The 144179-nt window shown below is 42.7% G+C and overlaps 4 protein-coding genes across 11 annotated transcripts in view; 1 reads left to right on the top strand and 3 right to left on the bottom strand.

Annotated features, from left to right (window-relative positions):
* Positions 1–2493, top strand: part of LOC308098967 (tripartite motif-containing protein 16-like) — a gene marked incomplete at its 5' end in the record, with an annotated part of 4552 nt that extends 2059 nt beyond the window's left edge. The window contains 2 exons of one of the 2 annotated variants that reach the window (XR_013934340.1): positions 1–2249; positions 2295–2493. The exon at positions 1–2249 is cut by the window's left edge and continues 431 nt beyond it. Coding sequence is in view for 1 of the 2 variants with exons in the window: in XM_080447449.1 (XP_080303575.1) it covers positions 1–1131 (1131 nt within the window). The other variant, XM_080447449.1, reaches the window with a different exon arrangement.
* A 22456-nt stretch (positions 2494–24949) lies between these two features.
* On the bottom strand, positions 24950–87773 carry LOC308098958 (NLR family CARD domain-containing protein 3-like). Of its 3 annotated transcripts, none has more exons than XM_080447429.1 (12): positions 87654–87773; positions 84135–84235; positions 76965–77018; positions 66691–66760; positions 56348–56641; positions 53156–53201; positions 52668–52913; positions 49843–51628; positions 49569–49742; positions 47762–47914; positions 47353–47399; positions 24950–25545 (listed from the first exon to the last, which is right to left on the bottom strand). In XM_080447429.1, exons 5-12 carry the CDS (start codon positions 56591–56593, stop codon positions 24986–24988), a joined length of 3258 nt encoding a protein of 1085 aa, XP_080303555.1. In that variant the 5' UTR covers positions 56594–56641; positions 66691–66760; positions 76965–77018; positions 84135–84235; positions 87654–87773; the 3' UTR covers positions 24950–24985. The 3 variants fall into 3 exon arrangements, with proteins under 3 accessions (XP_080303555.1, XP_080303554.1, XP_080303556.1); XM_080447428.1 differs by lacking the exon at positions 87654–87773 and adding an exon at positions 86994–87046; XM_080447430.1 differs by lacking the exons at positions 52668–52913; positions 87654–87773 and adding an exon at positions 86994–87046.
* A 24499-nt stretch (positions 87774–112272) lies between these two features.
* LOC308098975 (globoside alpha-1,3-N-acetylgalactosaminyltransferase 1-like) lies at positions 112273–120069 on the bottom strand. Its single transcript, XM_080447465.1, has 7 exons — positions 120031–120069; positions 118239–118271; positions 117748–117882; positions 115925–116057; positions 114084–114294; positions 113227–113446; positions 112273–112666 (listed from the first exon to the last, which is right to left on the bottom strand). Exons 1-7 carry the CDS (start codon positions 120045–120047, stop codon positions 112525–112527), a joined length of 891 nt encoding a protein of 296 aa, XP_080303591.1. The 5' UTR covers positions 120048–120069; the 3' UTR covers positions 112273–112524.
* A 5882-nt stretch (positions 120070–125951) lies between these two features.
* LOC308098973 (globoside alpha-1,3-N-acetylgalactosaminyltransferase 1-like) overlaps positions 125952–144179 on the bottom strand; it is a 42356-nt gene continuing 24128 nt past the window's right edge. For 3 of the 5 annotated variants that reach the window (XM_080447459.1, XM_080447462.1, XM_080447460.1), the window contains 8 exons: positions 139356–139394; positions 139179–139220; positions 137252–137284; positions 135499–135633; positions 134325–134457; positions 131153–131363; positions 129598–129817; positions 125952–126904 (listed from right to left, as the gene is read on the bottom strand). In XM_080447459.1, the coding sequence (XP_080303585.1) occupies positions 126763–126904; positions 129598–129817; positions 131153–131363; positions 134325–134457; positions 135499–135633; positions 137252–137284; positions 139179–139220; positions 139356–139394 (955 nt within the window). In that variant the 3' untranslated portion in view covers positions 125952–126762. The remainder of the gene's footprint in view (positions 126905–129597; positions 129818–131152; positions 131364–134324; positions 134458–135498; positions 135634–137251; positions 137285–139178; positions 139221–139355; positions 139395–144179) is intronic. The other 2 variants (XM_080447461.1, XM_080447463.1) reach the window with 1 other exon arrangement.

The raw sequence follows: 144179 nt of genomic DNA, 5'->3' as shown, positions 1-144179 counted from the left end.
ATCAACCACTGTGCTGACAGAGCAGTGGAGGACAGTGACACCATCTTTACTGAGCTCTTCTCTTCCATGGAGAGAAGACGATCTGAGGTGAAGGAGCTGATCAGAGAGCAGCAGGAATGTGAAGTGAGTCGTGCTGAAGAACTGAGGAGGCGTGTGGAGCAGGAGGTCACTGATCTGAGGAGGAGACATGCTGAGCTGGAGCAGCTCTCACTCACAGAGGATCACATCCATTTTCTACAGCGTTACACCTCCTCCCTCTCAAGGATCAGTGAATCTACACACCCAGTCAGCAGCAATGTCCGTCCTCTGAGATACTTTGAAGATGTGACTGTGGCCATGTCCAAGATGAGAGACAGACTAGAGGACATTCTTACAGAGGAAGGGACAAACGTCTCAGAGACAGTGAACAGAGTGAAGAAATCAAAAAAGAAGAAGAACAAATCTATTCACAGGGGCCAGACAGTACTGTCAACACCACCAGTCATTGTTACAGAGGAAGGGACAAACGTCTCAGAGACAGTGAACAGAGTGGATGTTTCACTGTCAACTCCACCAGAACCCAAGACCAGAGCTGGCTTCTTACAATATTCACGTCCAATCACACTTGATCCATACACAGCTCATCAACTCCTGTCTCTGTCTAAAGGGAACAGAAAAGTAACAATGATGAACAAATCACAATCACATCCTCATCACCCAGAGAGATTCACTGGAACATGGGCTCAGGTTCTGAGTAAAGGGGGTCTGACTGGACGCTGTTACTGGGAGGTAGAGTGGAGTGGAGACATTGTTTATATAGCAGTCTCATATAAAGATATCAGCAGAACAGGGACTGGTGGTGAATGTAGATTTGGAACCAATGATAAATCATGGTCTTTACGGTGTAACAAACAAGGTTCTAGTTTCACACACAGAGGCATTAGTACTGACATCCCAGGCTGTGTGTCCTCCAGAGTAGGAGTGTACCTGGACCACAGTGTAGGTACTCTGTCCTTCTACAGTGTGTCTGACACCATGACTCTCCTCCACACAGTCCACACCACGTTCACACACAAGCTCCATGTTGGACTTTATCTTTATCCTATGGATAGAGGAACTGGAGAAACTGCTGAGTTGTGTGTCCTCAAGTAGATCACACTTCTGTTTTGTCTCTCATGTCACAAGTCCAGAATAGTTCCTTCATTATTTCATTGTTTTTCTCTCAGCCTGCTTTGTGAGCTTGTAGATCAGCTACTTTTGCTATGCGTCGTATGTTGAAGTATAATAGGGTCTTAAAGTGGTTAATAATCTATATTAATATGTTGTTCTCCTTTTGTATTCATACACCTTTTGGTACCATTTGTCTTCTTATTACGTAATCATTACTTTATGGATTTTATATTCCTGGTGAAATATCTTTGTTATTTTTTAGACACTGGTTCTCAAAATAATCATATTTGAACTGAAGACCCCCCAAAATAATTATAATTGAACTGGTGACCCCCCAAAACAATCAGAATAGGGATGCTGGGGTTCAAGTGGTTAAACGTCAAGTATAAAGATATTTTCAATCTGTCCTTTAATGGAAACTGATAGTTTTCCTCGTGACATTAAACTGTATCTTAGGGGCAAAGATTAACATATTTATGTAGTGTAATATGGGTTAGGGTTAAATAGGGTATAAATAATAATAATAAACTTTATTTATATAGCACCATTCATGACATGAATGCAGCTCAAAGTGCTTTAAAGAGCAAAACATTAATACAAAAAATTAAATAAAGCAGAGGTGCTTTACAGAAAAAGCAATAATAATAATTTAACAATAAAGCAAAAAGAAGAGCAAAAACAACGTTAAAAATATTTAGAATAATGGCATTAAAATAATGGCAATAAAATAAAAGCCAAAAAAAAAAGGTAGTGAATCAAGCAAAACAGTGAAGACATGAATAACAACACAGAGATTTAAAAATCAACTAAAAGTAAGAGTGAAGAAGTAGGTCTTGAGCTGTGCTTTAAAGCTATCCACAGAGGCTGTCTGTCTTAGGTGTAATGGTGCTTTAAAGCTATCCACAGAGGCTGTCTGTCTTAGGTGTAATGGTGCTTTAAAGCTATCCACAGAGGCTGTCTGTCTTAGGTGTAATGGTGCTTTAAAGCTATCCACAGAGGCTGCCTGTCTTAGGTGTAATGGTGCTTTAAAGCTATCCACAGAGGCCTGTCTTAGGTGTAATGGTGCTTTAAAGCTATCCACAGAGGTCTGCCTGTCTTAGGTGTAATGGTGCTTTAAAGCTATCCACAGAGACTATCTGTCTTAGGTGTAATGGTGCTTTAAAGCTATCCACAGAGGTCTGTCTGTCTTAGGTGTAATGGTGCTTTAAAGCTATCAACAGAGGCTGTCTTAGGTGTAATGGTGCTTTAAAGCTATCCACAGAGGCTGCCTGTCTTAGGTGTAATGGTGCTTTAAAGCTATCCACAGAGGCTGTCTGTCTTAGGTGTAATGGTGCTTTAAAGCTATACACAGAGGCTGTCTGTCTTAGGTGTAATGGTGCTTTAAAGCTATACACAGAGGCTGCCTGTCTTATGTGTAATGGTGCTTTAAAGCTATACACAGAGGCTGCCTGTCTTAGGTGTAATGGTGCTTTAAAGCTATCCACAGAGGCTGTCTGTCTTAGGTGTAATGGTGCTTTAAAGCTATACACAGAGGCTGCCTGTCTTATGTGTAATGGTGCTTTAAAGCTATCCACAGAGACTGCCTGTCTTAGGTGTAATGGTGCTTTAAAGCTATACACAGAGGCTGTCTTAGGTGTAATGGTGCTTTAAAGCTATCCACAGAGACTGCCTGTCTTAGGTGTAATGGTGCTTTAAAGCTATACACAGAGGCTGTCTTAGGTGTAATGGTGCTTTAAAGCTATCCACAGAGACTGCCTGTCTTAGGTGTAATGGTGCTTTAAAGCTATCCACAGAGACTGCCTGTCTTAGGTGTAATGGTGCTTTAAAGCTATACACAGAGGCTGTCTTAGGTGTAATGGTGCTTTAAAGCTATCCACAGAGACTGCCTGTCTTAGGTGTAATGGTGCTTTAAAGCTATCCACAGAGACTGCCTGTCTTAGGTGTAATGGTGCTTTAAAGCTATACACAGAGGCTGTCTTAGGTGTAATGGTGCTTTAAAGCTATCCACAGAGGCTGTCTGTCTTAGGTGTAATGGTGCTTTAAAGCTATCCACAGAGGCTGTCTGTCTTAGGTGTAATGGGAGTTCAAGGGCACCAATACCGTGGGTGCCTCGGGGCTAAAGCACCCAGGAGAATTGACGAGCACCCATCACAAACTCATCACAAAAAAAAAAAAAAAAAAAAACCTCCGACATCTGCACTTCATGGAGTAATTATTTTGAACCAAATTAACCGAATTAACCGCTTTAAAGTAACAAAAAAACAAAAAAAAAGTTACAAACCCGGACTAAAATGAGATGGCTGGCCGCGTTGCGCACCCAATAGCGCGGACATAAATTGGCGCCCCTGTGGGAGTTTATTCCACGCTGTCGACCCGTAGAAGCAGAATGCTGCTTCACCGTGTTTTTTGTGTGTCATTGTAGGCACCTGGAGCAGGTCAGCACTAGAAGACCTGAGGGGCCGGTTTGGAACATATCTAGGCAGGCGGTCATAGAGGTAGGAAGGTGCCAGAGCCAAGGTTCTATAAAGTAACAACGTCATTCAGGGGTACCGTGGATGATAAAGGTATTTATAGGATGACCAGGGGCCTGTTCCTCAAAAGGTGAATTAGAGCTAAAGCCTGGCTTTTCCACCTATCCTGGCTTAATTTAGCCAGGATTAGAGCTGAGTCGGTTCCTCAAAAGGTGAATTATCTTGAAGATTAGTTTAGCCAGTTCACCCTGGCTAAGTTTAGCCTTATCCGATTCCTCAAAAGAGAATTGAAGCAAGCCTAGCTTAGTTACCATGGCAATTTAGCTGTGAAGTTAGCCTGGTCAGGAGCAGGCTAACAGCCAAGCTTACTTAATCTAGTGCCTTGTTCTTCAAGTTTTTCCACAGTTAATTCAAAACATGTGTTTGTATATGGACTCATTTTTATGACCCTGCATTCAAATAAAATGAAATAAATACAATAAGATATAATCAAATGAATTACTGAAATAGTGTGTGACCATGAATCATAATCATAATTGTTTCACAATGACTCATGTGATATGTAATTGTCACTCTGTTATAGTTAACACTATAGTTCATCTTGTTGTTAGATGTTTGATAATATATTACATTTTTTTTTGAATATTATAAAAAATGTCTGACACATACATACACACACATATACCCGTAACTAATCATTTATATATATATATATATATATATATATATATATATATATATATATATATATATATATATATATATATATATATATATAAATTATTAGTTATGGGTTTAAAGGAGCCTCTTTGTAAGTCAATGAGGAGCATATTTTAAATTATCAATTTCTAGTCAATGGAGATTTTTTTTTTTTTTCTTGTCTACCTTTGGAGTTACATCATGATGGCAAGGTAACTACACAACCCAAACCTCTACCAAAGTGGTCTTGCAAATGTGGGGTTATTTATTGCGTGTCTCGTCCCGTCCCGTCCCCCCCGCTCATCCCGTCACGGCCCCCTGTCGCGGTCAACCCCCCCCCCCCCTCCCGTCCCCCGTCCCGTCGTGGCCCCCGTCGCAGTACACCCCGTCCCGTCCCGTCCCGTTCCCGTTCGTCCCGTTCGTCCCGTTGCCCGTCCGTCTCAAACACACACACACACACACACACACACACACACACACACACACACACACACACACACACACACACACACACACACACACACACACACACACACACACACACACACACCCCCACACACACACACACACACACAATTCAATTCAATTCAAAGGGCTTTATTGGCATGAGAAAACATACGTTTACATTGCCAAAGCAGAAAGCATAATACAACAATACAGCAATACAATCAAAACAAAAATATGTACATTTGAAAGTCAGAATCTTCGATAGGTCAATTTCTATGTACCAAGATCACTGGGTGCAGGTATAGTGCCGGAATATACACAATGATTAGTCTTTAGGGTGGTTGTGTTCCGTTTGATATCCTTCTCCTATCACAGCAACTCACGAATCTTGCTGCTGTGTTTGCACATTGTTGTACTTCGCCCAGCAGGTATGGGAGTTTTTTGTCATTGGTCATGTTTTCAAAATCTCCGTGTGTGGTTGTAATCTGTGGGAAGTATGTGTCTCTGATGTCTTGGTACAATGGACAGACGGTTAGGAAGTGTAGCTCGGTTTCCACTTCATTTTGTGTGCAGTGGGTGCATAGTCTGTCTTCTCTCGGGATACAGGTCTGCCTGTGACGACCTTTCTCGATCGCAAGACTGTGCTCACTGAGTCTGTACCTAGTTAAGATTTTTCTTTGTTTTGGGTCAGTCACGGTGCTCAGGTATTCTGCCACTGCGTATTCTCTGTTTAGGGCCAGATAGCATTCTAGTTTACTCTGCTTTTGTGTTGCTTCTTTCCAGTGTGTCAGGTAGTTTTCCTTTTGCTGTTTTATAATTTGGTTTAGTCCAATGGGTTTTCTATCTCGTGGCTCTGTTTGTGTTTGTGCCCGGAGTTCCAGGGCCAGCTGGCTGAGGGGGCATCTCTCTAGGGTTTCGCTGTGTGTGAGTGCCTTGTTATGGAGTGCATCTAGGTCACTTTCTTTTAGGTGGTTGTAGAACTTAAGTGCTCTCTTTTTTATTTTGATAATTAGTGGGTATCGTCCTAATTCTGCCCTGCATGCATTATTTGGTGTTTTTCGCTGGGTACGGAGAATGGATTTGCAGAATTCTGTGTGTAGGGTCTCGGTTTGGTGTTTATCCCATTTTTCAAGGTCATGGTTTGCTAGTGGTCCCCAGATCTCACAACCATAGAGGGAAATTGGTTCTATCACAGTGTGTGTGCTTGCAATACTTTGCCATGCTTTCTCCCTGGATCTATTTATTGCTGTCGCGTTTCCTTTCTTGCTTAAATACATTTTACTTCCTTGTATGATTTCATGAGCTGCTGCAGTGCTGCTATTCAGCCACAGAGAAGAACGCTGCTCTGGTTTTGGACTCCGTGATTGGTCAAGTTCAAGGATTCTGCGCTCGAGTTCATGGTCTTTTATAGAAATACGTCGCTGGCGAATCGCCGCCCATTCAGCCTGGCTTCATTATCCTGGCTGGACACAGCCTGGCTTGACATAGCCTAGCTCGACAAAGTTGCTCCTTTTCAGCCTGGCTTGGCGTCTGAGGAACGGAATAAACGAGGCTTTTCGGACCCGACTTTGTCAAGCCTGGATTTGGCTTAAGGCCAGGCTTTTTTAATTCACCTTTTGAGGAACAGGCCCCTGAGAGACAAAGAAGTTCTGGTTTACATGAAGCAGGACTGGAGGACACTGCTTCATGTCCAAGCCTATCACCAGACCCCCCCCCCCCCCCCCCCACACTCACAGAAACACTCTTGAGGATGTTGCTGAGAGAGAGAGAGAGAGAGAGAGAGAGAGGGAGGGGGAGATAGAGAGAGAGGTAGGGAAAGACACAGAGAGGGAGAGAGGGAGAGAATAAAAGCGAGGTAGAGAGAGAGAACTTTGACCTTTAAAAGCACCTTTATTAAAACACGTAAATACATGTTGCATCACAGTTTCAAATACCACCTCTTATGTAGGCTACTACTCAATTTGTACAAAACAAAACCTAAAGAGAAACTTTTTCAAAAAGAAAGGCACAATTCTCCCTCCTGCACTGAACACAGTGGCCCTCATTTATCAACAGAGTGTATAAACCCGCTTATATTTTTCCATATATTCGGCCGTACACCAACGTCAAAGTCACATTTATCAACGAATCCTACACAGCCAATCCTAGCGTACATCAGGTCGGAGCTTTGATAAATCTCACGTCTGAAAACGAGCGTCATTTAAATAACACGCCCTTAAATATTCACAAAAGCCCCGACTTCACGACCCAAACAAAGCATGAAAAGCCAATAAGAAAGAGTTTCCCCCGTTCGCCTCGCCACACACGCACTCGCCCCCCTCTCTCTCTCTCTCACACACACACACGCCCGCCCAACTTTGTCTTTCATGTAATCCGTACCGTAGCGGTACAATCTTTGTCACGTAGGCTTGTAGCCTACATGAATGACATATTATGACACCAATCACATCGCCATGAATGGAATACTTTTGTATATTAATTTATTTAACCCATACCGAGCAGTGCGCGTTCGAGTTACACTAAAATAAAGCCGTCACGTAGGCTATTCCCATTTCCCAGTGAGACTCGGACCGTCGGACGGGTCCCGTCCCGCTCCGCATTAATGAGAGATAGCCTGGAGAGAACATTAATGAATGAATCCTGGTGTGTGTTGGACCGTGGGTTAAATGTCTGATCTCCCGGTGGCCATGAAAATATAACAACAGCGCCGTTGCACCAGTCTAAACTCCCGAAAGTGCTCTCGCAGAAGCCTTGTATATTTTGAAAATAGCAGATCTACAAGCTCAGAACGCATGCTGGCTTGTGAGCTTGTAGATCTGCTATTTTCAATGCAGCCAGATCTGCAATCTTATCTGAATGACTGTTAAAGCAGTTTGTTTAAATTACTTTATAAAATGTTTCACAGGGATTATTTATTAGTGTAGATATACATTTAGGAGTGGATTATGTGTCTAGATGCCTGTCAGACAGTCAGAAAATGATGCTCTGCAGGTCTAGAATGGAATAAACGGGCGCAGCCAAAGTCAACAACTGGTCCCGATCAGACGTGAGATTTCAGCTTAAGGTAGGATGAAGCCCACGTCAGGATATATTGATACATGCCGAAAGGTGCAGTGATCTCGCCATACGGCCATTATTTGGGCTGCACCGCGTTGATACATGAGGGCCAGTACGTCTTCCTGAGCCCAAAACAGGCTAAAAGCCTCTAAATTGTCCATTATGTTTAACAGACACTGACTCTGCTAGCATAAGATCCATGGGCAGGGCGTTCCAGAGCAACGGTTTCCCAGACAGAAGAAAACTGCTGACTCATATTTCAACAAGCACACACACACACCTTTATGTGTGTGTGTGCTTGTGTGTGCACACACACACACACACACACACACACACACACACACACACACACACACACACACACACACACCTTTATGTGTGTGTGTGTGTGCTTGTGTGTGCACACACACACACACACACACACACACACACACACACACACACACACACACACACACACACACACAGAGGAAGAACCTCCCATGTCATGTGATTTCTGAGGAAATGCAACCAAACTAAACTCGTCTCACTCAGACAGGTGATAGTCAGATAGTCAGTCCCTTAGACAGACAGGCAGGCAGGCAGTCAGTCAGTCAGTCAGTCAGTCAGTCAGTCAGTCAGTCAGTCTTTGGCCTACAAATATATAAACTGGAGGAGTCTGATTTCACCTGATTTCACCAGAGTAAAACATCTTTGGTACTAAACCCAATATACTTCTAATATCTCATAATACTATCTAATAATCTGATCCTGATAGCATTATTGAAACAAGTCCCCAGGACTGTTTTATGTGTCATCCTTGTAGCCTAAATGTCTTACTATACCTCTGTGCTTGCCGTTTTTTAAAATAAATAAAGTATTCCATCAAAGACCAAGTATTCCACCTCAACCAACATCTAGACAGACTAGATGAGGGAGAGAGGACACTAGAATACATTATGTTGGCAGAATACATTCATACCATTACAGAAACATACTATGACCCACAATACACCATACTGTACTAGTACTACATTAATGTGTGCTCTGAGAGGAAGTGGTGGGAGATCTATGATTACCTGGGCACATGGGTGGCACATGGGTGACACATGGGTGACACATGGGTGGCACATGGGTGGCACATGGGTGGCACATGGGTGGCACATGGGTGACACATGGGTGGCACATGGGTGGCACATGGGTGGCACAGGGTTCAAATACCTGCCCACCACTGCCGAGGCTGAAGGCCAGTCCAGAACAATGCAATGACATGCTAGCAGAACGTTGTAGAGAACAGTTTCAGGGGTCTGCCCGGGACTCAAACTATAGTGAAAATAGCAGATCTACAAGCTCACAACGCGTCGCACTGTGGTGTGAGCTTGTAGATCTGCTATTTTCACTGCTTCTTAAAGCATTTGTTTTCGAATTTAGGGAATTTCTATGATAATATTTTTATTTGATCAATGAAATTACTTTTGAAAAATGTTTGAATTTGTTTTTGTCTCTTGACTATTTTTTTGATTTGTGTGGAAATCTTTAGAACATCTTTTAAAATGATAATAATTAATGACAACATTTAGGAGACAAAAAAAATCAAGGGATATTCACTCGTGACCCACGAAAAAATGATCTGTGACCCACAAATATGTCCCGACCCACTGTTTGGGAAACAGTGCTCCAGAGTAGGAGTGAACCTGGACCACAGTGCAGAGGTCATGACCTCCAGAGTAGGAGTGAACCTGGACCACAGTGCAGAGGTCATGACCTCCAGAGTAGGAGTGTACCTGGACCACAGTGCAGAGGTCATGACCTCCAGAGTAGGAGTGTACCTGGACCACAGTGCAGAGGTCATGGAGGAGCTGCTTGAAGTCCAGGATGAAGTTTACAGTCACTGATGATTTGGGGCGTCATGTCATCTGCTGCTGTTGGTCCACTGTGTTTAACAAGTCTGATCTCACACAACACGGTGAAATAGCACGGACTGACAATTCCGTAAATAGACGACTAGAAAACACCAAAAGCTGTGCATAGGAGACGCGAATCGCACGGTGAAATAACACGGGTTGCAACCCGGAAGCAGAGCTGAAGCACAACATGATTTACCATTCTGTTCCTATCAGTATATAACTGAGACAGCGCTGAGTAGGCTCAAGCGAACTTCGCAACGTTCGCCACGGCAACTCCCTCGTTTTAGCTCGCTCGGTGGTGCCTCTCGTGGCTCCAGTTCGCTTGAGACTGCGTCATGGTCCCAAACTTAACGCCTCTGTCATGGTCCCAAACTTAACAAAGTCAATGGAGGGGATTCGCGGCTCCATATGCACGGCTTTTTGGCGTTTTCTAGTCTATTAAAAACTATTTACGGAATTGCAGACCGTGTTATTTCACCGTGTTGGGGTGAGATGGGGTTGGTTTTAAGTCCGGAGTCAACACAGTAGAGATGCGCGGATCGCGGTTTTAGCTGCGGTTGCCGCCGTTAACCGCAGTTTGGGTGGATTCGGGTCAATCAAATATAATTATTAATTAATATCGGATAAACCGCGGGTGAAATATTGCGGTAAATAAATTAATGACATCTAATATATCTATCCATAAAATAGCTAAATCTCTGCATGCTTGTGTCTGTGTGAGTGTGTAGAGCAGCCTCTGTGCGATGCGATCACAAAATTGATTTAGCCTATGGAATGTCGGTGCGTCTTTTTAAAAAAAAAAACGGTGCTGCGCATGCTGCGCTGGCAGCAGAGCAGTGCGCTCTGTATGTTGGATGCCGCATGTATGTTGGATGCCTGTATGTTGGATGCCGCACAGAGTCTGTATGTATGTTCAGCACAGCAGAGCAGTGCGCTCTGTATGTTCAGCGCAGCACCGGTTTAAAAAAAAGACGCACCGACATTCCATAGGCTAAATCAATGCATTTTGTGATCGCATCGCACAGAGGCATCGCACAACTAATACTAAAACTAACGGGAATACCAGAAAATAATAATATTTTGACATATGGGAAAAACGGTTGGTGCGGATATTTAAATTGGATAATATAATTATTGCGGTTGGATAACGGATGGATAATTAATTTGTTCATGCGGATTCGGATGACGTGAGAGGCCATCCGCGCATCTACCAGTCATCTACCAGGAGACTTTAGAGCACTTTGTGTTTCCATACATTGACAAGCATGGTGGAGATGCTGATTTCCCTTTCCAGCAGGGCGTGGCACCTGAACCACAGAGACAAAACTACTAGTAACTGGTGTACTGACCATGCTATTACTGTGTCTGGTTGACCAGCCAACTGACCTGAACCCCACAGAGAATAGATTATTATTATTATTATTATCAACTGTCATTTTCATTAACATGATCAATTGTGTTTTCAGAGAGGTACGGTTAGATAGAACAGAGAAACAGCCTGTCTGGATAAGCAATGGATTTGACTGAATCTATTCATTAGCCTAATATGCAACAACACAACAGACATGAACAGACCAGTTACAGACCAGAGCAGTTTCACTCCAAACACAGCAAATACACATTGAAGAGAAGAAGCCAGCAGTATAAACCTACTGATGCCTTAAAAGTGAAGATGTCACACAGACTAACACAACAAGGAAGCAAAACAAATAAGAAAGACAAGTGCTGTCTTACCTTAAGATGAAGTGAATGAAAACAGACATGATGATTAGTCCAACAGTGGATGATATTATTTGACAAAAAGTAAACAACTGTCTGTCACTGACTAGAGAAAACACACTACTGCTGCTAATAAACAATAATGCATTGCACCTGTGCTGACCTACTGAACCAGGGAATGTACCATGTGTCAAGCCAGGGGGAATACAAGTGCTGTGGAGAATATAATATAACCTTTTGAAAGCGATGACTTTGTTCTAACACACACACACACACACACACACACACACACACACACACACACACACACACACACACACACACACACACACACACACACACACACACACACACACACACACACACACACACACACACACACACACACATTTGAAATATTTATTTATGTCCACATAATGAGAAGTACAGGATGTACAAAGGACATAAACACTGCCAGTGCAGTCAGATGAAGGGAAAACCAGTTAGTTACAAAGCGCATGTAAAGCAGAGCAACGTTACATACAAAACAAAAGATGGCATACTTGTCAAACACAGCGGACAACAATCATGGGTAAAGGAAGCAACGCCTCCTCCAAATTGAGTGGCTTCCTATAATAGCTGATATTGAGCAGTACCTTGCTAATTGTTTAGCCCTCCTTTTGGAGAGGCCGGCCATTTGCAGGCCCCTCACAACCAACTTGTGCACGTGCCCTAGACTACCAAGGATAAAAACCAAAAGTTTACATCTGTAGCCTAGCTGAGAGATGGTCTGCTCTAGCTGATGATATTTTAGCACTTTGGTTAGGAAGGCTTCCTCTAAGCTGTAATCAAAAGTACAGCCGACCTCGAGAATGAACACCTCCCTATGGTTTTCATTAACAACAATGACATCAGGGGTGTTAGCTGAAATGTTAGAGAACACAGAATCATCGTTACACAGGTTAAACATGCTCGGCTTCACAGTAGAATGCTTATACAGCATGATGGAGGACCTGAAAATAGAAGTGATATCTTTAGATATCAAATCCACTATTCTGTCATGCCTACTTATGTAGAGTCCCCTGTATACATGGCACCCATTTAAGATGTGGGACATGGTTTCAGCTATTTGTTCATGACCATGATGTATACAGTGAGGAGCATGGTTGCCTGGAAACCAGATGGAGAGGTTAAGTTTAGATGGTAAAACCTGCAACCTCGCTTTCAGAGTAAAGATAATAATGCATTCGTCTAAAGCAACATTTTTTAGCACAGAGTGAGAGACAGAATGGTCCGCAGTGAGGAGACATGCAGTCTTCCCTTGCAACCTCAGTTCAGTCCAATGCTGCCGCTGCCTTTGCTGTTGTGCCCATAAGAGGCGACCTCGGGCATTAGTCAGTGGGAGTTGGTGTTCTGTTCCACACACAGTCATAAGATGCTCTGACAGAGATACTGGGGTCAGATATAAAGTCCTCCGAGACAGCCATCGCCAGTTAGACCCTACCCACTTCAAGGTAACATCAGCCCAACAGCACAGATCGTTTAAGTCCGGCCAGTCTGACCACACACCGAAGCCGGGAGAGCGACTGTCTAGCTTTCCACTAGGTTTCCTCCTGAAGCCTAGGAAGCAAGGATCCCACATGCCAGGGGGACCTTATGTCGTTTCAGGTCCAGAAATAGAGATGAACGTGCAAGCTCTCTCACATACTGGTCATCGTTGTTCAGCATATTTAACAAGTGGGAGAGCCTCGTAGCAATATTTGTCCATTCACCCATACCACCCTCACGTTTACTGTGAAATATAATGTCACGTGTTGTGTGTGTGTTAAGACCAGTCCATTGTCTCACTAAGTGCACAGTTTTGTCAGTCAAATCACGTAGTGATTTTCGTGGAACATGTACATTGGAGAAAAGATGGTGTACCTTGGCCAATGCTAATATTCTTCATTCTTCAGCAAAAGCTAAGGTCATATAGGACAGGAGTAATATCAAAGGCCACCAAACACTCATAGGTTAATATTATGCCAAACAAAGGCTACATGTAACATGGGGCAAAGCCTTGTCCCCTACCGTATATATATAATATAACCTTTTGAACCAAGTGATCACTTTGTTCTAACACACACACACACACACACACACACACACACACACACACACACACACACACACACACACACACACACACACACACACACACACACACACACACACACACACACACACACACAGTCCTAATAGTTTAGTTGCATTCAGTAGCCTATATTAAAGATAACATCATGTTAACTCATTGACTGCCAGAGTTAAAACCTCGTTCATAGCAGCCCTTGCCAGCGATTTTCGTGTTTTTTTGTTTCGTTATTTTGTTATTTAATTCACATCTAGAAAGTCTACCTTGACACTTGAATCGTTTTGATCGTTCCACCACCAGAGAGCAGCACATACCAAGCTTGATCGCCTCTCGATCACACTCGCCCCCTCCCAGACCCACTCACACAGTGAAACACATGAACCGGAAGTGAAATGTCTCACATTCTGTTATCGGCGAAAATTACTTTGTGATACACAACGGGGATGACTGTTCGTCACCCAGACCATAGATTATAGGAGGGGAGGTCTCCGATCGCTTTTCATAGCGTGTGAAAAACCGTTTGTTTCCCTATTATGGTCGAAAATGACTGGGGGGAAAAATGTAAAACCGAAAACGGAACCCAAGTCATGGAACCGGATGCAGTGGTGGTTGAAGTAAGTGGAACCCGAAACTTAGCCTGATTCATAACAGAATAGCGTGATCAGAGCATAAAGATCAATAAAGACGTTAGATCGCATTAATGCGATCCTGGCGGCCAAGCGCGCTATTTATTAGATCGCGTTAATGCGATAATGGCGGCCAATGAGTTAATGTAAGACATACATATTTAGAGAACATGAACACTAACAACCAATAATACATGAACTAAATAAATACACCATTAGCTCTCAACAACAAACAGCCCAAGAGATCCATTTAAACACCTCTGATAGAACTCAAATAAAGACTAAAACACTGTTGACTGTAAAGATATGGAGTGACATGTTGAGCAAACAGGACTTTATGGAACTAAACTAATAAACTAATAAGGTTGAGGATTATTTTGCATAAAGCAGAGACAGGAAAACAATGTGGAAACTACAACTATTATTTTGTCATCCATATTCTGGATGCTGGACGCTACAAGCTAGTAGATTCAACAGTGATGTCACTGTTGAATAATGTCTGTTCTTTGGAAAATCCTGGACTTAAGATTATAGATTCCCGGCCGCCTTCTCACAGACCGGTGGTTCATGCTGTGGGCTAACTATCATATATATATGTTTTATGTCTTTATTTAGAGAGGGAGGGAAAGTAGGCTGACAGGAAATGGTGAGAGAGACGGGGGGGTGAGACGCAGCAAAGATCGACGGGAACGGGAGTCGAACCCGCGACACGCTGTCAGGCTGGCATTGCAGCCTAGGGTGCCTGGACCGTCACGCTACGGCCCAGGCCCTAACTATCATATTTATAGGTTGTGTAGTTGTGTATGGGCTGTTGTTGTGTAGTTGTGTATGGGCTGTTGTTGTGTAGTTGTTGTGTAGTTGTGTATGGGCCGTTGTTGTGTAGTTGTTGTGTAGTTGTGTATGGGCTGTTGTTGTGTAGTTGTTGTGTAGTTGTGTATGGGCCGTTGTTGTGTAGTTGTTGTGTAGTTGTTGTGTAGTTGTGTATGGGCTGTTGTTGTGTAGTTGTTGTTGTGTAGTTGTGTATGGGCTGTTGTTGTGTAGTTGTTGTGTAGTTGTGTATGGGCTGTTGTTGTGTAGTTGTTGTGTAGTTGTGTATGGGCTGTTGTTGTGTAGTTGTTGTGTAGTTGTGTATGGGCCGTTGTTGTGTAGTTGTTGTGTAGTTGTTGTGTAGTTGTGTATGGGCTGTTGTTGTGTAGTTGTTGTGTAGTTGTGTATGGGCCGTTGTTGTGTAGTTGTTGTGTAGTTGTTGTGTAGTTGTGTATGGGCTGTTGTTGTGTAGTTGTTGTGTAGTTGTGTATGGGCTGTTGTTGTGTAGTTGTTGTGTAGTTGTGTATGGGCTGTTGTTGTGTAGTTGTTGTGTAGTTGTGTATGGGCTGTGTAGTTATCATGTATTTTACTGAAGGCTCCAGAACATGGAGGGATGCTTTTTAGTCAAAGTGGTATTAAGGGCATGTGCCTCCACGGAGCGGGGCGGTTGTGGTGGGCCGGTCTTGGCCAAAATGTCAGGGTCGAATTTATGTCCCAGTCCAGCCCTGCATATGAGTGAATGATCTAATGATGTGAAGCCCCCAGTTAATAATATTGTTGTCCTCATTGTGCAATGTCTGAGGGGAAAATAACAAGTAGGTTTCATCAGCAGGCTGGTTGAGCAGACATTTACCAAACGCTTTGATGAAATGTATTGGTAGCCATGTGAAACAGTACCGGGGGGGTTATTAAATGTATTGGTAGCATGTGAAACAGTACCGGGGGGGTTATTAAATGTATTGGTAGCCATGTGAAACAGTACCGGGGGGGTTATTAAATGTATTGGTAGCCATGTGAAACAGTACCGGGGGGGTTATTAAATGTATTGGTAGCCATGTGAAACAGTACCGGGGGGGTTATTAAATGTATTGGTAGCCATGTGAAACAGTACCGGGGGGGTTATTAAATGTATTGGTAGCCATGTGAAACAGTACCGGGGGGGTTATTAAATGTATTGGTAGCCATGTGAAACAGTACCGGGGGGGTTATTAAATGTATTGGTAGCCATGTGAAACAGTACCGGGGGGGAATTAAACTTAAAGGAGGTGGAGCATCATTATTGCTAATGGTTCTAGGTGGAAAAGACGGCATTCATTTCCAGTAAAGATCACTGTAAGGGGACGGAGAAATGTTAAGTTAGATACCCATAGACCACCGAAGTCCTGACGTAATTCGTTCATCCCCAGGTTTGCGGAAGTAATTTCTCTATGGAGAATAACATTGGGTCATCTTAGAATCGTCTCATATAAGAATTGTGGTCCAAAAATAATCAAACTGTCCCGGCGATATTGTCAGGGAGGAGGTTCTGTATCGTTTATGATAGTCAGTCACTTATATTTGATACAGTCTGTTTCTGGCGAAAATGTAACTAATTCGGCAGAAGTAACATTAGCGTTTTCTCACCGTCAGTTGATGCTTCATATCCATAAGAGTCAAACCGCCGGGGATTCAGAACGGGGGTGGAAAACTGCAAACCAGGTAGACAAACAAAGGATGTGTAAATGACGTCAGACTTCGGTGGTCTATTCATCTGTTAAGAGTAGGCTTAGTCATGTCACCCAGAATGAGTTGTGCTGACATGGCAGGAAGGTACTTAAATAACTGACAGGGTTGTTAAAATTAGCCAACAATTTTAGTGCACAATTGAAATAGAGCTCCCAACATTTTATTATAGTCTATTAGTAGGTTGTAATTGAGGTCATAAAACTCCCAAAAAACATAAAAAATCTCTTTGTTATTGCTGGAGAGGAAAAACATAAAGCTTTTTGTTAAATGGTTAAAAAGTGAATCCTAGATCCAGACTAAATAAATGACAACAATGAATTGATTAAGAAAAAGCTTGTAAGAAGACATTTAAAAGAGGATACTGAGTTTTCCTGAGATCCCCAGGCTGTGAGTTAAACAGCAGCATGACTAAAGCCCTGTATCACTGCTGGATGATCTAAGGCAAAGCCCAGGCTCATAGAGAGTTAAAATATCACACATATAAGCAGGAGCGTCACAGCTTTAAAAACAAGCAGTAAACACATTAAATTAATACTAAAACTCACATATAATCAATGAAGGGCAGCAAGGACTGGTGTAATGTGTTCACTTCTCTTGTGTGTCAAGCAGCAGTGTTTTGTATCAATTGCAACATTTAGCTTTCTGATACCCGAATAAAGTGCAGAATGGAGATTAAAGTATGGATGACCTTTTCTAGGTTTCTGACTTTAAGATAAGAAGGGCCCAAAGGAGTGGTCAGCAAGTATACATGTGACCAAAATAAATGAATAATCAACCATAAAGGCTAAAAATATGTACCATTTCAATTTACAATCTTTACGATCGTATTTATTTTGAAACACATGTTTAAATTAATTGTATTTTGCTCTGGTAATTCACACAACAATCCAGCCTCCATGTGGAATCAAGGTAATCCTGATTGTTTGGGATCAAACTGATCCCAATCCTATGTTTTTATTTTGAACTCATTTTGAAGATTTGACCCAGATTAAAGCTGGTTGACCACCGCCTGTCATCAGGTTGGACTTTGCTTTCCTCATGGACCTAACTGTGGATTATACCAGTAAACAGTATATACTGTACCAGCTGCTATGCTCATGCACCTTATTACTAATATCTCATGTACATAATGTTTGGATGGATATGCTGTGTGTAAATATAAAGGGGACCTCGGTGCCTCGCACAAAGCGGTCCAGGTGAGAATCATATTTGCATGTTACATCAAACACAACATTTTCTACAGGAAGGTCAACAACAAGAAGCAAACAAGAAAAACAACTAAATAGTCAATTTTTAGAACACATTTTTAGATATTTTTTTTGTTGAAAACCCATGTCTATGTGAGTTAGAAACCCCTATATAAAGGCAGACTCAGATTTCTTTTCGAAAATACCACAACATTATAAAAGACTCCAAACACATTTTAAATACTGCAGTACATACAGTATCACAAGAAAGAGGCGTAACCCTTATCATATTTTTTTTTTAAAGACTTACTTACCTCATGTCCCACCGCATTAAAATGTCTAACCACAGGCCATTTTTCATCTTTGTTTGTAATATTACTTTTATGTTCTGAATGTTCACTTTAAGTTCTCTTTTGGTTTTAGCCACGTAACAAAGGCCACAAGGGCCTTTTAACAGATATACCACAAACTTAGTTTTACAGGTGATAATGGTCTTCACATCCATTTTTCTACCTGAATGTGGGTGTAAAATATGATTACCTCTGATCATTGCGTTACAATGAACACAATTAAAACACGGGAAGTTGTCCGTAGGCAAATCGGACATAAAATGTTGTGGTGGAACATAACAGTCTGCTCTCACTAAGGAGTCATTTACATTTTTGGCTCGTTTGTGCGCAAAAGTGGGAGCTCCTTAAATACACGACCCACATTAGGATCACTAGATAACAAATACCAGTGTTTCTTCACAGCACTCTTAATATCAGAACATAAAGGTGAATAAGTAGATAAAACCATCATAGACTCCCCTGCACGAGCAGGTTTAGGAGTTAACAGGCTAGTCCTCTCTTTCTCACAAGCTCTCTCTAAGTACTAAGCACTTTGTCACTGTAACCTTTAGTTATGAATCTAAGTATGGCAAACAATAATAATCCTATACTATCCTAATGGATTGATTAGATGCTTATATTAACCACTTAAGCCCTATTTTATACTTCAGTCATACGACTATGTCACACAAAAATAATTATCTACAAGCTCTCAAGTCAGTGTCATTGTGATGTGTTGTGTCCTTTTTAAGGGTTTTTGCAATTAATTAACATTTCTTCCAACAATTACATGACAAGTGTCTCTCTAGCTATACTCTACACCAGACAGAGCTGACTATGTCCTCTCTAGCTCTACTCTACACCAGACAGAGCTGACTATGTTGTATCATTGGATGGTGGTTGCAGAGAGGCAGGTGTTGTTTGCAAGGCATAGGGATGTGTTTAGGTTGAAGGTTTTCACATCTGTCATTTCTCAGTGCTAAACATGATCTACAGCCTTCTTTGTGCCCACTTCCTCTCCTCTCCTGATGTTCTCTACACCACAGCAGACAGAGCTGTTAGCTGCAGGTTCATATGTACCAACACACACAACCGTTAACTTCACCTTGTCAAAACAAGATGGTGGTGCCACATGCACAGCGGCCAACTTCATCCTGTCAAAACAAGATGGCACAGAGACACGTGGACTTACATGGTCTCCACACAACGTTTTATTTCCTATACTAACAATGAGGAGTCAGTCTGGGGTCAGTCTGGTGTGTCCCAGCTGAGGAAAGACCCCAACCGAAATATTCTTCTGGCAGCTTCTAAAGTGTAATAAATACATTTTAAACTCCATCAATTTCTGATAGTTTGGACAATAATCCTACGGGAGGTGTTTTTTGGACATAGCATACCACACTATGAGCCTAAATAAAATAATTATATGTTTGTACTGGAAACACGTCTCTGCTCCTCTGTCCTTATTAAACCTGTTGTTGGGTATTTTAAACTGAATGCATGAGGGAAAAAATACCTTAGCCTTAATGGCAAGAAAGAGAGTATAAAATAATGTTCTCTGATACAGTGTACACATAAATGTGATGTTTACGTTTTAGTCAATAATATGAAGATACTGTAGAGTGTTAAAACAATTCAGTTTATCACGTGTGATGCTGTTATTGTTGTATTCAGTGTTTTTGTTATAGGCATTTGTGGAAGAGTCAATTTGTTGATGAAAACAACAAATGTGTAAAATAGTGATCAGTCTTTTCAGGTGGGAGGGGCTTTGAGCTGAGTTAGAGGACGTTACTGACAGCAGTTGAACTCAGACACTCTGGATTGTTGAAGGTGGATCAGCTCAGCAGCGTCTCCTCTGTAGATGAAGGTAAAAAGTCTCTTTGACTTCATCCGGATTCAATGTAATGTTGATTGATAGAGCTGTTTTTCCTTATCACCCACAAAGTACCAGACACTTTCATAAAGGCGCCAAAGAAAAGCAGACTCGAAGAGAGGAAGCCATTGGTTATAACGATTATATTATATCTTTAGTCAGACATGAGAGACATGGGAAGGTTACAGTATCACAGGTGTTAACGCATCATCGGTCGGGTCTCTCTCACACATAGAACGACAAGACTGGACTTTTACATGGCCCGTTATCAGTTAGGTAACATAAACAATGACATCATAGGATGTGACATAGATGAGTTTCTGGGCGAAGGTGGACTTCTTGGATTGGATGAGAGTGATGATTACGTCGTCGTCAGATGAGGAGGATGATGAAGATGATGATGATGTGACAGTTTATCTCGGACAAACAGCGTCCAAGTGTCTGGGTCAACACTTTGACCTTGTCACTGGTCAGTGGTCACTGAAAGAATGGTTATCGTAGAGAAGAACACAGAGATGTAGTGTTCTCAAAACATTTCTTCCTTAAATAGAAATAGGAGCCGACAGAAAGCCTGTAGCCAGCTGCTTGACCTTGCATAGAAAGACAGGAGAATAGAAGCATTCAAACATGACTGGATTAGGCCAATATGACACCTATTATATTAATTTGACATTTAAAGCAGGTTTATGACACTAGACAAATTATGATCAACGAGATTAAGTCTATCATTGATGATGATGAGTCATTTATGTGGTAGAATTGTGACATGACTAAAATGAAATGAAATGTTTGTTGTACATGTATTAGTGGGCCTACAGGACAATGTGATGAGGGATAAATCATTAATCATAAGCAGGGGTCAGGGTTCACCACCACCATGCCAGCTTGTGGTGGGCATTTTCTCACAATGAGATGTTTGCCACGGACATACAACATAAGTGGTCATTAATATGAGCAGAAACCATAGGCAGAGAATGAGGAAGGCTAATAGTTGATTAGGATAGAGGATAGGTGGGCACTAGGGACATCTGGGCACCTCCTTGTAAAATTGTCTATTTTGTCCAAAATGTTATAAAACATTTATATTTGAAAAATGTCCTTACAGGTATGTAAAATATACATGATGTGAACATGCACGGTACATCATTATAATAATGATAATAATGATAATAATAATAATAATAATAATAATAATAATAATAATGATGGTAATGATTAAATAATAAATGAATAAATGAATAATAAGTAATGTAAAGTATTCATGATGTGAACATACAGAGTACATTATTATACTATTTTTCAGTCCCCTCCAGAAAAATGCTGCCAAAAATCCTTGATTATGCGATGGAACATGCAAAATATTTGTGAACTAAAAAAATATGCATTTAGATTTTTTTTTAAAGGTGATTTTCCTACACCCTATGGTATGGGTTCTCAAAGTGGGGTTCGGGGAATTTTTTTTAAGAATGTAGAATCCTTGAAACATTATAAAAATGGTAAATGGTGCATTTATATAGCGCTTTTATCCAAAGCACTTTACATAGATTGTGCATTACATTCACCCATTCACACACACGTTCACACACACATTCACACACACATTCATACACACATTCACACACCGATGGAGGAGGAAACCATGCAAGACACCAACCTGCTCATCAGGAGTAATTAGGGGTTCAGTGTCTTGCTCAAGGACACTTCTACACTAACTCTGGGGGAGCCCCCCAGCCCGGGATCGAACTGGGAACCTTGTGGTTTCCAGTTCACTCTACCCCTGAGCCACTGCGGCCCCTACACAGATCCCTGATGCACTACACTGACACTCTTAACCCTAACAATTACACAACATTACATTACCCACTTCAGCCCTATATATATATATTCTGGCTATTTAAAAATGGCAGATCTACAAGCTCACAATGAGTCACGGCGCGACGCATTGTGAGCCGCTTTAGTGTTTTGTAATAAGGTGTTTGGTGTGATCACGTGACCGGATCACTGTTTTTTTTTTACTTCTACGTAATCTACATGAAAGATATTAACCCACAAGCTGCTGGAGGAGCTAATTTAACGTAAACCATAAAAAACACCCCAGCCTGTAGATCTACGGGCTTGGCAGTAGATGTGTTAACCCCTTGAACCCCACTAGGGGGGAACAACCACTACAAATAGCAGATCTACAAGCTTGTAGATCTGATGTGTTTGGTTGAAAAAAAGAAGGCACCAAGAGTCTAGAGGCTCTGAGAGGATAAACTGAAGTGATATTAATAACTATTATTATCACAGTATTCTGAGGCACACCTGGACTTATCTTATACTTTGACTGTTCGTGGCCAAATATATATAATTGTGGGGGTCCTTGACATTCTAAATCTTCTAAATCCTAACAGTTTTTGAAAAAAACGTATGTTGCTATAATATCAGTGGTTCTCAAACTTTATCATGTGAAGGACCCCCAAAATGATAATGTATTTGGCCGCGGACCCCCACCTGAAAATATGTTGTTCCAGGGACAAAGAAGAGCAAAGATTTGAGTTCAAAATGTTTAAAGGTTTGCACATATTCGCAAGATTTTTCCAAAAAATAGCAGATCTACAAGCTCATAGCGCGGCACCGAGTGCCGCGCTATGAGCTTGTAGATCTGCTATTTTTCAATAGCCAAAGTATAAAATATGGATAAAGGGTTCAAATGATTGTGAAGCTTTATTAACACATTGTGTTAAAACGTGGGGTCAGGGGACCCCCAGGGGTCCTTGGGGGGGGGGGGTTCCAGGGGGTCCCCAGCAAAATGTGTTAATAAAACATCACAATCATTTTAACCACTTTAAGCTTTTATAATTTACTTAGGCTATTCAAAAATAGCAGATCTACAAGCTCATAGCGCGGCACCGAGTGCCGCGCTATGAGCTTGTAGATCTGCTATTTTTGAAAAATCGTGAACCTTTTTGCAAATCTTTTAATATTTATATTTTTTAAAGTGAACATTTGTAATTGAAATCTTTGCTTCTGGGGGTCCCTGGAACAACATATGTTGAGATGGGGGTCCCTGGAACAACATATGTTGAGATGGGGGTCCCTGGAACAACATATGTTGAGATGGGGGTCCCTGGAACAACATATGTTGAGATGGGGGTCCCTGGAACAACATACGCTGAGATGGGGGTCCCTGGAACAACATATGTTGAGATGGGGGTCCCTGGAACAACATATGTTGAGATGGGGGTCCCTGGAACAACATACGCTGAGATGGGGGTCCCTGGAACAACATATGTTGAGATGGGGGTCCCTGGAACAACATATGTTGAGATCGGGGTCCATGGTCAAATACATATAATGACTTGTTTTATGTTTTTTATATAAATATATAGGTTTGTAATAATAAAAACAGATTGAGGTTGTCAAGTCAAGTCAAGTTTATTTGTAAACTGCAGCACATTTAAAAAGCCAAAGTGCTTTAAGAGACAATATCAACATATAGACTGTGAGATCTATTCACAAAGCTATAATAAAAGCCTATTACGTAACCAGAAAACTAAAAGTAATACAAACAAAACAACAACAAACAACAACAGAGCCTTTAGTTTGGATTTGAACTTCTCAATGGTGGAGCTAACTTAATGTGGAATGGATCTACAAGCTCACAACACATCCCCCCCGTCTGAAAATAGCAAATCTACAAGCTCACAATGCATCCCCATGTCTGAAAATAGCAGATCTACAAGCTCACAATGCATCCCCCCTGTCTGAAAATAGCAGATCTACAAGCTCACAAGGCATCCCGCCCTGTCTGTAAATAGCAGATCTACAAGCTTACAACGCACCCCCCCTGTCTGAAAATAGCAGATCTACAAGCTCACAACACATCGCCCCTGTCTGTAAATAGCAGATCTACAAGCTTACAACGCACCCCCCCCTGTCTGAAAATAGCAGATCTACAAGCTCACAATGCATCCCCCCTGTCTGAAAATAGCAGATCTACAAGCTCACAACACATCCCTCGGATTCTGTCTGTATATAAATAAATCTACAAGCTCACAACACATCCCCCCCGTCTGAAAATAGCAGATCTACAAGCACACAACCCTTCCCCCTTGTCTAAAAATAGCAGATCTACAAGCTCACAACACATCCCCCCTGTCTGAAAATAGCAGATAGCAGATCTACAAGCTCACAACACATCCCCCCTGTCTGAAAATAGCAGATCTACAAGCTCACGACACATCCCCCCGTCTGAAAATAACAGATCTACAAGTTCACAACACATCCCCCCCGTCTGAAAATAACAGATCTACAAGTTCACAACACATCCCCCTGTCTGAAAATAGCATATCTACAAGCACACAACGCATCCCCCCGTCTGAAAATAGCAGATCTACAAGCTCACAACACATCCCCCCGTCTGAAAATAACAGATCTACAAGTTCACAACACATCCCCCCGTCTGAAAATAACAGATCTACAAGTTCACAACACATCCCCCCGTCTGAAAATAACAGATCTACAAGTTCACAACGCATCCCCCCTGTCTGAAAATAGCAGATCTACAAGCTCACAACACATCCCCCCCGTCTGAAAATAGCAGATCTACAAGCTCACAACACATCCCCCCCGTCTGAAAATAACAGATCTACAAGTTCACAATGCATCCCCCCTGTCTGAAAATAGCAGATCTACAAGCTCACAACACATCCCTTGGATTCTGTTTGAAAATAAATCTACAAGCTCACAACGCAACAACCCCCCCCCCCCCCCCCCGTCTGGAAATATTAGATCTACAAACATTGCATTGGAGGGGGAGGGGGACCCCAGTCAGCTAAGTACAGTAGTATATACTGTATCTGTAAGCTCTACTATATATTCTATATACATACTGTAGGGTGTAAGTGTTTCAACACGTTTACCAGATCTCACACACCTCTGCTCTACCACCACCATTAACATCTATCCCTGCATAGAGAGGTTGTGTGAAGGTGGTGTTTACTGTATAGAGGAGGGTCTGTTTGTTGTCATTAATACAGTAGAAAGACACAGTACCTGCTCTGTGATCTGTGTACACGCCCATTACCCCCTCATACCCCCTACCCCTCCCTGTGGAGGCATCAGGTCCTGACAGTTCAGTCTGAATGCTGTTGTGATAGAACATGTAGCCTGAACCATCTATAGACCAATATAACATCCAGGACTTGTCATTGTGACCAAAGCATGATAGCTCCTCCTCCTTTCTGGTGATGTCTATATAACTGACTGCTACACCAACACTCACTCCACTCCATTTTACTTCAAAGTAACTACGTTCAGGCAGACTCTCTCTACTCAACACCTGACGCCAAGAGGTAAATCTGTGTGGATGTTCAGGATGATGTTGGTCGTGTCCTGTATGAGTCACCTCCCTGTTCTCCTCTGACAGGATGAGCTTCTTGTTCACTGTGTTTTCATCCAGTGAAAGCTGACAGGAATCTGTGAGAAAAACAAAAGACAAAATATCACAACTAATGAAACATTTACACCTGGAGTCACTGTGTCGGCCATGTTATTAATGCTGAACATTTAGAAACTTAACCCATTAAGACCAGAACACATCTGTGTCATTTTAACTTTTATTTATCTGTTCAATAATCAGTGGTGGAAAAAGTACTCAAATGTTGTACTTAAGTAAAAGTATCTGTACTGCAATGTAGAAATACTCTGTTACAAGTAAAAGTCCGGAATTAAAAAAAATTTTGAGTAAAAGTACAAAAGTATTGGCATCAAAATGTACTTAAAGTACCGAAAGTAGAAAGCACTCATTATGCAGAATGTCCCACTACCCAGTTTTTAAATGTATAAAATACATACAAATCTTTTGAAAATAGCAGATCTACAAGCTCACAATATGTCTCATCGCGACACATTGTGAGCTTGTAGATCTGCTATTTTTAAATGGCCGAAATGTATATAGGGCTGAAGTGGTTTGTAATAATAATCTAAATCTACAAAGTAACTAAAGTTTTCAAATAAAAAAATAGTGGGTTAAAAGTACAATATCTGCCTCTGAGATGTAGTGGAGTAGAAGTAAAAGTACTGACAATTGGAAATACTAAAAATTGTACTTAAGTACAGTACTTGAGTACATGTACTTAGTTACTTTACACCAATAGCAGATCTACAAGCTCGTAGCGCGGCACTCGGTGCCGCGCTACGAGCTTGTACTGGAACAAAATATTTTACAAATGTTCGCTTTATAAAACTATAACATTCAAAGATTTTGCACACATTTTCATGATTTTTCAAAAATAGCAGATCTACAGGCTCATAGCACGGCACTCAGTGCCGAGCTTGTAGATCTGCTATTTTTGATGAGCCAAATAAATCTAAAATGACAGAGATGCGTTCCCGGTCTTAATGGGTTAAATGGGTCCCCAGCTAAATGTGTTAATATAGCATCACAATCATTTTAACAACTTTTATATTTAGGCTATACAAAAATAGCAGATCTACAAGCTCATAGCGCGGCACCGATCTGCTCTTTTAGAAAATTCGTGAAAATTTAAGCAAATCTTTGAATATATATTAAAGCAAACATTTGTAACTCAAATCTTTGCTTCTGGGGGTCCCTGGAACAACATATTTTCAGATGGGGGTCCGTGGCCAAATCCATATAATTGTGGGGGTCCTTGACATGGAAACAGTTTGAGAACCACTGATATTGTAACAATATACGTTTAGAAAAATGATTTAGAAGACATTTGTAGAATCCCCCAGAAGCAAAGATTTGAGTTAAAAATGCTCATAACGCGGCACTCGGAGATCTGCTCTTTTTGAATTGCCAAAGTATAAGATAATGCTTCATTTAGATAGATCTAATTAAATTAGATAGCAGATCTACAAGCTCACAATGTGTCACATTGTGATGTGTTGTGAGCTTGTAGATCTGCTATTTGCACTTTTCATACTGAGACAAGAAATCCTCAGTGTTAACCCATTAAAACCAGGAAAGTGTTTTGATTGTTGGTTTAGATTTTATTGTTTTGGAACAGTGGTTCTCATAAATAGCAGATCTGCAAGCTCACAGTGCATCACTTCGTGCCAAGTTACGAGCTTGTACATCTGCTATTTTTGAACATTTTTGAAAAAACTTGAAATTGTATGAAAGATTTTGAAAAAAATAATAAAGATTTCTGGGGGTCCCTGACATAAAACATGTTCAGTCGTGGGTTTGGTGATGTTCTATATTGTCTGAATCAGCTTTGTTTGTGTTCGTTCATGTGCTTAAAGAGTGACTTTGAGATCTGTTTCAGTGTACAATGTAAGTCAATGAGGAGAATATTTAGAATTATTAATTTCTAATCAATGGAGATATTATTTCATTCAATCAATGGATGTTTTATTATTAATCACCCAGAAGCAAAGATTTTAGTTAAAAATGTTCACCTTAAAAAATATATATATATATATATTCAAAGATTTATGAAAATGTCATGATTTCTTAAAAAAATAGCAGATCTACAAGCTCATAGCGCGGCACCGAGTGCCGCGCTATGAGCTTGTAGAAAGTATAAGATAATGTTTAAATCAGATCTAATTAAATTAGATAGCAGATCTACAAGCTCACAATGTGTCACATTGTGATGTGTTGTGACCTTGCAGATCTGTTATTTGCACTTTTCCTACTGAGACAAAGTATATCGTTGCTGTCAGGCAGAAACCTTGTATCTCCATATTAATCAAAACTATTGAAAATAGCTGATCTATAAGCGCTCTATATGAGATTTACATCTGACACACACACATACATTTTAACATTTTCTTTGGCTGTTAAAAAATAGCAGATCTACAAGCTCATAGCGCTGCACCGATCTGCTACTTTAGAAAATTCGTGAAAATGTAAGCACATCTTTGAATATATATATATTTAAAGCAAACATTTGTAACTCAAATCTTTGCTTCTCGGGGTCCCTGGAACAACATATTTTCAAATGGGGGTCCGCGGCCAAATCCATATAATTGTGGGGGTCCTTGACATGGAAACAGTTTGAGAACCACTGATATTATAACAACATACGTTTAAAAAAATGATCTAGAAGACATTTGTAGAATCCCCCAGAAGCAAAGATTTGAGTTAAAAATGTTCATTTGAGTTCAAAATGCTCATAGCGCGGCTGAGCATTGTAGATCTGATGAGCATTGTAGATCTGATGAGCATTGTAGCATTGTAGATCTGTTATTTGCACTTTTAATACCGAGACAAAAAAATCCTCAGTGTTAACCCATTAAAACCAGGAAAGTGTTTTGTTTGTTTAGATTTTAGTGTTTTGAAACAGTGGTTCTAATACATAGCAGATCTACAAGCTCACAGTGCATCACTTCGTGCCAAGTTACGAGCTTTTACATCTGATATTTATGAACATTTTTGAAAAAAAAATGAAATTGTTTGAAAGATTTTGAAAAAAAAAAAAGATTTCTGGGGGTCCCTGGCATAAAACATGTTCAGATTGGGGTAACTACACAACCCAAACCTCTACCACAGTGGTCTGGCCCTTTAAATGAATCACTGTAACTATGAAGGTTGTTTAGAGCATTGGTTCTCAAAGTGGGGTCTGGGGACCCCCAGGGGTCCTTGGGGGGTTCCAGGGGGTCCCCAGCAAAATGTGTTAATATAGCATCACAATAATTTTAACCACTTTAACCTTTTATACTTAGGCTACTCAAAAACAGCAGATCTACAAGTTCATAGCGCGGCACCGATCTGCTATTTTTGAAAAATCTTGAAAACGTTTGCAAATCTTTGTATAAATATTTATGTTTTAACATTTGTAACTCAAATCTTTGCTTCTGGGGGTCCCTGGAACAACATATTTTGAGATGGCGGCCAAATTCATATAATTGTGGGGGTCCTTGACATGAAAACAGTTTGAAAACCACTGATATTATAACAACATACGTTTAGAAAAATGTTTTAACTGTTAGGATTTAGAGACATTTGTAAATGTTCACTTTAAAAAAAAATATATATATTCAAAGATTTATGAAAATGTCATGATTTCTTCAAAAAATCACACCCTGTGTGAAGTGGGCGGTGTCTTGCTAGCTAATCACAATACTGAATGGAGTCAACCAATCATGTACAAAAGATAAATACATTTATTGAAACACTCTTTATGATGGACGAAACCATAACTTGAAAAAAACAAATATTTGGTTTTTTTCAAGTTATGGTTGCTTATATAGGGCTATGCACATGTGTCATGTGACACTGGCAAATCACAGTCCTGAATAGGCTGTGATTGGCCAATCACAGCGCAGGATAATTCTACTAATTTCCTGGGCCCAGATCACAGCGCAGGAGAATGTACATTTTTCCAAATCTCACTTATAGGGGCGGTTTCACCGCCCAAAAATAGCAGATCTACAAGCTCATAGCGCGGAACTCGGTGCCGCGCTATGAGCTTGTAGAAAGTATAAGATAATGTTTAAATCAGATCTAATTAAATTAGATAGCAGATCTACAAGCTCACAATGTGTCACATTGTGATGTGATGTGATGTAGATCTGCTACTTTTGAATACACAAAGTATAAGATAATGCTTAAATTAGATGGATCTAATTAAATTAGATAGATCTAATTAAACAAGGGAACCAGGAGACCTGGTACTGCCAGACCCCTAGTGGTTGAAATCTGAATGGCCGGACTTCGCATGACGTGTGTGCAGAGGAAAAGAGGGACAGGAGAGGGAAAAGAGGGACAGACAGACCGACCGACCGACCGACCGACCGACAAAGCCTCATGTAGGCCGACCCCTTGGGTCTGGCAATTAGATAGCAGATCTACAGTAGAACTGTGAGCGTGTAGATCTGTTATTTGCACTTTTCATACTGAGACAAAGTATATCGTTGCTGTCACTCAGGCAGAAACCTTGTATCTCCATATTAATCAAAACTATTGAAAATAGCTGATCTATAAGCGCTCTATATGAGGTTGTGCATCTGACACACACACACACACACACACACACACACACACACACACACACACACACACACACACACACACACAGTAAAATCCTCAGTGTTAACCCATTAAAACCAGTAAAGTGTCCTTTTAGATTGTAGTGTTTTGGAACAGTGGTTCTAATAAATAGCAGATCTAATAGCAGATCTAATAAACAGCGCGTCACTTCGTGCCCCGCTGTGAGCTTTTACATCTGATATTTATGAACATTTTTGAAAAAAAAAAAAAGAATCTGGGGGTCTCTGGTACAAAACATGTCCAGATGAGGGGGGGGGGGGGTCTCTGGATTAGGAAGAAAACCCGGACTGGATCCACGGATCCGGATCTTCAAATAGTAAAATCTACAGGAAGTTAGTGTGAAGTTAGTGCGTCTAGTGTGTTGGTGGAGTGCCCAGTGCCTGTCACTTCTCACTGTCAACCCTCACCGCTGGCTAGCAGAATGCGAACGGGAGAGCCGAGTGTGTAAGCCTCTCCCTGCCAGTACATAGCCTCTCTAACAGCAAGCCCTATGGAGTGCCTCCTCGTGGCGACACACGGTAACTGGGTACATCTTGGACCCCGGCTGAACTACAAGGGACTCGGAGGAGGTTTGGCCCCCAGACGTGCGGCACGCAGGCCTACCGGTGTGTGGACATGCCCTGGTGCCCACGAACCAGCCCCCAACTATGGGTTAAATAGTACCACTGCCTAGTGGGGTCCTTGGGAGAGGAATAGGCTAAGGGAGGCAACCCCTGCAGAAAATCAATCCCTTTGGGTTGGCGTCAGGAAGGGCATCCGGCTGTAAAAATGTGCTCCAAATATTCTCATATTAGTCAGGTTCACTATGTATTTTTGTTCAAAATGTTTGGAGATTAGCAAAACTATACATTTTTGGAATCTTCAGAGCATGGGAAATCCAAAAATCTATGTTGCCATTTGCACAGACACCTGCAAAGCCACCATTCCGGACATTCAAAATGGCCGACATAAAATACATAATTTGTGCTATCTTGGCTTCTACACAACCTAGAAACGTAATTAAACATGCTAATCCTATGTTTTCTGTGTCAAGGAATCAAATGAATACCAAATAAATTGTGCTCAAGATCTTACAGTGGCGCCCCCATTTGGTGGCCTGGGAAATAATGATAATAATATGCTCCAAGTATCTGATATATCATACTATTCATTTAAATAATAATGTATATATTTTTCTTGGTAGTTAATGTGTGAAATATAAATATTATAAATATATATATATATATATATATATATATATATATATATATATATATATATATATATATATATATATATGTGTATATTAGGTGTTCTGAACTTTCAGGGCATAACTCATGATGGATGAAAGTCATGACAAGAACCCAGGGGAGCCTGTTGACTGGAAACTATGCATCTTCTGTCAGAAGTCTGACAGTAGCAAAGGGGAATACGTTCTGAATCCCAAGACCGAATCTTACCAGAAAGTACTTGATGTGGTGACTGAACGAGCCAGACTACATGATGGATAATTTGTTTCAATTCAAATGCGTCTCCAAGGTAGTCAACCAAAGAAATGCTGCTTGAGAAGAAAACAACATGGCATCGAAGCTGCTATTCTTCTGCCACACACCCGACAAAGTTGCTGCGAGCCAGAGACCGCTTCAAGCATTCAATGTCCTCAGGACAGTTTGCCATTAAGAAACCTGGCTATAGAAGATCAAGCACAGAAATGGAAGCTGATACACCAGGAACATCAATGCCATTCACAAGATCTGCGTCAAACCCTTTGTCAAAAGACCAGTTTTTCTTCTGTCAATCATGGTCAATCAATGGTCAAGCTCTCTTCACAGTTCGGACCGAGAACTGTGGGAAGGCACTCAGGCAAGCAGTAGACATTTCCCAAGATCCAGTGTTGATGACGAGATTAAGCACGGCAATATCACCAAGTGATGCCCACGCAATAGATGTTATGTATCACAAGCAGTGCTGGACAAAACATGTGTTTCATGTCATCAGGGATCATACCAGTGACAAAGCCAAATCCACAACAGCAGACCTACCCATGCAGGTGTCATGCTTGATCGAGTTGATCAATCTCATTGACATACAAACTCAAAACAAAGCATATCTACCCATGAGTGATGTGGAGAGAACATACATCTCCATGCTTGGGGTAGCGAGGCGGCACAGAAGCACACACCAACGCTGACAAGACAATGGCTGAAGAGTAATATTAATCAAGAGTTACCAAGTGTGAAGTCCGTGAGGCAGAAAGACAGAACAAAACGGTATTGCCCTGAAGCCTGTGAAGAACATATGGTCCACATGTCTATGCTACAAGACCATGCAAGTGAATTGGACAGCATGAAGATGTTATTCAAGACAGCGAAGCTAATACGCACACAAAAGGAAACAGTCAGACATGGTTAACATACTGAGCACTGCAGAAGATGTTCCACCAGAGTTGAACAGCCTTATACGTTGGATTTTGGTAGGACCCGAAGAGGAGTTGCAAACAGAGATGAGGTCCAGGACAATGGATCAATCTGCACTCACCTTAAACCAGAACATCATGTATGCTTTCAAAACCAAAAGGCAGGTGCAACACCAAACCATGCAGGTGACAAGACACATTCCGGATACAACATGCCCGAGAAAATCCACAAGTTCTGGATTTGGCACTTAACATTCATCACGACACCAGGAACAAGAAACTTATAGACCTCCTTCATTCACATCACGACACCAGGAACAAGAAACTTATAGACCTCCTTCATTCACATAACTATTGTCTACCATACGGTAGGTCACTGCTTTTGGAAACAGCTATAGCTAACGCTGTTGTGGAAAACACAAGACAGTTTGATGTCCTCAAAAAAGGAACCATTGTGTTCTTTGCTGTTGACAATACTGACTTTGTCGAGGACACAGCTGATGGGAAAGGAACCACACATGGGACAATCACAGCAGTATATCAGAAGGCCAATGCTCCAGGGGAAGTCATCGCACCCAGTCTGGAACTTAAAGAGGCAAATAATCTATCAGTTGCCCCATATCATGTACCAATCAAGCCATGTAGCAAACCAAAACCGGGATTGGTCAAGAGAGCACAACAATTTGAGGTCAACACCACAGGGGTTGCTGAGTCTTATCAGCTAACCACCCTAGGCTGTATCATAGCGTCTGCCCTGTCAAGTGAAAAACACAGAGAACAGAGCAAAATTCCTGGTTGGGCTGGATTCAAATCACTTGTATCATCTGGCCAATCCTTGACCCAAGTTGGTGCACTACCGCTGTTGCCAGAAGTTGCACATGAGTTGTCTGCAATGCTGACGATGATTTTGCAAGCATCCCAGGAGGAGTTTGGTCGTTGGTGAAGAACACCCAACAGTGAAAACCTTCGACATGGCCTTATACGAGAAGCAGCAAGTTGCCTCCTACAGTTGGTGCCCTTGAGGATCACATTGAACGTGTCCGTGTTCAAAGTAGGGTGTGGTGCCAAGCCACTGTGATGTGGCAGCGACCTTTCGACCCACTCAAACATGGCTATTATCAAAATAGCCATGGTGACATACTACCTACCACCACAAAGGTTCCACCTGCACCACAGGCCATTGTAGAGTTGGTCAGATGTCAGTGCAAAACCCACTGCACATCCCAGAAATGTTCATGCAGGAGACACAACTTGGCTTGCACAGAACTTTGTTTGTGTGGAAGTGACTGCAAAAACGACACAGACTGTAATGCTGAAAATGACTCTCTGTACAGTGATGAAGAGCTGAAAGAATATTCCTGGATGATACAGATGTAGTAGATCCTGTGTATAGTTAAATCTGGTAACTCAATCTGATATACCCTCAACTTCAGTTGAATGTATTTTATGTGATACAGTTACTGAATGTCACCAATATAAAGACTATGGTTTTCATTTACCTTTGTTTGTTGATTTTATTAAATCCTGAGAACAATGTTGAGGTCTTTATTGGATTCATTGACCCAAAACACATAGGATTAGCACGTTTAATTAAGTTTCTAGGTTGTCTAGAAGCCAAGATAGCACAAATTGTGTATTATATGTCGGCCATTTTGAATGTCCGGAATGGCGGCTTTGCAGGTGTCTGTGCAAATGGCAACATAGATTTTTGGATTCCCCATGCTCTGAAGATTCCAAAAATGTATAGTTTTCCAAATCTCCAAAAATTTTGAACGAAATAACATTTTTTAACATAGTGAACCTGACTATATGGCTGGACAAACACAGAAGAGGCGGGGTACAGCCTTAAGTACCCCGTGGGCATTCTCATCAGCCTACGACAAACAGAATGATGAAGAAGGAGGCCAAGCCGCAGGTGGATTACATCCAGGAGATGACGGCCATCGGCTCGATGTACTGCGGGGAGGTCAGAAGCGGAACAGAGAGGAGCAGGAGGTGCGTGTCAGGGTTGCTACATGGAACATCGGTAGCATGTCGCGTCAGTCAGGGGAGGTGGTCGATGCTCTGCACAGGAGAAGGGTGGATGTCTGCTGTGTTCAGGAGTCGAGATGGAAGGGTGGAAGCGCAAGGATGTTGGGCGTGATTGGTAGAAGGTACAAGTTCTTCTGGCAAGGCTGCAATGAAGGGACAGGTGGTGTTGGAGTTCTTATTGCTGAAAAGTGGATAGACCAAGTGCTAAGTGTCAGTAGGGTAAATGAGCGGATCCTCTTTGTGAAGATGATTCTTGGGAAGCGCCTGACAAATGTCATATCACTCTATGCCCCTCAAGTTGGCAGATGTGTGGATGAGAAGGATGTGTTCTGGGACAAGGCCATTATGGTGTTGTCGGGGATCCCTCAGGATGAGGCTATAATCCTTGGAGGTGACCTGAATGGACATGTGGGAAAGGAGTCAGGTGGCTTTGATGGAGTCCATGGTGGTCAGGGATATGGCCTGAGGAACATGGAGGGAGAGAGGATTCTGGAGTTTGGAGATGCACTGGAGTTGGTGGTGTGCAACACACTTTTCAAGAAGGACGAAGCCAAACTAGTAACATACAGTTCGGGCGGATGTAAGAGCACAATAGATTACATCAGGGGTGTCAAACTCATTTTGGTGTCCGGGCAAGATTTGTCAAATGGTGACTTGAGGTGGGCAGACTGGGCACGCAGACACGGAGACACGCATGCACGCTCATGCACATTCAGTTATACATCATTGTTTTTCAGTCTGTTGTCTCAGTCACTGCTATAACTACAGCATATCACTTTAAAAAATGTTATGAAGATTATATACAAATTAATTATGAATTAATTAATTGCACGTCCCACTGGAAGGAGACCCCGGGGCAGACCAAGGACCAGATGGGGGGATTACATCTCCACACTGGCCTGGGAACGCCTCGGGATCTGTTGCCCCCGCGACCCGGCTCCGGATAAGCGTTTGAAGAATCGATGGATGGATTATAAAAAAATTATAAATATTTTCAGTAAATAGCTACAGTACACAACATTATTTTTTTTGAGGCCTACTATCAGCAATGCAACTCAGACAATGAACTCAGTTCAGTCGCTTTTATTGAACCATAACGAAAATTCAGAAAATGTCAATGAATCAAAATAATGACACTCAATGCTTTTTTTTCGGTTTTAGAATAGAAAAGAAATAACCCAACAGTAAAAGCTCAGGTCAAAACAACATCATTGTCTTTTTTTCTTTTTTTTACAAAAAAATGATGTACCTGACATCTCTTTGCTTTAACTGACCTGTCAACATCAGGGACCAGGTTCTGAGCAGTAGTAACTTTCATAATGTAATAATTACTATAAAATCTCCATGTCTCTTCAGCTCTTTATAAACAAAAAATGCATATTTATTTTTGGGCGGTGAAACCGCCCCTATAAGTGAGATTTGGAAAAATGTACAAATATCTTGGGCAGTGAAACCGCCCCTAAAAGTGAGGTTTGGAAATGTGTACAATTATCCTGCGCTGTGATTGGCCAATCACAATCTATTCAGGACTGTGATTGGCCAGTGTCACATGACACATGTGCATAGCCCTATATAAGCAACCATAACTTAAAAAAAACCAAATATTTGTTTTTTTTTAGTTATGGTTTTGTCGATCATAAAGAGTGTTTCAATAAATGTATTTATCTTTTGTACATGATTGATCGACTCCATTCAGTATTGTGATTAGCTAGCAAGACACATGCTGTGATTGGCTAGTGATACATATGACGAAACTAATCTAAAACCACTGTGATGTAACACTAGTATATTACTTAGATACTGTCCATTTCGTGAGAACAGTAAAGTGTCCATTTCGTGAGAAACGTAAAGAAGAACCCAAAAAAGGAAAAGCAAAAGGATAAAATGATAATGGTAAGATCAAAGGGTATTCCAGAAGAGCTCAAAGACAGAATTGTGGCAAAGCACAGATCTGGCCAAACTTACAAAATAATTGCCGCTGCAGTTAAGATTTCCTGGAACACAGCAGCCAAGATAATCGGTAAATGGAAGATGTTTGAGAAAAGCAAGAATGCTATCAAGAATGCAAACAATGTTATTGCCAAAAAGATTTTGTTTCAAAAGATATTTAGACTTCCCACTTCATTAATGCCAGCTACACGAGACAGACTTATTAATATTCCCATAGAAGACAATGATGTAATGAACACTCTGCACACTCTTCCGAGAACTCCATCTCAGGCAGGAATAACTACCATTGATGTCAAGATGTTAAGTGGCTCTTTCAGATCAAAGCATATATATTGGTTGACTCCATTCAGTATTGTGGTTAGCTAGGAAGACACCGCCCACTTCACACAGGGTGTGATTTTTTTCTATTCTTTTGTCTTTGTTTTAGCCAAAATGTATCACTTGCACTACATTTTAACTGACCTTTTTACTTTTGTAAAATAATATTGAAGAAACTGTTAACTGGTTAATGTGTGTACTGTCACTTTAAAAGCGCAATTTATACTTCATCGTACAACAGTGTCACGCACCAAACATGGCCGATCTCCAAGCTCACACCGCGTCTGTTCGCACCACGTTGTGAGCTTGTAGATCAGCCATTTTTGGCAACGATAGACTGAGAAGACAGCGCACATTGAATATGTCACACTAGGCGACACTAGTCATTCATTCGCGTTTTTAAGAGTTTCCTAAACAGATTATTATCATTTGGATTATTAAAATTGTCAACGGAGACAGAGGACGAGTGAAACTTTTGAGCGTTTCACTCGTAACGGCCGTTATTCCACCGCACATGTAAACACAACGACGCAACCACCCGTACAAATGGAACCAAATGGACCCTTACGGTCCCCTTAAAGAAGCGATGTTACGATGTATCCAATAGTGAGCCAATAAAATTCCTCGTCCTTGTTTCCCTGGGCAGCGCTGGTTAGCAGGGATCTATACACTTTTAGACTGACATGTTTGTGCCAGCGTGGGTGATTAGATTTATTTCTTGATCTCCTCTTGTCTTGATTGTTTAGACATGACTTGGCCATTGTTCTCACAAAACAAGTTTGGCCACTATTAGACCTTCACAGTCAGAGGCAAGGGGGGTTGGGGGGGATAACTGCCTGCCGGCTCCGCCGTTTTTTTTGTCTTTTTTTTCTCTCTCGTTTTTTTCCATTAGAGCTAGTATGAAAAGGTGTTTTTTCAAATCACTTCGCGGGCCGCAATGGACCTTTCCGCGGGCCGCAAAATGCCCGCGGGCCGCGAGTTTGACAAGCCTGGATTACATCATGGTCAGAAAGGAGGACCGCGTCCTGGTCAGGAATGTCAACGCAATTGCTGGAGAAGAGTGCGTGTCTCAGCACCGCCCAGTCATCGGAGATCTAACTCTGCGAGTCAAGAAAGTGGCGGCAAAAAAGCATCTGCCCAAGTTGAAGGTGTGGAAGCTACAGAAAGCAGAGAGTCGAACAGAGTTTAGGGAGAAGATTGAGCAAAGAGTTGAGGAAGTGGAGGAAGCGATGAAATCAGGAGACGTGGGTGGAAAGTGGCAGGCAATGAAGAAAGCCCTGCTCAAAGTAACAGAGGATGTATGTGGGTGGACAAGGGGTGAGGCAAGACAAAGAGAGACATGGTGGTGGAATGACAGCGTTGAAAGTGCAGTGAACGAGAAGAGGCGGTGCCATAAAGTATGGAAGAAATCTAGGGATGAGGCAGATAGAGTACGGTATGTAGAGGCAAAGAGGGTGTCACGGACAGCAGTATGGCAGGCCCAAGAGGCCAAGAGGAAAGAATTTGCAAGTGAGCTGGAGAGTGAGAGAGGGCAAAAGAGCTTCTTCAAGATAGCAAAGCAGATGGTGAAGAAGAGGCGTGATGTGACCGGTGCAAGCTGTGTGAGGGATGAAGATGGCAACATCGTGACAGACAACAGAGGAGTGAAGGAAGTATGGCGAAGGTACATGGAAAGGCTGCTGAATGTGGAGAATGACTGGGATGGAGAGGTGGGATGTGACGAGGTGGAGGGTGAATGCTGCCCGATCATGCCAATAGAAGTGGTAAAGGCCCTGAAAGCCATGAAGGAGGGAAAGGCGGCTGGGCCATCTGGAGTGGTGGCGGAGATGCTGAAGGCGGCAGAGGATGTCGGTGTGCGCTGGATGACTGACCTGTGCAAGGCGGCTGGGCCATCTGGAGTGGTGGCGGAGATGCTGAAGGCGGCAGGGGATGTCGGTGTGCGCTGGATGACTGACCTGTGCAACAGTGTCGTGACGGAGGGGCACATTCCAGAAGACTGGACAAAAAGCATCCTGGTGCCACTATTCAAGGGGAAGGGTGTTCCACTCGCATGTGGGTCATACAGGGCAATAAAGCTGCTGGAGCATGGAATTAAAGTGCTAGAGAGGGTGTTGGAAAAGAGGGTGAGGACACAGGTAGATGTGGATGAGATGCAGTTTGGCTTCATGCCCGGTAAAGGTACAACAGATGCAATCTTTGTCACCCGACAGATGCAAGAGAAACATAAGGAGAAGAGGAAGAGGTTGTACTATGCTTTTGTTGACCTGGAAAAAGCATTCGATAGGGTGCCAAGAGAGGTGGTGAGGTGGGCCCTGAGGAAGTCTGGAGTGGAGGAGGAACTGGTCAGGGTGGTCATGGCTCTTTACAGTGGAGCATGTACAGTAGTTAGAACGGGAATGGTAGACAGTGATGGGTTCGACGTAAGGGTGGGTGTGCATCAGGGGTCAGTACTCAGTCCATTACTGTTCGCTATTGTGATGGATGTGGTATCGAGTGAAGTGAGGGGTGGACTACCATGGGAGCTGCTCTATGCGTAAGACCTGGTACTGATGGCTCACTCAAGGGGAGACCTAGCAAAGAGACTAGCAGCCTGGAGGACATGCTTGGAAGTGAAAGGGATGAAGGTGAATGCGGAGAAGTCTAAGGTCATGGTTGGTGGTGCTGGCCTGGGAGTGATACCGCAGTCAGGAGCATGGCCATGTGGAGTCTGTGGGAAGGGAGTACAAGCTAACTCTCTCCAGTGCAAGGGCTGTCAAAAACAGGTCCACAGGAGATGCAGTGGAGTAAAAGGTAGCCTGCAAGTGGCCAGCGAAACATTCCAGTGCAAGCGGTGCAGGGGAGAAATCGCACAGGTAGATGCAGCCGAGCAAGAGGGGCTTGTAGTAGACGGGGAGACGTATGAGGTGGTGGACAGTTTCTGCTACCTGGGAGACATGCTTAACGCTGATGGGGGGGTGGACCTAGCGGTGACCACAAGGGTGAGAAGTGGATGGAAGAAGTTCAGGGAACTCATACCTTTCCTAACATCCAAGGCCCCATCCCTGAAAATGAAAGGGCAAGTGTACCCAGCCTGCGTCAGAAGTGGCATGACATATGGAAGTGAGACATGGGCCATGAGGATGGAGCATGAAGAGAAGCTGAACAGAGCAGAGATGAGGATGATCAGATGGATGTGCGGTGTGTCACTGAGGGAGAGAAAGACCAGTGCAGAGCTGAGACAGAAGATGGGAGTGGAGGCCATAGTGGATGTGGTGAGGAGAGGCAGACTGCGATGGTACGGACACGTTGTAAGGAAGGAGGAGAATGATTGGGTGAAAAAAGTAATGTCGATCAATTTGGAGGGGACAAGACCCAGTGGCCGGCGTAAGAAGACCTGGCAGATGACCGTGTTAGCTGACATGAAAGCACTCGGCATCAATCACGAGATGGCCATGGACCGTTCCCGGTAGAAGAAAGCCATAGCGAGAACCCAGTCCAACCCAGCGGAGCCTGGAAAGCGGACTTTAAACAGATGATTTTTATTAAATAAACAAACAGTAGTGTGTTTGGTGATGTTCTATATTGTCTGAATCAGCTTTGTTTGTGTTTGTTTATGTGATAAAAGAGTGACTTTGAGATCTGTTTCAGCGTACAATGTAAGTCAATGAGGAACATATTTAGAATGATTAATTTCTAATCAATGGAGACATTATTTTACATTTCTTGTCCTTTGGAGTTCCATCATGACATCAAGGTAACTACACAACCCAAACCTCTACCACAGTGGACTGGCCCTTTAAATGAATCACTGTAACTATGAAGGTTGTTTAGAGCATTGGTTCTCAAAGTGGGGTCTGGGGACCCCCAGGGGTCCTTGGGGGGGTTCCAGGGGGTCCCCAGCAAAATGTGTTAATATAGCATCACAATAATATTAACCACTTTAACCTTTTATACTTAGGCTACTCAAAAAAGCAGATCTACAAGCTCATAGCGCGCACCGATCTGCTATTTTTGAAAAGTCGTGAAAATGTGTGCAAATCTTTTAATATATATATATGTGTATATTTTTTTTAAGCAAACATTTGTAACTCAAATCTTTACTTCTGGGGGGTCCCTGGAACAACATATTTTGAGATGGGGGTCCGCGGTCAAATACATATAATTTTGGGGGTCCTTGACATGAAAACAGTTTGAGAACCACTGATATTATAACATACGTTTTTTTTTAAACTGTTTTGAGTTAAAAATGTTCACTTTAAAAAATATTTATTCAAAAGATTTACGTAATTTTTTTATGATTTCTTCAAAAAATAGCAGATCTACAAGCTCATAGCGCGCGGCACTCTGTGCCGGACCCCCATGCGTATAATGAGGCGATATCCGTGAACACGGAGGTCACAGAGAATATTCCATGATTTTTCGAAGGTCAGTAAAATCGCTCTTTTTCGCTGGCAGTGGGGTGACACTATTACTCTGGCAGTTAAAGAGTTAATGTGGGCGTGTGGTTGTCATGGTAATGTTGTCATGGTTACTTAGGTACCTGGAGATCAGGTGCCCGGGATTATTGTACCGTCACTTCCTTCAGTAAAATGTTTGCACCGCAAAACCTCTCGTGTCTGTGACTCCTTGAATGTATCCCTTTACCTAAACTGGCGTGGTGGCAGCGGCGGTGGCAGCGGCGATCGTGCCGAAAAAGGATTTCATATCAAAATTCTTTTGAAGAGACGGTCGCACTGTGGATTTATTCTACCGTCAGAACGCGAGAGGATTACAAGCGCGCAGCATGGCAGCGCCACTAAGAGCGCCAAAACAATGGAGCTTAACCAAGATAGAGAATTTGAACTCGTTTGAAAACTGGCGACAGAATCTCCTGTATACACCGTTACTCGACAATGAGTTCGCCCCGTTCCTTGTTGACGGCGCAGCGTGGGAGAAGAAGACTAGAGCGTCTCCACACAGAGGTTTCCATGACGACGGGGAAGACCTCCCCCGCGCGCAGCGTCGGACAAAGGAACAGAAAGTGAGCATGCTGGAATTAATGCTGGGACAAATAGCCAATTATTGTCCTGTGATTTCACGTCAAATTATAGTCAAAAACTCTACATCCATTGACAATATATGGCAGGCTATCCGTCAGCATTATGGATTTCAGTGCACAGGAGCACATTTCATTGACTTTGCTGCTATTAAATTGGAACCTAATGAAAGACCAGAAGACTTATTTCAGCGCTTAACACATTGCATGCCAGTCGCGTAGATCTACGCGAACCTATTTAAAGCCGCAGCGTGCCAGTCGCGTAGATCTACGCGAACCGCCGATTCCCATGTTAAGTGCCCCAGGTGCACTTTCCGAATTTTTTTGATCCATTTCCGTTTCCGGTTTCCGGTCGGAAACGGAATTATTCGGGTTCCGTTTTTTTCGATCGTATCCGCTTCCTGTCTGGGATCCTGTTTAAAACTCGATTTTCTCTGGTTGTTGTTTTTCTCCTCGCTGATCACTGTTTACCGTTGGTCGGCTGTAGCTTCAAGATGGCGGCACGGATTTGGAAACTGTTTTCGCTGGTTGTTTCTCACGGATCCGCTGTGTGTTTAGAACCAAATGAACGCGCACTTTTAACTTATTTAGCGAGGTCTGTGGCGACATGAAAAAAACTAAAAAACAACAATAAAACGCTGGCACTGGTGAGTACATTATGAGATTAAACTCTGGCATGGAATGTGTGGCGTTTGTGGAGGACAATATGTTGCACAAAGACTCTGGGATCAGTCACATGGGAGAAGTTGTGACAGAAGATGAGGAGCTGTCACCATCACTTGAGAACTTTATTGTGCTTACATGGCTCCGCCTCCTGCATGATGACCTACCCAGACTTGTGAAGCAGCGGTATGGCACAGAGCTACGTTCACGGACGCTCGCATCCATTAAGCCAGAGATTTCGCAGGCCCTTGATTCCCTGTTAAATGAACTACGGGCGTCAGAGGATGCAAGGGCTATGTGCACAGCTGTTTCTGGATTTTCCAGGTCTAGTTCTAGATTCTCTAGCTCTAGATTTTCCAAGCCAAAACAACAAATGAATCATGTTCCGAGGAGGAGTGTGTGCCCTCTGTGTAAGGAAGCCAGAAGGCCTGATGAATTTTTTTTGAGCAAATGCCCATTTCTGCCCCCTGAGGACAAAAGGTTCATAGCAAAAATACGGCAGGTTACGGGGGAGCAGACTGAGTCTGAGGACGAATCAGACAACTTCGCTGGTGGAGAGATGACTGCAGCTAGCGTTGTTCAGCGGGTGGTCATCAAGTCATCACCGTATCTTGACACCTTTCATGGACATCGAGCTGTAAGACTCACTATTGACAGTGGCGCAACAGGAAATATGATGAAGGCATCATGTGCCACAAGACTGGGCGTCACCGTTACAAAGACCACACAATTGGCCCATCAGGCAGATGGCTTGTCCCCATTGAAGGTATTGGGGGAGAAAAGAACATGCTTTCAAAGGGACGGGCACAACCTCTACTTTGAAGGCCTTGTCGTGGCGAACCTTGATTCAAACATCTTGGTTGGCATGGTGAAGAACAACATATCTATCAGGCCAGCCAAACATCAGGTGTGTGTGGGTGAAAACACCTATTATTATGGCACCCAGGACAAGAGCGATAGACATATCAAATCCCCTTATCCAGGGACTCATGGAAATATTGTGGAGTTGTTACACCGTTTAAGGGCGTTCGTGTGTACGTGCGTAGCGCCATGGGCATGCCGGGGTCTGAGACGGCGTTGGAGGAGTTGACGTGCAGGGTGTTCGAGGATCTTCTTGAGCAAGGCCACATAGCCAAAGTGGCAGACGACATGTACTGTGGCCCAAACAATCTTGACGACCTGTTGGCCATCTGGAGGAGGGTGTTGTCAGCTTTACAGCCTTGTGGATTAAAATTTACCGCCACCAAAACCACCATAGCGCCCATACAGACCTCTATTCTAAGCTGGGTGTGGCATCAAGGCAACTATCCGAGCCACCCCTCACTGTGTGTCTGCCCTACACAGTGCTGGCTCGTGTACTAAAAAACTGTGCTACCACACTTGCTCCACTTGATGACGTGGTTGCTGGGAGAGACTCAAAGGATGTGATCCAGTGGTCAGACGAGTTGTTGTGTGCTTTCAGTAACTCTCAGAAGGCCTTGTCCTCGGCCCACGCCATTACATTGCCACGACCTGCTGATCAGCTATGGATTGTTACTGATGGTGCTGTCAGGGACCCGGGTTTGGCAGCTACGCTGTACATCACCTGTAAGGACACTGTGGAAGTTGCAGGGTACTTTAGTGCAAAGTTGCACAAAAATCAGTCCTCCTGGCTGCCCTGTGAGGTTGAGGCCTTGTCCATAGCAGCAGCAGTAAAGCACTTTGCCCCCTATATTATTAAGTCATCTCAGAGGACATGTGTTCTGACAGACAGCAAGCCAAGTGTCCAGGCTTTTGAGAAACTGTGTAAGGGGGAGTTCTCAGCAAGTCCTCGTGTCACTTAGTTCCTGTCAACAGCTAGCCGGTACCAGGTGCTTGTCCGGCATGTGGCGGGGGCATCGATCTTACCGTCTGATTTCGCTAGCCGCAATGCACTAGAGTGTGACAATCCAACTTGCCAGATATGTACATTCGTTCGTGGCGGCTGAGTCTGTTGTGCGCCAGGTTAGCACTGGGGACATTATGAGGGGAGCTTAGAAAATGCTGTTCACTTCTAGGTCAGCGTGGTTGGCTATACAGGCTGAGTGCTCGGACCTCAGACGTACAGGTGCTCATCTCTGTCAGGGGACACGACCGTCGAAGAAACTAACAAATGTGCGTGATGTGAAGCGTTACTTGAATGCTGACACGTTGTCCAGGGATGGTCTCCTGGTTTTCCATCGCCACACTCCTCTTGCGGCATCAACTGAGTGCATTGTAGTAACCAGGGCTGCTCTGGATGGCTTACTTACTTTCCTCCATATTAAACTGGACCATACAACCACCCATCAGTTGATGCTTTGGACATGGACGCGTCTGTGCAACGCGTCGCTAACGGGTGTCATCAATGTGTGTCCCTGAAAAAAGCCCCTTTGAGCCACATTGAGCCGATATTGTATGGTGATTCCTTTTGGTTTATTTATTTAGTTGGTTTATTTTCAGTTGTACATTATACACAAATGCCATCTAATATATGTAACCACACACAACCAATTGGAATAACAGTTTATTGTTTAGTTGTTTTCTATGAGTTTATTTGCATTTGATTTGACTGAGTTTTCTTTGAGTTACCAGTGCTGTGGGAGGTTGCTGACTGACATATATGGACATGATGGGCTGGCCAAAGCAATGGGGATCAGCTGTTCCAGATCTAACAGCTAATCTGGAGAAATTGGACTGCACCACAGTCCCTCTGTACCATGGGGTGGGGCAGGGGTTTTGAGTGTGTGTTTCTATGGTAGTCTTTGTTTTCCCCCTTTTGTGTTAACAGTGGTCTGACCCGTCCCTATAAGTCCACCTCCTGTGTTATTCTGGGTAGTTCAGTTTTCAGTTGAGTTGTTCAGTCCTGTTTTTCCTATTTAGTTATTTAGTTTGATTTGTTTATTTTGAGCACCTTTATTGTTTGTTATCTGTTAAATCATTATTTTGAAATGAAACACAAAAAGAAAGAAAAAAAATACAGAAAAAGGAACATTATTTTAAACCAACAACCCAGTTTCCTTGTGTCTCTCCTTCCGACAAGACACTCAGAGACGCTTTACTTCGCCTGTGCATAGGCATATGTCCACTTAGGCTTTCTTAAATGATTTTTTAACAAGCCGCTGTCTGAATGTAATTGAGCACTTTATTATCTATGTATTTTTATTGTAATGTTTGTATGTTTTGGGACTATGGATGGAAATGAGCTTACACTAAATACAGCATATTTACACTTAATCATGTGTACACAATACACATGATAGGGGCGGCCATAGCTGAGTGGTTAGTGAGCCCGCCTGGGGAACCAGAGGCCCTGGTTGCCCCAGGTTCGATTCCAGGCTATCCCAACATATGTGCAGATGATATGAAATTTGTCCCTGAGCAAGACTCTTAACCCCAATGGACCCTTCGCTAAACCCCACCCCAAAAGCGATTGTCCAATGCCAGCTTAGCAACCGTTGTTAGCCTGGCATAGGTCTGGCAAGCTTTCGTCACCTGCCATAGCTGTCAATGTTATTTCGCCCGCACACACACAATCATTTGCAACATAATAGCAAGAATAGGAATACCACGATAACGCAATGGTGACTATGAACCACGTACCCAAACCCGTTGGAGGCTGCTTTTCCCAAGCTGAAATCTGCACTTAAACTGCAAGGCTGAATATGGCTGTGTTGTTGAACACATACACAGCTTAACGTCAGGAAAGTTACATGACACGACTCACTCGCCCAGGTGGTGTCAATAATAGGCTACTAATCACCGTGATCGTAACAAAATTCAGAATCACTGCGCTGCCTGTTTCGGATTCCGCACGTTAAAGTATATTCATTCATTTGTTCGTCTATTTATTAACTGCTACTGTAGTCTTACCCTGCGGTACATGAAAACTCCTGTTACAGTCATGGATCAACTTCAACCTGGTGTTTGCACTTTCTCCATTTACGGTCCGTACATATATAAAAACGTTCAGATTTCAAATATAAATTGCTTACCCTATGGCCACGGATGTTAAAATGATGCACGGGACTCTCAAAAGTACCCGTATATTCTGTATTGTTCAATAAAAATAATTTTAATCCGATCGGTGGCCATTTTCTCATAGAGTTATAATGTATCAGAGTGCAATACACCTACCAACCGATAGGGTCGCTTTGTTGAAAGCATATGAAGAAAATGGCCACCGATCAGATTAAAATGCTTTTTATTGAACAATACGGATGATACGGGTACTTTTGAGAGCCCGTACATAAATGTAACATCCGTGGCCATGGGATAAGCACTTTATATTTGAAATATGAACGTTTCTGTAGATGTACGGGCTATAAATGAAGAAAGTGCAAACACCAGGTTGAAATTCATCCATGACGGTCGAGACAGACGACCGTCGTGTATCCATGGCTATTACTCCCTCTAACATTTCCCGTGTTTTTAGTTTATTGAAATAATGTCATGCACATTTGTCCAGTGCATAGCCTACTACTGCAGGCCTTGTTGACTAGATTTAGAAGAGATTTTGAAGCTATTGCTGCTGAAATGATCGATTATTTTTAAGGGGAAAAGCCGTCATTTAACATGCAAGTCAATGGGTGAGAAGCAGAGATTGCCAGGCGCTGCCAGGCCTGGGTGTGACTAACTTCGCACCACCAGTCACAGAGTGGAGTGGGTGGGTCTTAGCGAAGGGTCCATTGCTCACAGGTTCTCATTGGAAACAAGACCGCAAGGACTTTCATGAACGACCTGTTAAAAGGAATTATCCTTATCCTATCATGTTTTAGCGTTCATTAATGTTCATTCTCCAAACCAAATAAACAAAGAAAGTATACAGTTAAGTAAATATCTGGATGTGTGCAGCTTTGATTTCATGAATGAAACAGAAGACACACTTACACTTCTTCAAACCTGGTTTCAGCCTGGACTCTCCACCATTTTCGACACTGGGCGTGGAGGAGAGACATAGTTTGATTGAATATTGATTGAAAACTGTATTAACAAGATTGCTAACAGTACATATAGTACAGTCAAAAGTTATGCTCAAAAGGATAAAACAAACATCCTGGCTTGTTTCCATTGTGGTCCATTGTACATTACATAACGGTAAAAGTAGTAGCAAAAACTATATATGTACAGAGAACGTGGGGGAGGGGAGCATTTGGTGGGGGATGGAAAGTCGGGCTGAATATAATATTTGATAATAGAAAGAATGATAGATAATGATTTTACAGCATTAAACAATACTATACAGCATCACAGTATGATTCCCTCTACACCTACTAGAACACACTAGTTCTGTCCATACCTGAGAGTCTGCAGTGGTAGAGCAGACAGATTCTTTATCCCGATGTCTCCTGGATGATTGTACGTCAAATCCAACACTTTCAGATGGGAGTTGGACCTCAGAGCAGAGACCAGATAAGAACAGCCTTCCTCTGAGATCATGCAGCCTGACAACCTACACACACACACACACACACACACACACACACACACACACACACACACACACACACACACACACACACACACACACAGTGTTACTATGACTTTCACTCCACTACATTTCTAGGAACGAACCCCGAGAACCAAACATAATAAGGAGGTCAGGGACGAGAGATTAGAATCTGATTGGTTAGTCTGTGGCCAGAGCCAATCAAATCCAGATTAAAGTTTGTTTTTAACCAATCACATCGCTTAGACAGGGTCATGTGAGGGGGGTGACCAGGGGCGTGGCTATGCCAGTAAAAAACAGGGTAAAGCTCCTCCCCTGGTGATTGCGTCACAAAGTTTCACAAAGTCACAAAGTTTCGACTGTTTTGTGTCAAGTCTGTTTCAGATGTGTTTGTTTACAATATGAACAGATTGAATGTCATCTCTCCATGTAGCACACATGGCTTTTTCTTTGATTGATTGTTTATTTCGAACACTGTTAAAAAGACAAAAAGAAATACATAAAAAAAACATGATACACTTAAAATAAGAAATATAAAAATATGAAAACAAATACATGTTGTACTTTAAAGGGTGTTCGAAAAGGGCATAGGATGAAGTTAAAAATGTATCTAGTCTTATCCCTTATTGTTTATTCAAATAATATCTAAAAATACAATTTCTAAAATCTATGTCAAGAAATTACTATGAAAACAAGAAACAAAAAGAAACAGAAACAGCTTCAGGTGTTCATCTTCAGAGCTTAATGCAATATCCTTTCAATATGTTGTTTTTATACGTTTTTTTTAAACTTGAGTATTGTACTGCAACTTTTCAGTTCTTCACCACTGGTGTTCCATAATTCAACCCCTCTAACTGTGATACAGTGAAGCTTGAATTTGTTCTAACCTTTTTCCTTTAAATACCTTCCTCTTAATTCAGATTTACTGTCTCTCCATTCAAACAACTTCTGGATACTGTTTGGCAATTGACTGTTTTTTATTTTGTACATGAGCTGGATGGTTTTGAAATCAACCAAGTCCTTAAATTTCAGTGTGTTCAGTTTGATAAAAGGTGGGTTTGTTGGTTCTCTGTAATCAGCTTTGTTAACTATCCTAATTGCTTTTTTTTAAAGAATGATAACAGGATCTGTGTTTGTGCTGATTTATGCTGTAGAACCTCTACTGCATAAACTGGCAATGTTTTTAGAGGACTCAAATTATGGTAGGAAAAAAAAAACAGTGCTCACACAATAGATGTTATTATAATCATGTTGCCTCCATTTATATAGTTTCTGTATGTTCAATTCTGATAAGTGAAGTGTTATAGCTACAGTTCAAGATCCGTTTAGGATATTGACAGATTTTGCTGATATGAAATCATTATTAGAAAGAATAACTGTCCCACTTTTATGTCCCATATAACGTGAAATCACCCTACCATTGGGGGGCAAGACATAAAAAACTCGTTACATTTTCTAGTTGAATACATGTTCCAATGTTTTGATAACCTGGAAAAAACTCTAATATAGTGTTAATTTATATTTCCTCTGATATTTGCATACATGCCATAGTCTGTATCCTCCTGATTAAATGTAAATACATTAATCAGACAAACTCCATGTGTATTTAAGCCATGGTATAAATGTTCTCATGTTTAAAAGGTTAAGGAATACTGACCTGAGCGTCTTGACTTTACAGTGTGGACTCCCCAGTCCAACGCAGAGCAGTTTTATTCCGGAATGCTGCAGATCATTATTGCTTAGATCCAGTTCTGTCACATTAGAGGAGCTGGAACTGAGAACTGATGATAACTCCTCACAACATCCCTCTGTGAGGTTGCAGCCACTCAGCCTGAAGAAACAATAGTTATTAGAAGACATTTTTTTATTTCTTTGCCTATAAAATAAGATGACATAATATATAACATGTATCCAGTTATCAGTTCACCTACAGAGCTGTGTTTGAGGCTTTGACCACTGGCAGCAGCCTCAGAAGAGCCTCCTCTGAAGCAGAGTATTTCTTCAGGTCAAACACTTCCAGCTCTTTTCCTGATGACAGCAAGATGAAGACCAGAGCTGACCACTGAGCAGGAGAGAGTTGGTCTGTGGAGAGACTTCCTGAGTTCAGGTACTGTTGGATCTCCTCAACTAGAGAATGATCATTCAGCTCATTCAGACAGTGGAACAGGTTGATGATTCTCTCTTGAGATGGATTCTCCCTGATCTTCTTCTTGATGTACTCAATTGTGTTCTGATTGGTCTGCGACATGTTTCGTGTCTTCATACCAGGAAGCAGTCTGTCTAACAGCGTCTGGTTGGTCTCCAGTGAGAGGCCCAGCAGAAAACGGAGGAACAAGTCCAGATGTCCATTTTGACTCTGTAAGGCGTTGTTTACGGCACTCTGGTAGAAGCGAGTTTCCTTCTTTGTAAAGAGCTTAGACCACCGGAAGGAATGTGGCAGTAGGTTGACACCAGTGTTGATGAATGAGTGAAATACATAAAGAGCAGCCAGAAACTCCTGAACACTCAGATGGACAAAGCAGAACACCTTGTCTGTGTGCAACACATGCTCCTCTTTAAAGAACTGTGTGAACATCCCTGAGTACTCTGCTGCATCTTTGATATCAATGCCACACTCCGTCAGGTCTTTTTCATAGAAGATCAGGTTTCCTTTCTTCAGGTGTTCAAAGGCCAGTTTTCCCAGTGACAGAATGGCCTGATCTTGATTCAAGTCAGAAGATGCCTGAGCTTCGTTATGATACTTAGCCTTCTTCTGTTTGGAATGAACCAGCATGAAGTGGATGAACATCGCAGCCAGGGTCTTAGGCAGCGCTAAATTATCCTTAAGTCTCAACAGGGCCTCCAGAACTGCAGCAATGATCCAACAGAAGACTGGGATGTGACACATGATGTGGAGGCTTCGTGATGTCTTCATGTGTGAGATGATTGTTTTGGCCTCATTCTCATCACTGAATCTGTTGATGAAGAACTCCTCCTTCTGGGGGTCAGTGAATCCTCTCACCTCTGTCACCCTGTCAACATACTTAGAAGGGATCTGATTGGCTGCTGCAGGTCGTGTGGTTATCCAGATGCGAGCAGAGGGAAGCAGCTTGCCCTTGATGAGGTTTGTGACCAGCAGATCCACCGTGGTTGGCGTTGTGATAGTTATGATCTCATTGTTGTCAAACTGTAGAGGAGCCCTACACTCATCTAATCCATCAAAGATGAACACAGTATTGGGATTGTTGAAGTCGCAGATTGGTACGCCCTCCGTTTCAACAAAAGATCCATGAATAAGTTGCTCCAAGCTGTACTTCTCTTTCATAGAATTCAGCTCACGGAACGTGAATGGAAACATGAAGCGAGTACCCTGGTTGGCTTTGTCTTCTGCCCAGTCCAAAGTACACTTCTGAACAAGGACTGATTTCCCAATGCCAGCCACTCCCTTTGTCATCACTGTTCTGATTGTCTTTTTTTCTGAAGGTAAAGGTTTAAAGAAGTCTTCAGATTTGATTGGTGTTTCTTGTGTGGCTGATTTCCTGGACACTGCTTCAATCTGTCTGACCTCATGTTCAATATTGCCCTGTCCACTCCCTCCCGTTGTGATGTAGATCTCTGTGAAGATCTCTTTCAGAGGTGTTGGGCTTTCTTGCTCTTCCTCGTTTAGTTTCCACCCAAAGAAAGGCTGAGACTCTGTCTTCAGTTTCATCTTGAGTAGTTGTTGAGGAGGAAGAGTTTCTAAATGACCAAAGAACAGATGAAAAAAGTAATGTAGTGGTTAATGTGGTCCTAAAATGAGAGGTCTTGGTCTTTCTATAGTTTAAAGAGGATTTTTCATTGATTGATTTAATACTTTTACAGTTAGCATAATAAACAAGACGTCAGCAACACTAGAAGCAATTAATGTGTATGTACAGTAAACAGTTGGGGGGGTCATTTCTGGGGTTAAGCTTAGAAGACTTTTCTAAGACCAGTTACAAATTGTTGACATGTGTGTGTTGCAGTAGCTGCTGAACTACAGTATGGGACAGTTTTCATTGGGGAGGTAAATGTACATTTCCATTGAAAGGAGGTGTCATTCACTGCCACCATTTTTCCTTGTTCTCCTTTGTACATATAGTGTTTGTATTTGTTAATGACATGTATTATTATGTTCATCTATTATGCTATGTTGATTAATTGAATACATAGGACCACAATTGAAACAAATCCTGGGAGGTTTTTGTGTTATCCTTTTAGCCTTAATGTCCCCATGACTACATTTTAAGTACAGGGCTGTGCAATATGTATATTATTACTTATCAGAATTATGGAATAACATTTCTGTCTAATACTGACTGTTGACTAAAGTTAGTAGTTAGTAGTTAGTTTCCCCACTGTAGTTTTATTAGCTCATTTAATGAGCTCCTCATGTTCTGTCATATTAAAACTCTTGCATTTGGACAACTGTGCCTTTGGCTCTTTGTTCTGCCACTGTTCTACCTTCTCCTGACTCATACCCTGACACCAGCTTTTTAAAGAGTCGGTCTTGGCGTACGTGCCAGGGTAACAAACCTGCTGCTGACAGCACACCTGTCTGCAGCATCCAGATGAAATGCATCCATGGTTTAAAGAAACGTGCAATGGCAACGCTTTTGATTGGGACTCTATGGCACTGCTGCTATAAATTATATTAAGGTTGTTGTGTGTGCCACCATTTTTCTTTAAAATTAAAGTGATACCTTTAAAAAAAAAGAAAAAAACATAAAATAGAGTTATGTAATACATCTGGTCTTACCAACACTATTCAACAGGTCGGGTTGGTGTTGTTTGAGGGCATCATAAAATGCTGCTCTGATGACTGTTGCACCTTGATCTAGCACCGTTGTATACAGCATTCTCATTTGCTTGATAGGTGTCTTCTCAGCGTCAATACTTTGATAGTTCTCACAATGAACCATGGTGGTTCCTAGACTGTCTACTATAGCCATGACTGTGGAGGCACGTTGAATGAACTTTGCCCTGTTCTGCATCACAAACTGTGCTGCTTGCAAGAGGAAAAAAGAGTGGTTGAGATTAATACGTCAAAGAAAACAATGTCATTATATGAATTATAAATAAAGCTCTCATCTGTACATCCCCACATAAATAGTAATGTAACAACAAAAAATAGTTTTACAATATGATTTTGAGGATGTACAACTAGGCAAACAAAATGTAGCACCAGCTAACAACGTACTTATTACCTTAAGCATTGAACTGTAACAAGAACAGAAGAACACTCACCTTTTTCTGCATCACTTTTTTCCGAAGTCGAGCCATCATCAGCATCCTGTTGTACCAATTCATGTTATTTTAATCATATCATGACTGAGTGAGCGCTATTAGACAACATAATGTATTGTATCGATGAATTGAATACACAGGACACAATGGAAACAAGCCATAGTGCTTTTTTCAAATCATTTTAGCATTCCTTTGTATAGAACTGTACTTTCTGTGCTTTTTTGCAAACTATTAATAAAGTATTCAATCAATCAATCAATATGATATTGGCTACAGTAGTGCTTTTCAACCAGAAACCCACCACCTTTTGTGTCCACTGTTAGATTCCATATACTGTAGTAATAACTACACGTTTCTTATCAATATAACATTTCTTTGAGCCTTGTTTAAAGTGTAGTTACCAGTAACTTGCCAAAGTGACATCACATCACGTCACATATCTTTCAATTACCCCCCAACTACTGTATATCATATTAAGCTTGTGGTCATAATTATTCAATGGTGGAAAAACTACTCACATTTATTACTTCAGTAAAATTATCAATGCCACAATGTAGAACTACTCCATTACAAGTAAAAGTCCAGGATTCTATCGGACAGAACCGTCTTGATCACTTGACTCTAGAGATAATGTGTACCGATTTGCATGATGTTTTGGACAAGATTTGTAGTATATAAGTAATATGAAATGTTTTTTTTTGTTGCAAAAATTGGCCTCCTGGTGGCTCTATAATAGGTAAAAGTTGAAAGTTCCACCACAATCGGACGCTGTGTTCATGATTTGCGGCATTTTGTTGAAAACTGGCCACTCCTGTCAATCTTAGCCAATGAGCATGGAATATTAAAAATATGAAACATACTTTTCGTTTAATGACTGTAGATATAGTGGCCCTAATTTAGCAACGGAGCATAAAAAAACAACGTCCAAGTGACATTTATCAAGTAATCCTATACAGCCAATCCTAGCGTACATTTTGTCGGAGCGTTGATAAATCTGACGGCAGAAACCAAGTGTCATTTAAATAACACGCTCTTAAATATTCTCAAAACGCCCCGATTTTACATCATGAAGAACCAGAATACGACCAAACAAAGCATAGAAAGCCAATAAGAAAGGGTTTCCCCCGCCCTCCTCGCTGCCTATCAAGTCACACACACACGCTCCTAACTACTTGCAAGCCGAACTGTCTTTCATGTCTTTCATGTATTCCGTAACGGTAAAATCTTTATCACATTGGCTAGTAGCCTACATGAATGACTGATTATGATACCAATCACATCATACGTTTGTATATTAATTTATTTAACCCATACCGAGCAGTGTGCGTTCAAGTTACACTAAAATAAAGCAGTCATGTAAGCTATTCCCCTTCCCCGTGAGACTCGGACGGGCTGCAGTGAGTCCTGTGGAGTGTCTGGTTTATATCCTCAACCCAGCTAGGTTGTACATAACTCCATAGGACACGCTATTGGTATAGGTATATATAGGTGTAGAGACCTCACTGTCCATGAAAAGATAACAGTGAGGCAGCCGCGCCGGTCCAAACTCCCAAAAATGCTCTTGCATAAGCACTCGTATATTTTGAAAATAGCAGATCTACAAGCTCACAACGCAGGATATATTGATACATGACGAAAGTTGCGGTGATCTCGCCGTACGCCCATTATTTGGTCTACACCGCGTTGATAAATGACAGATTTGCACCGCTGTGTACCGATTTGTGGACAAAATCTGTAGGAGTACTGTAAAAAAAAATGTTTAGCACAAATTGGCCTACCGTGGCGCTATAACAGGCCCATGTGAGAAATTTGGGGCTGAGGTTCTGAATTGGCATCCAGGGAGCTGCGATCAAGCCAACGGTGCCGGAGATTAGCTGTAAATAGACAGAATGACACACGCACACACTCGCACACGGAAGGACGGACGCAAAACATACTCTCTTGACATGCCTTTCGGCCTGGCGAAGACAAAGGCTCTGTTATTGACATGAACGACTAAGCCCTTTGACAAAATAAAATACATATATATATATATATACACTTCATGGAGTACATGTTTTTGTACCGAATTAACCGAAATAAAGTAATAAAAAACGGAAATAAAAGCCAAGATAGGTACAATAGTAGTTAACATTTTCATGAAAATGGACGCTAAAATAAAAATGTTTTACAACCAATGTAGCCTATTAATTGTTTTGAAGTAATGAACGATTAAATGAACATTACATATGAATGATATTGGTATGGTGAAATATAATGATATGACTTTTATTGCCTTGATTAGGTTGAAATGGATATATAGTGAATTAATATATAATGAACACAAGTGTATGAACAGATAATTGATATAGATGTATTGTAAAACGTTATGCGCCACATAACACAAGCGACGGTGTCTGTGCTCATCATGATGACATGGGACGTCTGCCAAATTCAGCACAGCCTATCTATACTCTTAGTTGCTTGCTTGAGAAGAGAATGCACTTCAGACTTCTGCTAAATGACTGTAATGTACTGTTATAGAGATCATTTATTATAGAGTGACAGAGTGAAGTGAGGCACGTTTATCACACATCAGTCGATGTGCTGAAATAATTTCAGCTCTCTGTGACCTACGGTGACATTGTAATTATTTTATAATTGTCTCCGCCAGGCCGAAAGGCATGGCCGAGAGACTATGTTTAGCACCCTGTCCGTCCGTCCGTCCGTGTGTCCGTCTGTCTGCGAGCAGCTAATCTCCAGCACTGTTGGCCCTGTCGCTGCGAGACTGTGCACACACACTTCCTGGATGCCAATGCCGAATGTTTCAGATTGGCCTGTTATAGCGCCACCAGGAGGCCGATTTTTACAAAACACATTTTTGGATATTACTCCTACAGATTTTGTCCAAACGTCGCGCAAATCGGCACACAGTATCTCTATAGTCATGCGATCAAGACAGATCAGTCCGATTTGTCATATTCCATTCTGATTGGCTAACATTGGCTTCCAAAGTTTGCAGGATAGGTCCGTTTTGTACAAAATGCTAAAAAGGAGCACTTTTTCTAGTTATTATTATTTTTAATGTACTACACCATTTATGGAAACTTGTTTACACTTTGAAACCACTTCACTCAAATCCACACATCTATAAATATAAGATTATGTTAAAGCTGTGAATAAAGAATTAACAATGTAGAGCATGTAGCCTACCTGGGTCTGTGGAGCTGAAGGTGAAGCTGAAGGTGGAGCTGAAGGTGGACCTGGATGTGAAGGTGAAGGTGAAGGTGGAGCTGGGTGTGAAGGTGAAGGTGGAGCTGTAGGTGACGGTGAAGGTGAAGCTGAAGGTGGAGCTGGGTGTGAAGGTGAAGGTGGAGCTGAAGCTGAAGATGGAGCTGGGTGTGAAGGTGAAGGTGGAGTTGAAGGTGAAGGTGAAGGTGGAGGTGTCTGGTCGGCCATTTTGTGTTTTGTTAATGAGGTGGACTGGAGGAACAGCAGGTAAACAACCTGTATGATAAAATCATATTAATGAACAACCTGTATGATAAAATCATCTCTGTTACTTTAACTCTGAGTGGAATAATAAACCTATTATTCTATTTAATGTTACACACTCTCAGAGGCGTTATTATGGATCCCACGCCAGCTCTTGGCAAACCCCGCTGTGATTGGTCAGTAGTCGCTGTGATTGACAGTTCTCGTTTTTGCAACTATGCCTAAACCTAACCTCAGTAAAACTATGCCTGCCAGGGAGCCAATCAGACAAGTAAGGCGGGTCTATATCCTGGAGCGTTGGTGGGATCCATAATCACGCCTCTCAGAGAGAGAAATAAATGACGTAATTACAGTTTTATGTGACAAATCATTGCATGTTTCAACTGAATAAACAAGGAATAAACACATTGATATGAATTGTGGTCATAAAAACCTTACTTATGAATGTGTGACTGAACAGCATTTCTTTGTAACTAAAGACACTTTGACTGTTCCTGAAATAAATCACATTACTATTCAATGTCTCTGGAAATGAACATTCTGGATTTAAGCTGCTTTTAAACATAACATCGTCTGTCAGGTGGAAACATCATATGTGTCCAAAACTGTTCCTTTTTCATTATTATTTTAGAAACGTTTTTAAATGGTGAAAATAGCCAACAAAATAGCTGACAGTGACCATATTCTGTCTCATTAATGATCTTATTTGTATTCTTTATGTTTTAGGATGTCATTTATCAAAGCACATCATGTCTGTCAGTTACATCACAACAAAACTATATCAATACATCATTATAATTCATCTCCATCAAAGACCTATTTTATACTGATTGAATGTCATATATTCAATCAGTGTTTAACACTTGCATGACTAAGCTATCAATATGACCGATTTTGAGAATTTAAAGTGGATTATCTTCTCTCATGAAGCTCTGAGAAAGTTCCCCTTTCATGACTTTTCCTAAATATTTGTTTCAAATCATCTCCGTTTTTTTTTTCTTCTGAAACGTATTATAAATATGAAATATATACCATATATACCATCCCAACCGTTATATTTCGGCTAAATTGACCGCTCTCCCCCTCTCTCCCCCAGGGAAGAGCAGTTGACACCTCTAGACCCCCCGCAGAGCGGCCCGTAGACGAGCAGACTCCCTACGCAGCAGCGAGTCCATGTTGCCATGTCTGCTTATTATAAGCGACTTTGGGCTTGTTTTTCGCGTCTTTCTATTATTATTAATATTATAATTATATATATAATTACATTATAATGGTAATACTTTTCTACTCCACTACAGCTCAGAGGCAAATCTTGTACTTTTACTTCACTACAATTATTTGAAAACTTTAGTTACTAGTTACTTTGCAGATATAAATATATTTTCATACTTGTTTAGATTAGAGCTTCATGCATTTTTATTAGGTATATATTTATATAGAAAGGTCTAACCAGGGACTGGTGTTGCAAATTAGCCTCGGCTATTACCCCATTCATGCCTGTTTTCTCAGGGCACAACGACGCATGCAGTAACATTTTCATAGACCTGACTTATTTCTCTCGCAAAATTTGGCGACCCATTTTCCACTTTCCCTTTCACTGCAAAGCGGTGGAAAAAGATAGGATCTACAAGCATACAGCTTGTCACGCAGCAACTGTTTTATGCTTGAAGATCAGATATTTTGCGCAGGATTGAGCACATTTGTGGAACATAGCATTGTGTTCACTTGGGAGGGAGGGAGGAGGAGAGGAGACACGTTTGTCAGCGACTGGACAGCTGATAGAATGAGAGCTTTACGCTCAGACAATAATGTGAATATTATTATTATGAATAATAATAATATAGGTTTGTCACTGGGTTGTTTACAAGTTACTATAGTTCGGTTGCTGCTACTAAATTTAGAGCAGCATTACATCACGGTCATATTATGACAGTGATGACGAAACTTCAACCTGTTTTTTGCACTTTCTCCATTTACAGCCCGTACATCTACATAAACGTTCGGATTTCAAATATAAAGTTTTTATTCCGTGGCCACGGATGTTACAATTTACTTCGGGTGGGTATAAGTACCCGTAACTTCTGTATTGTTCAATGAAAAGCATTTTAATCCGATTGGCGGTCATTTTCTCATAGAGTTATAGTGTATCAGAGTGCAATTACACCTCCCAACCGATAGGGTCACGTAGTTGAAAGCATGGAGAAAATACGGAGAAAATGGCCACCGATCGGATTTAAATGTTTTTTATTGGACAATACGGAGAATATGGGTACTTATGGGTTACCCGAATAGAATTGTAACATCCCTGGCCATGAGGTAAGCACTTTATATTTGAAATCTGAACGTTTGTGTAGATGTACGGGCTGTAAATGGAGAAAGTGCAAACACCAGGTGTAAGTTTATCGCTACTCCTCTCCTCCTCCCTAACGTAAGTTCGTCAGCATTAGTTTGGGCACTTTGGGGTCGGATTAGTGTTTTTGTTGGAACATTAAGCCGACACGCAACACCACGTTTAATGTTACGTTGTAAACAACCACCACCAAACCTTTTGTTAACTTATAACTCGATCTCTTTGTGGTGAACGCTTGTGTCTCTTCAAGTTGTTGCGTTTTTCCCACATTGCTTGCCTTCGGATAAAATCAAGCATTGTGTTTTGTTCTCCACATCGATGTAGCGAAAATTTGTCCATATCACCTCTTCTCTTTCTCCCGAGCCCCGTGCAAAGCATTTTACCGTTTTATTTTGTAAAGTTTTGCTCTGAAATCTGAATCCTCCTGCCATTCATTTGACGGTGGTGTGACTCTGTGTGTGTGTGTGTGTGTGTGTGTGTGCGCGTGTGCGTGTGCGTGTGCGTGTGTGTGTGTGTGCGCGCGTGCACGGCTGCAACTTTAAAAGGGGGTGTGTGTGTGAGTGAGGAACAGCATGCCTGCGCTGTGCATCAAAGGAGACAGGGAGTGACAAAATTATATAATAAATATATGATATAATATTTTGTCTCGTCTTTGTTCGTGAACTAAAATGACCATAGAGTTTAGTCCAGTCTTTATTTAGTGAATTACATTTTCGTCTTGTCTTTATTAGTCAACGAAATTGCATAATGATTTTGTCCCAGTTATTGTTTATTCATGGGTGGTGGTCTCGTCTCGTCTTCGTCCTTTGAAAAATGTGCGTTGACGAACATATTTCGTTTCGTTTTCGTTAACGAAATCAACACTGCATGGAAGTAAAAATGAGATCCCCACATACACAAATCACAAATCATGATGACATATAGGAGACAGATAGAAATACACACTAGCCTACTGCCTACACTTTCATAGACATGCCTGCTTATTTCGCTCTCAAAATTTGGCAACCCATTTTCAACTCTCTGCTTTTTAGAAGACAATGGAACCCCCCACTGTTTGGGGGAGAAAGTGTGAACTAGTCTGGAGAACAGAGGGAGACAGTGGCCAATAGGATAGCCTGATTTGGGGATCAAAATGATCATTTTTCAGGCTTGGTGGAGGAGTATGAAACCTCAGTCATGCGAGTGTTAATCAGTGGGGTTCATCCAACAGTATGGAAGGACGCTAAAATCTTCCCACTTCCGAAAGACAAAAATAAAACATTTAATGGTCCAAACAGCCGTCCCATCAGTATTTTACCGTTGTTAAGTAAAATAATAGAAAAAATAGTATGTAAACAGGTCATGGACTACTTTTCCAATAACAATCTAATGTCTGACTTTCAGCATGCATACAGGGAAGGCCATTCCACAAGCACTGCACTTCAGCAAATGAGTGATGACTGGTTATCATGCATGGATAATAAAAAATGAGTAGGCGCTGTTATGTTGGACTTCAGTGCAGCATTTGATGTAATTGATCATACCTTGCTTGTAGATAAGTTACAGTGTTATGGTTTTACCTCCAATGCTTTGGCATGGTTCGTTCATTATCTCTCAGGGAGACAACAGAGAGTCTTCTTTAATGGCAGCTATTCAAACTGGAACACTATTAACTGTGGGGTTCCGCAAGGTAGCTGTCTAGGACCTTTGTTATACTCCATTTTCACTAAAGATTTACCGCTGTGTGTAAAGAATGTTAAAACTATTATGTATGCTGATTACACAACATTATACAGTGCCGCAACATCTGAGCAAGCTGTAACTGACTCTTTAAGAAGTGCCTTAATAGACATCTATAAATGGATTGAATGCAACAAGTTGGTGTTAAATATCTCTAAGACAAAGGCCATTGTGCTTAGATCTAGACACATGTTGGGCAAGAATCCTCTGTTAAAACTGTCAATTGGTACCACACAAATTGAACAAGTGACCACAATAAAACTTCTGGGAGTAACTATTGACAGCTCTTTATCTTGGTCTAAACAGATAAACAATATTGTCATCAAAATGGGAAGAGGAATAGGGATGACTAGGAAGTGTTCTGGTTTCATCACTCCCTCTACAATGAAATCAGTTATTCATTCTTTAGTTCTGTCCAATTTAGAATGTTGCCCTGTAATCTGGTCGTCAGCTTCAAAATCTGAAAAATTACAGGTTGCTCAGAATAAAGCGGCTTCTCTGGCACTAGGATGTTCATTCAAGACAAGTGAATGCTATATGCATGAACATCTGGCATGGCTTATGGTTGAACAGAAATTATCGGTGAGTCTTCTAATGCTACTGCGGAACATTATTAGCACCAATAAGCTGCCTAGCTTGGCTAAACAGTTACACATGACTTCAGAACATGGGTACAACACCAGAGGAGCAGCTTCTGGTAATTTAAGAACAAAAACAGCACCAAAAACGAATTTTCTAAAACTCACTGGTATATATATAGGTCAATAGAACTCTGGAATGCTCTGCCCAAAAACATCTTATGTACAATCCATAACAAAATTACTTTCAAAAAACAAATCAAGAGATACCTTGCAAGTAACTTGTCAAGTATGTAACTGTTATTTGTTTAATTTGACTGGATTGTTGGATTTGTTGGAGTCTTTTTGTATTCATTTTTATTTGTATTGTTTATTTTTATTTTTTTATTTTAATATTATTTGTATTTTTAGTTGTACATTTGTATTGTATTTGCTTTGTTCAGGACCCCAGGAAGACTAGAGGCTCATTCATGTGACTCTAATGGGGATCCTTTAATAAACATAAACATAAACCTTTTATTTACAGGTCTTATGTGGTAAGTAAGTAGAAAGTATATAAAGTACTTTTACTTTAGTTACTAGTTACTTTTATATAGTTACATTATTATTACAAAATGCACACCAACCACTTCATTCCTATTACTATATGTACTTTGGCTAATTGCAAATAGCAGATCTACAAGCTCACAACGCGTTGCACAGCGACGCACTATGAGCTTGTAGATCTTCTCTAGGTTTCTGACTGTTTCTGACTATACTGTATGTTTCAATGTGCTTCTATTTCCTGTTCAGTGCTCACATCCGGTCTAAAGCCCGCCTACTGTATCCGCTCATTTCCTCGCACCCTATCCACAAGTTTCCTAGGGCGTTGTGGGCATCACTTCCTGTCCATTTGATCCCTAATGCCTGATCAAATGGACAGGAAGTGATGCCCACAACGCCCTAGGAAACGTGTGGATAGGAGTGTCCAGACACACGCCACAAGGTGACGCCAAGGTATATAGAAAGAAGGTATGGTCATCTACGTCATTTTCGCTATCATGCAATTCCAGCCGGCAGATTGGTCGCACCATGGAGCCAGACTGCAGCCTGGAGTTCAGTGGAATGCATTGAGTTAATGAGAGCCCAGTGGATCAGCTCATGTTAATGAGGAGTTAATGAGAGCCCAGTGGATCAGCTCATGTTAATGAGGAGTTAATGAGAGCCCAGTGGATCAGCTCATGTTAATGAGGAGTTAATGAGAGCCCAGTGGATCAGCTCATGTTAATGAGGAGTTAATGAGAGCCCGGTGGATCAGCTCATGTTAATGAGGAGTTAATGAGAGCCCATTTGATCAGCTCATGAACTAAATATATTTCTGAATGACTGAGACCTTTGTAAAATAATTGCTTCTGGAAAATAAAAGAAGACATATCACACATTGTTTTCTGCTGTGTTGCTTTTCAATGTGTACACTGTATAATTTACTGAGCTATCTAAAGAGCACAAAGTACAAGATACTGCAGAGCCTGAAACTAGTGTTGCCATGTCCACTTATTATTTTTGCTTGTAAATATTGGTAGTTGCGGGTTGCAGATCTACAAGCGTAGATTGGCTATTTTCAATGTAAGTATAAAGGTTTAAAGTGCTCATATAATGGCCTAGTGCAGGTCTTCAACAGGGGTCCGCGACCATAGATATATATAAACACTAGATGACTCACCCGCGCTGCTGGCCAATGGAGTACGACGTTGCCACATGGCGGCCATCTTGCGACAGTCAGCTCGCTCATTCATAACATTATGTCTATGGTATGGTACATGTACTATTGAAATAACCATAGCGTGCTCAATTTTCATCCGATTTTCAAACGGTTTGGTGTGTTGTAAACACCAAAGATGTAGTTATGATACTGCATACTTAATGTTATTTTCATATAAAATCTATGATTATAATTATAAGTATGCAGTATCATAACTACATCTTTGGTGTTTACAACACACCAAACCGTTTGAAAATAGGATGAAAAAGCACGCTATGGTTATTTCAATAGTACATGCACGATAGACATAATGTTATGAATGACTGTCGCAAGATGGCCGCGGTTGAGCAACGCTTGTGACGCCCCCTTGAGCCATCTAGCCTTTCTTATATATATCTATGGTTGTCGTAAGCCCATGCAGCACTTCTGGACATTTCCGGCCGTTACTTTGATATCTTCCAGGGCTTTGAGCAGCTGGTGGGCAGTGACGTTTTTCAGGATGTGTAGTTCTTATGACTAGTACTATTTGTAAGTGAGGACAGAGGAATAACACTACTAACTCAACATAAAAACATTATACATGTGCAATATAAAATATTAATATTATCCAGCGCACCTTGACAAAATAAAAACACCATTACATTATTATGAATAGTATTAACCACATGAACCCCAGGATGGGGGTAACATAAGCCAAAAATAGCCGATCTACAAGCTCACAACGTGTCACGCTGCGACGCGTTGTGAGCTTGTAGATTGACTATTTTTGTCAAAGAGATTTGGTGTTGACAGAAAAAAGCATCCAAGAAATGTAGGTCAGTTTTTACTGAGAATAGAGGGTTTAATTTAGGCTACATTACATCAATAATTATGAATGACAGATTCATATGAATTCAAATGTTTCGCCGCTAGATGGCGACCTAAGACATTATAATGGAGCATTGTATGTTAACCAGAGAGACTACTTCATAATAAGTAACTTCCAGCAAACGTATTTTAATGTTAATGTTAACTTATTAACATTAAAACATATGTTTGCTGTTATAAAATGTGCACCATGTCAATATTCTACAGTTGTATAATTATCATTGTACTCACTATCAGTGGTGGAAAAAGTACTCACATTTTGTACTTAAGTGAAAGTATCAATACTGTTATTCTTTATTGTGCTCACATAAGCTATTCAGATGAGATAAACTAAACAGTGCAAAGTATTCAGGCTATTCACCACAAATAAATAAGGACGTTTACATTTATTGAAATACGAGTGCATGTGTTATGCAGTGGTGGAAAAAGTATTGTTGTTGTTTACTTAAGTAAAAGTATACATACTACAATGTAGAAATACTCTGTTACAAGTAAATGTCCGGAATTATAAATTTACTTGAGTACAAATGTAGTGGTAGCCAAAAATAGCCGATCTACAAGCTCACAACGCGTTGCAGCACAAAATGTTGGGAGCTTGTAGATCGGCTATTTTTGGCAGAGATTTGTTGTTGACAGAAAAAAGCGTCCAAGAAATGTAAGTCCACACAAAAGGAAGTTCCATCCACTCCCATGATATGAGAAAAACCTGAAAGACCGTCCCGATGCGACAAGTTGATGATCTGATGCACGTATCCGGGTTCCACTGTGGTAAACGATCGCCCAGCAGTGATAGACACAAACCAATAGGACAGATACGTCCTGTGTTCTCTACACTGTGGTAAACGATCACCCAGCAGTGATAGACACAAACCAATAGGACAGATACGTCCTGTGTTCTCTACACTGTGGTAAACGATCACCCAGCAGTGATAGACACAACCAATAGGACAGATATGTCCTGTGTTCTCTACACTGTGGTAAACTATCAACCAGCAGTGATCGACACCAACCAATAGGACAGATATGTCCTGTGTTCTCTACACTGTGGTAAACATTACATTACATTACAGTCATTTAGCAGACACTTTTATCCAAAGCGACAAACAAGAAGTGCATTCAACATAGGTAGGGAACGAAACTACTAATCACCAGAAGTCTTAAGTGCATTTTCTGCAAAAACAAGCAACCAAGAGTATACCTAGCGCTAAGGTAAAAATGCAATATATCAGCTACCTATTTCCTTAAACAGATGAGACAACAATAGCAAAATCAAATGAGCAGGAGCTAAAACAAATAAGTGTATCGACTAAACAAGATCCAATAAAACAATAAAACAAGCGTTCGTACAACTAGTTAACAACAAGTAGGCCAGGCAAAGAGGAAGGGTAGTGTTTCCTGAAGAGGTAGGCTTTCAGCCTGCGGTGAAAGATGGGCAGTGACTCTGCTGTCCTGACATCAGTGGGAAGTTCATTCCACCACTGTGGGGCCAGAACAGAAAAAAGTAGTGACCGTGTGGATTGGCCAGAAGGACCCTTGAGTGACGAGGCAATCAGTCGCCCCGAGGTGGCCGACCAAAGTGGTCGGGCAGGGGTGTAGGCATCGACCATAGCCCGGAGGTAAGAAGGAGCTGTTCCTTTCACTGCCCTATAGGCTAGCACCAGGGTTTTAAACTATCACCCAGCAGTGATAGACATCAACCAACAGGACAGATACGTCCTGTGTTCTCTACATTGTGGTAAACTATCACCCAGCAGTGATAGACACAAACCAATAGGACAGATATGTCCTGTGTTCTCTACACTGTGGTAAACTATCACCCAGCAGTGATAGACACAAACCAATAGGACAGATATATCCTGTGTTCTCTACACTGGGAGGGTTTGTCTCTTGTAGTTTTCTTACAGCCAGAACAAACACTTAACACATGCACTCTATTTCAATAAATAAGTCCTTAGGTGTTTGTGGTGAATGGTCTGAATACTTTGCACTGTTTAGTTTATCTCATCTGAATAGCTTGTGTGAGCACAATAAAGAATAGCAGAATAATACATTAAATTACTGTTTGTTGATGTGGCCAACGAGACCAACGTTATTTTGGTCTCCTTTTAGTTTGTTTAAATGTTTTCTTTATTGCTTGTCAGAATTAACTTACTTGTTAACTATGTTATTCCCTTAAATATATATATATTTTTTTTTTAACGTTTTATTTTACCTTACCTATATGTTTTATGCTCGAACATACTGCTGTTCAGCACTTTGTAACTCATGTTTTGAAAAGTGCTATAAATACATTTATTATATTATTATTATGTAGCCTACTTAAACCCTCTATTCGTAGTAAAAATTTACTTACATTTTTTGGATGTTTTTTCTGTCAACACCAAATCGCCAAAAATAGCCGATCTACAAGCTCACAACGCTTCATACTGCGACACGTTGTGAGCTTGCAGATCGGCTATTTTTGGCTTATGTTCCCCCCATATGCCGGGGTTCATGTGGTTAATACTATTCATATAATAATGTAATGGTGTTTTCATTTTGTCAAGGTGCAATGTTTTCATATTGCTGGATAATATGGATAATATTAATATTTTATATTGCACATGTATAATGGTTTCATATTGAGTAGTGTTATTCCTCTGTCCTCACTTGTACAAATAGCACTAGTCAAAGAACTACACAAAACAAGCCCAAAATATGGCCATATATTCCTAATAAAAAATAATACATCATACATCATCATAATGACTATGTAGGTCTATAATGTTTTATGTTTTGGTTATGTATTATAACATTACACACTTACTTGAACTGTCAGTCAATATGATTGACACTCCTCCCCAAAGCCACAGCGTCTCTGCATTTTCCCCAGAACTCTGGAAAAAAACAAGACAAAAGTCTCACTATTTAAGCAGACTTGGCAACAATAAGACTAAGAGAAGCTTGTTTAGCGTTACTTCAACAATAATAATGATAATATTTTTGTTGCAGTAGTAGGATGAGTGAAGACTGAGAGAAGCTTGTTTGAAAAAACATGGCCCCCTCGAGTATTAGAAGGACAATATCAGTCACCAGAAGCAGAGACGTGTTTTAATGAGTCTAACATTCATTAGAAGGACAATTTATCAGTCACTAGAAGCAGAGACATGTTTTTTAATGAGTCTAACATTCATTAGAAGGACAATATCAGTCACCAGAAGCAGAGACATGTTTTTTAATGAGTCTAACATTCATTTGAAGGACAATTTATCAGTCACTAGAAGCAGAGACATGTTTTTTAATGAGCCTAACATTCATTAGAAGGACAATATCAGTCACTAGAAGCAGAGACATGTGTTTTAATGAGTCTAACATTCATTAGAAGGACAATATCAGTCACCAGAAGCAGAGACATATTTTTTAATGAGTCTAACATTCATTAGAAGGACAATATCAGTCACCAGAAGCAGAGACATATTTTTTAATGAGTCTAACATTCATTAGAAGGACAATATCAGTCACCAGAAGCAGAGACATGTTTTTTTATGAGTCTAACATTCATTAGAAGGACAATATCAGTCACCAGAAGCAGAAACGTGTGTTTTAATGAGTCTAACATTCATTAGAAGGACAATATCAGTCACTAGAAGCAGAGACGTGTGTTTTAATGAATATAACATGATTAAAATGGAGTTTGAAGTTACAATGGGTTTGTAAAGGAAGGGGGCGTGTCTGATAAAATGAATATCAAATATCTAAATATTGAATCAAGCAACTTATAAACTGTGAAACACAGAATCCTGAGTCGACGTTAAAATGATCCTAAACATGTTTGACAGATAAATAGTTAACATAAGTTGTAACTGTTGCTTGTATTAACTGTTAAGTTCACTTATAATAATATACTGTCTATCTGTCTGGGGGCAGACACACATCTTCACTGATGTAGGATCTGATCTGAACCAAATGGACCCTTACAGGTCTGTAACTCAGAGTGTAACAAATAGAACCGGGTCCATTTGGTTCCATTTGTTACACTCTCTGAGTTAAATTGACACTGTGAATAAATGGCATCCATGGCAGATCTACAAGCTCACCCCCATGCAGACAGACAGACAGACAGACAGACAGACAGACAGACAGACAGACAGACAGACAGACAGACAGACAGACAGACAGACGTGGGGAGCAGACTGATAACCTCGTCCCATTGGCTACTGTAAACGCCAGTCAATATGTGTGACATGTCCCGCCTTAGCTGTTGCCAGGCAACATGTCTGCTCAGTGTGTTGAAACTAAGCTCACTTCCTGTTGTCTGTGATGACAGGAAGCAGCTTCTCTACAGTCAGCCTAGCGGGCCGGGCAGACGCCTGGGACGCGCATGGGAGACAAAATGTGTGACACTGTATAATGTTATTGAGGGTCTAAACAGAGGCATGTAGTGTGTGTGTGTGTGTGTGTGTGTGTGTGTGTGTGTGTGTGTGTGTGTGTGTGTGTGTGTGTGTGTGTGTGTGTGTGTGTGTGTGTGTGTGTGTGTGTGTGTGTGTGTGTGTGTGTGTGTGTTTTTTTTTCAATTTTTTTCAAATGGCCGAAATGTATAATGGGCTGAAGTGGTTAATGTATTTTTGCAATAATAATCACAATCTACAAAGTAACTAAAGTTTTCTAATAAGTGTAGTGGAGTAAAAGTATAATATTTGCCTCTGAGATGTAGTGGAGTAGAAGTAAAAGTACTTTTTTTATGTCCAATCTATTTGTATTTAAGTTCATAAAGTTAACACAAGTATAACTAAATGCATTAGAAATTAAATAAAACATGTTATTTTTCAGGATTCTAATTAAAAAATAGCCAAAAAAAATCTGAATTCGAATTCAAAAATAGCAAAAACAGCAGATCTCCAAGCTCAAAATGCATGTGTTTTGAGCTTGTAGATCGGCTATTGTTGCTACTTTTGTGTGGCATAGAATGGCCCGGTATATGCAATGTGTCCCTCTGGAGTGAGTCATCATCAAAGTTGCATCACCTCTGTTATAAACTGTGAACAGAAGCCTGAGTCGACGTTAAAATGATCCTAAACATGTTGGAAAGAGAAATAATTAAGATAAGTTGTAACTGTTGCTTGTATTAACTGTTAAGTTCACTAATAATAATATACTGTCTCCTCAGTACTCAAAGTAGACAACTTTCTGTCTGTCTGCCTGTCTGCCTGTCTGCCTGCCTGCCTGCCTGCCTGTCTGTCTGCCTGTCTGCCTGTCTGTCTGCCTGCCTGCCTGTCTGCCTGTTTGCCTGTCTGCCTGTCTGTCGATACATCTTCACTGATGTAGGATCTGATCTGAACCAAATGGACCCTTACAGGTCTGTAACTCTGAGTGTACACATGGAATCAAATGGACCCTTACAGGTATGTAACGACAATGTGAAAAACTGGCATCCATGGCAGATCTACAAGCTCACCCCCATGCAGGCAGACAGACAGGCATGGGGAGCAGACTGATAACCTCGTCCCATTGGCTACTGTAAACGCCAGTCAATGTGTGACATGTCCCGCCCTAGCTGTTGCCAGGCAACATGTCTGCTCAGTGTGTTGAAACTAAGCTCACTTCCTGTTGTCTGTTATGACAGGAAGCAGCTTCTCTACTCTGACCACACGTCTCTGCACTTCCCTTTTCTTCCTCTCTTTGTGATGTTTAATGTTCATGAGTGATGAATTGAATGACAGGACCACAATGTGTTATCCTTTTAGCATCATTGTAACGTCATACCACTGTACTGTTTACAAACTGTTAAGAAAGTACTGAATGCAATCAATCAATCAATCAATACATCAATCAATCAATCATGACACAAACCTTTTGTTTTTCAAGGACTCTCATAACTATGAGTGTACAAATGGATCCAAATGGATCCATAATTTCACCATGTGTACACTCTCAGAGTTACAGACCTGTAAGGGTCCATTTGGTTCCATGTGTACACTCTCAGAGTTACAGACCTGTAAGGGTTCATTTGGTTCCATGTGTACACTCTCAGAGTTACAGACCTCAAACACATAACATGCATATAGGAGCCAGATTGTTCATTTACACCTACAGTATGTACACAGAAGGTAGGAAACGTTAGATAGGAGTTAAAATAGGAACATTTAGGAGTGGATGTTGTTAAAAGCCAGAGAGAAAAGGTGAGTTTTTTGTAAGGACTTAAACATCTCGATGGACTTATCAGATCTGATGTGGGGGGGCAGAGCATGTGAGCAGAGCGAGACGATTTTTAACGTAGCGGGGAGCGGGTTTATAAAAAGGTTGGAGCGCTACTCGGAGCGAGGACCGCCTGCCGCTCCAAGCCACTCCGGCGGGGGCCGCACACCGCATGTTTGAGCATGCCCGGTCGCACGCACTCAGACACACAGACATCCAGAAGTGCACAGAGCACGTCCTTCAGCAAGATTTCATTCAAATGTCGCCTTTTTTTCCCTCTCTTTTCTTTTGTGCTGCTGAGCGGCCTGGTCTGAGCGGAGTGCAGAGCGAGAGGTGAGCAAATCAACGTGAGCGACGAGCGACGGGGAGCGGTGTGGGGGGGGGGGGGGGGGGGATCAACATGAGCTGATAGCGAGCGTGACAACAGCCCCCTGGAGCCACGAGCAGCATTTCCCCCCCGCTCCGCTCACATGCTCTGGTGGGGGGAGATTGTTCCACAGCTCTGGGGCCGCCACCACAAAAGCACGGTCAGCTTAGTCTTCCTGGGGACCAGCGTGAACCCCAGAGCCTCTAAAGATTATTATGAGGAAATAACAGAGTCACACATGAGTGACACATCGCTGACAAAGCTGCACTCAGATCACATTCATTATATTCCAGGGTTAGGGTTAGGTTAGGGTTTGTACCTCTAATATCTATTTGGTACAAATTATCAGATCCAGGGCCATCAACTGTGACCTTTTTGTCAAGATACAATAATATTCAGCTTCAAAGATTAGGACATGGAGCTCACTTTAAACTGAGGCCATCTGTTCTATAAATAATAAATGCATAGAGTAACTGTCATGAAGGCCGTTTTGATTACAGTGATTACACATATCTTTTCGTCAGATTATAAGTAACATCTGGTGATATGACACAATACCTTACATGCTCATTCTGCATGCATACAGTTGACATAGAAAGCAGAACATTCTCTCTGTTCAGTGTATGTTTGTGCAGAGACCTGCAGACATTAGTTCCAATCCTGTGGGTGCTGAGGAGCCCGAGCACCCAATGAGAAAGCCGAGCATGTCGGATGACTGTTGTGTGATGCTTTGTAACGTGCACAGGATGCATGATGTACCCGCTCTGATACCATGTGTTGTTGTGAACAGATTTCTGTCATTCAAACTCTCTCTCTGTAATCTGCAGTCCTTATGCCAGTTATGATTTCATCATCAGCCAATAATCAAATAGTTTGACTTGAAATGTAGTTAAAAAAAATTTCCCTTTGCACACCTACTGGGACAGGTGCGTAGGAGCAGGCAGCCAGTGCATGAGACAGGAAAGAATGGTGATGGCGCACACTGTCTTCACTTACAACAAAAAAAAGTATTTTATTGCGAGTACTATGTTTCCAACTGACATTCATCAGGTATTTCTGATTAAGGGGTTAAAACTTGGTTGATGTGTGTGTGACTTGTTGTTGAGTACCCTACCCACCCAACATAAATCTGCATCCATGCCTGCAGAGATGGTGGTTGCAGAGAGGCAGGTGTTGTTTGCTAGGCATGTGGTTCTTTGTGACCACTTCCTCTGTTCTCATGAGAGCAGAGGAAGTGGTCACAAAGAAGAAGCTGTTATCTGCAGTTTCATTATGTACCCACACGCACAACCGTTAACTTCACCGTGTCAAAACAAGATGGCGTCGTCATGCACAGCAGTGAACTTCACCCTGTCAAAACAAGATGGCGACAGACAAGTCCACTTGCTTGGTCTCCACACAAACAACCTTTGATTTCCTATACGAACACATCAGGTCACAATTCATGTCAGATCCTGTGTCTAGGTGAGACATGACCTTTGACACAATCTAAATGTCTCAATAGAAGAGCAGGGAGACAAAATATAACCACCCCAATTATATAAAAATCTGTTTCCGTCCCTTCCACCTTCCATCAAATGCATCATAGTACACGTTGGGACTAACGACACTGCTCGTCGCCAATCGGAGATGCTAAAAGAAAGTTTTTTACACCTCATCGATCTCCTACGAAGCTGTGGAGTCTCGTTCCTCCTCTCTGGCCCCATCGCGACCTTTGGTCGTAGCGATGAACAATTCAGCCGCCTCGTCAGTTTGAATGCTTGGCTCCAACACACCTGCAGTTCTTTCGATATCGGCTACATCGACAACTTTAATTTATTTTGGGAACGTCCGTCTTTCTTTCACAGAGACGGTCTACACCCGAGTAGACGAGGAAGCCACGCTCTGGCGAATAATATTGCTGTTGGCCGCCTCCTCCTCGCACCCTATCTAACCACAACAACAACACTGCCCACTCCGGATGGGTCCCCCACTGATTGACGTCCCCCCGGTCCCGGCTTCAACAGTTCCGCCCTCTCACACAGCCTATTTTCCAACGGGCTCGGACCTATACTTTCACTCAAGTTAATGTCCATTCCAACCCAACCTGTCCCTATTTCTGACGCCATATCCCCCCCCTCCACATCACCCCCCCGCCCCCTTAATAATATGCCATTCCCTATTTCAATAATAATCAGTAATAGACACTTCAACTCGCCATCTGCACCCAGCCATCACACCAGACGCGGTGTTGAACACGCCCACCTGCGCTATTTGCGCCGTGCTGTGCCTGTGTCCTCTCCAAGCATTAATACAACCCTCAATATGGTCTTATTAAATATCCATTCGCTTAGAAATAAAACTTTTATTATGAAAGACTTTTTTACCTCCCACAATTTGGACCTTATGTTCCTAACAGAAACCTGGCTTGACCCTGGCGAGTGTACAGCATTTTTTGAACTTCTCCCTGCTGACTGCACTTTTTTCAGTTCCCCTCGTACTACTGGCTCTGGTGGGGGTCTAGCATCAGTGTTCAAGTCCAATTTACACTGCCAACTGATCCAGGATTCCACCAGCTACTCTAGTTTTGAGCTCCAACAGTTTCAGTTGAATCTGTCCTCACCTGTATTCTGTGCAGTGATCTACCGCCCCCCACAGTTTAACGCAGCTTTTATTCAGGATTTTGGCAATTTTTTATCCATAATTATGATTAATTATGACTATGTTTTAATTTCGGGTGATCTGAATGTGCACGCATGCTGCCCGTCTAAGCCACTAGTCAAGGACTTTTTTAACCTTTTAGACTCTTTTAACCTAACTCAGTCAGTGGCCGGCCCAACGCATGATCTGGGCCATACTTTAGACCTGATTATTTCCCATGGACTATCCATCTCTGTCAGTGATATCTGCTCTTCAATTAGGATATCAGACCATTTCCCAATTTTATTTTCGGTCTCAGTCCCCTGTTTTCCACTCAAACCCTGTGCCCCTGCTCGCCGTCAGCGTGTCATAACTTCCACAACTGCCTCCCAGTTTTCCCTCAATTTTAACCATTCTCCCCCTTACTCTTCCGACAGCACTCATAACGCTGAGGAATTATATCGCCTCTTTGTTGTCACATGCTCCTCAATATTGGATTCCGTTGCTCCTTTTAAATCAAAGACAAAAAGCACTAAAGCACTTTCAGAGCCCTGGCTCAATAGCTCCACTCGCTCTCTCAGAGGCGCCTGCCGGCGTGCTGAGAGAAGATGCAAGAAGGATAGGCTTCATATTTCTGTTGAAATCCTACGTGGCTGTCTCTTTGACTACCAGAATGCAGTCAAATTGGCCAAGACCAACTATATTTCTGCACTAATCTCCAAAAATAGCCATAAACCCCAGGTTCTTTTTAATGTTCTCAACTCCATCATCAATCCCCGTGAGCCCTCTCCTGTTGTGCCTTCACTCGCCCTTTGTGAAGATTTTCTCACCTTCTTCACTGCTAAAATCACCACCCTCAGGTCAGCTCACACCCCTACTGCCTTTACGCCCCCCCCCCTTATCTCCTCCTATTGCCACCTTCAGCCAATTTGACCCTGTTTCTCTAGCCCAACTCGCCGAAGTCATCTCGCACCTGCGCCCTACAAATAGCCCCGCTGATAGTATTCCCTCCAGTCTCCTCAAGGACGCGTTTGACACTGTTGGCCCGAGTATCTTGTTGCTCTTCAATACCTGCCTCTGCACAGGCTCAGTCCCAGCTGCTTTCAAACAAGCCGTGGTGCAGCCTCTCCTCAAAAAGGCTACTTTAGACCCCCTCTCCCTTTCCAATTTTAGGCCAATATCACAACTCCTGTTTCTTTCCAAAGCCCTGGAAAAGGTAGTCTACCTCCAACTGCAAGCTTTTTTAACCACTCATGGCATTCATGATACATTTCAGTCCGGCTTCAGACCTGGACATAGTACAGAAACTGCACTCCTAAGAGTCCTCAATGACATACGCCTTATTACAGACATAGGCTGCCCTGCAGCCCTGGTACTCCTCGATCTGTCAGCTGCTTTCGACACAGTGGATCACCGGATCCTGCTGTCTAGATTGGAGCACCACGTTGGCATTTCTGGTACTGCCCTACTATGGTTCAGGTCTTACCTTACTGACCGTAGTTTTAAAGTTAGACTAGGCGATTTTAACTCTAGTGCGGCCCCTCTAACCTGCGGCGTCCCTCAGGGTTCCATCCTTGGTCCCATCCTCTTTCTGCTCTATATGCTCCCATTAGGCTCACTCATTAAGCAACACAATCTATCATTTCATTTCTATGCAGATGACATTCAGCTCTATTTACCGTTAAATATGACCAGCACAGACCCCGCCCAGCCACTGTTAAAATGCCTCTCTGATATAAAATCCTGGATGAACACAAACTTTCTCACTCTGAATGAAAGCAAGACCGAAGTCATCATCTTCGACAATAACCCTAGCTCACCCATCACCCCACTCGGCCCCCTCAGTGATAACATCCGTTCCTCAGTTAAGAGCCTTGGTGTCACCTTCGACAATAAACTCAAATTCAATAAGCATATTAGCTCCGTGGTCAAGGCTAGCTTTTTTCAGCTTAGGCTTCTAGCCAGGGCAAAGGCCTATCTACCCCGTATCGACCTCGAGCGAGTCGTCCACGCGTTTATTTTAACTAGATTAGACTACTGTAATGCTCTCTATGTAGGCATTGATCAGTCCGCTATCCGGCGTCTTCAGCTTGTGCAAAATGCCGCCACCCGCCTCCTCACCAACACCAATAGGCGTGACCATATCACCCCAGTCCTCGCCTCCCTCCACTGGCTCCCTGTCCACTTCAGAATTGATTTTAAGATTTTAGTGTTTGTTTTTAAAGCCCAAAATAACCTGTCTCCTCCATATCTAGCTCAATTGATCATTCCTTACGCCCCAACAAGAGCCCTGAGATCGGCCAATCAGTCTCTCCTGGTTGTGCCTGACACACACTTCAGGACCAGAGGAGCTCGTGCGTTCGCCGTGGCCGGTCCCAATCTCTGGAACGCCCTGCCCCTCCATGTTCGCACTGCTCGGTCTTTGACGGCCTTCAAGTCCCTACTAAAGACTCATTTTTACTCTATTGCTTTTAATTCTATTTAATTCATTGCCTGTCTATGCTACTATGCTCTGTACTGTGAAGCACTTTGGTTCGACCTGTCGATGTAAATGTGCTATATAAATAAAGTTTGATTTGATTTGATTTGATATAAGTTATATTGTATTAACATACTTTACCATACAGATTGTATATTAAAATTAGTAAAAAAAATATATATATACAGTACATGCTTTTAAAAATACTTAAAGTCATGTAAAAGGGAAAGTAGAAGTACATTTCTTAATTTGTATATCAATTGCTGTAATTTTTCCACAATTAATTTATAGGACCTTGTAACTCTTGTTTCAGAGAAGTAACTCTGTGAAACCACCTGCACTGCATGCACTGATGTGTTTGTAGAACCACTACGTTATACAAAGCCTGCAGAAACACCTATAAAAACATAGACATGACTGAGGAACCAGAACTAAATACTTTTACTCCTATTACACACATACAAGATGTAACAAAGAGGCGAGCGGAGGGGGAAGCCAGAAACATGTTAGTGTGGAAAAAAAGAAACAGCCAACCTAAATGTCCTTCCTAGAAACGTACTTGAGTAAAAGTAAAATATTTGTCTCGGAAATGTACTCAAGTAAGAGTAATAAGTATCAAACAATATAATACTCAATTAGAGTACAGATCCTCAGAATGTGTACTTATAGGTACAGTACTCAAGTACATTTACTCCGTTACTGTCCACCACTGGGTAGAGATAATTGTTTTATTTTTGTGTGACCAATATAAGAGCAATTATGACAAGACGAATATTTAGTTGTTGTCATGTCAAATAGGAAATGTTGTCTCTTCAGCAACTCTGCAGAGATGGTGAAGAAAGGGAACTTTGAAAGACTCTTTCAGACAAACCACACACACACACAATGTTGGCACAGTGCACATTTATCTTTTCATCGTAGTTGCGTACCAACCATTCTCACCAGAAATAGCTGATCTACAAGCTACAACTCCTCACAGCACGACATGTTGTGAGTGAGAGCGCACACACACACACACACACACACACACACACACACACACACAGTTGGCACAGTGCACATGTATCTTTTCATGTGAGTTTGTAAATCTGCATTTGTATAACTGACAAACATAACTGACACCTATCAATCATGCAGCTCCTCTCCTCTCCTCTCCATATACAATATGGGAGGAGGTCATGTTGATAATTATGTTCTAAATATCTCAATATGTATTGGACAGAACTAGAATAAATCAAATAAATCATTTTGATTAAAGTGATTTTTAACAATGTGATTAAAGCTGAGCTGCTGATCCATATTTATCTTTACTATTTACACATCACTCAACTCTCCTAAAATGACTCATAATGTAAACAATACACAACCCAGGATGAATATGAATATAAATCATGTTGTTCATTTATTCCATATTTTACATTCCAAGCACATTAAGTCTTACCGTGTTCTTGTGTTGTAAGAAGTGTGTAAAGTGTCAGATGATTGGATACAGGATCTGTCAATAAAGACAACATATTATCAGTAGAGATTGTGATTGGTTTAGAGCTCTGATCCATTCAGGTAGACAGGACACACGGATAACATGTACAAAGTTTATCAATAAGTCAAAACAACTGGTGTAAAAATATAGTGAAGCAACACTAATGCATTCAGCCTGGAGTTGAACATACAGTTATATAAACATGTCAGATATACATTATTCCATGTGAAAGGCTTTGCTGAATGTGTGCAGTGGGTCCTTGATCCACCTTCATACAACATACATGTTTATCATGACAGACAGTTACTGAGGTTCAGACATCACTACTTATTTATAATGATAAATAAAGATCATGTTTATCATGACAGCAGACTGTTATGATGTTACTGAGGTTCAGACATCACTACTTATTTATAATGATAGATAAAGAACATTTTTATCATGACAGTAGACTGTTATGATGTTACTGAGGTTCAGACATCACTACTTTATAATGATAAATAAAGATCATTTTTATCATGACAGTAGACTGTTATGATGTTACTGAGGTTCAGACATCACTACTTATTTATAATGATAAATAAAGATCTTTTTATCATGACAGTAGACTGTTATGATGTTACTGAGGTTCAGACATCACTACTTATTTATAATGATAAATAAAGATCATTTTTATCATGACAGCAGACTGTTATGATGTTACTGAGGTTCAGACATCACTACTTATTTATAATGATAAATAAAGATCATTTTTATCATGACAGCAGACTGTTATGATGTTACTGAGGTTCAGACATCACTACTTATTTATAATGATAAATAAAGAACATTTTTATCATGACAGTAGACTGTTATGATGTTACTGAGGTTCAGACATCACTACTTATTTATAATGATAAATAAAGATCATTTTTATCATGACAGCAGACTGTTATGATGTTACTGAGGTTCAGACATCACTACTTATGTATAATGATAAATAAAGATCATTTTTATCATGACAGTAGACTGTTATGATGTTACTGAGGTTCAGACACCACTACTTATTTATAATGATAAATAAATATCCTTTTTTATCATGACAGCAGACTGTTATGATGTTACTGATGTTCAGACATCACTAATCCTACAAATAATTTTTAGAAAAGTCAGTCAGTCAGTCAGTCAGTCAGTCAGTCTTGCTTGGTTCTCTTAATCAATGTCTCTGCACTCGCACACGGTCATTGATCATTAGCATATGCACACTATGAGGAAGACCCTTTTTCTCTTCATCACACCAGTTGGAACCTTTAGGGGAGAGTGGGGTAATGTGAGACACAGGGTAAAGTGAGACACCCCCCTTATCACCTGACCACAACACCTGTGTGGTCATATGACCATTAGATTTTGAAGCCCCTCCCATTTCCCACTTACCATGGAGGAGAGGACCTCATTGTGTTGTGGTAAGCATGTTTTTTCACAAAAATATGTTTTTTGCATGTAAAAGTAATTTTTTGGGCTGTCAACATAATCAGCTGTTGTGTCAAAAAAAATTGATTCAGGTAGAAAAACTTATGTCATGCATGTTGATGAACTACAAACCATGTGATTAATGCTAATTGTAGATTAGCCAGAATTGCTAAAAGTGGTCCTTTTCACCAAAATGTGGCTGTGGGGTAAAGTGAGACAAATGGCTTGGGGTAAAGTCGGACACTGTCTCACTTTACCCTAAGTGTCTAAGTTTAGTACTTAAACATATTTTAATCTAATATTACATTGCATTATGTTTTACTTGTTATGCCAAGAACATAGGGGAGAGTGGGGTAATGAGAGACACTTTTTACATTGAGTGGGGTAATGTGAGACACTTTTTACATTTTCTCCCCTCTAGGTGAGCTAAAATGATATATCAGTAAAATGTAAAAAATCTGGTTTGTCTCGGTTTACCCCAGACCTGGGGTAAAGTGGGTAAAGTGAGACACCAGACCACTTTTTTTAAAACAATCATATTTTCACTGCCTTTGGCTTGAATACATTCTGATAATTTCCATTGTTAGGAAACATCCCAAATGTATGGGAAATGTGTAAATTTTACTGATATATCATTTTAGCTCACCTAGAGGGGAGAAAATGTAAAAAGTGTCTCACATTACCCCACTCTCCCCTATATTTGAAAAGTGTTCTCAGCTATGATCACAGCCTGGGGTTATTTCACTCTAAAACAATGGTTCTCAAAGGTCAGGGACCCTCAGGGTTCCTTAAAGGGCAAGACCACTCTGGTTTACCTTGCCATGATGTAACTCCAAAGGTGGACAAGAAATAAAAAATAATCGCTCCATTGATTAGGCAAGGGATAATGCATGGGGAGGTGGTCATTATTGAAATTTAAAGCCCGACAGGATTATGCACCGAGACGGAGCCTTAATTATTACACGGCTACTTAATAAATAAATAAATTGACCCAAAAGTAACAACAAAACGAAGTATTTCCTTGCTTACGCAATGAAAGTATTCCATAAGTATTGGGCTGGGCGGACAAGTTCGCCTCGGAAAACTAATGACAGTATTCCACAAGGTAACCGGAAGACTCGCCCCAAAACACACTCGCCCCCATTCTATATACCGCCGATTTGCCTGTAATACCGCCGTATTTGCCCCGGGGTGACTGTGTTTTGGGGCGAGCGTTTTGGTATTCCCCCGTTGTTGTGCCACGATAAACAAGGAAGTGCAGTCGAATCACTTTTCGGTTATTGCGTCGTCCATTTCTCACTTCAAATGTTTTCAAAAACATTCTTGATAGCAACGTTTAGTTGTAAATGACATTGTTTGTTTGTTTACATGGCTGTCATGTTGGATAAAGCATAAAACAAGCATCGGTACAGCGGTCCGTTATAGAGCTCATAGGTCATTATCCAGAAATAATGACCGATGACTGACCAATCAGAATCGAGCATTCAACCAAGCCGTGTAATAAAAATTGATAATTCAAAATATGCTCCTCATTGACTTACATAGTACAGTAAAACAGCTCTCAAAGTCACTCTTTTAGCACATAAACAAACGCAAACAAAGTTGATTCAGAAAATATAGATCACCACCAAACCCAGTACTGTTTTTTTTTTTTAATAAAAAAATGTTACTTCCTGTTGATTTTGCTATTTTTATTAAGAGGAAAACCTGAACTGGATCCGGATCCGGATCTTCAAATAGTAAAATCAGCAGGAAGTTAACATTTTTATAAAAAAAAAAAAACAGTACTGGGTTTGGTGATGTTCTATATTGTCTGAATCAGCTTTGTTCGTGTTTGTTTATGTGCTAAAAGAGTGACTTTGAGAGCTGTTTACCATACAATGTAAGTCAATGAGGAGCAAATGTAGAATGATCAATTTCTAATCAATGGAGCAATTTTTTTTTTATTTCTTGTCCACCTTTGGAGTTACATCTTGGCAAGGTAAATACACAACCCAAACCTCTACCAAAGTGGTCTTGCCCTTTAAGGTGGTTCGAAAGAACCCTTACAGGTCTGTAACTCTGAGAGTGTACACATGGAACCAAATGGACCCTTACAGGTCTGTAACTCTGAGAGTGTACACATGGAACCAAATGGACCCGTACAGGTCTGTAACTCTGAGAGTGTACACATGGAACCAAATGGACCCTTACAGGTCTGTAACTCTGAGAGTGTACACATGGAACCAAATGGACCCTTACAGGTCTGTAACTCTGAGAGTGTACACATGGAACCAAATGGACCCTTACAGGTCTGTAACTCTGAGAGTGTACACATGGAACCAAATGGACCCTTACAGGTCTGTGACTCTGAGAGTGTACACATGGAACCAAATGGACCCTTACAGGTCTGTAACTCTGAGAGTGTACACATGGAACCAAATGGACCCTTACAGGTCTGTAACTCTGAGAGTGTACACATGGAACCAAATGGACCCGTACAGGTCTGTAACTCTGAGAGTGAACACATGGAACCAAATGGACCCTTACAGGTCTGTAACTCTGAGAGTGTACACATGGAACCAAATGGACCCTTACAGGTCTGTGACTCTGAGAGTGTACAAATGGAACCAAATGGACCCGTACAGGTCTGTAACTCTGAGAGTGTACAAATGGAACCAAATGGACCCGTACAGGTCTGTAACTCTGAGAGTGTACACATGGAACCAAATGGACCCTTACAGGTCTGTAACTCTGAGAGTGTACAAATGGAACCAAATGGACCCGTACAGGTCTGTAACTCTGAGAGTGTACACATGGAACCAAATGGACCCAAATGGACCCGTACAGGTCTGTAACTCTGAGAGTGTACAAATGGAACCAAATGGACCCTTACAGGTCTGTAACTCTGAGAGTGTACACATGGAACCAAATGGACCCTTACAGGTCTGTAACTCTGTGTACAAATGGAACCAAATGGACCCTTACAGGTCTGTAACTCTGAGAGTGTACAAATGGAACCAAATGGACCCTTACAGGTCTGTAACTCTGAGAGTGTACACATGGAACCAAATGGTGAAATTATGGATCCATTTGTACTCTCATAGTTATGGAGTCCTTGTTTGTGTCATGATTGATTGATTGATGTATTGATTGATTGATGTATTGATTGATTGATGTATTGATTGCATTCAGTACTTTATTAACAGTTTGTAAACAGTACAGTGGTATGATGTTACAATGATGCTAAAAGGATAACACATTGTGGTCCTGTCATTCAATTCATCACTCATGAACATTAAACATCACAAAGAGAGGAAGAAAAGGGAAGTGCAGAGACGTGTGGTCAGAGTAGAGAAGCTGCTTCCTGTCATCACAGACAACAGGAAGTGAGCTTAGTTTCAACACACTGAGCAGACATGTTGCCTGGCAACAGCTAGGGCGGGACATGTCACACATATTGACTGGCGTTTACAGTAGCCAATGGGACGAGGTTATCAGTCTGCTCCCCATTCCTGTCTGTCTGTCTGTCTGTCTGTCTGTCTGCATGGGGGTGAGCTTGTAGATCTGCCATGGATGCCATCTATTCACAGTGTCAATGTAACTCAGAGAGTGTAACAAATGGAACTAAATGGACCCTTACGGGTCCATTTAGTTCCATGTGTACACTCTCAGAGTGACCTGTAAGGGTCCATTTGGTTCAGATCAGATCCTACATCAGTGAAGATGTGTCTGTCCCCCAGGCAGGCAGGCAGGCAGGCAGACAGACAGACAGACAGACAGACAGACAGACAGACAGACAGACAGACAGACAGACCTTCATTGTTCGTAAGATTTAGATTAGATTTAGTCAAAGTGACACTGACACAATAACCTTTATAATACACACCTCACTGTGGGGGGGGGGGGGGGGGGGGGTTTACCTACACAAACAGTGGGGGGGGGGGGGGTCACCTACACACACTGTGTGGGGGGGGGGTCACCTACACACACTGTGTGGGGGGGGGTCACTACACACACAGTGGGGGGGGGGGTTTACCTACACACACTGTGTGGGGGGGGGGGTCACTACACACACAGTGGGGGGGGGGTTTACCTACACACACAGTGGGGGGGGGGGTTTATCTACACACACAGTGGGGGGGGGGGGTTACCTACACACACAGTGGGGGGGGGTTTATCTACACACACAGTGGGGGGGGGGGGTTTATCTACACACACAGTGGGGGGGGGGGGGGGGTTTATCTACACACACAGTGGGGGGGGGGGGGGTTACCTACACACACAGTGGGGGGGGGGGTTTACCTACACACACAGTGGGGGGGGGGGTTTATCTACACACACAGTGGGGGGGGGGGGGTTACCTACACACACAGTGGGGGGGGGGGTTTATCTACACACACAGTGGGGGGGGGGGGGTTACCTACACACACAGTGGGGGGGGGGGTTACCTACACACACAGTGGGGGGGGGGGGGGTTACCTACACACACAGTGGGGGGGGTGGGGGGTTTACCTACACACACAGTGGGGGGGGGGGTTTATCTACACACACAGTGGGGGGGGGGGGGTTACCTACACACACAGTGGGGGGGGGGGTTTATCTACACACACAGTGGGGGGGGGGGTTACCTACACACACAGTGGGGGGGGGGGTTTATCTACACACACAGTGGGGGGGGGGGTTTATCTACACACACAGTGGGGGGGGGGGGGTTACCTACACACACAGTGGGGGGGGGGGGTTACCTACACACACAGTGGGGGGGGGGGTTTATCTACACACACAGTGGGGGGGGGGGGGTTACCTACACACACAGTGGGGGGGGGGGGTTACCTACACACACAGTGGGGGGGGGGGGGGTTACCTACACACACAGTGGGGGGGGTGGGGGGTTTACCTACACACACAGTGGGGGGGGGGGTTTATCTACACACACAGTGGGGGGGGGGGGGTTACCTACACACACAGTGGGGGGGGGGGTTTATCTACACACACAGTGGGGGGGGGGGGTTACCTACACACACAGTGGGGGGGGGGGGGGTTACCTACACACACAGTGGGGGGGGGGGGGGGGTCACCTACACACACTGTCAACAAAGCTCTGGTGAGTTGTAAGATATAAAAGTGGAGTTGATTTTCACGCTCTTTGCTAAAATACTTCTCACCAGTCTTGATAAATCATAAAGAAGTGGAGGCCCTCCACCCTTACATAGAGTACTCTATACCATACATGGGCAACTGGCGGCCCGGGGGCCACATGCGGCCCCCACCTTCACTTAATGCGGCCCACAGGTTAATATCACAATACTGATTTATTATTGATTTCAGCTGTTATGATTCATAACATGACCCGCTTTAATGACTTCAGTCTGTATTAGTAGCTTAATGACTAGTATTACAATTCTATTGTCTTTTTTATGACCAATGTATTTGTATTTAAGTTCATAAAGTTAACGTAAGTATAACTAAATGCATTTAAAATTAAATAAAAATGTTACTTTTCAGGATTCCAATTAAACAATAGCAAAAATAGCAGATCTACAAAACGTGTCACAGTGCGACGCGTTTTGAGTTTGTAGATCTGCTATTTTTGCGTGACATCAAATGGTAACACACACACACACACACACACACACACACACACACACACACACACACAGCATCTGATCTCAACAAAGATAAGCATGTATAAACACCTACCTACGTGGATGTACTAAGGAAAGATGCTGGTGCAGAAATCACGAAGGAGCTGGAGATGTATGGAGAACCGAGATGACTGGAGACGCTGATGGAGGGCTCGTCTGAGGACGACGTAGAGAGAGAGAACAGTAAGCAAGGTAAACACATACATATAATACAGAGAGACAGTGTAGTGTCTCAGTAAACTATAGGATCATAGAATACAGAGACAGTGTAGTGTCTCACTAAACTATAGGATCATAGAATACAGAGAGACAGTGTAGTGTCTCAGTAAACTATAGGATCATAGAATACAGAGACAGTGTAGTGTCTCAGTAAACTATAGGATCATAGAATACAGAGAGACAGTGTAGTGTCTCAGTAAACTATAGGATCATAGAATACAGAGACAGTGTAGTGTCTCAGTAAACTATAGGATCATAGAATACAGAGACAGTGTAGTGTCTCAGTAAACTATAGGATCATAGAATACAGAGACAGTGTAGTGTCTCAGTAAACTATAGGATCATAGAATACAGAGACAGTGTAGTGTCTCAGTAAACTATAGGATCATAGAATACAGAGACAGTGTAGTGTCTCAGTAAACTATAGGATCATAGAATACAGAGACAGTGTAGTGTCTCAGTAAACTATAGGATCATAGAATACAGAGAGACAGTGTAGTGTCTCAGTAAACTATAGGATCATAGAATACAGAGAGACAGTGTAGTGTCTCAGTAAACTATAGGATCATAGAATACAGAGACAGTGTAGTGTCTCAGTAAACTATAGGATCATAGAATACAGAGACAGTGTAGTGTCTCAGTAAACTATAGGATCATAGAATACACAGAGACAGTGTAGTGTCTCAGTAAACTATAGGATCATAGAATACAGAGACAGTGTAGTGTCTCAGTAAACTATAGGATCATAGAATACATAGAGACAGTGTAGTGTCTCAGTAAACTATAGGATCATAGAATACACAGAGACAGTGTAGTGTCTCAGTAAACTATAGGATCATAGAATACACAGAGACAGTGTAGTGTCTCAGTAAACTATAGGATCATAGAATACACAGAGACAGTGTAGTGTCTCAGTAAACTATAGGATCATAGAATACAGAGAGACAGTGTAGTGTCTCAGTAAACTATAGGATCATAGAATACACAGAGACAGTGTAGTGTCTCAGTAAACTATAGGATCATAGAATACAGAGAGACAGTGTAAACTATAGGATCATAGAATACAGAGAGACAGTGTAGTGTCTCAGTAAACTATAGGATCATAGAATACACAGAGACAGTGTAGTGTCTCAGTAAACTATAGGATCACAGGTAAACAATGAACCTAGCATCTGATAAAGATAAAAACAGTAACAAAAACATGAGAACAAATGACCAAGGTATGTCTGCATGGTCGTCATATACTATATAGCTCAAGGGCCACACGTACACACACACACACACTCACAGCAGAGTGTGTGCATGTGAACTCAGCCCATGTTAAACCTCATGCACGCCCACGTGCGTTCCTCGCTCATGCATGACACATTTAGAAAAAAAGTCACTCTGCTAGTATTTATGAGGGTTTATTGGAATAAAAAGTATGTTTTTCAGCTCAATGTGATGTTTTGAGACGTTCTTTTTTCCCTCTACACCAAATCTACAATATAGCTCAAGGGCGCACACACACACACACACACACACACACACACACACACACACACACACACACACACACACACACACACACACACACACACACACACACACACACACACACACACACACACACACACACACACACGAATCCATGGCAGCGTTACAAAATGCATGATAAATCTGCACCTACTGCACTACATTAACGCTGGTACAACGGTGTGGTTGTTATATGTTACAAAAAACAACACTGTCTCCAGAGTTCATTTTGACAGCAAATTCTGATTTAGTCTTTAGAATTAAACTCCATTTAGTTTGAGACATATTTTAGTTTTCTGACATTATTTAGTCTTTTAGTCTTACTCAACAACATTAACACTGCTGGTGTCCACATGCATCTCACCTCCGCGCTGCCATGGCACGCGCACGCGCACACACACACACACACACACACACACACAAACACACACACGCACGTGAGTGATGGACCGTTTGGGTACATTCGGTCCGTCACTCAAGTCGCCCCCCCTAGCTCCCTACAGAAAGTCGTCCGTGTGCAACTCTTGAAAAAGTGGAGATATTTGACTAAACACACGTTTTCTGGCAGAACTTTCAAATGGATATGAAACTAGAGGACAAAATATGACTCCAACTCTTAGGAATTAATTATTGGGTGAGTACAGACGGAGTTTAGAGCACTTTTATGGCCGCGCACATCGTCACTACACAGCGGGGCTCCGAGAGCGATCTATGACTGTGTATTTGGAATACTTGAAATGTATGTAAGATCACAGACATTCTAGGGCTAAGTGTGTGCATGTGAACTCAGCCCATGTTAAACATGCACGCCCACGTGCGTTCATGCTCATGCTCATGCATGAGACATTTAGAAAAAAAAAGTCACTCATTGTCTCCGCTTTCCTGGAGCGACCACACACACACACACACACACACACACACACGTCAGAACTAAACAGATTGATACAGAAGGTAGGGAGACAGAGAGAAAAGGTAGAAATTAAAAGTTCTCCTACATTGTTTGTATTTTACATTCAGCCAAACTTTGATACATAATAACAAGTGGTTGTAATACATTGTATAAAACACAGCACAACATTAACCTTCATAAAGATAAAGCTGAAAACAGCAGATATGAACCTTTATCCCAGCAGACCAGACTAGAGGAATGTGTTCTAGTACATTGATGGATAACACTTACCCTACATGAATGTGTATGCTTTGATCCAGCCTGTTCTGTTCACTGCAACGCTGTGTGTGGTCTAAATGGTTGAAAGTACAACGCTGTAACTCTTCTATCATAAGGGGCGTGTCTAAAGCTACGCTCCTGTGTTTCTCTCTTACGTAACTTCAGTCAGGTTGCGTAAGACATTGCCCCGCTATGTAGTCACAGTATGAGAACATGTACTGGTCCTTTTAGCTGATCATTGTATCTTTTTAACAGCTCTGTTAACATGAAGCCACTTTATAACAATCAGAACCATAAAGTTATATTAAAGAAATAAAGGTCCTGTACCTGCGGCAGTAATTCTTTATACTGTAAACAAACTGTATTGCAGACCAAAAAGAAAACACTAAACTGTTGCTTTTGAAATTAAATGCAGTATTTTATCTGACCCAATATTAATCAACCAAAATAATAATTCAATTCAAGTAAACGATCAGTACACTTCAAAATACAGATGAAACTCAGATCTTTAGCCCCGCAAACTCAAAGTCTCCAATGAGTATAGTAATCAAAAAGTAATACAAAAGTATTTCAACAGATATTGTCGATCTTCTATTTTCCGAAAATCAGGGGATCCCCAAAGTCATCAAATGAAAAGGCATTGCATAAAAAAAAGTATATTCCTCACCCAACCTTCAAGTAAGGGTCAGCCACATGGGTTTCTTTGTCCAAAAGCTCTGACTGGCTTCAGAGCTAAACCCTCAGAAATGTTCCTCCACCAAACTTCTCTCCTTCCAGATCCATAAGTTCTCCGGCCACACTGCTCAGTGGTTTAGTATAGGCTGTATAGGCTGGTTTAGTAAGAGTCTCCTTCTCAAACACCACCTTTTTTTCAAAACCTAAAATGGAACCCACGGCCGCCTCACTTCCTGTATTTTTATAGTTGTTCCTGATACCTCACTTCCTGTGGAACTTTTGCTACATGTGCTGCTTTTTCCCCACAGCGCCCCCCTATGAGTGAACCATGTCAACAGAAAATGAATAATGGCCATAATCATCTTGCACAAAACAATTTTTTTTTTTCTGTACACTACATTTAAGTGTTAAATATTCAACCATATGTTAACCAATATATTCCCCTGTTATCACCAAGTATGTTATGTCTCTTGTGTATCTTTTTCTTTCATTACTCATCATACCTGGACAGGAAATACATTATTTAACAAATGTATGTGGTAGTGTCATCACAACTTACACATTTACAAAATACATTATTGTTATGACCCTGGCCTAGGGGGACCAGCAGGGAACATAGCAAAAAGACAGGGGAGACGCAGTTTAACAAGACATTAGTGTTTATTAAATAATCAAAATGAACGAACAGATCATGAATAAACAGATGAGGTGTGGAAATCAGTAAAGTCAGTAGTGCAGAGGTCACAGCTGCCAATCAAAGTGACTACTGGCCAATCACAGCTTCAATTTTATACACAATATATGTGGTAGCCCCCCCTACCCAACGAGGTAGGGGGTCCCTTCTCCATCAGTTTGGGGGTCCCTGGCCTGAAAAGGTTGAAGACCCCTGCCGTAGCTGATTGCCAACATCTCACTGCTCCCCAAGTCCTATAGGAACCAATGAGAAACACAAATGAATACAAAGCAAATGCAAACCATAACCATATAACCTGAGAGTGACTATACTATACTACTATACAGGGAACCGTCACATTATACATTAATTATATATTTGTTTGTGAAAATAGCCGATCTCGTGACGCTTTGTGAGCTTATAGATCTGCAGTTTTAACTATTTTCTGTAAAGCAATGCATTGATATTAAACAGAAAATGTACTTTTGAATACTTAACTCATTTTAAAAGTACAGAGACCTGCAGAGACGGTGTCTGCAGAGACACAAGGCAGAGGATGTGGTCAGGTTGAAGCTTTCACATCATCACATGATCTACAGCCTTCTCTGTGACCACATCCTCTCCTCTCCTGCTGTTCTCTACACCACAGCAGACAGAGCTGTTAGCTGCAGGTTCATACAGTATGTACCACCAACACGCACAATCATCCACGTTACCCTGTCTAAACAACATGGTAGGGTTTGTAGACTTGTTGTCTCTGACTATGTTTTACGCCCACAGTTTCAAACCACAACCCCAAGGTGATATGCCACGCCCACAGCTTCAAACCACACCCCCTAGCCGATGGATCACACCCCCGGCTTTAAACCATACACCCCTAGCCGATAGGCCACGCCCACCGCTTTTAACCACAATCCAAGGTGATAAGCCACGCCCCCAGGTTCACACCACACCAAAACAGTGATATGCCACGCCCCCAGCTTTAAACCACAACCCCCAAGTCGACAAGCCACGCCCCCAAGCCTGAAGGCTATGCCTCCAGCTATAAACCAACGCCCACAACTTAAAACCACACCCCCACGGTGATAGGCCACGCCCCCAGCTTCAAACTACAAACCCCAAGTTGATAGGCCACACCCCCAGCTTCAAACCACACCCCCTATTATATAGGCAACGCCCACAGCTTCAAACCACACCCCCACGTAGATAGGCCACACCCACGGCCAGCTTCAAACCACAGCCCCACGTTGATAGGCCACACCCCCATTTTCAAACTTCACCCCCAAGCTAATAGGCCACACCCCCAGCTTTAAACCACAACCCCCAAGTCGATAGGGCACACCCCCAGCTTTAAACCACAACCCCCAAGTCAAAAGGCCACACCCCAGCACCAAAACCACGACCTCAGCTTCAGGCCATGGCCCTAAGCTGATAGGCCACGGCCACAGCTTCAAACCACATCCCCAAGTTGATAGGCCACACCCCTGCCTTTAAACCACGCCCCCTAAGCCGAAAGGCCACGCCCACAGCTTCAAACCCCCCCCCCAAGGTAATAGGCCACGCCCCCACCTTCACAGCAAAACCCCCAAGCCAATAGGCCACGCCCACAGCTTCAAACCACATCCCCAAGGTGATAGGCCACACCCCACCTTTAAACCACACCCCCTTAGCCGAAAGGCCACACCCATAGCTTCAAACCACACCCCCAAGGTTATAGGCCACGCTCACCACTTCAAACCACAAACCCCAGTCGATAGGCCACACCCCCAGCTTCAAACCACACCCCCTATTATATAGGCCACGCCCAGAGGTTCAAACCACACCCCCACATTGATAGGCCACGCCCACGGCCAGCTTCAAACCACACCCCCACGTTGATAGGCCACACCCCCAGCTTCAAACTTCACCCCCAAGCTGATAGGCCACGCCCCCAGCTTTAAACCACAACCCCCAAGTCAAAAGGCCACACCCCAGCACCAAAACCTCGCCCCCAAGCCGATAGGCCACGCCCGCATCTTAAACCCCCCCATGTGATAGGCCACACCCCCATCTTCAAACCCCGCCCCCAAGCCGTAGGTAACACCAACAGCTTCAAACCACAACCCAAGGTGATAGGTCACGCCCCCAGCTTTAAACCACAAACCCCAAGTCGATAGGCCACACCCCAGCTTCAAAACCACGACCCCATGTTGATGGAACACACCCCCAGCTTCAAACCACATCCCCAAGGTGATAGGCCATACCCCCAGCTTCAAACCACACCCCCTATTATATAAGCAACGGCCAAAGCTTCAAACCACACCCCCATGTTGATAAGCCACGCCCAGCTTCAAACCACACCCCAGAGTTGAAAGGCCACACCCCCAGCTTCAAACCACACCCCCAGCTTTAAACCACAACCCCCAAGTCAAAAGGCCACACCCCCAGCTTCAAACCACATCCCAAGGTGATAGGTCACGCCCCAAGCTTTAGAGCACAAACCCCAAGCCCTCAGCTTAAACCCCCCAAGCCAATAGGCCACGCCACCAGCTTCAAACCACACCTCCACGTTGATAGGCCACGCCCATAGCTTCGAATCACATCCCCAAGGTGATAGGCCACACCCCACCTTCAAGCCACACTAGGCCACGCCCCCAGCTTCAAATCAGCTTCGAATCACACCCACGCCACCTGCTTCAAACCACACCTCCACGTTGATAGGCCACGCCCATAGCTTCGAATCACATCCCCAAGGTGATAGGCCACACCCCACCTTCAAGCCACACTAGGCCACGCCCCCAGCTTCAAATCAGCTTCGAATCACACCCCCAAGTCGATAGGCCACACCCACAGCTTCAAAACCACATCCCCAAGGTGATAGGCCACGCCCCCACCTTTAAACCACACCCCCTAAGCTGAAAAGCCACGCCCATAGCTTCAAACCACACACCCCTAGCCGATAGGCCACGCCCCCAGCTTTAAACCACACCCCAAGGTGATAAGCCACGCCCCCAGTTTTAAACCACAACACCCAAGTCAAAAGGCCATGCCCCCAAGCTGAAAGGCCACGCCCACAGCTTCAAACACGCACACACACACACACTATTTAAAAGTGCATTATCAAAGTCCAGTTTTAAGGTGCACTGTCCCTTTAAACTACTGGCTACCAAAAGCGACGCTACTTCTGTGCTGCTCACGCTAGCTATATTAGTGCACGACAGTTGGGAAGCCTCGCCCCGAGTTCCCCCATGGGGCGGGCCCGCAGGCGGGGCTTCTTTCGCTCTACATTAGAAGAGTTGGGAACGGTGGGCGAAGTCACATTCTAATACAGCCCGGATACCCAATCTCAGCACTGGTCTCAGTGGCACACCTTGTTAATCATTAGACTCTCTACCCACTCTGGGTTCGACTCTCGCTTGAGACATTACTTTTTCAAACAACCGCGGACTCCTTTCTTCGCCGATAAAGTTTAGTTTTGGACCGCGACGGAGGGGCGCAGTCTCGAGTGAACTTGAGCCACTCACCACAGAGTTGCCGTGCCGAACGTTGCGAAGTTTGCTTGTGCCTACTCAGCCCCGACCGAGTTATGTACCGATAGGCACAGAGTAGTAAATCAAGTTGTGGGGACTGCGTTTGCCCCAACTGCCACTCAAAGTGACTACTGGCCAATCACAGCGCGTCTTTGCCGGGACTTCCCCAACTCTCAACATCCGGTCCACAACTACCGTGAATCCCCATAGAACATAGGGGTCATCCCTATGTTCCCCGGGTTCTATGTTCCCCCACAAGGTTAGGGTTAGGTAAGCGGGGAACATAGACACGCTCCCCTCACAGGATGACATGACGGTTTGGAATGCTAGTGTTCCACAACATTGACACAAATATAATATATAGAAAATAACTGGAGGTGTTACTCTAAATCACCATGACAGTCCATGTCTTCATGATTCAAAGCATAAACTAAACAATAAAAGCCCAAATCTAAATATTCACTAAATATAATTACTAAATGGCGGCATTTAAGCAAAAAATGCCGGCATTACAAAATGGCGGCATTTAGGCACAAAATGGCGGCATTAAAAAATGGCGGCATTTAGGCACAAAATGGCGGCATTTAGGCACAAAATGGCGGCATTACGAAATGGCGGCATTTAGGCACAAAATGGCGGCATTTAGGCACAAAATGGCGGCATTACAAAATGGCGGCATTTAGGCACAAAAATGATGGCATTTAGGCACAAAATGGCGGCATTACAAAATGGCAGCATTTAGGCACAAAATGGCAGCAGCACAAAATGGCGGCATTTAGGCACAAAATGATGGCACCCACAGACAGTTTCAGTTTCATTCAAACTTTTTCTCCCTTAAAAGACGTCACTTTAAACACTCCTTTACACAATAACATTAAGCAAAAAATAGCTAATTACTAAAGCCTGCTCTTATGATGTAAATCATTGGTTTGTTTACATTGTACTGACCTGAGTTAAAACAGGAAAAGACGTGACTTGATGTTCTCTTTCCAGACCGGAAGGTGTGCTTCGTTATATGCGGACCCCAGAGAAACTGAGCTAAGAACAAACGTTCCGTCCTCACTGCTCCACAAAAACCCATATTTCTCACTTAGGTAATTCACAGTATTATTACTGGATGGGCTTGAAATTATGTTTTCTTAACATGAAATGTAAACAGTAGTACAACCAAATTATAGAAAATAATGATCAGTCTTTAAAATACATATAAATGGGGTCACACTGTCTTGGGGGGGCCACAGTATCAAAAGTAAAAGCACTAAAATGTTTGAAAATAGCCGATCTACAATGAAATCTAAGATGCGACGTGATTGTGAGCTTGTAGATCTGCTATTTTCAAATAGCCTATGTATAGAATAAGCATAAAGTGGTTAAAATATGTTTTTTTATATAATAATATCTGCAAAGTAACTAGCAACTAAAGTTTTCAAATAATTGTAGTGGAGTAAAAGTATAATATTTGCCTCTGAGATGTAGTGGAGTATAAAAGTAAAAATACTGACAATTGGAAATACTCCGGTAAAGTAAAAATACCTCAAAATTGTTCTCAAGTACAGTACTTGACAACTTAGTTACTTTACACCAGTCGGGTCAGCGTCAGCACGATCTTAATCCCGGGAGGAGGGGTCTCAGAGGAGCCGATTCTGTCTGAAGTTCTCAACGGGCGGTAGTGACGGGGCGCATCTGGTGGAAGCCAGAATTACACTCAATGTAAACAGGAAGTAAACGAGGCGTTCGGCCACAGACTTGATTAAAACACTTTGTTATTGAACAATATGGACTAAGATACATTACACAAACACGCCGGACACCTAGTTAACATTTGGGCCAAGCGGTTAAGCACCTTATATTTAGCATTTGTATATGTTTGAAGAAATACGGGCTTTACCTGTGAAAGCCCAGGGCACACTGGGGGGGGTGGAGCTAAGACTTGTGTAGATATAAAAAATGTCAACATCGATAAATACATCTACGACTACGATAGTCTTGATCTAAGACTAGTTCATTGGTAGCATTGCAGAGGTGCTTAACCAGTTTGTTACTCGCTGAATTAACTTATTGCAGGCTTCTTTTTACTTTTACTCAAGGATACAAAGAGGAGACAAAACAATGTGTAGTCCTTTACACTGGGGCCAAATGTAAAGGAGTAATATCTTACGAATGATTTGCCTACATGTTGTTGTTTTTTTAACCGTTCTCCTCTTTTTTTACCCATTGTTATTAAATGCAAATTATATATTTTTCCATTTACTTTTGTAGAACAGATGTACGCTGCCCACCCCGACTATGAGGGGGGGGGGGTTCCATTGTGGGAAGGGATATCAAAATCAAAATATATAAAAAATCTTTTGAAAATAGCAGATCTACAAGCTCACAATGGGTCGCATCGCGACGCATTGTGAACTTGTAGATCTAGACATTCTAGTAGATTCTTGTACATTCTAGAAACAGAGCCTACAGGTGGATGCCAGGGAGACGGTGGGATAACACTATTCATGGGCAGCAGCATGCAGGTAAGCGAGCAGCGGTACAGCAGGATGTCAGCAGCAGCAGCAGCGTTGGCACGTCAGCTCAGCTAGACAGGGCAGCCAGAGTGAGCAGGTAATAACAGCACAGTACCTATAACCACCCGATCAGGAGAAAGGTGCATGTGACTATAGTCACCTGATCGGTTGGCACAATCCCTTGAGTTGCCTGGCCTGAACTAGCTCCGCAAGCCTCCTGTATGCTACTGTCACAGGTCTATCAGGGCCTGTGTGTGTGTGTGTGTGTGTGTGTCACAGTGTGTGTGTGTGTGTGTGTGTGTGTGTGTGTGTGTGTGTGTGTGTGTGTGTGTGTGTGTGTGTGTGTGTGTGTGTGTGTGTGTGTGTGTGTGTGTGTGTGTGATTGATTGATGTACTTTATTTAGTAAGACATGAGAACAACAGTACATGGAAGTAGAAATTCACAATACAAGGTCTACTAAACTGGAAGACGCACTGAGCTTGTTTAAGATGAGATCCCCATGCACACAAATCATGATGACATATAAGAGACAAACAGATATACACACTACGATACAGAACGTCATACAATCAGCTTACAGGTTACTGGTATGAAGAGTGAAAAATATGTACAAGAGAAGAAATAAAAGGGGAGGGGGGGGTAGGTTAAGACTTAGACAGGGGCCATTTTCGAATTGCAGCCTCCTGAAGGTGTATCTTTGGGGCAGTTTTGAAAGTGATTAGGGTTTTACACTCCTTTACTCCTTTTGGTAGAGCATTCCACATTTTTGATGAATAGCATGAGAACGAGTTCATTCCCTTTGTTGTGCCAAATCTGGGTTGAACATGATTCATGGAGCTGCCTCTGGTGTTATGATCATGGACTTCATTAACGTTTTGGAAGTATTTTGACAAATACAGGGGGATCCCAATGTTGTGGTGTATCTTGAAGACCAGGCATATAGCAAAATGAGCAGGGGTTAGATGGGTTTTGTGTGTGTGTGTGTGTGTGTGTGTAGGCGGGGCTAACAGGGGTCCAATCAGGTGAATGAGGAGCAGCTGGTCAGTGTTCCCAGTGTGTCCTCGTAATAGTCTTTGTTGGCCAGTAGGTGTCTCTCTTTCCCCACATGACAGCAGCTTTTATCAGTTGGCTTTTTGGTTGAGTTGTACACCTGACCTTACAACACCCTACCAAAGATTGTTAATATAGGAAGATACACATTCTCCATTGGAGCCACTAGAGGCGAAGTAGTACACAAATCCTACAAACGGTCTCCTAAGTAGGCGTGGTTTGCTTCTCCGAGGCTATCTCCTTCTCAGATGTGAAACGTTATCGATCTTACTATCCCCTATTGGCTGGCAACACATGCCAGCCAGGTGATGCCTGTCAGTAACTAATAAATGATTAGTAATCATGGGTCAGAAGGATACAAAAGGGGGTTCAACCCCAAACACCGTGTTCACCAGACAAGATGAAAACGGCGGCGATTGCATCTTGGGTGTGGCTGCAGCTGCAAAAGCAGCAGCGAAGAAATGAGGAGCATGCCTTTTCAGAGCGCAGGAGAGCACGTATGCGTCGCGCACTACTCCTGCTACTCTACAAGGTAATAACCACCCATTCTTAAATCAAATGTTAATAGACTGACTAGAGACAGACTAGAGACTAGATCAAGCAATCATTCAGATCAGAGTCATTTATATGGATGGATGGATACATGGCAAGTAATGACAGACCATGAAGGGAGAGTGACATCTGCTGGATATGAGCAGTCATGACAGTATCACCAATTCCTTTGGAATGCTCACTCATAATTGTAAAAGGCATCATAGCGTTCAATTTACACATCATAAAGACAAATGTTTCCAAAACTATTATTGTTCAAACTTAGGTCTGTCCCTAGCTCTGGTCCAGCGTGTTAGACTATATTACATGGCAGTACAAAGGTTACATGATTCAGTGGTTGTGATGCTATTAACATACTTGTAGTTAAATAGTTCATGTGTACATGCCAACAATCACACACTTTCAACTCAATTCACAGGACCACAGTATGGTCCAGTATGCCAGGGTCAACAGGCTTGTGCCAGTCCTGGCAATGTTCTTCAACCCTGATGTGGACTTGCGCCCAGACTTCCGCCTGAGCCGTGAGTCCATACTGGCCCTCATCAGGCTTTTCCCTTCAGAGGCGACCCATGGCTGGGGAAGGGACATCATGGTCCTGATGACCGTGTACTGGCTGGCTCATGGCCTGTCATACGTGGTGGTGTCCCGGGCCTTCGATATCCCCAAAACCACTGTCTACAGGCTGGTCCACAGTGGCACTGATGTGATCGCAGCACTTCGTACACAGGTGATCCATTTTCAGTTCTGTTTATCATGAGAAATGATATTATAGCAACCTTTCAACAGCTCATACACATGCTTCAACATACAAACAACAACAACAGTAATTGAAACACCACACATAAAGACACAACAACTCTAAAATACAGATGCAATGCAGAAAATAATCAGAATGTTTTTAACAACTATATGCAGGTCATCCGGTTCCCTGCTGCTGATGATCTGGCAGAGGTTGGCCGTGGGTTTGCAACCATGGGCAACAGCCCGGTGTTTGCCAGGTGTGTGGGTGCCATCGACGGGTGCCATATACGGATTAAGATCCCCGCTGGACCCCACAGCCAGGAGTATCTGAACAGGAAGCTGTTCTATTCCATACAGGTACTTACCGCACCTTATGTGGAAATCTAAATATGTGGATTTTGTAAACTTTATTTATCTCTCTTCCCCCTTGCCCCCCTTCTCCTTGTTCCCTTTATTTTTTATGGAAAGAATCAAAACTATGGGCCTTCCAAAACGCATTTCACCCACTGTTTTACACCTGTAAACCTGTGTTGTCACAATAAAGTTGATTCTGATCTACAGCTGCAAGGCTTATGTGACGCGAAGGCCAGGTTCCTCAATACCTTCGTGGGTTATCCTGGCCGTGTTAACGACGCCAGAATCCTAAGAAACAGGTACGATAATGTTATCATTCCATCTTCCATAAAGATATCAAATAGCAATAAATAGTGGTGCTACATGATGGGACTAAGATATTGTGTCATTATTTCACTATGTGGCTGAATCATGGTCCAAATGCCTGTAGTTGCCATCATTCTAATGAGGGGTGTGTGTGTGTGTGTGTGTGTGTGTGTGTGTGTGTGTGTGTGTGTGTGTGTGTGTGTGTGAATTATCTACATTACATGCAGTTGGTACAATGTAAGTTCAGGAGGGAAGACCACACCAGATAACTATCTCCTCCCCCTCGTAATCGCCTCCAATCTGGCCGATATCAACTCCTCCCAAGCTCACCTGCTTGCGATGGCGTTGATAACAACTCCTCCCTTATCTCCTCCTTCCAAACTAATCAAGGGTTGTATTTATACCAAGCCATGCCCGCCCTCAGTCATGCTCACTGTTTTTCGCATAGAGGAACAAGCATAACGTCCTTAAAAACGAAGAGAAAAATACCTGCAGTATTTACTCACCACCAGCAAGTTAGCAACATGGATCAAGATGACATCGACAACTCTCTCCAGCTCATGGCCTCGGACGAGGAGGATTTTTCCAGCGCAGACCCTCCCGTCCCGCCGACAATATCACCAGCAGCATCTAGCCGACGCTTGCGCTCGGCCACCACAACACCCATCCCTCCGTCTCTCTCCCGGACCCCGGTCGAGCTTCGCACAAACCCACCACCCGAACGAGCCGACAGCGCGCTCGCCACGCACCCGACTGCCCCGGTCCGTACTCCCGCGCCAGCCTCCGCACCACCACTCCAGCTCGCTCCACCATTCCAGCTCGCTCCACTACTCCAGCTCGCTCCGCCACTTCAGCCCCACCGCCCACCAGGTCAGTCAACCCACCCATCCGCCCACTATCAGAATGGACCGTCCTCGGCCTCCAGAAGGCTCTGCGGGCCAAAAATGTCCTTTTTTCACGTGCCGCTTCTAAAGCAACATTGTTTACACTCTATCAATCCGCTGTATTAGTGACCTCCTCCCCTCCTGGTCCGTCGCGTCAGCATGACGTCGGACCAGGAGGCTCGAGCGTCGCGCCACCACACCCCGCCCCCGCTAAAAAAGCAACGAAAAAAACTTCACGACCGGCTCCGGCCCCCTCCCCCCACCCCCACCACCACCACCACCACCACCAACAACATTCCACAGCACTCATTAGTCAGACCACTGACTACCACCACCACCACACCCAGCCTAACCCCCCCATTGCCGTGTCTCACCCCATTGCCGTGTCTCACCCCATTGCCGTGTCTCACCCCATTGCCGCGTCTCACCCCATTGCCGTGTCTCACCCCATTGTCATGTCTCACCCCCCTGTGCCTGCTGCCCCCCCATGTCAAACATTTTATCTGTTTTGTCTTCCCTGTTCTCGCAGGCTGCACTCCTATCGAATGTATCCTCACACCCTCCCCAACCCCTTCCCCCCCCCCTCCCTCCCGTCTTTCCCCCCTCATGTCTCACCCTTGCCTAGCCAGGCGTTAAACACTGCAGCCCACGCCCAAATGGCTCTCCCCCCCTCCCCCCCACATTTGGCCAAGGCTATCCACCCGCTGCCAGCGGCCAAATGCCCCCCCCCCCTCCCTCCCCCCCACATTTGGCCAAGGCTATCCGCCTGCCGCCACCGGCCAAATGTTTCCCCCCCTCCAATCCTACTCTTACCTCCCACCTCAGGCTCCGGCCCCCCTCCCTTTCCGCCAAGGTCTTCCCCCTCCTCACGGGCCTCAGCCCACCTATTTCTCCCTCTCCTCAGCCACGCCGGCAACCATGCCGCCCACAGCCATCGCCGCCAACCCCATTCCGGTCTCCGCTTCCCTCCGTAACCAGATCCTCCAGGGTATGGACATAGACTTAGCTTCCCTGCTAAAACCCTCTGCTGCCTCCCACCAACCCAGGACCGTCGACTGCGGGGGGGTATCCATTACACTCCGAGACATCCATTCCTCACCACTACACAGCGTCCTCACACCCACCGAATTTGTCCTTGCTTTCTCACTATTCCGAAACATAATTTCTTAATCATTTCCCACCCGCAGGCAGGAGCTGGACGATGGCGGCAGCTCGGCTCCAGCAGTGGAACATGACAACATACTGGGGAGCGCAGGACACCGAGCTGTACTGCCGGCTTTTCGCCGGCAGAACCGCCAACGCCTGCACTCTGTGCGGCTGCCCCGCCCACCCCACCACCGATTGCACCCTGGTCATCAGCTCCCACCCCACCACCTCCGCACCGCCCCCCCGGCCAACCTACAACCCGCAACCCCAGTCACTCATGTCCTCCGTCATCCGTCCAGCCAGGGCAAGACCCGACCGTCCCACCACTTTCCCAGCCTCCTCCCAGACAAGGGACCGTCGAGGCCGCCAGCTGATATTCGTAGGATCAAAAATGGTCTGTAATAACTTTAATGACCAGGGTTGCAACATGTCCTCCTGCAAAATGCTGCATGTGTGCACTTTCTGCAGCGGAGCACACTCCCGCCCCACCTGCCCCCACAATCCCACCAAGCCCTCAGTCAGCTGACTGACGGAGCACCTCGCCACTCCCATCAACATCCCCTCCATAGCCTCGGAACTAGCCTCCCACCCAGATCCCACCTTCGTCCGGCGCTTCATAGACGGCCTCAACCACTGTTTTTTCCCCCGGCCTCATCACACTCCCAGACACATCCCACACCTGTAATAACCTCCAATCCGCCATAACCGACCCGGACACCATAGGCACACTAATCACGAAGGAAATCAACCAGGGCTTCATGATAGGCCCCTTCACTTCCCCCCCATTCCCCACCTACAGAATCAGCCCCGTAGGCATAGCCAACCGTAAGTATTCCGGCAAGAAAAGGCTAATCATAGACCTCTCATCCCCCCACGGTTCCTCAGTCCCCAGCATCAACAGCCTCATCCCCAGCGTAGATTTCTCACTCCAATACTCCACAGTCGCCCACGCCATCTCCCTCATCCGTCTAGCCGGCCGCGGGGCCTGGCTTGCCAAAGCCGACATCACGTCGGCTTTTAAAGTGCTCCCCCTCCACCCAGACTCCTGGCACCTGTTCGGAGTCTGCTGGAGGGGGAAGTACTACTTCGCCGTCAGACTCACCTTCGGCTGCAAGAGCAGCCCTAAGCTGTTTGACAACTTGTCAGAGCTGCTCTGCTGGATCCTCCTAAACAATTATAAGATCCCATTCCTCGTCCACCTCCTAGATGACTTCCTATCCGTTGATTTCCCATCATCTCCCCCCGCACGCACTCTGCTCGCCATCAGAACGGCCTTCACGGCGCTCGGCGTTCCCCTTGCCGAGGACAAAACGGAGGGCCCCGCCACCAGCCTCGAGTTCCTCGGCATTCACTTAGACACCATCACCTTCCAAGCCTCACTCCCCCTCGAAAAATTACACAGGATCACCCTCATCATCGCCAACTTCGCAGACACCCCCTCGTGCACCAAGCAGCAACTCCTCTCACTCTTAGGTCACCTTAATTTCGCCACCCGCATCATCCCCCAAGGCCGTTCATTCATCTCTCACCTCCGCTCACTAGCCTCCTCCGTTCCAGCCCTCCATCACCTAGTCACCATCTCCCCCGAGTGCAAAATGGAGCTCTGCCTCTGGCACAACCTCCTGCAGAACTGGAACGGAATCAGTTTTTTCTACGACGATTTCCACTCCTCACCAGAGGACCTCCAACTATTCACCGACGCCGCCCCCTCCGTAGGCTATGGGGGGTACTATCAGGGCCGATGGTTCGCGGAGGAATGGCCGGAGGAGATGTTAGATCCTCAGTGCGACTCCGGCCATTCCTCCGCCTTGTTCGAGCTCTACCCCATCGTGGTAGCGGCTTCCCTTTGGGGATCGGAGTGGACCAGCCGCTCCGTTCTGATACATTCCGATAACCAAGCCACCGTCAACATCATCAATAAAGGTCGCTCCTCCTCACTCCCCATCATGGCACTCCTCCGTCGACTCACCTGGATCACCGTCACCCATAATTTTATTATCCGCGCCGCCCACATCCCCGGTCACCTCAATACCATCGCTGACTCACTTTCTCGTTTTCTTTTACAGAAATTCAGGCACTTGGCACCAGAAGCAGACTCTCATCCCACTCCGGCACCTCCATATTCGCAAATGACCTTCCCCTGAATCACCCGCTCGGCCACCTCATCCACCACGCACAACAAGCCATCCTCCAGTCTCTCGCCCCGTCCTCACTGTCCACCTACTGGACTGCCTGGAAAAACTTCCAGCTGTTCCACGCCACCTTCACCCTGCACTTCCCGTCACTAGACCTGGCCACTCTCACCTCATACGTCAGCCACTGCCACTACTGCCGGTCCATGCACTCATCCACCATCCGAGTTTACCTATACGGCATACATTTTGTCGTCAAACTCCTCACCGGCGCCGCTCACCCCTTTCACGCGCACCCGCACGTCACACTGCTGCTCAAAGGCATCAAACGCCACGAGCCTCACCACCCTCCTAGCCGCCAACCCCTCACAGACAACATCCTCGCCGACAGCATCACCGTCCTCCGTTCCGGTCACTCAGATCCACTCACCAACTCCACACTCGAGTCCCTATTCCTCCTGGCGTTCTACGGATTCCTCCGCTGCTCCGAGTTTACATCCGCCAACACTAGATTCGACCCAGCTCGCCACCCCTGTCTGTCCGACCTATCCGTACTCAGCCCATCCACCCTCATCTACACCCTCAAGCACAGCAAGACTGACCAGTTCGGAACATCCACCCCCATTCACCTTTTCAAACTAGACTCACCCCATACGAACCACTCGTCCGCCACCTCGCCATCCGACAGTCCCAAAACGCCTCACCATCCGACCCCCTGTTTATCTCAGAAACCGGTTCCATAGTCACCCGCACCTGGTTTCACCACCACCTCCGCTCCGTTCTCACCAAAGCCGGCTACGCCGCAAACCACTTCTCGGGTCACTCCTTCCGTATAGGCGCAGCCTCCACAGCCTCCCGGAAAGGCGTCCCCGAGCACATAATCCAAATCCTGGGTAGGTGGTCATCACAAGCGTACCACACGTACATCCGCTCCAACTCCCACGACCTCCTCCAAGCCCACGCCGCACTCATCCGCTGAAAAACCTGCACCATTCATCTCTCTCCGCCCTCCACCCCTCCTCCCTTTCCCCCTTCTCCCAACAACGGGACCCCCTTTCTCCCAACAACGGGACCCCCTTTCTCCCAACAACGGGACCCCCTACAACCCCTCACGCCCTCCTCCCTAGCACATCCCAACAACGGGACCCCCTACCCCCACGTAATGTAATGTAATGCAATGTATGTAACGTATTCCCAACAACGGGACCCCCTGCTCCCAACAACGGGACCCCCCTTCCCCTTACCCATCTTCCTCCCACAGCGTTACCACACAATAACCCTCTCTCCACAGTGGCACCACACACAACCATGCATTCCCCTGTTCATTCCATCAATCCATACAAACCCTTCTCTCCACAGTGGCACCACACACAAACAAACAATGCATTCCCCTGTCTCCATCCCATCCACAATCAATTTTCAATAAATACAACCCAATCGTTCCTCTGTTTGATGGTGTGGTCTTTACTAGTGAAATGTATATTGGTGTGGGAGGCCCAGACATATTCCCCTTGCAGCACAATAAATGGCATTATTTGGTTAGTTATTGAGGCATTATTTGGTTACCCCTTGTCTGTCCCCGTCCCAGTAGGGGGACATTTGATCTCCTACAAGAATAGAAGCAACATTGTAGTTGAGTTGTGAGCCTATTTGGAACAGTCTTACATGACTTTCACACTAGGGGTGGGACGATATGGGTACCTCACGATACGATATATATCATGATATTAGGCCCACGATAACAATATATATCACGATATTCGCCGATATTCGATATATTGCGATATCACGATATTCAATATATATTGCAAGAAATTTCACCAACGATATATCACGATATCTGAAAATATCGATATATTGCGATATCACGATATATTGCATGAAATTTCACCAACGATATATCACGATAGTCCTTGTATTCAATTCATAAACACATAAAATAGCACCAAACAGTTTAAAATCATCATTACACAAAACACACACACACACACACACACACACACACACACACACACACACACACACACACACACATCAATGAGGAGGAAAACACACACACAGGGCAACACACACAGGCAAATACATAATATGACCCTAGGGGTCATAACAACGCCCACGGCCACACCTCCAGGCGCAAATAACGGAATTGGCATAATTAATACCGTTTAAGACCTGAGGCCATTCTTTAAAAAAATCTAAATTCTAACAGTTTTTTTAAAAGAATTTTTTTTTTTTTTTTCAAGGCTTTTTTTTTTTTTTTTTTTTTCAAGGCTTTTCAAAAATAGCAGATATACAAGCTCATAGCGCGGCGGTGAGCTTGTATATCTGCTATTTTTGAAAAGCCAAAGAAATCTAAAGTGACACAGATGCGTTCCAGGTCTTAAAGGGTTAGTAGTCCAGGGGCCAAGCCATATTTTGGTACCACCTAAGGTGACCGTAAAGTTTCTGTATTTTTGTCTCTAGTTTATATTTTGGTATGATAGCCCTTCCAATCTTGTAGCTTAATGGCAGTTATCACTACCTACCGGCTAATGTATCCGGTAGGAGACACAAAGTAGAATCTTTGTGTCTCCTACCCCGGGCATCAAATTATTGCAACAAAAACAAAAATATATCCATGTATTCAAGGCTTCATGGGGTGTGCAATTGATATAAAATAAATCCTTTTTTGGGTGAAAGTTTTCCAGGGGGACTCTCTACCCATTCAGCTATGACCACCCTAGGCCGAAGGAGGGTCAACTTTTACAAGCTTATGGAAAGCAGTCTTTTTGCAACACCAAAAATCTGAGAAGTTATCAATTGCATACCCCATGAAGCCTTGAATACATGGATATATTTAGTTTTTTGTCGCAATAATTTGATGCCCGGGGTAGGAGACACAAAGATTCTACTTTGTGTCTCCTACCGGATACATTAGCCGGTAGGTAGTGATAACTGCCATTAAGCTACAAGATTGGAAGGGCTATCATACCAAAATATAAAGTAGAGACATGTAGGAAGACAAAAATACAAAAACTTTACGGTCACCTTAGGTGGTACCAATTTGTGAAAATATCAGTGTTGGCCCCTGGACTATAGGGACAGTGCCAGCTCCCTTGTGCGTAATTCACAGGTAGCGGGTTGTGCCAACGGGCAAGGCACCGGCGGAAATAGGGCCCTTAACCACTTAACCACTCATGCTTGTAGATCAGCTGTTTTTGGCTAAAGTTCTCCTCAGAATAGGGATGGTACAGGGTTCAAGTGGTTAATGTAAAAAAAAGAATCGATAGCTCACAGATTTGGCGGCCCCCCTGTAGTTACTCTGAGGACCCCCTAGGGGTCCCGGACCCCCTGTTACCATGCTATGTTTCAGTGGTTCTCAACCTGTACAGGATAAGTGTATACAGGCTATCTGCACATTTATACATTAAAGGACTTTTAATACCTCTGGACAAAAAAAAAATAATTAAGAACATTACTGTGTGAAAAGTAATCAACAAACAACTGTCAAACATTGGCCACATTTTCAAGTATTAGCTAAGACAGAGGAAAAAAAGAAAAAAATAGCCGAACTACAAGATCGATCAATGCACAATGCATGAAGATCTGCTATAACATGGTAAATGGTGCATTTAAACAGCGCTGTTATCCAAAGAGCTTTACATAGATTGTGCATTACGTTCACCCATTCGCACACACACACACACACACACACACACACACACACACACACACACACACACACACACACACACACACACACACACGCACACACTCATACACCGATGGAGGAGGAAACCATGCAAGGCACCAAACTGCTCATTAGGAGCAATTAGGGGTTCAGCGTCTTGCTCAAGGACGCCTTAGACACTTTTAGGCCTTTGCAGACAGGGTGCGATTTTTCGCACGGAAAAAAACGGACAATATCATTTTTTAAATGAACACATGGTTTTCTATGACCTCATGAATGAACACATGGTTCTCAATGACCTCATGAATGAACACATGGTTCTCTATGACTCCGGGTGCGTTCGAAAATACAGCACTGAGTGCACTGGCCAATACAAACTAATAGGCAAGTGTGCTCCAGTGCGTAATTTCCGAACGCACCCCTCATGAATGAACACATGGTTCTCTATGACCTCATGAATGAACACATGGTTCTCTATGACCTCATGAATGAACACATGGTTCTCTATGACCTCATGAATGAACACATGGTTCTCTATGACCTCATGAATGAACACATGGTTCTCTATGACCTCATGAATGAACACATGGTTCTATATGACCTCATGAATGAACACATGGTTCTCTATGACCTCATGAATGAACACATGGTTCTCTATGACCTCATGAATGAACACATGGTTCTCTATGACCTCATGAATGAACACATGGTTCTCTATGACCTCATGAATGAACACATGGTTCTCTATGACCTCATGAATGAACACATGGTTCTCTATGACCTCATGCACACCGGCTCCCAATTTGCCGTGCGGCAAGTGGCTGCGGCGATGCGTTTTTTTTCTTCCAATGGAACCCAGTTCGATTTGCGCGTCTTTTCGCATGCGGTAAAAACTGATTGACTAATCGCACCCTGTCTGCAAAGGCCTTAACTCTGGGGGAGCCCGGGTTTGAACTGGAAACCTCTCGATTCCCATGTGGCCGTTAGAGCCACTGCCGCCACTGCAGCCACTGCCGCCCCCGTGTTATCTTCACAATATTCATCTGTGGAACCGAGTCAAACTAAATGTAATGCCTCAACTCCTACATTCAGGGCAGGCGTGGAGCCAGGACGTCTTTATCGGTAAGGCCTTGTAAATATGTGGTAGCCCCCTCTGCCTTGAGTCTAGGGGGGGATATTCATAAAATACGGCTACCTGGCTACCACCTGACCAGCCTGGACCACAGCAACACTATGGTGACCATCAACCACCTGACCAGCCTGGACCACAGCAACCAGTGGTTCTCAACCTTTTCAGGCCGCGACCCCCCAAAATATTAATATTTGAACTGGGGACCACCCACAAATTCAGTCCCACTTAAACCCCCCTATACTTCATAAAACGGATCTGAAAAGAACGCATTTGGTACGCTCTTATTTCACTCTACACAAATCGATTCGCCAAAAACACAAGCTCATAACTCGTTGCGCAATGCGTCGTGAGCTTGTAGATCTGCTATTTGTGGTGAACTTTCCCCCCAAAATAGGGAATAATATCGTTAATCGCAATTATTTTTGTCACAATAATCATGACATGTAATTCTCATAGTGTCCCATCCCTGATCTGTATTCAGCATAGTTCATGGTTTATCAGTCCAGTCCAGTGAAGTCCAGTCCAGGTAATATCTCACACATTGGGTGGTATTTCAGCATACAGTAGTTTGATTGATTGATTGATTGAATATTTTATTAGACATAAATGTAAAAACAGCACGAGTACAGTCATACACTTTGTCTCAAAGGATAACACCAAAACACTTGTTTCTATTGTGGTCCTAGGTATTCAGTTCTTCAACAAACAAAAGAGATAATCTTCGACTACAGAAGGCCTCTCAGAGATCACTCTCCCATCCAGATCGGCGACGCTGCAGTGGAGAGGGTCAGAGAGTTCAAATTCCTGGGGGTGCACATCACTGAAGATCTCACCAGGCCCCCCGCCACGGGGGGGGGGGCCTGAGGGGGCCTGGTACCCTCAGTTTCAAATTGTGCCCCCTCAGTTTATTTTGGAGGAAAAAAAATGAAATTGAAATGAAATACATTTTTCGATTAAAAAAATTGTAAAATCAGGAAAAAATAAGAATTAAATAACACGCCCGCACTGCGCGACTGGTGTGCACCCTCACAATTTTCAACTGCACCCTCAGTCATTTCATCCTGGCGCCGGGCCTGGATCTCACCTGGGCAGTACAGACAGAGCGAGAGGTGAAGAAAGCACAACAACGTCTACTTCCTCAGGAAACTGAAGAAAGCTGGCATGGGTCAAAAAGTCCTAAGAGCTTTCTACAGAGACACCACAGAGAAGAACATCCTGACTGGCTGCTTCACTGCCTGGTACGGCAGCTGCACGAGCTCAACCGCAAGGCAATGCAAAGTGTTCTGTTCCCACAACGTGTTGTATACAACCAGTATGTTAACGAAGTTAAACAGACAGCCAAACTCGTTTTTCACAAGCCAGGAAGCGAGCGCCTTGCTCCTTTTATTACAATCTTCAGAGTGACAGGTGAAAGTCACGTGTAAAACTGTGGCAAAGAGAAAACAAAAAAGACATAGATATCTCTTAGCTTTCATGGAAAAATCACAGTATGAATTTAAGCTGGCAAATAAGTGCTAATATGAAATATAAACACAATAACATGACATGATATGCTGGTCATACATAAACATGTAAAGTTGCCATTAACATCATCATTTTTAACCAATATGAATTAGTATCCATATACTTTATACATATAAACAAATCAAAACTGTACATAAAGTGAATCATGTTCAAACTTACAGCCATTGCTTTCGAGGGTGTGAAAAAAGGTCAAGATACAAAAGACATGTTCAGCATGTGCTTGTCTGCTTGTTCTCTAATGGAGTCTACTAGTTATGGAGCTTCTTCTACCCATAATGCATTGCTGACATTTCAGAATAAGGCTTTGCCATTCTTAGCATATCAAAATAAAAGCATGTCATCCATTTACTACAAGCAAGCAATGTATACAGAGATTCTAACATTAACTAAAAACATGAACTCAAACTGAGGGCAGAACACAAAGGGTTGTGCGGACAGCCAAACGCATCAGTGGATGTGATGTAGCCTGGTTCCAGACGAATCTGCCTTTGCAAAATTGCATCGCACTTCAGCCCTCGGCAGATTAGGTCTGGCCCCCCTCAATAGAGATTTCATTTCTCTCCCTCCGAAGTCGTGAGGGACCAATCAGGGCCCAGTATCCAAATGTGGGCGGGCTTATCACCTTATTTGGAGCAATGACGTACAAGGAAGCACTGCTCTGATTCGTTCGTAAAAGGAAGCACTGCTCTGATTGGTTTAGGTTTAACCAATAGAGTCCGTTTGGATCTTTTTGTAACCGCCCCTTGGAAAAAAATCTATGGTTGATAGGGACCAGACTAATATCCACACAGTGTGTCGTGTGATATTGTCTGGCCACGCGAGGCTAGATGTGATCTCTCCCCCATCCAAGCCCTGTACGACGAACGCTGTGTCAGCAAAGCACAAGGAGTCGGGAGCCTTTGAAAACTTTGTTGAGGTGCGAATTTGCTCCTGGTCAAATAGGTTCCGGCACGGCGTGCAAGGCCGTCCAGTGAGCATTGCAGATCTACAAGCTCATAGAGCGGCACTGCACCCCTGATCTTATGTACCTGTACAGAAGATGTAACAATAAAGTACAACCTTGAACCTTAAACATATGAAATAGCACCAAAACATTCAATATCTTTACAAATATAAAACACTATATGTACAGAGTAGGAAAAAAATGTTTTATGGGTGGGTGTTACCAGATTGTTGTTTACATTCCCTCTAGTATTGTGGCTGTGGGGGTCTCTAACCTTTTGGAGGTATTTAGTCAGTAGGGCTGTAGTACTCGAGACCGCTTTTTGATTTACTCGGTCTTGTCTCGGTCTCGCCCATAATTTCACTCGGTCTTGACTCGGACTCGGACTAAGGGACTCGGGACTCTGCCCCCACCGAGTCCACTCGAGTCCAAGACCAAGTCACTACAATGCAATGAAATAATTTTATTATACCCATATTATGAGGAGCCTATTCACATTAACATTCTAAGAGAGCTGTCTGGCGCTTATGGACAGCTGTCTTGGAGCGCATCATATCGTGGTTGACAGCGCAGCAGCAGCAGAACACACTCTAGTTTATATTATTTTAAAATTATTTCCAACAGCGCAAGCTTTCCAGGTGTTTATTTATTTATATATTGTGTGTTCACTGTGTAGCCTGTGGTTGTTTTAATAAACGAGATTCTCTAAAGATGATTAGAGACGGCTTTCAGTAAGGTTTCCTTGCACACATTATTGATTGCCAGTGGCTGACAGCACGTGTGCGCATCTAATCACAAAACCCGACGCTTGATCAACAGAAAAATATAGATTAATACATTTGACAAAATACAGCGAAGTACAGTCTTAATATCCCGTAAACAATAGAAATGAACTGCAAACAAATTCAAAGTTATAGGCTATCAATATCACACAAAAGTAGAGAGAAGCTGTGATCTCACCTCACAAATGGACAAGAAATAAATAATCCTTTTGCAAACAACATCCATGTTCTGTTTGTTTGTCAACAATGATCTAAATGGAAAGTTTATTTCAGCTATGTGACAGTTTGACATAGTTTGAGCCGTTTTTGCTGTGCAGTACAGTCCTCGTTTAAGTTCATTGCCTTCACCTGTTGTTCTGCTGTGCGCAATAGGGCATATCTCCGCCAGGCCAGGTTTACCTACCCAGGCCATGAAATTCATAGGCAGTCATAGTAGCCAATTAGAATGAAATATGCTAAAACTGACTCATGTACTGATACAGAACCGTCGCTGTTGGGTGGAAACCTTGTATGTTCCTTTTTTTTATTATTATTTAAAAACTGGTGAAAATAGCCAATCAATCAAATCAATTATTAATAATTAAGAAATATTATATTTTAAATAGTGCAAAATCAACTAAAGTCATTGTTAGTGCAAGTTCAATCACATTTAATTTGAATGAAAATGATGTGTGGGGAAAATACATAAAATCTGTGAATCTAATGTGATTCATATGACCCCTACTTCAGTCAGTGAAGTCCAGGGCTGAATGTGACAAATATTGAGACCAATATAACTTAGTACAAATATTGGTCATTTGCCAATATGGGTTATATTACACAGATAGTTATACTATTCTTGTACTATATTAAAATAAAATCATCCTTAACCTTCAAATTAAATTCATTATGTCCGTGGACTTAAAAAACAAAAGCCCTGACATTTGGCCTTTGTGCCCTAAAAAATGACAAAAGGCCAAGTGGCCTTGCCCCTGGCCTAAAATGATGAAATTCCAGGCCTGGTCACAATGCGTCATGGGACGCATTGTGAGCTTGTAGATCTGCTTTTTTCTAAATATATATATAACTACTAGTGATGAGCGGGCCGACCCGTAACCCGCGGGACCCGCGGGTCAACCCACGGCGCGGGTGGTCGAGTCAGGATTTCAGAGGCAATTATGCGGGCTGCGGGTGAGCGGGTCAGCCGCTCTCACACGCAAAAAAAAAAAAATATCACATGCTCTTGTTTTGTCTTTATTCCTAATAAGAATACGAATAATAACAATAAAACAGTTTGAATACACTTGGGGTTTATACTTGAAGATTATTTTCCTTCATGATTTTACTGTTTGTTTTTTTTACCGCGGGTCCCGGGGCGGGTTGAGCCATAGATTTATATATGTGTTTGCGGGGCGGGTTGAGGCGGGTTGGGTTCCGTGGCGGGGCGGGGCGGGGCGGGTCATGAAAAACCCGACCCGCACATCACTACTGTAACCTGTTATTATGATGTTTACATATTTTAAAACTGAAGATGCAAACGCATATTGAATGACAGTGCGTTTAAATCGAATGTCTCACCAGTGTTTGAAACACTGATTCATTGCTGGGGTGTGAGACTTAGTCATTGATTGGTCAATAACTTTACCATTCACATGTAATTCAGTCATTAAAGTAGCACATATCGATGTGCTATGTAATGATAGCTCCTTGTCATTAAAGGGGAGTAGTTTTCATTGTGCTGTCTGTAAGGAACATTAATGTGTAATGATGATAATGGCTCATTGGTCAATTTGGTCATTGTTGTTTGGTCTAGGTTTACCATTGAGATGTAATTAATTCAGTAAAAATAACTAAATAGCTAATTGCTCTGCCATTCATTAAAAGATGCAAAGAATTTTTTAAATGTCAAAATAAAAACAAAACAAAACTAGAAAAAGTGCTCCCCGGAGCACAGGTCTCCGCCAGGTCAGGTAGGTTATTGTGGCTTCCTGGTGGCACTATAACAGGCCAATGTGAAAAGGGCGGCATTTCTTCCTCTCTAGTGGGAATGTGTGTGGAAAATTTCACGGAAATCGCACGCTGCGTTCATGATTTGAGGCATTTTGTTCCAAACTGACCTATCCTGCAAACTTTGGAAGCTAATGTTAGCAAATTAGGATGCAATATGAAATATCGGACACATCCGTCTTGATCTCGTGACTATAGAGATACTGTGTACTGATTTGCGTGATTTTTGGACAGAATCTGAAGGAGTAATAGCAACACATTTATTTTACAAAAGTCAGCCTCCTGGTGGCGCTCTAACAGGCAGATGTGAAAAATGCAGGGCAAGGGTTTTTTCTTGGCCTCTAGGGAGTGTGCAAAGTTTCCTGTGGCCTGTCATAACGCCACCATGAGGCTGATTTGAACATTTTCTATCAAATAAGAAAAAAAAATCTGGTCTCGGTCTCGACTCGGTCTCGCCTCCGGTCGGTCTCGGCCTCGACTCGGTCTCGCCTCCCGTCGGTCTCGGTCTTGACTCGGACTCGACCCCCTCCCTGGCCTCTCGGACTCGGTCTTGACTTGGACTCGCCCCCCCTCGGACTTGGTCTTGACTTGGACTCGCTTTAGGTGGTCTCGACTACAACCCTACATGTGGGTATTGAGGGTTTTGAGGGCATTGAGGGCAAAGTCGCGACTATTTTGCTTATAGTTCATGGTTTATCAGTCCAGTCCAGTACAGTCTGGTCCAGGTCTTCAGGTGTTAGGTCGTATGTCAGTGTAGTTCTTTATTAAGTGGATGGTTTTCAGACGTTAGGTCATATGTCAGTGTAGTTCTTTATGAAGTGGATGGTTTTCAGACGTTAGGTCATATGTCAGTGTAGTTCTTTATGAAGTGGATGGTCTTCAGACGTTAGGTCGTATCTCAGTGTAGTTCTTTATGAAGTGGATGGTCTTCAGGCGTTAGGTCGTATCTCAGCGTAGTTCTTTATGAAGTGGATGGTCTTCAGGCGTTGGGTCGTATCTCAGCGTAGTTCTTTATAACTCCAGAGAAGCGGACGGTCTTCAGTTCTGGAGTTCTGGGTTTGAAGTCCTGCCACAAATACTCTGGAGATAACACCTTGCTGGGTTTATGTATCCACATGTACCTACAGAACACAGATTACATTTAGATTACACATGTACCTACAGAACACACAGATTACATTTAGATTACTGGGTTTATGTATCCACATGTACCTACAGAACACACAGATTACATTTACATTATTACTACTTAAATACATGAACAATTATATCAAAATAGATCTGATAACAACTAAGACAGATGGTTGCAACTCAGTGGCGTGTTCAGGCCACAAGAGGGAGCCGTTGGGCAGAAAGTCACTCACATGTCAGGACAGATAATAGAGAAAGATGCTCCAGTTCCTCTAAGAAGAGAAACCAGCACAAAGTGTGTAGATCTGATAACAGATCTCTAAGTACCTGTTCAGATGACTCTACTATAGATCTCATAACAGATCTATAAGTACCTGTTCAGATGGCTCTATAGCTCTAATAACAGATCTATAAGTACCTGTTCAGATGGCTCTATAGATCTAAACACAGATCTCTAAGTACCTGTTCAGATGGCTCTATAGATCTAAACACAGATCTCTAAGTACCTGTTCAGATGGCTCTATAGATCTAAACACAGATCTCTCAGTACCTGTTCAGATGGCTCTCTTCTTGCCAGGCTGCCTCCACATGGTTCTCTGCATCCAGATCAAAGTTGTCACTGCAGGTCGTCACCAGATGATTGACAGCTGTCAGTTCCCCCCCGAACGCCCCCCCGCAGTAGTAGAAGTCTCCCTGATCTGCAGACAGACAGGCCAGAGAGGTCTGTCTGCGTTCATATGGAAACTCACTGCGCTCCTTGGTGTAGTAACCTAGAGAGACAGACAGAATCAGAATCAGAATCAGAAGACTTTATTGCCATGACATGTAAACATGTTAGGAATTTGGTTTGATGCAGTGGAGCGCAGTTTACAACAGGACTGGTGCAAGACAGGACAAGACAGTGCAAACCACATCATAGTGCAACACAAGTAGTAAATACAATAAATAAGAGAAGTGCCAAAAAGTGCCAAAAAGATCAAGTGTTCAGTTAGTCCATATAGTTCTCTGAGGTCAGGTCAGGTCACCCCAAGGAAGCGGCAAGACTCCACTGTGGCGACTGGAGTGCCTCCCAGTATGATTGGAGACGGGGGGGGCGGGTTCCTCCTGAAGTCCACGATCAGCTCCACCGTCTTAAGAGCATTTAGCTCCAAGTTATTCCGTTACACAGGTTACACACAGACAGACAGGTTACACACTAACCTGGGTGTAACACCTATAGTAACAGATAAACATAGACACTAATCTGGCTGTAACACATAAGGTAACAGATCAACATAGACACTAACCTGGCTGTAACACCTATAGTAATAGATAAACATAGACACTAACCTGAGTGTAACACATAAGGCAACAGATAAACATAGACACTAACCTGGCTGTAACACCTATAATAACAGAGCAAATTACCAGGGTGTATCACAGAGACCAGTGACCCCAAGGATTCGGTCCCCCAGCGAGAGTGGAACTTGGAGTCGACATCCAGACAGAAGATGTAGTCGGCATGGTGACGGTTGCCACGGTTACGTAGCTGCGTTTCTATTAATGTCTGGATCAGTTTCATCCTGTGAGCCGAGATCTGCTGCCACCGTTCAGAGGATGGGATAGACCTAACAAACACCTGTTATAGGAAATACACAACATGAAATACACAACACAATGTTAGTGACACAGACTAACTTATAAACAGTGTGTAGATATCTCTTGGTTCAGTGTGTAGATATCTCTTAGTACAGTGTGTAGATATCTCTGGGTTCAGTGTGTATATCTCTTGGTTCAGTGTGTAGATATCTCTTGGTACAGTGTGTAGATATCTCTGGGTTCAGTGTGTATATATCTTGGTACAGTGTGTATATCTCTTGGTACAGTGTGTAGATATCTCTGGGTTCAGTGTGTATATATCTTGGTACAGTGTGTAGATATCTCTTGGTACAGTGTGTAGATATCTCTGGGTTCAGTGTGTATATATCTTGGTACAGTGTGTAGATATCTCTTGGTACAGTGTGTAGATATCTCTTGGTACAGTGTGTAGATATCTCTGGGTTCAGTGTGTAGATATCTCTGGGTTCAGTGTGTATATCTCTTGGTACAGTGTGTAGATATCTCTGGGTTCAGTGTGTATATCTCTTGGTACAGTGTCGTGTCGGTATCTCTTGGTACAGTGTGTAGATATCTCTGGGTTCAGTGTGTATATCTCTTGGTACAGTGTGTAGATATCTCTGGGTTCAGTGTGTATATCTCTTGGTACAGTGTGTAGATATCTCTGGGTTCAGTGTGTATATCTCTTGGTACAGTGTCGTGTCGGTATCTCTTGGTACAGTGTGTAGATATCTCTGGGTTCAGTGTGTATATCTCTTGGTACAGTGTGTAGATATCTCTGGGTTCAGTGTGTATATCTCTTGGTACAGTGTGTAGATATCTCTGGGTTCAGTGTGTATATCTCTTGGTACAGTGTCGTGTCGGTATCTCTTGGTACAGTGTGTAGATATCTCTGGGTTCAGTGTGTATATCTCTTGGTACAGTGTGTAGATATCTCTTGGTACAGTGTGTAGATATCTCTGGGTTCAGTGTGTAGATATCTCTTGGTACAGTGTGTAGATATCTCTTGGTACAGTGTGTAGATATCTCTTGGTACAGTGTGTAGATATCTCTTGGTACAGTGTGTAGATATCTCTTGGTACAGTGTGTAGATATCTCTTGGTACAGTGTGTAGATATCTCTTGGTACAGTGTGTAGATATCTCTGGGTTCAGTGTGTAGATATCTCTTGGTACAGTGTGTAGATATCTCTTGGTACAGTGTGTAGATATCTCTTGGTACAGTGTGTAGATATCTCTTGGTACAGTGTGTAGATATCTCTTGGTACAGTGTGTAGATATCTCTTGGTACAGTGTGTAGATATCTCTGGGTTCAGTGTGTAGATATCTCTTGGTACAGTGTGTAGATATCTCTTGGTACAGTGTGTAGATATCTCTGGGTACAGTGTGTAGATATCTCTTGGTACAGTGTGTAGATATCTCTTGGTACAGTGTGTAGATATCTCTGGGTTCAGTGTGTAGATATCTCTGGGTTCAGTGTGTATATCTCTTGGTACAGTGTGTAGATATCTCTGGGTTCAGTGTGTATATCTCTTGGTACAGTGTGTAGATATCTCTGGGTTCAGTGTGTATATCTCTTGGTACAGTGTGTAGATATCTCTGGGTTCAGTGTGTATATCTCTTGGTTCAGTGTCGTGTCGGTATCTCTTGGTACCTCTCTCCCGGCGGCCATCTTGACATGTGGCATGGCGTCGGGCTGGTCAGTGAAGACGTAGTAATGAACTCTGAAACCAACGAAGAAGAACTGCTCCGCCGTCAACAGGAAGTCAGGCAGGAAATGGATGTACCTGTTAGAGGTCAAAGGTCAGAGTTATTATAGTCAAAGATGGTTGATTTTTAGGAAGATCCGCCATTCTAATGGAAGCCACTAGAGGCAGCATGGTGGTCTCTATGTTTACTGGTGCTATAGATCTATGTTTACTGGTGCTATAGATCTATGTTTACTGGTGTTATAGATCTATGTTTACCGGTGCTATAGATCTATGTTTACCGGTGCTATAGATCTATGTTTACCGGTGCTATAGTTTACTGGTGCTATAGATCTATGTTTACTGGTGTTATAGATCTATGTTTACCGGTGCTATAGATCTATGTTTACTGGTGTTATAGATCTATGTTTACCGGTGCTATAGATCTATGTTTACCGGTGCTATAGTTTACTGGTGTTATAGATCTATGTTTACCGGTGCTATAGATCTATGTTTACCGGTGCTATAGATCTATGTTTACCGGTGCTATAGATCTATGTTTACCGGTGTTATAGATCTATGTTTACCGGTGCTATAGATCTATGTTTACCGGTGCTATAGATCTATGTTTACCGGTGTTATAGATCTATGTTTACTGGTGCTATAGATCTATGTTTACCGGTGCTATAGATCTATGTTTACCGGTGCTATAGATCTATATTTACCGGTGCGATAGATCTATGTTTACCGGTGCTATAGATCTATGTTTACCGGTGCTATAGATCTATGTTTACTGGTGCTATAGATCTATGTTTACTGGTGCTATAGATCTATGTTTACCGGTGCTATGGATCTATGTTTACTGGTGCTATAGATCTATGTTTACCGGTGCTATGGATCTATGTTTACTGGTGCTATAGATCTATGTTTACTGGTGCTATAGATCTATGTTTACTGGTGCTATAGATCTATGTTTATGGTGCTATAGATCTATGTTTACCGGTGCTATAGATCTATGTTTATGGTGCTATAGATCTATGTTTACCGGTGCTATAGATCTATGTTTACTGGTGCTATAGATCTATGTTTATGGTGCTATAGATCTATGTTTATGGTGCTATAGATCTATGTTTACCGGTGCTATAGATCTATGTTTACCGGTGCTATAGATCTATGTTTATGGTGCTATAGATCTATGTTTACTGGTGCTATAGATCTATGTTTACTGGTGCTATAGATCTATGTTTATGGTGCTATAGATCTATGTTTACCGGTGCTATAGATCTATGTTTATGGTGCTATAGATCTATGTTTACCGGTGCTATAGATCTATGTTTACTGGTGCTATAGATCTATGTTTATGGTGCTATAGATCTATGTTTATAGTGCTATAGATCTATGTTTACCGGTGCTATAGATCTATGTTTACTGGTGCTATAGATCTATGTTTATGGTGCTATAGATCTATGTTTACCGGTGCTATAGATCTATGTTTACTGGTGCTATAGATCTATGTTTATGGTGCTATAGATCTATGTTTATAGTGCTATAGATCTATGTTTACCGGTGCTATAGATCTATGTTTACTGGTGCTATAGATCTATGTTTATGGTGCTATAGATCTATGTTTATGGTGCTATAGATCTATGTTTATGGTGCTATAGATCTATGTTTATGGTGCTATAGATCTATGTGTACTGGTGCTATAGATCTATGTTTATGGTGCCATAGATCTATGTGTACTGGTGCTATAGATCTATAATCACATGCAGAGACATGGGTGACATACTTGCCGACGGAGAAGACGGTGGTTGCTATGGTGATGTTGAGAGGTCTGTAGATGCTGTCCAGCAGGACGGGGTCAAAGGTCGTCTCCCAGACGATGGGAGCCAACCATGGAGTCACTGTGACCACGTCAGTACGCCTACAAAACACACACACACGCAGGCAGGCAGGCAGGCAGGCACGCACACACGCACGCACACACGCACACACACGCACACGCACACACACGCACACACACACGCGCACACACGCGCACACACGCACACACGCACACACGCGCACACACGCACGCACACGCACACGCGCACACACACGCGCACACACGCACACACGCACGCACACGCACACGCACACGCACACACACACGCACACACACACACACACACACACACACACACACACACACACACACACACACAATTTTATAATAATAATTATTATTATTATTGAACAAATATTTGAAAATGTTGCATTAAATGAAATGAAGCTGCTCACCCAATCAGGATGCTGGGTTGTTTGTACCCCGAACTAGAGAGAGACAAGAGCACATCGTTAACAATAATTAACACTAATTAACAATAACTAACAATAACTAACAATAATTAACAGTAAAACAATAAAACATTGTATCGTCTACTCAGGCTTTTGTGAAAACCCCGGACAGTTACAAACCTATAGAAATCATTGTAACTTCAAACTGGGTTGGGGTTCTGGTGACTGATATCGTTCATCTAATACATTATTCATTTTTTTCATTTCCCCCCAAATTATAAAAAATATGAACATGAACTAGAAAAAGTGCTCCTTGGAGCACAGGTCTCCACCAGGTCAGGTATGTTTTTGTGGCCTCCTGGTGGCGCTATAACAGGCCAATATGATAAGGGTGCCATTCCGTCTTAGGCCTTTCACGGCAGGGCTGTAGGAAAGGGGGGGGACGGGGGGGACTCGCGTGGGCCGCGAACCGGTATTTGGGCCGCGAGGCCACGGGGAAAAAGAGGAGGAAAAAAAAGCCTCAAATAAGGCCGGCACTAGGACCCCGCGGCCGCTGCCTGGAAGGGAGGGCTGCTGGCTGCTGTGTGAGCTGCTTGAAGGTGGAAGAGCGGCACAATCACATTTATTAAGAGTTATAAACCGCAAATAACCACCCAAAACTCGGAAATATCCGCCCAAAGCCGCTAAAAAATCGCACGCGCGCGAGGATGGGGGTGCGCACGAGCGCTGCGCGCGCGCACGCGACTCCGTGGGCCGGTACAAATATGTCCCCCCCAACTGGGAATGGCTTCCTACGGCGCTGTTTCACGGCAGTGGGACATTGACACTGCATTCATGATTTGTTCCAAAAATGTGTTTAGCTAAATCAGACCTGCTGGTGGCGCTATAACAGGCCAATGTGAAAAGGGTGGCATTTCTTCCTGGGCCTAGTGGGAATGTGTGTGGAATGAGGTGGTGTCTACCGTGGATAGCAGACCACCCCACACTAAATCTATTCCTCAAAGTGTCATTTTAACCCATTAAGACCGGGAACGCATACTGTATCATTTTAGATTTAGCTACAACCATTATTTTATACTTTGGGCTTTTCAAAAATAGCAGATCTACAAGCTCGTAGTGCCGCGCTACGGCAAATAAATGACCTGGTTTCTGCACTTATCCAGGGATGAATGCAGCTCCTTCATGATCTGGAATGAATCCTTCTAACAATACAGGTGGAGTTTTTTGTATAGAAACGGATTTGAAATGTCAAACATATCAAAGCCTCGCCTCTGACGTCTAAAAATATAGTTCATCATGTGACGCGTGTTCCACCCTCAGATTCATCTTATGGACCACGCACGCACGCACGCACGCACGCACGCACGCACGCACGCACACACACACACACACACACACACACACACACACACACACACACACACACACACACACACACACACACACACACACACACACACACACACACACACACACACACTAATCAATGCACATTCATTAATTCGTTGATCAACTCTGACTGTATATTTGACTCATTGGGTATAATAATACAATATAACATATAATATAATATAATATAATTATGTATCTTTACATTTACCAATTGGCTGCAAGTAAATCATTCCCAGAGTCTGAAATAAAGACATCCTGTTTCTTCAAATTACACAATAATCAGAAGATTTTTACAAAACTCATTTTTTGACTGTACATCGATGTGTGTGTGTGTGTGTGTGTGTGTGTGTGTGTGTGTGTGTGTGTGTGTGTGTGTGTGTGTGTGTGTGTGTGTGTGTGTTACCTGTATTGCTCAGACATATAATTAACGTGGCCCTGCCTGCAAAACCTGTAAAGCAACACACAACCATTCATTGTTTTTTCAGTACAGGCGTATGGAGGAAAACGGCCCAGTGGTGAATTAACCCGGTCCGTAGTACTAGAAGTAATACTAGTAATAGTAGGAATAGTAATAGTAGTAGTATTATTAGGTGTAGTAGTAGTATTCATGTACTCACCACAGTATTAATACAACGGCGCTCAGTATTAGAAGTTTTTTACACAGGTTCATCTTTGGTCCTGGTCTGGTCTGGTCTGGTCTGGTCTGGTCTGGTCTGGTCCACGATCCGATGGCTCTGTTTTACAAAATTATCAAAAGTTTTGTAATTTAAGTAAGAACAGTTTGTCTTTGTCAGAAAGCAGTAGAGTTCAACGTATCAGAAAATGTGTGTGTGTGTGTGTGTGTGTGTGTGTGTGTGTGTGTGTGTGTGTGTGTGTGTGTGTGTGTGTGTGTGTGTGTGTGTGTGTGTGTGTGTGTGTGTCTGATGTAAGGGATAGAGAATCAGAAAGTGAATGCTGGGGAACGCCGGGGACGCTGTGGGCGCTGGGGGCGTGTCTTCTCCTCCGCTTCATCAGTGCCCACACCCTGGGTGGGGTTGGCTAAAGGGCCTTTCTGTGTGGAGTTTGTATTTTCTCCCTGTTTCTCCTAGGGTAGTTAATACCCTCACAAAAACATGTAGTAATCCTGGTCTCAATAAGGCGGCTTTCCATATGCATGGCCTCACCCTACCCCACACCACACCGTCCACTTGTGCCTCGGTTTCCACTACAATGAAGTGGGTAGAGTGGTGTGTAAGTGGTACTAAACTGGTGCCTAAAAAGTACCCAGTCCTGGGTAGGTCTGAGCTAGGCCAAGCGGGGCCAAACACTTCATAATGACTGATCACTCATGCACCGACTTTTTATTTAGAACAGGATATAGTTGTAAAACATTATAATACTTTATAGATTATTATAATCACAGTTAAAATCTATTGTGTTATAATTATCATAGTTGTAAAACATTACAATAATTTATAGTGTATTATAATCACAGTTATAATCTATTATAGTGTGTTATAATATCATAGTTGTAATAAATTATAATAATTTATATTGTATTATAATCAATTATAGTGTATTATAATTATCATAGTTGTAATACATTATAATTTATATTGTATTATAATCACAGTTATAAGGATCCATTTGGTTCATAGAGAACCAAATGGTTCACCCGCACGTGCACAGGTGATTTGCATGTGTATACAGGACAGTTGGCCACTCATTTACATTACATTGTTAGACAAAAAGCAATGACCTCCATCTATGTTTACATTACAAACTAGAAAAAGTGCTCCTCGGAGCACAAGTCTCCGCCAGGTCAGGTAGGTTATTATGGCCTCCTGGTGGCGCTATAATAGGCCAATGTGAAAAGGGTGCCATTTCTTCTTAGGCCTTGCACGACAATCGGACACTGCATTCATGATTTGAGGCATTTTGTTCCAAAAATGTGGTTTGCTAAATTAGACCTGCTGGTGGCGCTATAACAGGCCAAGGTGAAAAGGGTGGCATTTCTTCCTCTGCCTAATGGGAATGTGCGTGCCAAATTTCACGGAAATCGCACACTGCGTTCATGATTTGAGGAATTTTGTTCAAAAGGGACCTATCCTGCAAACTTTGGAAGGCAATGTTAGCCAAGTCAGATGGAATATGAAATATCGGACACATCCATGTTGATCACATGACTATAGAGATACTGTATACCAATTTGCGTGATTTTTGGACAGAATCTGAAGGAGTAAGAGCAAAAAATGTGTATTACAAAACTCAGCCTCCTGGTGGCGCTCTAAAAGGCATATGTGAAAAATGCAGGGCAAAGGTTTTTCCTTGGCCTCTAGGGAGTGTGGGTGCAAAGTTTCACACAGATTGGTGCAGTTATAGCTAAAAACGTGAATCGGCCTGTTATAGCGCCACCATGGGGCTGATGTGAACGTTTCCAAGTGGCATTTCTTCATGGGCCAAGTGGGAATCTCTGTGGAAAATTTCACGGAAATCGCATGCTGTGTTCATGATTTGAGGCATTTTGTTCATAATGCACCAATCCTGTAAACTTTGGAAGCCAATTTTAGCCAATCATGATGGAATATGGAAAATCAGACAGATCCGTGTTGAGCACATGGCTATAGAGATACTGTGTACCGCTTTGCGTGGTTTTTGGACAAAATCTGTAAGAGTAATAGCAAAATTTTTTTTTGCAAAAGTCTGCCTCATGGTGGCGCTATGACAGGCTGATCTGAAAAATGTGGGGCAGAGGTTCTGCTGTGGCATCCAAGGAGTGTGTGTGCGCAGTTTCACAGCGACCGGGCCAACGGTGGCGGAGATTAGCTGCTCGCAGACAGAAGGACGGACACACACACGGACGGACGGACGGACGGACGGGGGGCAAAACATACTCTCTCGCCATGCCTATCGGCCTGGCGGAGACAATGAGTGTCAATGACCGGAGTCTGCTACTCTACTACTGTGGATTTGAGAGGGGGTACTTTTGTGTAATGGAAACGGAAGATATTTTGATGCGGTGTGGTGTGGTGTGGTGTGGTGTGGTGTGGTGTGGTGTGGTGTGGTGTGGTGATTAAGCTGCAGTGGAAAGGGGGCTATATACTGCCTCCCCCATGACAGCCGGGGCGCCTGATGGAGGGGAAAGGAACTGGTTGGAATAACGTGTTCCTTCCACACGCTACGTCAGGGAAACTCCTCCCTGTCAGGTGACAAGAAGGTCAGTTGGCTCTCATGCATTGAAGGAGGCATGAGCTCGGCCCTGGGCTCCCTAGGCTGTGGGGGGAGTGTAGCGCCCAGGATCACTTAGAAAATTGGCACCGGGTGAAAAAAGGTTTACAAAATCGTGGGATAAAAAAAGAAAGAAAAAAGAAAGTGAATGTCAGATCAAAAGGTTTCCTTATAAACATTAGAGGATATTATCGTATTGTTAAGACCTTATCAGCACCGTAACCCATTCAAACCGAGAAAGCATCTTTTTAGATTTTATATACATCTGCTATTCAAATCCCCCCACATTTTGTCAGTGTCAGAAAATAATTTTGAAATTTGAATTTCAAGCTTTAACACAGATTTCTTCTGGGTGTCTCTGGCACAAAACACTTGGCACGAAAAGTTTGATAAATAGTGATTTAGAAGGTATTTGTAGAATCTGCCTCAGGTCTTAATGCAGGGGTTCTCAAAGTATGGGTCGCGACCCAAAGTGGGGTCGTGGGAAGGTGACGTGGGGGTCGCGCAGTGGCAACCAAAACATGTTTTCTTTTCTTTCATCAAGAAACGCAGACTTCTGAAAAACGCATTTGTTGATATTACTCCTTCAGATTGTATCCACATTTCACGCAAATCGGTAGACATGATCTCTATGGTCATGTGATCAAGAGGGATATGTTTGATTTTTCATATTCCATCCTGATTGGCTAAGATTTACATCTAAAGTTTGCAGGCGTGGCCTGTTTTCAACAAAATGCTGCAAATCATGAACGCAGTGTCCGATAGCGGTGAAACTTTGCACACACATTCACACTACGTTTAGGAACAAATGCCACCTTTTTAAAATTGCCCTATTTTGGCACCACCAGGAGGCCAATTTTTGCAAAACAATTTATTTTATATCACACCCAAAAATGTTGTCCAAACATCACGTAAATCGGTACACATTATCTCTATAGTCAAGTCATCAAGAGGGATCCGTTTGATTTTTCATATTCCATCCTGATTGGCAAATTCCGAACATTACTGGCACACACTAACCTACCTGACCTGGCAGAGACCTGTGCTCCGAGGAGCACTTTTTATACTTTCATTTCCCTCAATTTTGCTCTCCAGTTAGGTGTTGTTGTTATGTTAATCAAAATGTGTCTCCAGCCTATACCTTCTTCCCAGACCAATAATCAACAAGGGAAATGTTTTAATCCAAATGAGCTGGGCTTCATTATTAGGTTAAGGTTAAGGTTAAGGTTAAGGTTAAGGTTAAGCTTAAGGTTAAGGTTAGGGTTAGGGTTAGGCATAGTGTGAGAAAACTGACTTAATTTCAACTGGTAAATTTCACTTTGTTAACAATTAATTCTACTGGATTGTATAGACCGATTATTTGTTTACAAACATTGAGACTGGACGCACAGGTGACTGTTTCATGTAATCAATTCCCAACAGATCCCCAAACCTATGTTGTTTCGGGTGCGCTGGTTTCAGTTCATTCAACCTCCTCGTGTGTTGGCTAGTGAGACGCGCCCTAGCGAGACATTATGTACTTCATCGCTCAACGGTATTGCGCGCCGAGAACAGCTGACATACAAGCTCACAACCGCGTCGCGGATGAGATCGTTGTGAGCTTGGAGGTCTGCTGTTCTCGGCCGTTCTCTGCGCGTGACACCTTCACGGGACGGAGCATAAATTAGGCTTGACGGGCTGCAGCTGAGCGAGTAAGAGCAGGTTCTGGTGCCGTGATCATAGAGCGCTCCCTCCGTTCTTATGACAGCTACTGGAGGAGGGGTTTTGAGGACAACTGCCAAGGATTATATATTTATATATATAAGAGCGAGAGATCACAGTAAAAATCCTAAGCATTCTTCCTCCATAGTGGGAGAAAAACAGCTTCTGAAAGTTTGATGGGATGCATTTTTACACGTGAGGCGGTGACCACTTTTACTTCATCTTACACGTCTTATGAGCGGTGGGGTTCATTTGGTGCCGGCCTGCGTGCGCATACTGCTTCTTATCAGTGTGACGTTGTCTGTTAAGGCGTCTACATGGACTTATTTTTTCATGACAAGTGTCATGAAACGAGCCCCCAAATTATGTTACATAAACAAAGAATTTTAAACTGAACATGAAATTTATTATAACATAAATAGAAGATTACACAAATGTTAGCAAAAATATAGTAACAAACCTAAACTATAAACCTAATCTAAACACAACCAAACATGAACACACATTTAAAGGCTACATAACTACAACTAAGGGATCCAGTGTGAAGGGTTGATCACAGCAGAGCATCAAGGCTTTTCCAGAGGCTGGTGATGATGGAACACAACCTCTTTCAGGACATGAGTGAAAGAATGGTTTAGGTGAGAGGACAGAGGACTGACAGTCCTCTTCCTCTGAGAGGACAGAGGAAGAGGACAGTCCTCTGATCACTGAGAGGAGGAAGAGGACGGTCCTCTGATCACTGAGAGGACAGAGGAAGAGGACGGTCCTCTGATCACTGAGAGGAGGAAGAGGACAGTCCTCTGATCACTGAGAGGACAGAGGAAGAGGACAGTCCTCTGATCACTGAGAGGAGGAAGAGGACGGTCCTCTGATCACTGAGAGGACAGAGGAAGAGGACGGTCCTCTGATCACTGAGAGGAGGAAGAGGACAGTCCTCTGATCACTGAGAGGACAGAGGAAGAGGACAGTCCTCTGATCACTGAGAGGAGGAAGAGGACAGTCCTCTGATCACTGAGAGGACGGAGGAAGAGGAAGAGGACAGAGGAAGAGGACGGTCCTCTGATCACTGAGAGGACAGAGGAAGAGGACAGAGGAAGAGGACAGAGGAAGAGGACGGTCCTCTGATCAGCAGGGTTTGTGACTGAGCTTTATAGTAGGGGGCCAGTGGCCCTCAACCAGTGGTGGTAAAAGTATTCAAATCTTGTACTTGAGTAAAAGTATCAATACTGCAATGTAGAAATACTCTGTTATAAGTAAAAGTCCGGAATTCAAAATTAGCTTTGAGTAAAAGTATAAAAGTATTGGTATCAAAATGTACTTTTGATTGATGGCCTTTTGCATCTAGCTGGTCTGAAGTGGGAACAATGCTTTATTATGGTTAATAAATCATTTATTATTCACTTATTAACATTAAGCTGTGCTTTTCTTAGCAACACATTGTCAAGGATAATCAAATGTTAATAAGAAATGACATAAATATAGAATACAAAAACACACTTTGAGACAGTGCTTTATACATGTATTATGTTGTTAAAAAAGAACATTCCATAAAACAACCTCAAACAGGCCTTTTATTTATTGTTTGAAAAGGAATGGAACACATTTAAAATATCCGATCTACAAGCTCACAGTGCCTTGCGGGTAAATCTGTTATTTACTTTTATGCGACACTCTTGTGTGATCAAGTAGGACATTAGTTTACGAACAAATTTAAAAAGTTGAAATATTGTGTAAAGTTTTAACTCGTAACAGAGATCTTTCACCTATAAATAAGGGTCAAATAGAAATAAAATAAATACATTGACGTGAAAACACCGTTTGTACTCGTGTTGATGTCATAGAAATACGGTAGATCAATAGAAATGTAATCACTCTGCTCTGGCTTCGTACAGGTTAGCGTAGCAGAGAGCTAACAGGTTAGCGTAGCAGAGAGCTAACAGGTTAGCGTAGCAGAGAGCTAACAGGTTAGCGTAGCAGAGAGCTAACAGGTTAGCGTAGCAGACCTGCGTAGCAGACCTGGTTAGCGTAACTTCATACTTCTTGAAATAAAGACCCGTCATTCGTTTTATCATCGTTTTATCACATGTTTAAACATTTAGGCGGTCAGTCATGTATTCAGCATACTGTAGTTCATGATGTATCAGTCCAGTCCAGTGTAGTCCAGTACAGGAATCATTTCAGACGTTAGGTCATATGTCAGTGTAGTTCTTTATTAAGTGGATGGTCTTCAGACGTTGGGTCGTATCTCAGCGTAGTTCTTTATAACTCCAGAGAAGCGGACGGTCTTCAGTTCTGGAGTTCTGGGTTTGAAGTCCTGCCACAAATACTCTGGAGATAACACCTTGCTGGGTTTATGTATCCACATGTACCTGAAGAACACACAGATTACATTTAGATTACTGGGTTTATGTATCCACATGTAGCTACAGAACACAGATTACATTTAGATTACTGGGTTTATGAATCCACATGTACCTACAGAACACAGATTACATTTAGATTACTGGGTTTATGTATCCACATGTACCTACAGAACACACAGATTACATTTAGATTACTGGGTTTATGTATCCACATGTACCTACAGAACACACAGATTACATTTAGATTACTGGGTTTATGTATCCACATGTACCTAAAGAACACACAGATTACATTTAGATTACTGGGTTTATGTATCCACATGTACCTACAGAACACAGATTACATTTACCGTCTGAGGTTCAGACGTGTTCAGTAGTTCAGACACAACCCTGTATTAAGAGGTTCAGAACATGTTCAGTAGTTCAGACACAACCCTGTATTAAGAGGTTCAGAACATGTTCAGTAGTTCAGACACAACCCTGTATTAAGAGGTTCAGACGTGTTCAGTAGTTCAGACACAACCCTGTATTAAGAGGTTCAGAACATGTTCAGTAGTTCAGACACAACCCTGTATTAAGAGGTTCAGACGTGTTCAGTAGTTCAGACACAACCCTGTATTAAGAGGTTCAGAACATGTTCAGTAGTTCAGACACAACCCTGTATTAAGAGGTTCAGAACGTATTCAGTAGTTCAGACACAACCCAAAGCAGCTGCATCCAACTGCAACTCAGTGGCATGTTCAGGCCACAAGAGGGAGCCGTTGGACAGAAAGTCACTCACATGTCAGGTCATAATAGAGCATACAGTACATGGGCAACTGGCAACCTTCACTTAATGTGGCCCACAGATTAATATCAGAATAGTGATTATATTATTGATTTCAGCTGTTATGATTCATAACATGACCCGCTTTAATGACTTCAGTCTATATTAGTAGCTTAATGACTAGTATTAACATTCTATTGTCTTTGTTATGTCCAATATATTTGTATTTAAGTTCATAAAGTTAACATAAGTATAACTAAATGCATTTGAAATGAAATAAAACATTTATTTTTCAGGATTCCAATTCAAAAATAAAAAAAAATCTGGATTCCAGTTCAAAAGTAGCAAAAATAGCAGATCTACACTGCGGCGCGTTTTGAGCTTGTAGATCTGCTATTTTTGCTACTTTTGTGTGACATAGAATGGCGAAAAAAGTAAAAATACGGAGAGACAGTATATACAATGGAGTGAGTGTGTAAATATAGTGTTCCTCTACATCAACAAAGTTGCATCACCTCTGTAATAGAAAAAATCACACCCTGTGTGAAGTGGGCGGTGTCTTCCTAGCTAACCACAATACTGAATGGAGTCAACCAATCATGTACAAAAGATAAATACATTTATTGAAACACTCTTTATGATGGACGAAACCATAACTTGAAAAAAAACAATGTATGTTTTTTTTCAAGTTATGGTTTCTTATATAGGGCAATGCACATGTGTCATGTGACACTGGCCAATCACAGTCCTGAATAGATTGTGATTGGCCAATCACGGTGCAGGATAATTGTACAAATTTCCAAACTTCACTTTTAGGGGCGGTTTCACTGCCCAAGATATTTGTACATTTTTCCAAATCTCACTTATAGGGGCGGTTTCACCGCCCAAAAAGATGCTCCAGTTCCTCTAGGATGAGAAACCAGCACAAAGATAAGAATGATGAAAAGCTTGTAGATCTGCTATTTTTGCTACATTTGTGTGACAAAGAATGGCTGGTATAGATCTAATAAAGATCCTACCTGTTTAGATGTGTATAGATCTAATAAAAGATGTCTAAGTACCTGTTCAGATGGCTCTATAGATCTAATAACATATCTCTAAGTACCTGTTCAGATGGCTCTATAGATCTAAACACAGATCTCTAAGTACCTGTTCAGATGGCTCTATAGATCTAAACACAGATCTCTAAGTACCTGTTCAGATGGCTCTATAGATCTAAACACAGACCTCTAAGTACCTGTTCAGATGGCTCTATAGATCTAAACACAGATCTCTAAGTACCTGTTCAGATGGCTCTATAGATCTAATCACAGACCTCTAAGTACCTGTTCAGATGGCTCTATAGATCTAAACACAGATCTCTAAGTACCTGTTCAGATGGCTCTATAGATCTAATAAAGATCCTACCTGTTTAGATGTGTATAGATCTAATAACAGATGTCTAAGTACCTGTTCAGATGGCTCTATAGATCTAAACACAGATCTCTAAGTACCTGTTCAGATGGCTCTATAGATCTAAACACAGATCTCTAAGTACCTGTTCAGATGGCTCTAGAGATCTAATCACAGATCTCTAAGTACCTGTTCAGATGGCTCTATAGATCTAAACACAGATCTATAAGTACCTGTTCAGATGGCTCTATAGATCTAAACACAGATCTCTCAGTACCTGTTCAGATGGCTCTATAGATCTAAACACAGATCTCTAAGTACCTGTTCAGATGGCTCTAGAGATCTAAACACAGATCTCTAAGTACCTGTTCAGATGGCTCTAGAGATCTAAACACAGATCTCTAAGTACCTGTTCAGATGGCTCTAGAGATCTAAACACAGATCTCTAAGTACCTGTTCAGATGGCTCTATAGATCTAAACACAGATCTATAAGTACCTGTTCAGATGGCTCTATAGATCTAAACACAGATCTCTCAGTACCTGTTCAGATGGCTCTCTTCTTGCCAGGCTGCCTCCACCTGGTTCTCTGCATCCAGATCAAAGTTGTCACTGCAGGTCGTCACCAGATGATTGACAGCTGTCAGTTCCCCCCCGAACGCCCCCCCGCAGTAGTAGAAGTCTCCCTGATCTGCAGACAGACAGGCCAGAGAGGTCTGTCTGCGTTCATATGGAAACTCACTGCGCTCATTGGTGTAGTAACCTAGAGAGACAGACAGGTTACACACACAGAGAGAAAGAGAGAGAGAGAGAGAGAGAGAGAGAGACAGAGAGAGAGAGAGAGAGAGAGAGAGAGAGAGAGAGAGAGAGAGAGAGAGAGAGAGAGATGTTTGTCTCCACTTTGGTTTCAGCCAAACAAGTTCTAACAAGAGAGAGAATAAAGACAGATGAATATTGCATTTAAACAACACCTCTCTCCAACACGCTACACGACACACACACACACACACACACACACACACACACACACACACACACACACACACACACACACACACACACACACACACACACACACACACACACACACACACACACACACACACACACACAGGTTAGACACTAACCTGGGTGTAACACCTATAGTAACAGATAAACATAGACACTAACCTGGCTGTAACACCTATAGTAACATATAAACATAGACACTAACCTGGCTGTAACACCTATAGTAACTGAAACACTGATAATCGGCTGATTGTTTAGAACCGGGCTCAAGAGCCACTGAGAGGCCTAGCTGGTTTGTACGGCCAGCCAGTCGTTCGAGCGTCGCTGAGTGCACTGGGTTGTCTGACGATCTAATCCTGCTTGGGTCAATGTTGGTCACTCTGGAAGGGTTAAGACTGAGTCTAGTGCCGATGATGAGAGTATTATTACTGGTTTCTCCTCGATGCTTCTCTCTCTGTAGGTAGCAAAGTATCTCGGAATCTCTTTGGGACATGCCCTTCTGAGAGGTTTCGAGCCTCTCTTTATAATACCGGATTGCGGTCCTGACATCACTATGATGATGTCAGATAGTGTCAGACGTCTCCATATATGGAGCTGCCGATTAGTTAGTTAGTTAGTTAGTTAGTTAGTTAGTTAGTTAGTTAGTTAGTTATGGCCAAATATGGGATCAAGACGTCAGCCCTGGACGTGATGGTTATGTCTATACATGGAGTTTCTGGGAAGGGTTCGCTGATGTCAGACTCCGTACATATGGCACGTTTGGGTCTCTATGACGACTTTGCAGGTCTATTGCCTCCATCTATAGGGATCTCCATATATAGGCTATTGTTTCTAAGTATGCCCTGAATGTTCGTAACAGTAACAGATAAACAAAGACACTAACCTGGCTGTAACACCTATAGTAACAGATAAACATAGACACTAGCCTGGCTGTAACACCTATAGTAACAGATAAAAATAGACACTAACCTGGCTGTAACACCTATAATAACAGATAAACATAGACACTAATCTGGTTGTAACACATAAGGTAACAGATCAACATAGACACTAACCTGGCTGTAACACCTATAATAACAGATCAAATTACCAGGGTGTATCACAGAGACCAGTGACCCCAGGGACTCGGTCCCCCAGCGAGAGTGGAACTTGGAGTCGACATCCAGACAGAAGATGTAGTCGGCATGGTGACGGTTGCCACGGTTACGTAGCTGCGTTTCTATTAATGTCTGGATCAGTTTCATCCTGTGAGCCGAGATCTGCTGCCACCGTTTAGAGGATGGGATAGACCTAACAAACACCTGTAGGAAATACACAACATGAAATACACACAACAACACAATGCTTAGAGGATGGGATAGACCTAACAAACACCTGTAGGAAATACACAACATGACATAAACAACACAATATTTAGATGATGGGATAGACCTAATAAACATCTGTTATTATAAATACACAACACAACATAACACTAAGAGTCTGATTAGTGTCGCATGGTTGAACATTTCGAGAAAATGGCCGGTGATCGGCTTAAAAAGCTTTTTATTGAACAATACGGGAGATACGGGTACTTATCACGGTCCGGGTCGCCTTGTAACATCCGTGGCTCGGGGGTAAGCACTTTATATTTGAAATCTGAACGTTTATGTACATGTGAGAGTTGGCAATGTAAAAAAAATCGAACACCGCTATAAACCAGGGACTCTCGGCACCATGACTGTCATGGTTTGACAGTCATGTTTCAGGAAGTGTTGTGTAGATATCTCTGGGTACAGTGTGTAGGTATCTCTGGGTTCAGTGTGTATATCTCTTGGTACAGTGTGTAGATATCTCTGGGTACAGTGTGTAGATATCTCTGGGTACAGTGTGTAGATATCTCTGGGTACAGTGTGTAGATATCTCTGGGTACAGTGTGTAGATATCTCTGGGTACAGTGTGTAGATATCTCTGGGTACAGTGTGTAGATATCTCTGGGTACAGTGTGTAGATATCTCTGGGTACAGTGTGTAGATATCTCTGGGTACAGTGTGTAGATATCTCTGGGTACAGTGTGTAGATATCTCTGGGTACAGTGTGTAGATATCTCTGGGTACAGTGTGTAGATATCTCTGGGTACAGTGTGTAGATATCTCTTGGTACAGTGTGTAGATATCTCTTGGTACAGTGTGTAGATATCTCTTGGTACAGTGTTGTGTAGATATCTCTGGGTAGAGTGTGTAGATATCTATTGGTACAGTGTGTAGATATCTCTTGGTACAGTGTGTAGATATCTCTTGGTACAGTGTTGTGTATATATCTCTGGGTACAGTGTTGTGTATATATCTCTGGGTACAGTGTTGTGTAGATATCTCTGGGTACAGTGTTGTGTAGATATCTCTGGGTACAGTGTTGTGTAGATATCTCTGGATACAGTGTGTAGATATCTCTGGATACAGTGTGTAGATATCTCTGGGTACAGTGTGTAGATCTCTGGGTACAGTGTGTAGACATCTCTGGGTACAGTGTGTAGGTATCTCTGGGTTCAGTGTGTAGATATCTCTTGGTACAGTGTGTAGATATCTCTGGGTTCAGTGTGTAGATATCTCTGGGTACAGTGTGTAGATATCTCTGGGTACAGTGTGTAGGTATCTCTGGGTTCGATGTGTAGATATCTCTTGGTACAGTGTTGTGTAGATATCTCTGGGTACAGTGTTGTGTAGATATCTCTGGGTACAGTGTGTAGATATCTCTGGGTAGAGTTTGTAGATATCTCTGGGTACAGTGTGTAGATATCTCTGGGTACAGTGTGTAGGTATCTCTGGGTACGGTGTGTAGGTATCTCTTGGTACAGTGTGTAGATATCTCTTGGTACAGTGTGTAGATATCTCTTGGTACAGTGTGTATATCTCTTGGTACAGTGTGTATATATCTCTTGGTACAGTGTGTAGATATCTCTTGGTACAGTGTGTAGATATCTCTGGGTTCAGTGTGTATATCTCTTGGTACAGTGTGTATATATCTCTTGGTACAGTGTGTAGATATCTCTTGGTACAGTGTGTAGATATCTCTTGGTACAGTGTGTAGATATCTCTTGGTACAGTGTGTAGATATCTCTTGGTACAGTGTGTAGATATCTCTTGGTACAGTGTGTAGATATCTCTGGGTTCAGTGTGTATATCTCTTGGTACAGTGTGTAGATATCTCTGGGTTCAGTGTGTATATCTCTTGGTACAGTGTGTATATATCTCTTGGTACAGTGTGTAGATATCTCTTGGTACAGTGTGTAGATATCTCTTGGTACAGTGTGTAGATATCTCTTGGTACAGTGTGTAGATATCTCTTGGTACAGTGTGTAGATATCTCTTGGTACAGTGTGTAGATATCTCTTGGTACAGTGTGTAGATATCTCTTGGTACAGTGTGTAGATATCTCTTGGTACAGTGTGTAGATATCTCTGGGTACAGTGTGTAGATATCTCTTGGTACAGTGTGTATATCTCTTGGTACAGTGTGTATATATCTCTTGGTACAGTGTGTATATATCTCTTGGTACAGTGTGTAGATATCTCTTGGTACAGTGTGTAGATATCTCTTGGTACAGTGTGTAGATATCTCTTGGTACAGTGTGTAGATATCTCTGGGTTCAGTGTGTATATCTCTTGGTACAGTGTGTAGATATCTCTGGGTTCAGTGTGTATATCTCTTGGTACAGTGTGTATATATCTCTTGGTACAGTGTGTATATATCTCTTGGTACAGTGTGTAGATATCTCTTGGTACAGTGTGTAGATATCTCTTGGTACAGTGTGTAGATATCTCTTGGTACAGTGTGTAGATATCTCTTGGTACAGTGTGTAGATATCTCTGGGTTCAGTGTGTATATCTCTTGGTACAGTGTGTAGATATCTCTTGGTACAGTGTGTAGATATCTCTTGGTACAGTGTGTAGATATCTCTTGGTACAGTGTGTAGATATCTCTTGGTACAGTGTGTAGATATCTCTTGGTACAGTGCGTAGATATCTCTTGGTACAGTGTGTAGATATCTCTGGGTTCAGTGTGTATATCTCTTGGTACAGTGTGTAGATATCTCTGGGTTCAGTGTGTATATCTCTTGGTACAGTGTTGTGTCGGTATCTCTTGGTACAGTGTGTAGATATCTCTTGGTACAGTGTGTAGATATCTCTGGGTTCAGTGTGTATATCTCTTGGTACAGTGTGTAGATATCTCTGGGTTCAGTGTGTATATCTCTTGGTTCAGTGTCGTGTCGGTATCTCTTGGTACCTCTCTCCCGGCGGCCATCTTGACATGTGGCATGGCGTCGGGCTGGTCAGTGAAGACGTAGTAATGAACTCTGAAACCAACGAATAAGAACTGCTCCGCCGTCAACAGGAAGTCAGGCAGGAAACGGATATACCTGTTAGAGGTCAAAGGTCATAGTTATTATAGACAAAGATGGTTGATTTTTAGGAAGATCCGCCATTCTAATCGGAGCCACTATAGAGGCAACATGGTACACACATCCACAAATGGTCTGAATGTTTATGTTGGTGCTTTAGATCTCAGTGTGTTGCTGGGACAGAGAAAGGTCGAAAATAGATTATCTCCTGATTCGTGTTCCTGAAAAAAGCCATTTCAGTGTCAAAATCATGGGAAGATGTTGTGACGATCGGCTCCAATATTTAGTTCAGTGACCATGGAGCTAAAGAATGGTTATTGAGCTGTTAATTAATAATAATAATAATAATAAGCTTAACAGAAAAAGTGCTCCTCGGAGCACAGGTCTCCGCCAGGTCAGGTAGGTTATTGTGGGCCACCATGGTTCGGAAATCAGGATGGAATATGAAAAATAGGACGGATCCGCCTTGATCACTTGACTATAGAGATAATGTGTACCGGTTTGAGCGATGTTTGGGCAACATTTTTAGAAATAGTAATATAAAGAAAAAGAAAACCCAAAAAAACGTCCTCCTGGTGGCGCTATAAGAGGGCAATGTTAAAAGGTTGGCATTTGTTCCTCAACGTAGTGCAAATGTGCGCGCAAAGTTTCACCGCAATCGGACGCTGCGTTCATGACTTGCGGCATTTTGTTCCAAACGGTCCACTCCTGCAAACTTTAGATGTCAATCTTAGCCAATCAGGATGGAATATGAAAAATCTGTGTGTTATGGGCTCCAACAATTTACATCAGGCAGCATTTCATTCATAATGATCTAATAGGTTGCTCATTAATCTACAATGAAACGATCAACAGATCGTCACCCTGTCGTTCCGGTGATCCACAGCTCTGCCGTCCTTTAGTCTTTTGAGTTTAACTATGTTGTGGCTTTTCCAACAGTCAAACACTAAAGACTCTGTTCTTGGTCAGGGGGTGTAGGCCATATTATGCTTGCTTGCTGGCTGGCTGGCTGGCTGGCTGGCTGGCTCATAATCACATGCAGACACATGGGTGACATACTTCCCGACGGCGAAGACGGTGGTTGCTATGGTGATGTTGAGAGGTCTGTAGATGCTGTCCAGCAGGACGGGGTCAAAGGTCGTCTCCCAGACGATGGGAGCCAACCATGGAGTCACAGTGACCACGTCAGTACGCCTACAAAACACACACACACACACACACACGCACACGCACACGCGCACACACACACATTTATTTATGTCCACACAATAAGAAGTACAGGATGTACAAAGGACATAAACACTGCCAGTGCAGTCAGATAAAGGGAAAACAGCCAGTTACAAAGTGCATGTAAGGCAGCATTGTACATTACAAAAGATGGCATACTTGTCGAACACAGCGGACAACAATCATGGGTAAAGGAAACAACGCCTCCTCCAAATTGAGCGGCTTCCTATAATAGCTCATATTGAGCAGTACCTTGCTAATTATTTAGCCCTCCTTTTGGAGAGGCCGGCCATTTGCAGGCCCCTCACAACCAACTTGTGCATGTTTTACATCTGTAGCCTAGCTGAGAGATGGTCTGCTCTAGCTGATGATATTTTAGCACTGGTTAGGAAGGCTTCCTCTAAGCTGTAATCAAAAGTACAGCCGACCTCGAGAATGAACACCTCCCTATGGTTTTCATTAACAACAATGACATCAAAGGTGTTAGCTGAAATGTTAGAGAACACAGAATCATCGTTACACATGTTAAACATGCTCGGCTTCACAGTAGAATGCTTATACAGCATGATGGAGGACCTGAAAATAGAAGTGATATCTTTAGATATCAAATCCACAATTCTGTCATGCCTACTTATGTAGAGTCCCCTACATGGCACCCATTTTTCAGCTATTTGTTCATGACCATGATGTATACAGTGAGGAGCATGGTTGCCTGGAAACCAGATGGAGAGGTTAAGTTTAGATGGTAAAACCTGCAACCTCGCTTTCAGAGTAAAGACAACAATGCATTTGTCTAAAGCAAATTTTTTTAACACAGAGTGAGAGACAGAATGGTCCGCAGCAGGGAGACATGCAGCCTTCCCTTGCAACCTCAGCTCAGTCCAATGCTGCCGCTGCCTTTGCTGTTGTGCCCATAAGAGGCGACCTCGGGCATTAGTCAGTGGGAGTTGGTCATAAGATGCTCTGACAGAGATACTGGAGTCAGATATAAAGTCCTCCGAGACATTCATCGCCTCAGAGTTAGACCCTACCCACTTCAAGGTAACATCAGCCCAACAGCACAGATCGTTTAAGTCCGGCCAGTCTGACCACACACCGAAGCCGGGAGAGCGATTGTCTAGCTTTCCACTAGGTTTCCTCCTGAAGCCTAGGAAGCTAGGATCCGAGCCACATGCCAGGGGGACCTTACGTCGTTTTAGGTCCAGGAACAGAGATGAACGTGCAAGCTCTCTCACATACTGGTCATCATTGTTCAGCATAATTAACAAATGGGAGAGCCTTGTAGCAATATATGTCCATTCAAAATTGGGAACACCCAAACCATCCTCACGTTTACTGTGAAATATAATGTCACGTGTTGTGTGTGTGTTAAGACCAGTCCCCCCCCCCACACACACACACACACACACACACACACACACACACACACACACACACACACACACACACACACACACACACACACACACACACACACACACACACACACACACACACACACACACACACACACACACACACACTTATAATATCATTATTAAAACATTTTTGAAAATGTTGCATTAAATGAAATGAAGCTGCTCACCCAATCAGGATGCTGGGTTGTTTGTACCCCAAACTAGAGAGAGACAAGAGCACATCGTTAACAATAATTAACAGTAATTAACAATAATTAACGATAATAATTTAACACCATACAGCCCCCCCTACTGCGAGACAAACTGACCAGCATGCACGTTGACCCACAACTTGTGTCCTGGATCTTGGACTACCTCACCGACAGACCACAATATGTCAGGTTGAGGGACTGTATAGTGTGTGCATAAACTGGACTGGTCAGTAAACACAGACAGTTTCTACAAGAAGGGTCAGAGCAGGCTGTATTTCCTGAGGAGACTGGCCTCTTTTAACATCTGCAGGAAGCTCCTGCAGATGTTCTATCAGTCAGTGGTTTCCAGCTTCTACGCTGTGGTGTGTTGGGGAGGCAATGCCAGACAGAGAGATACAGTCAGACTGGACAGACTGACTAGGCGGGCCGGCAAGGTCATAGGGACTGGGACTGAGCTTGAGTCAGTGGTGGCTATGGCAGAGAGGAGGACCCTGGCCAAGGCATTGTCCATTCTGGATGATGCCAGCCACCCACTGCACACAGCACTTAATGCACAGAAGAGCAATTTTTGTAATAGGCTCCGATCACTGCAGTGTAGCACGGACAGATTCAGGAACTCTTTTATCCCAAGGGCCATTAGGCTGTATAATGAATGATGCTCTAGGGGAGAGAGGAGGGAGGGGGAGGGGGTTGTGAGAGGTCTGCAGATTGCAGGAATGCTCAATAAGACCAGACACATTATGGATACATTGTGTTCAGTGTCTGTGATAATTGTCAGTCGCCACATTATGGAGGAGATGTAGCCTTAGATCAAAACTATCGTAGATGTATTTTATCGATTTTGACATTTTTATATCTACGAGAGTTTTAGCTCCACCCACCAGTAAAGCCTGTATTTCTCCAAACATGTACAAATGCTAAATATAAGGTGCTTACCCTCTTGGCCCAAATGTTAACTAGGTGTCCGGAGTATTTGTGTAATGTATTAGACCATATCATTCATGAAGAAGTGTTTTAATCCCGTCTGTTTCCCCCCTCGTTTACTTCCTGTTTACATTGAGTGTAATCAGTGGCGTTTGGTGGATTCTAACGTTGACCGGGCCAGAACCGGGCCAGAACCGGTTTGACGACTAAACTGTTTTTTTAATGGCCACTCATTAACAATTCGGCCGAATGCAAATGAGCCCCATTTGAAAACAAAGGAGACTTTCTGTGGTCGGCTACAACAGAATAGGGTGAGGGGCTGCTGATGTTGATTTTTAGTTGTTTTCCCCTGGATCTTGCCCCTACACAGGGACAAGCTGGGTTTACAGACCGGGCCATGGCCTCGTTGGCCCCAATGACGATACGAGTGTAATTGCGGCTTTCACCGGAAGCGCCCCGTCACTACGGCCCATTGGGAACTTCTGACAGAATCGGCCACAGATGGGATTAAAACACTTCTTTATTGAAACATATGGTCTAATACATTACACAAATACTCCGGACACCTAGTTAACATTTGGGGCAAGCGGGTAAACACCTTTTATGTTGCATTTGTTCATGTTTGGAGAAAATACAGGCTTTACTGGTGACATTCTAGGGCAAACTGGGGGGGTGGGTAGCTAAGACTCTCGTAGACACGAAAGTAAAAGTCAGACTCGATGAAATACATCTACGATAGTCTAGATCTAAGGCTAGAGGAGACGATGCTTCCTGTTTCCTGAAACACTTATTGTTGAGTTTTCCAAGTTTGTTCATCTACTGTAGTTTGTGTTCAAGAATTTATTGTTAAATGTGAACACAAACACATATGTTAAGTGTGTGTGTGTGTGTGTGTGTGTGTGTGTGTGTGTGTGTGTGTGTGTGTGTGTGTGTGTGTGTGTGTGTGTGTGTGTGTGTGTGTGTGTGTGTGTGCATTCACCTCTCCACTGAGGTTGTGTCGGTGCGTCCAGTGAAAAAAGACCTAAGGAAACACAAACATGACCCGCTGTTTGGTACTGTGTGTGTGTGTGTGTGTGTGTGTGTGTGTGTGTGTGTGTGTGTGTGTGTGTGTGTGTGTGTGTGTGTGTGTGTGTGCGCGTGTGTGTGTGTGTGTTACCTGTATTGTTCAGGTAGATAGTAAACGTAGAAGACCAGCCTGTAAAACAACACACAACCAGGTTTATTGTTTATTTAGTACACATGTATACCTTAAACCACGGACCTGTCGTGGTTTACTGTCTACTGTATACTAAGACCCATCACGGACCTACAACGAACACACACACATTTAATCATTTATTTATGTCCACATAAGAGATACAATACAAGGACACAAATATTACAAGGTGCTGTCAAAAATGTACAGTCAGCAAATCATGGACAAATACCCCCCCCCACCACCCTTTAGGGGTACAAATAACAGCGTCTTCGCCATATTTGGCGGCTACCGATAGTAGAAGAGATTCCACAGAATTTTGCAAGCCGTTTAGCTGCTTTTTTTGGCATCCCAAGTTGTTGGAAGCCTCTTACCACCAACCTATGTACATGTCCTAGGCTGCCAAAGATAAACACTAGTAGATTGCATCTATAACCTAGCTCTGTGATGGTATGGAGGAGCGGCTGGTATTTAATGACTTTGGTCATAAAAGCTTCCTCTAAGCTAGAGTCAAAGGTGCAGTCAGGCCATTTCAAGAAGGGAAACTGATCTGTTTCCTTCATTGACAACAACAACATCTGGTGTATTAGCAGACAGATGGTGTATTAGCAGAGAGATGTGCAAAGATTTCAGGATTTTCAGTACAGAGTTGAAACATGGAAGGTTTGACACAGGAATGTTTGTACATTCTCACTGACGGTGTAAAATGTTTAGATATGTCCTTGGTTATGAGATCAACTATTCTGTGGTGGCGTGCTATGTAAAGCCCTTTATAGGCATAGCAGCCATTCAGAATGTGTGACATGGTTTCTGTAACTAGCCCTGTGGTGTGATGCAGACAATGAGATACATGATGGGTGGTGGGAAACCAGAGGGAAAGGTTGAGTCTGATGGGAAGGATCTGTAACCTGGCTTTTACTGTTTTACGCACGCACGCACGCACGCACGCACGCACGCACGCACGCACACACACACACACACACACACACACACACACACACACACACACACACACACACACACACACACACACACACACACACACACACACACACACACACACACACACACACACACACACACACACACACACACACACCCATGAGAAGTGGATGTTTAAGCTGTTTGAGTGAAGCTATGTGTTGTAATAACACAACCTGGATTAGAACATTGTGCGTCTGAATCTGTATCAAAGTCAACATTGCCAGGGAGTCAACATGTTCATACTGGTATACTCTTCTGTGATGCATCATACATAATGTTCTCTAAGTCTGTAGTAAGGTCAAGTATATCGGCCATTTTATTACAGAGCACATGACGACAGACAATGATATTCACAGACAGTGCCGCAGGATGTATGCGCAGGCGAACATCCTCGCACGTGAGTTCAGCATGTGCTCTGAAGCAGTTCAGATCACTGTGTTCAGAGCTTACTGCACACCACTCTACACTGAAACAGTTAAGATCACTGTGTTCAGAGCTTACTGCACACCACTCTACACTGAAACAGTTCATTACAGAACTGTAATAGGCCAAAGGTGGAGGTAGTACCATTTTCCCGTTAGACAGCAGACCCTCCCCCCCCTGTTCTTGTACATATTTTTTTTCCCCCTCTTTTGTTGTACATAGTGTTATATATTTTTTGCTGTTTATATTGTAATGCTATTTGAACTGTGGTCTCACTATATATGCCTATGAATTAAATACCAAGGCCCTCATTGGAAACAAGTCCGCAAGGACTTTTATGAACGGACCTGTTAGACAAAGTATTTTAAATGTAACTGTGCTGTTTTACATTTTTTGCCTAATAAAATATTCAATCAATCAATCAATTCAGATCACTGTGTTCAGAGCTTACTGCACACCACTCTACACTGAAACAGTTCAGATCACTGTGTTCAGAGCTTACTGCACACCACTCTACACTGAAACAGTTCAGATCACTGTGTTCAGAGCTTACTGCACACGACTCAACACTGCCCACTTGTGGTCAAGGTACAAGAGAGATAGTTTTCAGAAACTTCAAGTTGCATTTAATGATGCAATGAGAATTCTACTCAAAAGGCCTATATGGAGCAGCGCAAGTGAAATGTTTGTGGCTGCAAGAGTCAATACTCTCCAAGCTGTTTAATAGGAATCTAATGCACAGATTCATGTGCCGTTTGGATGAGTCTGAGAATAGCATCATTGTCAATTTTAATTCATGTTCATTGTTGTTGTATGTATTTGTATGTATCTATGGACCTTGAGTCTGCAATAAAGACATTCATTCATTTATCACCTCGCTATAAATGACTAGTTCCACCCTGGTTGTGTGTGTGTGTGTGTGTGTGTGTGTGTGTGTGTGTGTGTGTGTGTGTGTGTGTGTGTGTGTGTGTGTTGTGTGTGTGTGTGTTTAGTGTTGTGTGTGTCACAGTCTACTTGTTCCATCCTGGTTCTTTAGACCTCTATTGATGCAGTGTACAGTACATGGTGTTGTTCTACCATAGCAACACCTCAGTATGTAACTACTGTGTGTTTGTGTTGAGTGTTATCAGCCCAGTTCACACCACAGGAGTTTTAACATCATAAACTAAACCAGAAAGCTCCTCGGAGCGCAAGTCTCTGCCAGGCCGGGTTGCCCAACATTTGGAAGGCAGTCACAGCCAATTGGAATGTGATCTGAACAATGTGACTGATAGATCCTATTGACATGAGCGGACCCTAACCCTAACCCTAACCCTAACATGACCCTAACCCTAACCCCACAGATACATGTGTACCGACAACAATCTGTAGAAAACACAAGCAAGAGTTTGGATTGGATTGTACAACCTACATGGGTTATAGGCCAGACGGGCTGTTATAGCGCCAAAGAAAAGCGGTCAAAGAAAAGCAATACAAAAACATGTATAAAACACATAACATGCATGCATATAGGTCAGGAGACACAGACACAGAGCCAGATTGTTAATTTACACCTACAGTATGTACACAGATTGTTCATTTACACCTACAGTATGTACACAGATTGTTCATTTACACCTACAGTATGTACACAGATTGTTCATTTACACCTACAGTATGTACACAGATTGTTCATTTACACCTACAGTAACAGTATGTACACAGATTGTTCATTTACACATACAGTATGTACACAGAAGGTAGGAAACGTTAGATAGTAGTTAAAATAGGAATATTTAAGAGTGGATGTTGTTAAAAGCCAGAGAGAAAAGGTGAGTTTTTCGTAAGGACTTAAACATCTCGATGGACTGATCAGATCTGATGTGGGCCACCACAAAAGCACGGTCAGCTTAGTCTTCCTGGGGACCAGCGTGAACCCCAAAGCCTCAAAAGATTATTATGAGGAAATAACAGGAGTCACACATGAGTGATACATCGCTGACAAAGCTGCACTCAGATCACATTCATTATATTCCAGGGTTAGGGTTAGGTTAGGGTATATGTACTTCTAATATCTATTTGGTACAAATTATCAGATCCAGGGCCATCAACTGTGACCTTTTTGTCAAGATAGAATCAGAATCAGAATCAGTTTTATTGTCACATCACAGGTTTACAAGGTAAAAAAGTGGGTGAAATTCTTTTTTGTACATCGTTCCTATCGCAACGTTAGTTTCCATAGAAAGAAGAGGGGGGGGGGAGAAGAAGAGGGTGGGGGGTAAGTGGGAAGGAGATCAAAACAAGAGAGCAACAGAAGGCCAGACAAGTTATCTACATATTTACAAATTACCTGAGATAATAAAAACTAAAAAAACTAAACTAAGGTGCCTGAGCATAGCAGCAATGTATTGTATACTGTGCATGTTATACTTATACTGTGCATGATAGACAATGGACGTTAAGGTGCTTAGAGGAAAAGGAGCACAATAAAAAAGACCAAAAAAAAGTCAGTGCGTTATACAAGGGATTAAGGTGCAAAAGGTCAGTGCGTGTCCACCTAGACACCTGGACTGACCCTAGTATAATCCGCAAGTAGCTCCATGAGGGAGTGCAACAATAATATTACATATTACATATATTACAATAATATTACAATAATATTACAATAATATTCAGCTTCAACGATTAGGACATGGAGCTCACTTTAAACTGAGACCATCTGTTCTAAAAAAAATGCATAGAGTAACTGTCATGAAGGGCGTTTTGATTACAGTGATTACACATATTTTTTCATCAGATTATTAGTAACATCTGGTGATATGACACAATACCTTACATGCTCATTCTGCATGCATACAGTTGACATAGAAAACAGAACATTCTCTCTGTTCATGGTATGTTTGTGCAGAGACCTGCAGACATTAGCGCCAATCCTGTGGGTGCCGGGGAGCCCGAGCACCCAAGGAGAAAACCGAGCACCCACAGGAAATGTGTCGGTCAGATGACTATCGTGTGATACTTTGTAACGTGCACAGCATGCACGATGTACCCACTCTGATACCGTGTGTTATTGTGAACAGATTTCTGTCATTCAAACTCTCTCTCTGTAATCTGCAAAGTCCTTATGCCAGTTATGATTTCATCATCAGCTTCAGAGTTTCAGAGAAGTAACTCTGTGAAACCACCTGCACTGCATGCACTGATGTGCTTGTAGAACCACTACGTTATACAAAGCCTGCAGAAACACCTATAAAAACATAGAAATTACTGAAGGACCAGAACTAAATACTTTTACTCCTACACACCCATACAAGATGTAACGTTGCCAGAAGCCAGAAACATGCTAGTGTGAGAGCAGAAGTGTGGAAAAAAGAAACAGCCAACCTAAAAGTACTTAGT

The sequence above is a fragment of the Gymnoscopelus braueri genome (genome assembly GCF_963280865.1).
Source record: "Gymnoscopelus braueri genome assembly, chromosome: 13".
In the NCBI taxonomy this organism is placed as follows: Eukaryota; Metazoa; Chordata; class Actinopteri; order Myctophiformes; family Myctophidae; genus Gymnoscopelus; species Gymnoscopelus braueri.
Note: the sequence above shows the minus strand (reverse complement) of the source record. Positions and strands in the feature narration are given on the sequence as shown.

Excerpts from the sequence above, each read along its gene's own strand:
- LOC308098958 (XM_080447429.1), bottom strand. The coding sequence starts at position 56,593 with ATGGCCGACCAGACACCTCCACCTTCACCTTCACCTTCAACTCCACCT. Across the intron at positions 52,914-53,155 it reads AAAAAGTGATGCAGAAAAAG|CACAGTTTGTGATGCAGAAC; the intron begins GTGAGTGTTCTT and ends TCTTGCAAGCAG. Across the intron at positions 47,915-49,568 it reads TGTAAAGTCAAGACGCTCAG|GTTGTCAGGCTGCATGATCT; the intron begins GTCAGTATTCCT and ends GTGTGTGTGTAG.
- LOC308098975 (XM_080447465.1), bottom strand. Across the intron at positions 114,295-115,924 it reads AGATGGCCGCCGGGAGAGAG|GTGTTTGTTAGGTCTATCCC; the intron begins GTACCAAGAGAT and ends TTCCTATAACAG. Across the intron at positions 113,447-114,083 it reads GGTCTCTGTGATACACCCTG|GTTACTACACCAAGGAGCGC; the intron begins GTAATTTGCTCT and ends CTGTCTCTCTAG.